Source organism: Paramormyrops kingsleyae, chromosome 7 (assembly GCF_048594095.1).
Source record: "Paramormyrops kingsleyae isolate MSU_618 chromosome 7, PKINGS_0.4, whole genome shotgun sequence".
NCBI classification, from domain to species: Eukaryota; Metazoa; Chordata; class Actinopteri; order Osteoglossiformes; family Mormyridae; genus Paramormyrops; species Paramormyrops kingsleyae.
In genome coordinates, this window is record NC_132803.1 from 8,007,838 (window position 1) to 8,152,016 (window position 144,179).

Here is a 144,179-nt window from a genome sequence, read left to right on the forward strand (position 1 = left end):
ATAGCTAGATAAAAGCGTGCATATGGCATCTGCTGTCGGGGCCTTCCAGCCCAGGGGCTCTGTTTGGATGTACTGCCCTGTCAGGAAGAAGGGGTGGTTGCCCAAGCTGGACAGCCACTAGACAGGCCCCTGGGGAGGTTCTGGAGCAAGTCTCCTAGGTGGTGTACCAGGTGTGGATGCCAGAGTGGCACAGGACTGTCATGCTTCATTGTGACCGTCTGATTCCATACTGGCCCTTGGCCCACTCAGAGCACCCATCTCCAACACCTGCAGTGAGTATTCTGGCAGATAGGACTGAGGAGAATGGTGGAGGACTTGGGGCCCAGGAGTCGCAAAACACTCACCGCTGCTCGGAATGCTATCAGGACCTTGTGGTGGTACCAGGATGGGTAACCACCTAGGAGGGGGACAGCTAGGTGGCATGCTGGACTTGCGCCAGCAGTGTAAATAGGTCTCTGTGTATTTATCATGAATTGTGTTGTTATTGTGCTGAATGTTAATGTCATGTGTAGAGGTCTTCATCTGCTCAGCACCCAGACTTAGGAACTATTTCCTCTTGACTAGATGGCAATTATCTTTCTCTCTTTCATGAATTGTTTTTTCACTTTTACTCTTGTATAATTAACATCCTGTTGGTGGATCGTTGATTTTCCCTCCTTGGACAGCACTCAGTAGATACTGACCATAAGCACTCCACAACTTGCCATTTCAGAGATGCTGTGACCACAACCCACTCTCCGGCCATAACAATCTGGCCCTTGTCAAAGCTACATTCAGGCTTTTACCCCCGACTGTGTTCAACACATTGACTGAGTTCTGAATGTGGGTTTGCCATCTAATACATCCCAAACCTTAACATTATTTACATCACTTTGGGGTGGTCATAATGTTTTGGCTCATGGGTGTTTTCTTATTTTTTAGCCAAAAAATTATGGAAAAAAGTAGAATTTTTTTTTTTTTTTAATAATACCAAGCTTTGTACATAAAGTCATACACAAAATACCCAAGTCTAAAAATAAGTATTTTTAATACAGTGATTTTATTTCTATGATAATTTATTTTCACACCAACATGTCTTCTTGTATTGTTGTATTTTGGCTGAGAACTAACTAAGGAAGACCCAGTGGTAAGAGAGAACAAAGGAAGGAAACTTTTTTTGGCGTTGTTAAAAAAAATAAACAGTAATATGTAATGTAAAACATGAAAGTTTTAGCAAACACTCTACAACATGCATTTTCTCATGTTATTTACTGTCCCACAAATACAAAATGATATTGTATACAAGAAAAATTACATTATTAAATCTCAAAGAGTTAATTTCATGCATTAATGTTGAAGATTGCCTGTCCTTTGGGACGAAGTAAAGTATGTAAATTAGTTTCAGTAACATGGAGTCCACTGAATATTGATTCCTTCCGCTTTCATGTTTTATGTCATCTTATTCTTCAACACTAAGTGAGAAACACACTATGATGAAAATGGAATATATTATAAGACATTGATAAATTTCATTGGGTAACTTAAATATACTAAAACTAAATTTACTGGCTTGCAGTTATGTTGTCATTTCTGTTGTTGGATTTTTGAAGTGAATGCATTCTTTTCTTCATTCCTAGTCTGTTTGAAGGAAACACGTACTCTTCTCACATACTCCAGCATACAAGCCATTGCCCAAAAGAACCAGTGCGTCCCTCACTACCGACCCAACCACCACCTACAGCTGTGAGATACTTACATTACTCCAGCACTAGGGAACTTCCAACGACAACTGACAGATGATGTGACTGCTGCCTGTACTACTAAACTAAGTGTGGAAATTATTACTCAGCATATGACAAGAGACATACATACTTTCTGTTTTGAAGAGCAACGAGCTGAGACACCCACAAACACACTCGTACTCAGTTAAAAGGCACACCAGCTTTACGGTTAGATAAGATAAAAGCTGTTGCTTAAACTATTACTTTATTTAGCTCTCATATTGACTGGCTGCCTTCTAAAGGTTCAAGGCAAGATAGCACATGAAAATCTAGGCTTCCACTCCACAGCATTAATAAAACCTTTCATGGCTGAACAAACCTGCTTTTACTTACTCCATGACATCGTAATTGGAATCTTAACTACTTAGTTTCCTGTCTGTATAGTATAAAATGCTGATTGCACAGTTACCCTGCTGGCTGTACTCAAATATTCAGATGTTTTTATCATAAGAGTAATGGCATTTCACGACTAATTCTGAGCAACTTGAGTAAATCTGTCACTGCATGTCACATCCCCCAGACTAACAATCCACACTATCACACTTTATGACTCTCTCTATATCACTCTATTCCTGCCATCTAGTGTAGTGTACACACACACACACACACACACACACACACACACACACACACTCAATGCATAGAATCACCAGTTAGTTATTCCTAGGTCTACTTGGCACTGAGGTCCAGCATCAAGTGTTCATAGACTAAAGTACTGCCCTTGAAGCTGGCTGCAAACAGAAAATCCTGATTTTTGATGGAGATTAGGTTGAAAGCACGAGGCGCACGCACATTGAGCTCCTGAAAGGGCCAGAGGCGTTGCTCCTCTTTGTCCCACAGATAAACCCTGGAAAAGGAGTAATCGCTGCCCAGGACCAGATATTGGCGGCCAGCAACGGTAAAGGGTAATGCAGCCTTGGAGCCACGTGACGGCAGGGTTTGAACTTCCACAAATTGCTGACCCTCCCAACGCAGCACACGAGAGTCACCAATGAAGCGCCCGAGGCATAGGTAGAGAGTACCACTGACGTTGAAATGCCTCACCATCCACACATCTGCCGCGTCAGGCAGGTGACCAGAGAAGGCGAACTGACGCCGGCTCCGGTTCCATTTGTAGATAACTGGAGGCTGGGAGATGCTGGACAAAATGAGCCATGGTGTGCCATCTACCTCAAGGAACTCCACATGTGTATCACGATGCCATGGATGCAGAGACTGGTAGGAGTAGAAGCCATTGCTGTTCCAGCGGTACAGGGTGGTCAAGCCAGCTTTGGAGCTGTCAGCCATCACAAAAAACAAATCATCTTCCAACTGGAAAGTCTCCACAAAGTTAGGCTTCAGGACACGCACTGTGTCGATGTCCTGGATCTTAACAAAGTGTTGGGAAGCTTCTTCCCACCTGATAAAACAAGAGTAACTGGATCTAATGCCTGTTATACAATCGCACAACTTTCTTCAAGCTTTATTTGCAGCATTATTCACCAAAAATACTTGTATAACTTATGATTTATCTTTTTTTGTGAATTATGATACATGCCAAAGCAGTTAACACAGTAACTGTGGTAAGACGCGCAGGATAGGACGCCAGTCCATCACAGAGTACACACTTTCACACTATTGGGAATTTAGATATACTGTACCGATTCATTTAACCATATGATGGACTGCAGAATGACAGTGGAATGCTCAGGGTGAAAACGGATGCAAACACAAGGAAAACATGCACATACAAATTGCCCAGGGGTTGGATTCCAACCAACAACTTTGTAGATAATGATGAAAACTCACTTGTAAATGTAGGATCCCCCAAACAGCTGAGCCAGCACCATGAAGACCATGTTATTGATGACCACAGGTTTGCAGTGGATAGCTGAATGAGCTAAAACACAAAATCAGCACAAAACAACTAAGTTACACTGCAACATTGCTCAATCAAAAAGAAATGCCATGTATCCGTGAGGTCACAATCTCCATCTCCTCTTAACTAAACCCTATAAGAGGTGAACAGTGAATATTGAATCAAATATTTAAACGGAAGTCTAACATTAAGACCAACTTTAATTGTGAGACAGGTTCTTTTAATGTCACCACGGTTCACTCCACTCCTAAACCATCTCAGACTCACAGGTGATGTTGTAGTGTTTCCTGAAGGCCTGCCCCATGTCGTCCCACACATACAGTGTGCAGATTCCTGTGTACGGCTGCGCAAACACGATGAACAGCTCCCCATTTAAGGTGTAGGACTCCACGGAGACTGACTGGAAAGGGAAGGTTTCATACACTGCAAAGTCTGGTGGGAAGAGGAGGTGGGACAGAGCTGTCATCTTTATATTCCTCTGCTTGATTATTAAAAACTACATTTTTAATACCTTTACAGTATTCACTGTGCATTGAACCAAAATGTTCTTTGTAGGTTTATACTACATATCATGTAAGAGACATAATAACAGATGAACATTTGCCAAGGGACCATGGTTAACATCCATTGTACTAACTGTTATAACAGATGTTAGCAATATTCCTCAATTAGCCCTACTGCTTCAACTGGCAAAGGCCATTCGCTTGCATATTCTGCACTGCAGCAACAAGAACTGAGGCACATAGGTGAGCATGGGTTCACAATGTGTTGCCCCAGGAAGGCTGTATTTATTAGAAAACATGTATACATGTGAGGTAGAAAATTGGATATTTACTGATTCAGAGGGTTTGGGGTGGTAGTTGGCTTTAACTGGGGCTCGACTTCATTCGTTTTGAGGATGGTATTACAGAGCCGTTGCCAGATGCTTGCCAAACTGTCTCTGGCAGTGAGTCTTCCTTTTTCACTGAGGGAGGCTTCCTAAATGGAAGCCAGCTGTAGCTTTAAGTGGAAGCCAGCTGATCCAAAATTGAGGTGCTGAAAGTGTGCTGTCCATGGTCCTGACCAAGGTTAGCCAACACCTGTCTTTTAGCTGGATTAGCAGAATTTTTGGGTTGTGGAAGTGAGGCTGTGCTACTCCCACCCCCATAAAGTTGCTCCGAGCCAACCAGGGCCCCAGCCCCCAGAAAATGCAAACAGGACAAGTCATCCTTGATGTGTTACCCTTCTTGGCTGGTGCGGCACCTGGAATGAGAAGTCTTGGAGAGGCAGGAACCAGCAAGTGACATTGACGTTATTGCCCTTGGTGTGGGCCATCCACGGGTTTGGTCCATTATGAAAGAGAAGTGTCACCTGGACATGCTCTGTGATGGCCCACTTGATGGCCAAGGCTTTCCTTTCCACTGTAGGATTGCAGGCTGCAAGTTTCCTGTTCTGGTACATTGCAAGGTGTTCTTCACAAACAAAATCCTGGGCCAGCACAGGACTGAGGCCAATGTTGGATACACTATTTTACATAAAGTACCAGCCCAAAGCAGGGGCACAAAGAAATTATTTTGGCAGCAAGGGTGGCATGTGGACCTGACCTTCTCTGAAGTCCCCCATTTCAGCAGGTCTAAGAGCAGCACAGTTAAGGAGTAATACTAAGAAATAAATGCCTATAATATCCTGCCAACCTCAAGAAGACATGCACCATTGTATTAATCATTAGCCATGGGCATCCTGGCTGCTGGTGACCGTCTTCTGTTGGGACATCAGGAGCCTGTTTTCAATCTGAAAGGTGAGGTTTTAGGCTCAAGTGAGCCCCACCTGACACTTTTTAGGCCTGATATTAGGGTGTGATTACATCATGTAGGTAGGCAAAGGAATAAGTCTGTTGTAGTCAGGAGGCCTTCATCCTTGAGCCACTGGAACATGGGTTGACTCTGCAGTTTGATGGTTCCACCCACTCTTTGATGACATAGGCACAAGGACAAGAATCCACCGCTGCGGGGCTTGAAAGATCTCCTTCGGATTTTCTTTAATTACAAGCATCACCTATCTGATTCTTCTTCCATATCCTGGATGTTTTCAACACCAGACCACCATGGAGGAAGAAAAATTTCCTCTGTTTCCATTTCTCAAGCACGTGGGGCACAATAAAATAATTCTTAAATAATAATTAAAATAAATCATAGGGTGTCAATCTATTTATTTATTTAGTAGCTATACTCTACCCCTTACAAATTACATTAATGGTGAAGAGGAGAACAAATAAGAATCCACCAAGACCTTGCACCAGACAGAATATCAAGCTACTGTAAAAACTGAACTGTTTGCCCTAAAGCTGGACATCTGGCCACCCAACCTGAAACCATCCATGGCTAGTTGCATTTTTGTTTCCTGTACAAGTCAAAAATTTTTGAATATTTTTCAACTTTCTCTTTGAGGGATTTTCTTCTGCTCTCTATCTTCTTCTTGGTTGTACCTTTCATCTCCTTTGATTCAGCTTCATCAATGCAGTGCAAATGAGCTATTTAGCTAAACTGTATATGGTCCGTATAGTTTGTTTCACCATCCGATTCTTTAAAGGTCTTCTCTGAATGGCTTGCCTGGCCACAGGGAAATCTTCAGGTACTCCTAATGGCCAATCTGGACCCAGAGTGGGTGAAGTCTGTAAAAAAAAAAATGTTGGGATCCCCCATATGGTGAACAGCACATACAGGATCAGGAGCTCTGAGCTATGCCCATCCTCATCCACCACTTTGTGATGCATCCACTTCACAGTCTGGCTGAACTGCTTGACTAGTCCATCAGTTTGGGGATTGTAGACAGAGCTCTGGTGGTGGGATATCCAGAGCAGATGGTAGAGGTCAGGCATGAGCCTGTAGACAAATGTCATTTCCTGGTCATTTACATTGTCTTTCAGGATAGCCATTTTGGGTGTCATAGCTAGCTTTCCAGAGTGAGATGGCTTTGAGTTATAGTGTGGCATAGTCAAACAACACAGCAATATATTCATATCCCCTGGCAGAGTTTAGCAGTGACCCTAAGATGTCCATCCCAAGTCACTCTAATGACAGCATAATGATGGGGAGCAGGATCATTTTGAACCTCGGTACAAGCAGATTGGTTGCCTTTTCCCCTCAGGTTAACATGAAATAGAGGAGGTTACTGTGTACCAAGTAATGTTGCAGGAGCATTGCCTTCCCTCTGGGTACCCCATAGATAACTAAGCCCTGTTCCCAGCAGTGCTTGAGGCAGTTGTCCTCTTTCTGAGCCTTCACAAGATTCCTGGGTTACCAGCTGGAATAGATCAGAAAGCATTTGGCTTCTCCATTTCCCCCTCTCCTTCGAGCACTGGTTGTAAATTCTGAAGAACGGGTAACCTTGTCTCCATTTTTCTTGATAGCAGACCTATTCACTGGACAACTCTCTCAATCAGTAAGGGTACAGGTCTTCAGATCCCAGGTTTTTATGGGATGTTCCAGCTGGCTGGTGGTGCAGAGTATCTGGAAGCAATACACATGAGGGGCAATTATCTATTCATAGGGTGACTCCCTGGCAAGGCATCTGAGGAAGCCTGAGTAAGTTCAGCACTGTGTGCCTACAGCTTGACATTGGAGGCTGTAGAAGGCCAGGTGGTCTACCCATGCACCATACATCCCACCTTTCAGGTTTTAGAGACAACTCCCATAAATTATGCACCTTCTCTGGAAGATTTAGGGCATCAGTCTTCTATGGTGGAAAGACACCTGTGAAAGCTGCTGCTCTAGCATAGTTCTCATCTCCTGTGAGGTGTTGGGCCAAAGAACAGGTGGCATCCACCCACTTGGTAACTTCTACAATCCAACAATCCAATGATCACCTGTAAAGCATTTTTCAGGACCTGCACATAGTCTTTATGGTCACTTCTTTCACAATCTGGGTGGCTGCGAGTTCCTTTGGCTGCAGCAATCAGCATTTCATTCAGGTAGGCCTATTCCATCTGATCAAACAGCCAAAACAGTTTTCATGCTTCTGATGTTCCTGCAGAACTGCTTCTGTTCCTCCTTTTTGGTCAACAGTTGATTGGAATCCTGGACACTTCTTTCTGCAGTGTCATTTATGATTGTCAGGGTAGCAGCAATTCTCTGGGTAGTTTTATAATGTTGATCATCTTTCCACGTAGCAGGAGATGATGTCAGAAATTTATCATTATGTCCTAGAATTTGCTAGAATTCTGTTGCTGGTAACATATGAGCACAGAAGTGGGTAATGCACTATTTGAGTTTGATGGGACACTATCAAGATATATTTCCATTCATGGAATTCCTGCACTGTCTGTGCACAGGATCTCCCACTTCAGCAGGGAGTATTGCCCAGTATCCATAATTAAGAGCTCATAATAAGCCCTCTGAGTATATCCTGTGAGAACGGAGTAAAGAATATTACTCTACTCCTCTGGGTTTTACCATCTCAGTTAGCAACTACTTCAAAAGAGTGTAGATATGCCTCCAAATCATTATCCAGCATCAACTTATTCCGTAAACCCTGTGCACTCCATCATTCCCCATGCATTGGTTCACAAAGTGTTCCCCTAGGAAAGTGTAATTTATTAGAAAATGGGTGTACAAGAGCAGTGCCCTTGCATTGGTGCTGGTTGGGGCTCAGCATCATTTGCTTTGGCGAGAGCTTTGGTCAGAGCTTTACAGAGTTACGGCCAAGCTGGAGGCTGTCAGCAGACTACAAAAGCAACAACACACACTTCATCACAGCCAACACACTCCTGCCAGATGACCTAAATGCACACACTTCTACACACGTTTTGACATGGAGAATCCACAGTAGATGAAATGTTGGCAGTGTGCACCCATGGTTTCAAGCAAGTCCTGTGAAAGATCAACGTAGGAAGAGCCCCTGGACTGGGTGGTGTGCCAGGATGGGTCCTCAAGGAGTGTGCTGACCAGCTAACAGATGGCCTCACAAGCATCTTCAACCTCTTTCTATTGCTTGCTGTAATACTCAACTGCCTAAAAGCCACAACCATCATCCCTGTGCCAAAGTTCGTAACATGTATAAGCAATGACTTCCACCCTGGGATAAGAATACCCATTATCAGGAAGTGCTTTGAGAGACTGGTGTTAGGCTACATCAAATACAAAATTGCACCGGCCCTGGACTGATATCAGTTTACGTAAAGAGGAAAGATTTACTGAAGGTGCTATTTCATCTGTTCTCCACACCATTCTTAACCACATAGAGCCCCACACCTGTTTCAGAATGCTGTTTATTAATTTCAGGTTGGTATTCAACACCATAATTCCTAAACAATTGATATCAAAACTCCACAATCTCAGCTGAAACACATAACTTTACAACTGGGCACTGGATTTTCTTGTTAAAAGACTAACTGTCAAACTGGGCAATAATTTCTCTGCCACCTTAACACTAAGTACAGGAGTTTTGCAGGGCTGCGTGCTGGGCTGTTGCTCCATGAACTCGTCACCCATGACTGCAACCCCATCTCAGCCTCAAACACCATCAAAAAATTTGCCTCAAGACCAAGAAGACCAAATAACTAATAATATACTTCAGGAAATTCAGACACGAGCCACATCTCCCAGTCCACATAAATGGAGGTGCAGCTTCAGGTTTCTCAGACTAGACTTCACAGAGGTCCTCTCCTGGTCTGTGAACTCTTCCACTCTAATCAGTAAAGCTCAACAGTACCTCCATTTCCTGACAAGGCTTTTTCCACAAGGTAAAAGATACAGGACGATACAGAACCACACATGCCTGTTCAAGCAAACTCAGAAAGAGCTTCCCTGCCATGGCTAGGACTGCTATGTATGTATATTTGTTGGGGTGGCTAACAAATTTTGTTTTTTTGAAAATGAAAAAGAGACAAGTGCATTCTTATCCCCCCTTGTAATAAAAAATGGTGGAAAAAATGAATGAAATTGACCAATATTTAGGAGTTGCACAGACCACCTTAAGTTTTGAACATTAAAAAAGATATTTGCTATGTGGAGATAATCAGGCAGTCATGCCTATTATTTAGTCGTCACAAGAACCACAAGAAATTAATAAAATATGCAAAGTAAATGAACAACAGAATGTCCCAATTTTTTTTTAAATTGCAATTCAGTTTGCCCTGACAGATGTCAGTTGACCTAGGTCATAGTCTTCATAACCCAGAAAATGAGCCAGCTGGAACCATTATTGGGAGACAGGCATGGAGAATAAAAGGTGTAGCAGTTTTTCACAGTTGGTCCATGACAGAAGTGATGACATTTTGACAGGAAGCTGCAGTTGTGGGGCTTTCAGCAGTAGAACTATTTAATTCTTTTATCTAAAGCAAGATTTCCATGAAAAAATACAGGACTATCCCAGCTACATGACACGCTCAGTAGGAACCTGGCATCTTCCAAATTGACATTTTTTTTTTTTAAAGTGACATGGACCATCTCAACTTTATTTTGTGCCTAACCAGGGGCAATAAAATTATCCCATGGGTCCGACCTGCACTCATGCAGTGGAAATCCTCAGGCACAAGGTCACGGATCCGACGGCCCCGGAATTCGAGTGGGTCAGCACAGACCATTGGTGGTACTGAGGTGTTGGTCCTGCCCATCCACTCAACCAGCCACTTCATCTTGCAATCACACAGTAGGGAATTCCCCCGAAGGTCCCTGTCCAGACAAACCAGGATCTTGTAAATCCAACAATTAGGTTCTGCCAAGTGATTTCAACTTATGAGAGCTTGTTTACACAATGGGCATTCATAGGAACAGATCAATTAGTATGTGCAAGAGGTCCCAGTAGTGTTCCTGATTATGCAAGGCATTAAAACACTCTCCAATGTGGAAGTATAAATATGGAATTTAAAACGTAATTATGACATGGGGATTTATTATTGATCATGATAAATAAAAACATTAAAACTAGTTGTGAGTACTGTCCATAATGATTTGCCTTTATTCTGTGATAAATCATTATTCAATTCATTTATTACAATGAGTCCACAATTCATTCTCTATGACCTGGGGAAATTGGGGAGTGATTTTTAGACCCAACTGACAGAAATCTGCGAAAGATCTGTTCGAAGGCTTATTGGTAATCTCTGGCTGCTCCCTTTTACTCTTTTCCCTTGTACAGTGTTTCCTATCCCAGTCTTCAGGGGCACCCAGACAGCCTGCATTTGTGCTCCCTGCCTGAATACGGACTGTCTGGCATGGAGTTGGGGGACCCTGAGGAACGGTTTGGATAATACTGCCGTAGGGTGTGGTTCTTCAGCCTTGATGTCTGGCTAAGAGTTATAGTGGAGTCTACAAGTCAGAAGAAGAGGTCTGAGAACTCACTTTATACCAGCTAACTAAGTTCCTTACATCTCCAAACATCTCATATGTGTAGGTCCAGACTCAGGTGGACATCTGTTGCCCACTTTTTTTTTCCCTTAAAGGTTAATTACCATGATAACCATCAAAAAAAATTACTTTCACTGGCACCGCTAGGGGGGTCCAAACCTCTGATCTGTGCTTCATATTTTAAAGTTTTGTGGCATTTTTTTTACCCTTGAATCAAGTTACTTAATTTAAACTGCTTCTAGAAAATATCTAATTGTTAGTACATAGAATTCAGATAAAGCCTGTTTTGTACTCACAGGTCTGTCAAGATGTCCAGGTGCCTGAAGAGATCCCGAGGAAGAACCCGAAGGTTGTTATTGGACAGAGACCTGCCAGTAAAAAGAGTCTATGGGCTTAGTTATCTGTAGCAAGCTGTTGTGTCACAGATTATGTCAAATTCTATCTAGCTACCTAATAGACAGTCGAGTATATGAACATTTTAAAACAATGTATAAATCTATGTCTGACATGATAACTATGTAACAGACAGGTGTGGCTGCAAAAAGGAGCTGCTCTGTGATTATGATGGGCAGGTACAGCAAATGTAAAGTCAAAATGACACTCACAGGTGAATGAGGGATTTGAGTCCTCTGAAGGTGTGTGTGGATAAGGTTTGGATGTCATTGTTCTCTATGAACCTGAATGGAAGAAAACAGATGGGACCAACAAGAAAGGACAGGTGCAAAGGCCTCCAGATGACGATCCACATTCACATAACCATTTAAAAACATTCGGTGCATTATAGACATGCTTTAGTAAAGGTCCCTTCTGAAAGGACAGAACAGGACACAAATAACCTTGGATTGTGGAAACTAGCTCATAACAACGCACCATGCTTATGATTGGGCTGCTGACACTGGCTTGTCTAAATTCTTTATCCTAATTGCATTTTTTTATTACTATATTTTCAGATTTTATATAAGACCTTATTGTGACTATAAAAACAAGCTTGAGTTGGTGTCAATAGGTGCTTTCACACTACTGGAACTTTTGTCTGGAACCAGGACCTTTTCCGGAACCAGGAACTTTTGTCGTGTTCACACTGCAGAAACCCGGCCTGAAGGTAGTTTCTCTGAGCCAGTTCCAGAACCCTTTATTAGTACCTACTCCAGACTTTTTGTTCAAACACAAATTACTGGGGAGGTGCTCTCAGCGATAGCTTGGTGACTGACTGACCACAAGCACCAGTGCTAATTTGGAAGTTACACAGAAGTACAGAAATAGAGATGTAGTGGAGCACAAGTTGAGCAGATGGAACTATTTTTGTGCCCCAATTACATTTAATGCATCAGTAAATACCTTTTTTGCTTTATCTAGATATTTCTGGATTCGAAAATTCGATCATTATCCAATATACTTTTCTCTAATATCGCTGCGGTGAAACTTGTCAGCACTAATTAGTTACATCGTTTTGTATTCTGTGGAAAACTAAAGATTGATCTGCTGGCCAGATTTTATGAGAATTATGAAATCATGTATCATTAAAATATAAATAAAAGTCTGTGTCCTGTTTTGATCGTGATCGACCCCCCGAATAGCTAACAAATGTCCATCTTCCATTGTTTTGGGTTGACAGTGTAGTTTTGTATGAAATTATGTGCGAAGTTTAACCTACAAACTCTTTGCATCTTCCATACTTATTTAGCATAAAGGTCCCAGTTCCTGTTGCGTGGTGTGAAAGCGACACACAGAATTGGCTGGGAGCTACAAAAATTTCAGGTCAAGACAGCTGAGGGACTTATAAACCAGAACCAAGTACTGGAACTTTGGTGTAAAAGCGCATAATGACAGTGCCTGGGCCTTTGTGTTTTTATCATCCTTAGCCCCAGCATCCAGAGTGACAGTGTCTTCAGGACCTGACTAACATGAAGCCCCCCCCCAGGAAGCCGCAAATTGGTTTTTTGAATCCCCAGCGCTTTTAGGGGCTTTTGTTACTTTCATTATTCAGCGTGGCGGCACGGTGCTGCAGTGGATTGCACTATCGCCTCACACCTCTGGAAGTTTTCATGATCTCCCCCATGTTGTCGTGGGGTTTTCTCTGGGTACTCTGTTCTCCTCCCCACAAGCCAAAAACATGCCGAGGCTGATTGGAGTTACCAAATTGCCCATAGGTGTGTGTGTGTGTGTGCCCTGCAATGGGTTGGCACCCCATCCTGGGTTGTTCCCTGCTTTGTGCCCGTAGCCTCTGGGATAGGATCTGGACCCCCTGCGATCCCGCACAGCACCAGCGGTTTCAGAAAATGGATGGATGTATGGGTATTATTCAGCGGATCTGTCTCGATCTGAGCTGCATGTTACAGGCTGGGGCATTGCTGCGTTGTTGTCAAAAGTAAGGTGAGGAAAGTAAGGTGAGGCACCAGAAACTGCGGAACTCACAGGTACTGCAGGTGTGTGAGGCCAGCAAAGGCGTCATTGGCGATCAAAGTGAACGTGTTGGAGTTCAGCAGCCTATAGAGACACAAAGACAGGGGGATACACTTGCAGCAACTCTGCAGGTTCGGCCTGTGATCGGAAGTTTGCTGATTTGAACCCGATGCCTGGCAGAGTCAGCATATCTCAGTTGGGTTCTATAGCAGGGCCCTCAACCCCAAAAACCACTCCAGGGGCTCTGGAATGATTTGCCTCACCTGTATAAGTGTAAATCCCTATATAATTGAGTAAATGGCAATGAAGTGTCAATTTTATTATTAAAGAGACTACCTGTGTTTGCTTTATTTCCCATAGTCTGCAGTTGTATGTTTCTCAATGCTTTATAACTTTTTATAAACTAATAATACTGCAATAGAAAAAATTGTTACAATATAAGTGATAGTGAGAGACAACTGACAAGCATAATGATATTTTTTCCTTAACGTAGATCTGAGCTCCTCTGACGTGAAGAAAAGTGCAGATTTCACTCACAGGAACTGGAGCAGGTGCAGGTGTGAGAAGGATCCCGCTGGGATCTCAGTAAAACCCACGTTTATCATGGTGCTGCAGGAACAAGAAAAGAACACTATGTGGGTCACTGACAAGTCCATCGGTGTCCCATGTGACACTGAGCAATGCCACTGTTGTTCTGCTGGCTTCAATGTCCCATGGCCAGCAGTACCATGATGTCTTTGTGACACAGTCATTATCAAACCCTTGTCTTCTAATGCATTTCCTTCAGTGATACGAAACAATTCCTGTGACTATAGATTAGACTTTCCCCTGTGGTGATGGCTGCGGTGCTTCCACAGGACACACTATGACACCCTGTCAAAGAGCAAAAGCTCAAAAAATCAGAAGCCTTTTTTCCATTGTATGGTCAGTCCACTTATCTACATTATGCATCACATGATACTTAATGCGAATCTGTATTGTGTGTCAATTTTCAATGCATTACAATACAATAGTTTTAGGATCTATCAAAGTTGTTATAGTTTATCCCAGTGTACTGAGACACACACACAGGTGAGATCACGTCTGGGGAACAAACACAGGTCAGCAAGCAGCCCAAGAACAATTGGGGTTAAGGTCCTTGTTAAAGGACCCATCACTGTACCATATACAGGGTTTGATCCAGTGACCTTCCAGTCATTGGCATGGATTCCTAATCTGCAGAGCCATACAGCACATACATGGAAAGCAGGAGACACTGCAATGCAACAGGAGGCTCATTGCCCCATATTTGTATATGGTTTTAAGTGACCAAAAATGCATCAACTGTACCTCACAACCTACTGAGATACACAGGCCCTGAAGAATTAACCCAGGACCTTTGTTATGCTTATGTGAAGCATTTTGGTCAAGGAAAGCTGTTTTTTTTTTTTTTTTTTTTTTAAATAAAATTTAATTATTGACCTTTTTCACAATGACAAAGAACTCCTAAAAATTCTAGAGCGACTCAGCTTTTTGTCAATAAAAATTATGCTCCAGCAGAACTGCACATCTACACTTAATAGCGTGCGCACGTACGCACACACGCACACACGCACACACACACACGCGCAATGGGCATAACCCTAATCCCAACAATGACAAACTTAACCCCTGCTCAGCCCTAACCTTAATCACAAGTAACTAAGCAAAATACATGACACTCAGATACTTTAGTTTTTTTAAAATGTTTTTGCAAATTTTTATGAAATTGAGTTTCCGCTTGTGGGGACCATTATTTTGGATAAAAGGATTTTACCACATTATGGGACATAACCTCCCCTCAACCCCCCTCCCCCCCTGCACACAGACACACACACACACACACACACGTCAATTACATAGCCATTTTCATAAAGGCAATGAGAATGTGGAATTCCAGAATTGTGAAAGTACAGTTATCACAACAGTACATGTATGGCTGTTGCTCGCTAAATACCAGATAGCAAAAATCATTTTATTTAGGTCACTGTGTAGGGGGTGTAGTCATTCATTATATAACTCAGCTTTCCAATTATTAATAATTCATTCAGTACACAAAAAGGAAGTTACTGTAAATATTATAATAACATTAGAGGAACTGAGGCCAAGCCAAATGAATAAAAGAGACAGGTAGCCCCACCTAACCTGAGGTACACAAACAAGACAGATGGTAAAGAGAGACAGAGGAGGACAGACCACTGGATAAAGAGAGACACTGAACAAACTGTCATGATATACAAAAGGGAAGGACATAAAGGCAGGAACATGAAGACATGATGAGCATCAGGAACAATATGAGAGCATAAGGACTGGAGAATTTAAGGACAGATATAAGTATGGACATGAAGACAAAGAGACGAACATGAGGACAGACAGATATAACTATGGATGTGAGCACAAGGAGAGACAAAGGTGAGGACAGACAGATATAAGGATGGATGTGTGGATAAAAAGAAACGATTGTGAGGACAGAGGGACAGATATCAGTATGGACATGAGGACAGGAAGATATAAGCATGGATGTGAGGACAGACAGACAGATATAAGTATGGACGTGAGGACAAAAAGAGACGAATGTGAGGACAGATGGACAGATATCAGTATGGACATGAGGACAGGGAGAGAGGAATGTGAGGACAGACAGACAGAAGAATGGGGAGCTTCATGGTGCCGCACTCACAGGGAGATGATGCCCTGGGGGAAGCTCTTGGGAATCGCCTTGGTGTCCACACAGAAGGCGTTGTCCTTGGTGCAGGAGCAGGTTGGGGGACAGTGGGGTATTTTAGGGACCCACCGGGCCAGCGAGGCCCCCACCAGGCACAGCAGCAGGCCGAGCGTGGTCCATGGGATCGATCGACACCACCGTCGCCTCCTCCTGAGCCCAACTCTAGACATTCTTCTTTGGGGCTGGGGGGGAGACAAGCGAGAGGAGATGTTTCCAGCGAGGGAGGCAGGGAAGGCGCTCAAATCCAGCACTTCCTGCAGAGTAGCAGGCAAGCGGGTAAACAAATAGAAAAATCCAGTGTCGCCGAGGCAACGGGGAGCACAAAAATCTGACTGTTGTCGTAGCGACCAGCTGCAGCAATGTTTGGTTCTTAATAAAACAACAAAAAAAGAGCAAAAATAAAGGGAAAGGGGTGAAAACAAACAGGGGTCCGGATGAAAGCTGTAGACTTTTACTGCTCCCTCGCTCTGCGTGTGTTTGCATATCACTGCATTGCTCAGTGCTCTCTGGTGCAGCTACCCTAGGGCCAGTATGTGGGAGAGAGGCTCAGCCCTGTTGGTGCTGAATTATTAACCACTCCTTTGCATGGACCCTGCATAGCCTGGCTGGGACCACAAGGGGGCCTTGGAGAACAGAACAGATCTCATCTTTCCAAGCCACTTTAAAAATAAAAATAAAGTAAAAATGAATGGACGCCCCCAAAAGATTCCATTACATCAAATAAACTCAATCATGAATTGATCTTGTTTCATAAACTGCAATGTAACAGCACCAGCCCCTCCCCCCAATTTAAGAGTGATATATCCACCCAAGGAATAACTAAGGATGTGGTTTCAACCAATTGCAGAGAATCCTCACAGACCATTCACACCTATGGGAAACTTCATGACTCCAATTCACCTTAGTATGTTTTCGGGGGTAATCCGGAGTATCCAGGGAAAACCGCACGAGGACACGGGGAGAACGTGACAGAGCCCAGACAGAGGTGTGAGGGAACAATGCTAACCATTGCACCACCATGCCATCCGTCATTTATTCTATTGAATGTAACGCTTATTGTGAGCTGTATTTTACAAAACCACTGTAATGAAAGAGAAAGAAAAAGCAGGCTCACTACCAGAAAACCACTAGGGGGAGCAGAAGAATGCATAATGACTGGAAAACGTGGACATCCAGGAGGTTACAGATCAGAGTTAAGTTAAGGGAAACTTTGATCTTTTATTAACTACCTTGATTTGTTACTAGCATCACCATCATGATCATTACTGGAAGCATGAAGTGCTGAAAGCTGCACACGTTGCTTTTTTGCTATTAGTTTTTCTTGGTTGCTTTGGATAATTTCTCTAAACAGTCTTGAGGTTCTCTCAGCTGCTTCTGCATATCCCTCACCAGCCTGTGCAGTGCAGCACAATAATTTGGATAACCAGCAAAATGAAGAAATCCATCCAAAACTATTCATTCATGTCAGCCATTCAGTCAATGCCACCAAAATGTGAAATCTCTGAATGACGGCCTAGAGACAGACCAGCCAATATGTTTAGTCATGATGTCAACATGAAAATGTACTATGGAGGTATTTTAAGAATTAAACGTGACTTAATTTAACGCGACTAATACTACTGAATTTTCGGCCAATTCAAAGTGAATATACCTAATACTATAAGGACCTAAATTTGTGAATAAATGAGAAATCACGCTCTGTTGTGAGAAACTGACTGAACAGCATCCAGGGTCCAGTACCATTTTCATTTGAGAATTTATCTAAAGCAACAGAGAAAAACTGTAATGCATTTACACACGCAGACCTATTGGCATCAAAAGTTGCTTACAAACATATTCAGAGAGCACTGAAGTGACCATGCCATCAGTATGATTATTTTAATGCATATATAAAGCTTTCAAAGACCATTCAATGACTGTTCATTATGTGAATAGTATTTCCCGGGAAAGCAGTTGCCTAAATAATCTGACAGAGAAGTCCAAAAACAGCTCACTGGATCCTCCGTACTGTGGCACCATGGGGGTATCAGCTGCATGTTGGGCAGCCACAGGTAACAGCATGCAAGCCTGACTCAAGCCTGACTCAAGCCTGACTCAAGCCTGAAAACAAACCTGACTCCTCATCTCAGAAGGATTACTCACCGGCTGGCAGATGTGGCACTGCCACTTCTTTGTCTTGCTGCAGTGTTAATTCCATTATAGATACTTCAATTTAGTTCGCAGATGCCTTTATCCAGAGTGACATGCAACTGAAGATGCAGTGTCTGCCAGTCCCAGGAGCAACTAGGGAAAGGGCCTTACTGAAGGGCCCAACGGTGCAATCACTCTGGCGACCTTGGGATGTGAAGCAGTGACTTTCTAATCACAGACACAGAATCCTAACCTACAGCACCACACAACATATACATGGAAAGCAGGAGAAACTAAATAGCTACTATTGTATACATTTTTAAGTAATCAGAAATCCATAATATGTGCTTCAGATTAAGAAAGCAGGAATTTGCATCAACAGCATGGACTGGTACAGCATTATTAAACTAGAGAAACCTGCAGGTGGATGAATCTTGGGAAAGGTCCCTAATACTGTTCAGCTTATTTCCAGTTATGCATGACTGGGAACTTAAGGGGTCAAAGCATAGCACCCTGACCACACTTAGAGGGTTATGGTTCTGATGTCTGACCCCAGTTACGTATGTTCTCCCTTTACTCACAAATGAAAAATAAATGATGAGATAATTCATTATGAATCATGGCTGTGTTCTTCTCTTTCAGCCAACCGTGGGTACACTGATCTTCTCAGAGTGCTGTTTACTTAATCAACATACTTCTCAAACAAACACACTGACCCAGAGTGACCAAAAACCACAAGAGCCACCAGATGTTCTTATTTTCATTTTCTTTTTTAATGTCAGAACTTGCTTTGCATGCTGTCCAAGCCGAATAAAAAGGGGGGGGGGGGGCTGTGGTGGGTGGAGACGCTGCCCCCACCCCTTCCACCCCCTGTCCGCTCAGAGTAACTAACCATTTCAGCAGCGAGACACAGAGAATCATGTATTTCCAAGTGGTTCTTTTACAAGCTTTCTATAAAACCAGCGTGGTTCAGATGGTGCAGAACCATGGAACGTAGGGACAGGGTGCAGGACAGGCTAAACCGGAGGAAGGGATGATGGACCGAACCATGGAACGTAGGGATAGGGTGCAGGACAGGCTAAACCGGAGGAAGGGATGATGGACCGAACCATGGAACGTAGGGATAGGGTGCAGGACAGGCTAAACTGGAGGAAGGGATGATGGAGCGTGGTCAAGCCTCACGGAAAAAAAAAAAAGTTTCATTCAGAGGAATAAGAAGGCAGATCCAAAGGATGGACGAGTGATGTGAACAAACGCTAATTAGCTCTGCCCCCCCCCCCCCAAGGCAGCCAGGCTCCCCCCTCAAAGCGTATCAAAGTGTACGCTCCACTTTGGCAGCAAGATTTCCTTTTGCTGGTGAAGCAAATGTCAGCTGATACTGAGAGCAAGTTAAAGGGAAAGAAAATGAGGGGAAGGTGATTAATACATCTGTTAGATCACAGAAGCTATCAAAAGGAACATCGTTATGACAGTTTGAAGAAGGTGAGCCACTTTTCATAAAGTGTCCTAGGTATAGGGTGTAAATATATATACATAAATTGCTACAATTCTAACTATATTTACAAAATAATGTATGCTGCTCGGTCATATTCTGCAAAGCCACATTAATAATTTTTATTTATCCTGAATGAAAATAGAAAAACCAATGCCAAAAGGAAGCCATCGTCGAATTTTCTTCTTCCCTGTCAAAAGTCCATTCCTTGTAGTAGAGTGTTATAGACCAATAGGGTACAACACAGTCTCTGGTAAAGTCTGTCTGTTGCCAAAGCATCACGGCTCACCATAACACCATAGGCTGCTGTTCTCCAGGCACAGAATGAGCAACGGTTGTGCCGACACAAAGAGAGGCAGGCGCACGGCACACGACAGGCCTATCAGGGCCTGTGGAAGGCCTGCCCAGCGGTCTGTGATAATAACGCGGGCAGGCGCGGCCCCACAGCGGCAGCATCACGGGAGAACGCAGAATCGGCTTCCAGGGAGCAGGTGGAACTCTGGGTGTCTGGGCAGATTGGAAAGTAGTGGTCCAGGGGTTTAGAGAGGTCCAAGTACTCCTGGAGGAAAAAGGCAGAGGTGAAAATAAAGGGAAAGATGAGTGGATGAGAATGGACTGCAGTTAACCTCCGAACAAGAGGCCTACCTTTCTAACCTAAAGGTCCACCTCTTTCTAAACATCCAGTTTATTACATCATATTTGTGATTCCTTACTTCCTGATGCTTATCCCTCTGCTCACCGAATAATTACAGGCTCCTAGACAGCTAACCCCGACAGCCGGACTGACCTGGTGGGACATCATAGTGAGCGCACGGTCCAGGTCCTCCACTAGCTGCTGGAACGTTGGCCTCTGGCTGGGCACGGCATGCCAGCAGTCTCTCATCATCATGTACCTGTGGAGGAAGAGGAGACAGCAGGGATGTAGGAAGAGAAATGTTAGTAGTTAATAATTAAAGGTTTATAAAATGAGGTTAATACTCATCAACTTCAGTACGTTTTGATTTGGGTTGCGACAACTAATCAATAACGTCAACAATAATTATTAATAAAAATAGTCAACAATAAATTTTGTCATCGACTGGTTGCATTTTTGTGGTTACATAAATTTCAAAAAATGACATCACCATCTAGCAATGCTAATGTTGGTGTGTTAAGCCTTCACTTTCCCGTGTGCCACACGTGGTTGTGCGAGCAGACTCGTGTGTACTACATTTGTCAGTGGCTGCAGACGGTCGCATACAGCACTAGTATTCCGCCAGACCAGCAGAGGGCAGATGTATTGGAACAAGCACAAATATAAGCAGTGGGTAAATGGGTAAACTTTTTATAAACAGTTTCAAAGTTGCTAATAGGTTCGGCTGGTAATACAGTATTCAACAGTATTTTGAAATTTTGCTAACAAAATTAGCTGGGAACCCCTGTATGGCAAATGTAACTGCCAAGATTTCAAAATGCTAGAATAACGTTATTTTTGAAAATATAAAAATACCATATACTGCGGTATATAATATGATTGCTAGCAAGCAATTACGCAAAACAAAATGTGCAGACAGCGAATCTTTGTTTCTATGCCATTCTGTCTCAATACTGTAGTTTTTATTTTTTAAACAAAGCATTTGCACTTCTCTTTGGCACAACTAATCAATCAGTCGATAGCATGATCATTTGATTAAATCAATTATCAAAATAATAATTCTTTTCAGCCTTAGTTTTGACATCCAACAAGACCTACTTACAGCTCTGTAGTGCAGGTGGACGGCCGGTCCATGCGGTGCCCCTCCCTCAGCAGCTTGAAGAGTTCCTCCACAGGAACTCCTGGGTAGGGTGAGCCACCCAGTGTGAAGATCTCCCACAGGAGAACCCCAAATGACCACCTGTAACACATCACACAGGTCAGGGCATCTGGTTAGTGCCTGAGACCGGAGGGAAGATGGATCATCGGGCAGGAACAAAGGGTGAAGAACTCACACATCGCTCTGGTGTGTGTAGATCCGGTCAAATAGGGCTTCTGGCGCCATCCACTTTACCGGAAGGCGGCCCTGAGGAGAGACACACGGCCCCATTCACAGATCAGAAGGCCAAAGAAACAACAGTCTCCAGTGATCGGTGGGAATGACTGACCTTAGTCATCTGCTTAATGTTAGAATCAATGGGAATATCAAAATTAAAGATTTGCAAAATGTCTGGAAATCACTACTTAAAGTGGAAAGAGGATAAACACATTTCCTGAAATGTTAGGTTTTCCCAAGGTCATTCTGCTGTTACAGAGCAATCCAAGCTTACATTAGTGGTCTTCTTGTAGTAGTCAATGTGATGAATGTCTCGGGCAAGGCCAAAGTCAGCGATCTTCATGACATTGTCCTCTGTCACCAAGACGTTGCGAGCGGCCAGGTCCCTGTGGATACACTGCCCCCCAATAGCAGTAGTTAATTCCTGACCTGTGCCTAACATAGAGCTGACTCCTAACTTAACGGCATTGCTTGACGATTGTACCTTTTTCGAGGCTAGATACTCCATGCCTCGTGCCACCTGGTAGGCACAGGAGACCAAGTCTTTGATGGACATGTCCTCCACAGGCACCTGGTCTGAATTGTAGCAGTACTCCATGCCTAGGGGGCGCCGTGCACGCAGGTACTCACGTAGGTTGCCCTTTGATGCATACTCCACGATCACATAAAAGGGCCCTGGTAAAGACGAGAGTGGACACCAGTTCTGAACTACGAACACAGCTGTGTTTCGGTTTCACATACTGCTACTTCAACAACACTTAAAGCAACAGTGCAATAATGCACTGAAACTAATGATTTGGGGTTTTTATATATAAATACACCACTTTGCTTCTCTCTCACTAACCGTCTTGGGTACAGGCCCCAAGCAAGTTGATGATATTCTTATGCTTGCCAATGATCTTCATCATCTCCATTTCTGAGATCAGGTCTGACAGGTCCTTCTCAGTAGCATCGGCTGATTGGGAGAAGCAGGCCACACACATTAATGCCTATTGCAATTTTTGATAAATCTTGTTTAGTTTTACATAGTTTGAGAAAGCTCTGTCTCGGGTGACTGTCACTTCAGATCTGGTTTTAAAAAACTGACAGACATGTTTGAGTTAACCACAGTCCCGCAAGTCTCTAGAGCACTCATCCTCCACCCAAGCCATCATCCTGTTTTCAGGCCGGGTTCTGGATGGCTTTCCCTGCCATCTGTGGCTTACACTGAATTCCTGTCCTGCTGCCACCTCATTTCACTGCCCCCTCTACTTTCCTTGACAGAAAAACCTTAGTAAAACATACCATTAACAACATGACTCCTCTTCCCATTTTGTCTTCAGCCCAAGATAAATAACTATCAGACCAAACTGTCTGAAGAGTCCAGTGTGATGGGAAGTTGAGACCAAAACAAAAAACTACATTATTCCTGACCCACACTTCTCTAGCCTCAAAAGAAATAAAATCGAAGTGATGGACAGGCAATTCCTCTTCATTAAGACCATTGGAGGACAGGTTCTCTTTGTCCAACCCACTGCTCCCCCCAAAAGTTCCAGCCACTCACGTTTCAGCATCTTGACTGCCACCTTGGTCACGCAGTTGGGCTTCTCCCGGTCCAGACCAATGGCCTTTCCCATGACTACCTGCCCGAAGCAGCCTTCTCCGAGGGGCTTCCCCAGGGCCAGCCTGCAAGACAGAGCACCGTAGCCTCACCACGCTGCCTGCAGACACCTAGGTGTCATACAAACACTCCGGGTTTCCCTGGGTCATTAAAAGGCTTTAAAAACCACTAATACAAATTTGCAAAAATCAAGGTTTTAAATAGTGTTACAAAGTCTTAAATATGATACCTGTTTAAATTCAGAAACAAAACTGTTTACATTGAGTATTGTGCAGGCGTGACACAATGGCCTCACACCTCTGGGACCAGAGTTCGCGTTTCTGCCTCAGCTCTACATGTGTGTGGTTTGCATGTTCTCACCACGTCCTTGTGAGGTTCTCTCTGGGTTCTCTGGTTTCCCTCCACAGTGCAACTACATGCTGAGGTTAATTGGAGTTGCCAAATTGTCCGTAGGTGTGAATGTGAATTTGAATGGGGTGTGTGTGTCCTGCGATGGGAAGGCACCCCACTCCTGGCTTATTCCCTGACTTGTGCCTAAACCTTCCCGGCTCTGGACCCCCGCGACCCTGCATAGGACAACTGAGTATAGAAAATGTATTAAAGGATGGATTAATGTTCATTTAGATTTTCACATTTATGTGTGTGTTAACATGCTGCTTCAACTACAGTATGCGGAACCTTGTAAGGATAGGTACGTGTGGAGACAAATTAATATAACCAAAAAATGTAGCTTAACACAGTAAAGTTAGCTTTATATTCAAAATTCAGTTTTCTGGCTGCAATATCTTGCAACAAAAGCAAGCCAGGTAATTTTTATATCAGACGTTTTATGTCCAGGACACAGGCAGAGCAGCAGTACAGCAGGCGCGTCACTTTCAGTTTTCAGTTATTGGCCCATTTATTTGTTCCATTGCACTATAAATGGACAATTATTAATACGTACTGTATGTATAGACATATAGGTCATTGATGTAAGTGTTGTGTTCACATCCATTTTAGTCAAGTCTGAGTCAACTCCATATCATTAACAAATCAGGTCTGAGTCAAGACCAAGTTCAACAGGGGATGTGAAGCTGACGTGAGTAAAACAGCAAGTCCAGATAAACATGAGTTCAATTCTAATCCATGAATCTAAATTCAAAAACTGTTAATCGAAGACTAAGCAAATACCTCAGATTTTCACATTTAAATGATTTATTTAAAATGACCAGCAAAACTAAGAAACAATTATTTTTAACAAACTGATGATTTGTTAATGCCTTAAACGTTGCTTCAATTTTGGGGTGATCTGTCTCAAAATGTAATCAGTTCCAGTTAGGTAACAATACAATTCCTTTGCAAAGTTTTAAAAAGATGCATCAAATGCTTTTTGAGTTTTATTCATACAGTGTTTTCCAAAATTTGAAAAACATCCTTCAAACGGTTTTTGAGTCATCTCCATATATAATCCATGTGAAGCAGGAAGACTATAGCATTTTTAACGCCCTTGTGTGCCAGGGGGTCCAATGTCCATTGACAGCACCAGTCTCTTCTGTGACTGTGACATGAGACGTTAGTACCATTGGCCTGTAGTCATCGAGTGTAGTGGGGTGAGTTTTCTTGGGTATGGGGAACAGACAGAAGATCCCCATATCTAATATGCACTGCAGGGTGGCAGACCTCTTAAGCATGCTTGAGATGCTGCCATCTAGGTTGCCACCTTGCCTGGTGGCAGTCGGCTCAGCTCTTCTCTAACCAGCTCTGCTGGGATGTTTCACGTCCCTGATGTTGACGCTGTACCCTATGTAGTAATCCTGAAGAGAGGCATAGGAGGAAGGGGAGGGAAGGTAGGTTGAGGGAGGCAGGGAGTGTAGGAGCCTGACTTTTGGTGGTTTTCCAATTCCTCGTCAAACCATTTGAAGAACCGGTTTAGCTTGTCTGCTCTGTCCAGATTACCTTCAGTCACCCAGCCACTGTTCTGCTTGTGTCCAGTGATTGTTTTCATGCCCCTCCACACCTCCTTGGTGTTGTACTGCTGGAGTTTCATCTCTAAGTCCACCTGTAACAGTCCTTCCCCTCCTTCATGTTCTCTCCCAGTTCCTCCTGTGTCCTCCTTATCACTTCTCTGTCTCTCTTCCTTAAAACCATCTTCTTCAGATTCAGAGTTGCCTTGATGTCCTTGGTTTATTGATGGAGAAACAATGTAACATCCTTGTGTTTTCCATATAACAATGTAGTTATGCAGTAAGTGTGCCCATCGGTCTTCTCCTCATTCCCACTGAACTCAAAGTAGTCCTACAGTGTCTCCATGGTACCCTGGGACCGGCTCCTCACAGCCCTGCAGGTTACTGGCTTCTGCTGAACGAGAGGCTTATGCACTGGCTTATGCACTGGATTGTGCAGTGCAGCCATGTCACCGTAAAAAACAATACACAGCTCTCACATAAACGTCTCCCATTTCCGCACTAGTACTATTAACTCATCCATCTTGTTCGGCCAGTGATCTTACGTTTCCCATTGTGATGGAAGGAAGATATAGTCTGTATCTCCTTTCCTCACTGATCGTCTCCTTCCTGCCCCGCAGCCCTGGTATTTCTTCCTCAGTTTCACGCCCCTCGTTGGCTGTAACATGGAGCCGGAGGCTCAGCAGTTGGTCTCTGGCGTAAACAATGGAGCTGCTGTTCTTTTGTGCGAACACTGATTTTCAGTTTGAAAAAAGCCTTCCAAATATGAGAAAAGAGCAGCCTCATGTACCCACCCGCATCATAAAAGTAAGAGAGTAGCGTTGGTAGGTCGGCTCCCATCACCGCGATTGGAAGTTTTACTGGATTTCTTGCCCAGAAACTCCTTATGGTTTGTGTGTGCAAAACAGATAACTACTGATGACATGGCAGACATGATGAGGATGTGGGCAGTGCTGAAAAACCATCCATCCATTTTTTTGCACCTGCTTATCCAATTCAGGGTCACAGGGATCCAAAACTTATCCCAGAAGGTACAGGTACAAAGCAGGGAATAAGCCCGGATGGGGCGCTGACCCATCGCAGAGCACACACACTATTACTGCTGAACAACACTGACACTAGTATAAGAACGGGGGGGGGGGGTCTGCTCTGCCTGTGCATTGGACATTTGTGATTAAAAACTACTGGACATTACAGTTAGAAAATTTAATTCAGAATATGAAGCTAACTATCCAAAATAGTTCAAAAACCAATATTTCCATGGATGTGACCAGGAAGTGGATATGACCAAGAAGCCTATTGTGCTGTCTGCAAGAAGTCATCCAAGCTAGGCAAGATCCGTGTTAAGGTTATATGTAACTCAGCATATCATTTTTTATTAGTCTGGCTACAGTCCCACAGCTGTCCCAAAGTGCCACTTCAACTGTCCTAAAGTGATCATGTACTGTTGACTGAGCTGGTATATCATCTGTTATGTACACGGTTATATTTATGATTCTGTGTGACTGTAGACATTCAAAGAGTAAACAAGAAAAGGCTTCTACAGGTTTATTCATCCTATGGTGACAATAGCAAGGACACAATTGTCAACAGATGGTAGCGCAAATGTCATAAAAGCATTAAATTCAATGGTCTGAAACCAGCATAACCTTGGCACAAGGCACTCATCCCAAAGCCTGACGAAAAGCTGCATGATATCGGTCGTGCATATATATGCTCTGCTGCTGGCAGACAGACATCACTGTCAAGGCTCAGCCAGAGCTTCTGGACACTGATCAGTGGAGGCTTCAGTCCGACCACTTAAAAGCTGAATGAAACTTTCCATGGGAATCCGCTCTGGTTTCACTACTGGAAGATCAGAGCTCCTCAGACTTGCTAAAATTTGATTTCAGAATACAAAAAAACCAGTAAAACTAATTAGCTCCTACCATTCAACATTATTAGCTACTGTAGCCGAATAAGTAGAGCATTTTGCTAACAACACAAGGGTCATAGGTTTGAATCCCAGAGAACACACAGAAATTGTAACTCTTCCCTCTAGAGTAAGTTGCTTTGGATAAAAGTATCAAATTAATGTAGTACTAATATCAAATTAATGTTGTATTAAAGGGCATAAATAAAGTACTTGTAGTTCCATAGCACAGTGAGACTTTTTTCACTCCTGCAGAGAAATTGGTATTTTTTTCATAATCTATCTTGCTCTCTATGAGACACACAGATGCATATACAAGTGAGAGCAGGTTTTGTGGTCAGAGCTCTGTGTCAGACAGCGTCTTATACACCCCTGGAGCAAGTGACAATTAAGGGCCTTGCTAAAGTGTCCCGGGGGGGCATCCTTCCACCAGCCACGAGATTTCACCCACAGAGCCAGATCCATACAGTGAAACAGTCTGATTAGCGGAACAAAAACCTGCAAAAACACGCTCATGAATCAGTACTGCTCTCTGCAGGAAACTCTGCAGGCTGGGATCAGTGGATCAGCACCCAGGACAGCAGGCTCCTCTCACAAGCCAGATTAGTGCAGGGCTTTATTATGGGCTATGGGACATACCTCTCCCTAGGGACCTCCCAGCGTGGGTCCTGGGGTAACTCGTATTCCGACACCCCCGAGAGCATTGGAGTGCCACTGGAGGAGACACGTGATGGACGCACAAGCATAGCCGCTGAATGGAGAGAGGAGCTGGAGTCCACGGATACCTGCAGGAGGTGCAGAGGAGGTCACTCTCTGGAAGGGGCAGTGCAAGCAGACGCGTGAATGAGGGAGAAGCACTAAAACGAAGTTATTAAACGCGTTACTGAGAGTGATTATGTATGGACATATCAATGTAACGAGCACAAGCAAAGCAACCGGTTGCTTGCTCTTTGCACAAAGTCAGGTCATTCCACGCACCTCACTGGCTCTCAGCTTCATAGCACTAAGTAATCAGTCAGTTTCGCACATACATGAAATAAGACAAGGGAGATACCAATCTGAAGGGTGGGGCATGATCACTGGTGACAGGCCGGACAGACAGGGGTGAGTGTATCAAATCCCCCATCCACTGCCTATTACCTGTCTGTGCAGGGGGATGCTCTTTGCCAGTTTCTGCACAGCCAGCTGGTCACCAAAGGCGCTCTTCTTGGAAGCGCTGCGCATCTTGAAAATTGCAGTGATGGCCACCATGACGGAGATAAGGAAGAAGCCCACGCAGTAGATGAGCACCTCCAGGTAGGTCTGGCTGGGCACTGGAGATGGTGGCTTGGCTGGGGCACGCGGGGGCAGAAGGGGAAATCAATGTCATCACCAGTGTGTAAAGCAAATCCTGCCAGCATACAACCATGGTACCATGACAACGCCGAGGACAACCACACACACACACGACAATGTCACAGGGCCCTGAAACAGCAGGTCGGACAGCTGTATGTGCCTGTGATGCAAGCAGCCTAATACACAGAAACCCTACAGTGATTACAGCCAGTACAATTGACCCAATTGGCACAGAGCTGTAAGCACAAGGTCCTATTGTGGGGGTTATAAAACGAGCCTTTGTGGCTTTAGGTTTCGCCCCACATTCTCCAGCGGCGTGAGCTGTAGCCGGGCCTCAGATGAGCAGGAAGGAGGCCAGTCGTGTGCAGGACACTTCAGGAGACCATCGCACTATCACAGACACAGCAACAGCTCACAGGGGGCAAGTTTTCATTTTTATTCTTTATATCCCGTCTTTTTTCAACCATGTAGGACTGTTTTTTCATTACAAGCATATCACTTTAGTAAAAACACTTAACTGCTCTGCAAACTCTACTAAAAGGAGACATGTACACATCTGCCATTCAGCCACACACACACACCTTGCAGGATAGCAGAGCTGCAACTGTTTGCACTACCGTATCACTAATGACCACCTCTCTGCCCACTTTACGTGGTGGTGGTCTAGGATTCGGTGATATTCCCAATGAAATTCAGTAAAACTCCTTCAAAACAGAATAAGAACTCTCAAGTCATACAGACATTTGGTAACACTTTACTTAAGGTCATGTTTTTTGTAATTTATAAAACACATTCACAGCAAATAATAATGCATTCATAAAGCATTATAATCATGGCTACAAATGTTTATCAAAAGGCATATCAAATTATAGCCCTGTGTATTATGCATTACGAATGCTTTATGAAGCTATTATCTATAATGCACTATAAATAACTTCATAATGCATTATAATGGTTAGTATAAGAATTCAGGATTTTACTGCATTATGAAGGTATCTATAGTGCATTACAGATGAGAACTTCATAAGGCAGTCATAATACATTATGAACATAGCTATAGTATCTTATGCCTTTTTATAAATTTGTATAGCCATGTTTATAATCTTTATGAATGCATTAGGAACGTGTTTATAAATGACTAAAAACATGGCTTTAACGTTTCTACTAGAGACTACTAGTTCCTGATGTTTCTACTAGGGTTTAGAAAATATGAGTGGAATATCACCTGAAATATATACCTAGAAATCTCTATAATAGGTCACTGTTAACATGACTTACAAATGATACAGTTCATATTACTTTATATGACAAACTGAATGACAACAAACCCAAACAAAAGAGCCTCTTCACTATATAAATGAACAAAGACTGAAAGACAGGCACCTTGATAATTTAATCAACATTAATTTCACTCTGGAAATTAGTTTGATGTTCAGCAGAAGCCACTTGATTATCAAGGTGCACCTTGAAGAGCTGAATGCCCTTTTAGGAAATCACATCAGCTAGACAGACCCTCTCACAGCAGCACAAAAGCATAAAAAGCTGGGACAATTAGGAAGAACAAGTAAAATTATAAGTTTTAATGAAGTCTTCCCCATCGTTTTGCCAGACAATTTCACACAGCTGACAGAAAACAGCTGCTCATATTAAGTGGTTAGTTAAATGTAACTTCCAAGGTAAGATATACTTTATTATAGTACTTACATACTTTAATTTAATTTGACTTCACTTTAGTTCAGTTCTTTAGGTGATCAAAGGCTATACTACTGTAGAACTGGCCACCATCAAGTAGAGTTATGACTCCCACCTGTACACAACCAGCAGCAGTAGCTATGCATGGACAGTCTCGTGAAAAATTATATGATCCTTTTGCACAAGTATGAGTGCAGGTACACTGGAATGCAGCTCTCTGCCTATCCGATTTTGCTCCCCATGAGACACACAGACACAGCTGCAGGAGAGAGCAAGCTTGGGATCACAGTGAAGGGTCAGCCAGTGTGCAGTGCCCATGGAGCTGTGGGTTAAGGGGCATGATTAAAGGCACATGGACATGTGACCACTCTGCTGAGGGTGGGGCTTGAACCACCCCTGAAAGGGGGAAGTTTTGTTCATTAAAACATTCACATAAAAAGCTGGCTAATTGGGGTGGCACTTCATCTGATGGGATTTCAGGAGGACAAACGGACAGCAAAGGAGGCCAAGAAAACCATGTTAAGAAGAGGGTGCAAAAGTAACCACTTAATACCTTTGAGAACGGTTAGCCAAGCAGAGTGGTAAGAGAACCCAATAGAATTGCCCGCCAAACAGGTATACTCCCCAGAGTCATCCACGGACACATTCCTCAGCTGTAGGAGCTCCATCTCTTTGTCCGTGGTGTTAACCCCCGCCGTCTGAAAAAAGGCGACAGAGTCCCCAGAGAAGGAAGAGAGGAAAAAAAAAAAACACAGGATATGAGAGGAAGATGCCAACCAGGTTTGCTTTGACATCTCGGGGGAGGGGGGGCCGTGAGAAGAGGTGGCTCCCCCTTTGTCCCAATCCTGGTCTCCCAGGACATCCCTCTGAAAGCTGGGGAATAGAGGAACAAGCTCGAGCAATAAGAGGAGACCACTCAGCGCTTGGCCAAGATACTGACCCATCACCGTCTGACAAAGGTGGGGAGGCTGGAGTTTGCTCTACCCACAAATACCACAGCCCAACATTTTCTACATGCATCAGAAGGCTACATGAAATGTACCCCAGCAGAACCAACACACACACACAGAATATTAGAATATGAAATCAAAACAGGTACAGCAGGATGAAGAGAGGACACATCAAATTGGAGTGATGCAAAACCATAGCACTTGCATAAATCAAGCAGGGAAAAGAGAATGAGTCGCACAGGACAACTCCTTAAATGTTGAACTCAAATTATTATGATGAATGGTGCCTGAATTATTATGTGCTTCTGAACCTATGCTGAAATGCTATGCAAATGATGTTATTTGCTGAACCGGCAAGACACGAGATGAAATGAAACAAAAGATACACTATATGGACACAAATATTGGGACACCTGGTCATTACACACACAGGAACTTTTATGACTTTGCAAACATAACAGCTTCCAGTTTTCTGGGAAGGTTTTCCGCAAGATTTTGGAGTGTGTTTGTGGGAATTTTTGCTGATTCATCCAGATGAGCATGTTTGAGGTCAGGCACTGATGTTGGACGTGAAGGCCTGGCTCGCAATATCCATCCAAGTTCATCCCAGTGGTGTTCGATAGGGTTGAGGTCAGGACTCTGTGCAAGTCAGTCAAGTTCTTCCACACCAAACACAGGCAACCATGTCTTTATCGACCTTGCTTTGTGCACTGGGGCACAGTCATGCTAGAAGAGAAAAGGGCCTTCCCCAAACTGTTCCCACAAAGATGGAAGCATAGAACTATCCAAAATGTCTTGGTGTTCTGAAGCATTAAGAGTTCCCTTCACTGGAACTAAGGGGCCGAGCCCAACACCTGAAAAACAACCCCATACCACTATCTCTCCTCCACCAAACTTTACAGCTGGCACAATGCAGTCAGGCAGGTAACGTTCTCTTGGCATCTGCCAAATCCTTACTAATCCATCAGACTGCCAGACCGAGAAGCGTGATACTTCACTCCACAAAACACATTTCCATTGCTCCAGAGTCCTGAGAGTGGTGTGCAGTGATGGTGTGCTTTACACCACTCCATCCGAGGCTTGGCATTGCACTTGGCGAAGTGAGGCTTGCACGCAGCTGCTCGGCCATGGAAACCCATTCCATGAAGCTCCTGGCATACAGCTTTGGCGCTGGGGTTAATGCCAGAGGAAGTTTGGAACAGAATGCTGGCAACTATTAGGCCCTATGAGCCTGAGTACTCAGTGACCCCGATCTAATACTTTACATGGTGAGTTTACGGTGTCATACCAATATCAAAACTAGACAGAGATAAAACACAATGTGAAAAATATAAACTTGCAAGTTTTAACATTTCGCGGGCCATGGTAAACAAAATCACACTCAGAACACGATGTGCCACGTAAATAAATAATAAATTGCAATGTGCAAAACAGCAGCATGAGCCAGTGCATGGAGGGCCTGTGGCCAAGCAGTGTTGTGAAAAGATTATTATTATGGTCTCGTATTAATTAACTAACAAAAAAGAAAAAAAAATCGTTCACGTAAAGGAGCCAACTTGTTTGCGACTATCACATGGTTTGAGGACGAAGTGGAACGTTGACAGTTAGCCAAGTTAAAAGCAAACCATTATTTATTAGTCTTATAATAATAATTAAATTAAATTTTAACTCTTTTCTTATGAGCATACATTCACTTCTGAAGAGGCTCCTGGTGAAGCTTTTCGTAGTGTGCCATCAATCACAAAACCAGGAGCCATCAGCCAATAGCATTTGCTAACGGCCATGAACCCGCCCCCAAACTGTCAAAACCACCCCCATGTCAAAACCCAAGTATTATCCATCCATCTATCCATCCATTGTCCAACTCGCTTATCTTTCTGGGTCACGGGGGGTTCCGGAACCTATCCCAGAAGCTACGGGCACGAGGTGGGGCCCAACCGTTATATACAGTAAATGCAAAATAAATTAAATAAACCGTTAAATGTTAGACAAAAATGGATATTATTGGATGTGACCTGCTATCGGTTATGAAAATACTGTTATCTGTTTTTTTTTCCAAACTATGTGGGTAACAGTAAAGCCAGTAAACGCAACTAAAAGATTGGAGAATTTATTTCTGGCCGGGTACAAAAACTGCAGAGGAGAAAGAGTGGACAAAATATTTCCATGTATTCATGGGCAAGTAAAAAAAAATAATTTCATGGTTATTATTATATATTGTTTCGATATCTTATTTTCGTCATATAATGGTAGTTTAACCAACTATGTTGTTTTGTTCTGTAGTTTGTTCTGTTGTTTTGTTTTGTTCACTGCAGTGCAGTGCCTGAAGTCACTGTTTTTACAACAAATCGAGTTTAATCGCACATTAGTGAAGGTGTCTTAAGCATAAATTGAATATAATCAAAATTGAATCCAATTGGGCACTTGTGAAAGACTTTGGCTCTTTAGCGATACCCAGCCCAATCAGAACTATTGCCAGTATGTGCGAACATACAAGAATTGTTTGTGGTCCAGTGTGAAAGACGAAGTACAAGGAAACTTGCAAAAAGATCCACTGAATGGCTGTAGTGATGAGACAGTGGCTGCAGCCTCTGTTTTCAGTCTTGTCTGCTCTTTGACATGCAAATAATACAAACTATCCACCTTCACTAAGGCTACGTTCACATTGCACGACAAATGTAGCCCAAATCCGATTTTTTGCTCATATGCGACTCAGAACGCATTTTTTCAAGACAATGTGAACAGCACAAGTCACATGGAATCCGATTTTTTCAATTCCGATTTGGGCCACTTCAGTATGTGGTCATAAATCAGATACAGGTCTGATTTTTTGCAATGTGACCTCAATCTGAACAGCGAAATTGGCATTCATGCGACTTTTACGTCACTCTCGATCGAAGTTCGTCACAATTCTGCGCAGGCGAAAGTCACCATATGTCTCCGTCAGAGTGCCAAACATGGAGAGAGAAGCTGGCCAGTGGAGGGAGAGTGAGGTGCTGGATTTAATAAGTATTTCGGGAGATAAATCTGTTCAGGCAAAACTGGAAGGTTCATATCGTAACCGGGCAGTTTTCGAATCAATAAAGTGACGTCTTTGTTTTTGCGCATGTGCATCGTGTCTTTGTTGTTTTGTGCGCATGCGGGCCAGTTCAGTATAGTGAACCGTTCACATTGAAATTTGATATTGCCCACATTAAAAAGAGTAATGTGAACAGGCAAACAAAAAATCCGATCTGAGTAGAAAATCAGAATTGAGCATTAAGGCCTGCAGTGTGAACGCAGCCTAAGTTTGCCACTTTCAATGTTATGAAATAAGGGTGGCCACCCCCACCCCCCAGGTCCATGATGATAAAACCCATCCTTCTGGTTGCTGTCACTGAGCATCACTGCTTGAATTTTATTATGATTTGTCTCAGGTCAAATTTGACAAGGTCCATATCTTCAACCATATAATGTGCCTGCAAAGTCGGAAAAGATGTATAATTTTTGAGTTATCGTGCTGAGAAGATGAAGTGTCTGAGCTGGTCCTCTCTTCGAAATCACTCTGTATTTGCTGCTACCGTTTTTGGTGTAATTTGTCTCAAAATTCTATCAGGTCCACAACTTCAACCTTAACGTGTCTGCAAATGCTGAAAAAGACCTGTCAGACACATTTTGAGATATCACGCTAATTATTATCCAGTCCACCAATTCTGGTTGCTGGGGTATGACTTGATTGAGCAGTGGAATAAAGCAGGCAGGTAGGCAGTAAGGAAGAAAGAAGGAACCATACACAAGGTCCAAAATGCTTCGACCAAGCAGATCTGCTGGGCATGTTTCATGGCAAGGAGAAAAAAAAGAAAACAAATGGGAAATACTGGATAGCTGAGAGAAAGACAGCTACAGTAGGTCTGTCACTTTTTTGACGACGAGTGGAAGTACCCTACATCTGAACTCATTTAGTCAATAGCCCCACCCCCCACTGGCAACAGCCCCGCCCACTAGGCGTGGCTCCACCTGGGTGGTTACCTTGAGCCCCCTTCTGGATGACGGTCAGCCAGCCCGACTGACTGGCCTCTCCTATATAATTGGACACTTTGCAAACATACTCCCCACTTTCCTCCTCTGTCACATTGTAGAGCGTCAGCACCTGGGTGTCCGAGCTACTGACCCCCGAATGCTGGGGACAAGAAAGATACAGAAGTAAACAGAAAGTGGATCAAAGATCAAATATCCAAAAGATAACTGTTCTAGAGGGACAGAATTGCAGGGGGATCGCCGGGTTTCTGCTGGGATGGCAAAACCATTATAAACAAAACCATGCTCAACACATAGTAGCAGGTGATATACATTTAAGCAAGGGAAAATCACTCATGTAAAACATTTTGTAAAATACAGTTTCCAATCAAACTGTCTCTAAATTAAGATTTGGAATACTAAATGTCAACTATTTAAATCCCATAAACATTAGTATCGCTACTTTTTTTTCCCCCCAACACTCCAGTAAGGCTAGAAAAATACCACAACCAGAAATTAAACGCCTGCCAAGACATATAGACGGTTGGTGATGCAGAACAAAATCATGTCTGCTCTTTGATGCAGTAACCATATAATGGATCCCTGTGAACCACAATAGGATTCGTCTCTTGTATGTCTACAAAGAAGGGAAGCAATGAAGACGTGGAGCAGGACGAGGGTTTCTGTCCTCACCTTCAGCACACGTACGTAGGGCTGGCCGTCCGGCCCCAGTCGGCTGCCATTCACCTTGATGTGCTTCAGCCATTGGATGTGTGGCTGGGCGTCGCTGAAAACCTTGCACTCAAATTCCACATCACTGCCCACCACAACAGTTCGGTTGGCTGGTAGTCCGGCCTGCAAGATGGGTCTATGTGGCGAACGTTCTACAGGAAACGGATAAAGTCATGCTCATGCCATCTAAACATTGCACCATTTGTTTGTTTGTTTGTTAGGAACCTCACACGGCTATGCACAGCAAAACATGCTGTGAAAATAGAAGTCAAGTGATATATAAAGACAAAGACGAGCAAAAACAAATATTGTTGCCGTCGGAAGCGTTGATTTTGATACGCAGTGCTAGTAAAGACAGTGTCCTTCAATATCCACTGCTCTAGTTTCTAGGTGTGTCCACGGTGATGTGACCTCGCACTGCAGGCTCTTACCAACGACATCCAGTTGGTAGGTATAGTTGATGCTGCCGTACTTGTTTTCCACCACGCAGGTGTAGTTCCCTTTGTCTGAAGGCACGACAGATTCCATAATTATGGTCCACATGTGGTCACGAACCTGGTAGGTGTGCAAACATAATGATAGAAGAATGTTTAAAGATTTGTTTTTTTCATCGAACAAGAGTATATTAATTAAAATATTTGCAAACACTTTACCTAAAGGTGCTCTTCATAAGGCTACATGACATCAATATAACCCCTTCATGACAGGCGACAAAATTAGACAAAAACATTTATAAAGGTTCATTCCAAGGTTCGCAACTCTTGTGTCAAGTTGATGTATCACCTATATCAACTGTCGTAGGTTTTGATGGTGAAACTTACAAGCAATTATTGGTGGAATAATGTTGCACCGTTTTTTTATTCTGTGGAAAATGAAAGATCATATAAATTGCAGAAAAATAAAAGGCTGTGTTCTGTTTTGATTGCAAATGATCCCCCATATAACCAACAAAACGACTTGTTCATCCTCCATTGTTTTGGGTTAGTGGTGTAGTTTTGCACACACAGAACCAGAGACAGGATACACACTACCACAGATACAGGAAAAACATCTAAGTTCTGCACGCACAGAACCAGAGACGGGATACACACTACCAAAGATACAGGAAGAACATGTAAGCTCTGCACATACAGGATACACACTACCACAGATACAGGAAGAACATGTAAGCTCTGCACGCACAGAACCAGAGACAGGATACACACTACCACAGATACAGGAAAAACATCTAAGCTCTGCACGCACAGAACCAGAGACAGGATACACACTACCACAGATACAGGAATAACATCTAAGCTCTGCACGCACAGAACCAGAGACAGGATACACACTACCACAGATACAGGAAAAACATCTAAGCTCTGCACGCACAGAACCAGAGACAGGATACACACTACCACAGATACAGGAAAAACATCTAAGCTCTGCACGCACAGAACCAGAGACGGGATACACACTACTACAGATACAGGAAGAACATGTAAGCTCTGCACATACAGAACCAGAGACAGGATACACACTACCACAGATACAGGAATAACATCTAAGCTCTGCACGCACAGAACCAGAGACGGGATACACACTACCACAGATACAGGAAGAACATGTAAGCTCTGCACATACAGGATACACACTACCACAGATACAGGAAGAACATGTAAGCTCTGCACGCACAGAACCAGAGACAGGATACACACTACCACAGATACAGGAATAACATCTAAGCTCTGCACGCACAGAACCAGAGACAGGATACACACTACCACAGATACAGGAAACACATCTAAGCTCTGCACGCACAGAACCAGAGACAGGATACACACTACCACAGATACAGGAAAAACATCTAAGCTCTGCACGCACAGAACCAGAGACGGGATACACACTACCACAGATACAGGAAGAACATGTAAGCTCTGCACATACAGGATACACACTACCACAGATACAGGAAAAACATCTAAGCTCTGCATGCACAGAACCAGAGACGGGATACACACTACCACAGATACATGAAGAACATGTAAGCTCTGCGCGCACAGAACCAGAGACAGGATACACACTACCACAGATACAGGAAAAACATCTAAGTTCTGCACGTACAGGACCAGAGACAGGATACACACTACCACAGATACAGGAATAACATCTAAGTTCTGCACGTACAGGACCAGAGACGGGATACACACTACCACAGATACAGGAAAAACATCTAAGCTCTGCACGCACAGAACCAGAGACAGGATACACACTATCACAGATACAGGAAAAACATCTAAGCTCTGCACGCACAGAACCAGAGACAGGATACACACTACCACAGATACAGGAAAAACATCTAAGGTCTGCATGCACAGAACCAGAGACAGGATACACACTACCACAGATACAGGAAAAACATCTAAACTCTGCATGCACAGAACCAGAGACAGGATACACACTACCACAGATACAGGAAAAACATCTAAGCTCTGCATGCACAGAACCAGAGACAGGATACACACTACCACAGATACAGGAAGAACATGTAAGCTCTGCACGTACAGAACCAGAGACAGGATACACACTACCACAGATACAGGAAAAACATCTAAGCTCTGCACGCACAGAACCAGAGACGGGATACACACTACCACAGATACAGGAAAAACATCTAAGCTCTGCATGCACAGAACCAGAGACGGGATACACACTACCACAGATACAGGAAAAACATGTAAGCTCTGCATGCACAGAACCAGAGACAGGATACACACTACCACAGATACAGGAAAAACATCGAAACTCTGCACGCACAGAACCAGAGACAGGATACAAAACCCCAGCCTGTGGAGGTGTGAGGCTACACTGCTGTTCATTCTGGCCATATGTAATCCTCCTTTAAAAAGTATTCACCTTCCGTTTTACAGCTGGCTTTACATGACAAATTGTCACTTTATGTCACTCTGACACACAGAAGTCTAGAGTTAGCCTTAACCTCTTCTGTCAATTGAATGGAAAAACTGTCATAACACAAGTTTATGTCAGCTCAAACCTATGACAGTCTACACAAGTGATAAGTCAACTTGACACAGGAGTTGCCAATGCCAGCATTTATGACAGGTACAAAAGTTGGAATAAACCTTTGTAAATGCTTTTGACAAGATGTCAGCTGTCATAAAGGGTTTATGTTGGTGTCATGTAGTCATGAAGTGGTCCCATAATTAGGGTTACCAAGTATTCATCCATACACATAGTACTAGAAGTATTATTTTTCATCGTTTCAATCATTCTACATTTCACATTATATCAAACCTATAATTTCAACAACAAAACAATGTTAAGAAAACTGCCAAGCTGGAATGACAGAAGCTGCTGGTGGCTGGAGGCCATTAGCAATGACCCCAATGGGAAGGTCTTTCTCTGTATTCCCAGCCTCTCCAAAGACGTCCTGCCATCACCACTGCAGGCCACCCCATAGCCAAGACCGTTACCACAGGAAATATCAAGCTTTTAAGTTAAATGGAAGACACACAATGATGCAATGCACTGCCAAGGTCAAGAATATCTTAACTAAGAATAGGTGCATCCTACAATTTTCCAAATGACAGAGTCTGATATACAGGGCGGGGGTTTTACCAGTGATGACCATAAAGGGCTGCATCACATTGTTTCATGCAGCCATTTAGACATTTTTAAATGGAGCAGACAAAACAAACGGGGAGCACTGGCAGCAATATGGCCGTGCCAGTAGTCATAAAACAGGGCGGTGACATGCTGTGTCAGAGACCCTGCGGCAGGCTGCTCCTTCAGCATCCCAAAAGCAGCAGTGGGCTGTGTGAATATTCCAAGGCTTCCCCACCATGCAGAAGCTGACCACATTACAGCAAGGACCAGAGAGACATAAAAAGCACTCCGCCTCTTAAAGGCCCAGCAAGACCCACACAGCTCAGTCTCCAAAACCCCTAAGTCAGAATAACTTTATTTTATTAAGTAAATTTGAAACTGAAAAAGTTATCCTAAAATTGTACAGTTATTGTAACTAGCAATAGTTTTGAGTTTTGTAAACTGAACATTTTTGATGGAGTGCAACTTACTACTGGATTAAGTTATCTAATAACCTAGTATTAAAAGTCAATTTCACATAAAATTCTCGAGTTTTGCCTTTAAAGCGTCTGATGTCATTATGTATGATGCAGGGAAAAATGCAGGGAAAAAAGTTGCTACACCATTGAATAAGAATTTAGGGCAATTAAACAATGATAAATCTATAAGTTATTAAATCACCACGGTCTTGTTAGCGTCATAATATATACAAGTTGAAAGCGTAAAGATGAACTAAATTTATAGGTGTTTAACCAATGACTGTGCCTAATAAAATTTTCATATCATTCCTGTGGCAGGAAAAGGACAAACTGAAGAAGTATGGATTAAACTATTATAACGCTGTCAGGTAGGTTACACTAAAATTTTATTTATGCCTATCAATAAGTTTAGAACAAGTAATCACTGAGCACCTTTTGAAAAGTATTTCTTAAAGCATTTATTAGATCCTGTTAACCATGGTACTCTATCATGACCTAGTTTTAAGATCTGATCTGGATCTGGAGTGAATGCTATATTTTGTATACAGTAAAATCCCATTATAGTGGACTCGCTTATAATGGAATATCATCTATAATGGACGAGGTCCGCTGGTCCTGGCCGTGCGCCTTTAAGAACATGCAGAAAAAGCATCGGATATAGCGGACTCGCATATAACGGAATTTCACTTATAACGGACAAACAATTTGGTCCCCATGCAGGGTCACTTTTAGCTGTAGTTTTGTTCGGCTATAACGGACATGCAGGCTCCGCCTACAAGGCGTGTGGCGAGCCGGTGATATCCAGCGCAGATACGTACGTAGTCGGGATTATTAATAGTCACGCATCTGGTCAGGTGAAGTTGGATTACTACATGTACAATATAATAATCTATAACACAAGTGTGTCTGCTGAGGTGTGGCATGAGTAAATGGTGTCCTGTAGTTGTGTTCTGGGCAAACAGCAATTCCGGATATAACGGACTGTTTTGCCAGGTCCCTTGAAGTCCGTTATAAGTGGATTTTACTGTATTCAACTTAATTTGAATACTTCATTCATATTAGTGTGGTGCAGTTGAAAATGTTGCAAAACCTGGAGGCAATCCAGCTAACCATGACCATTAGCATGTAATCTAAATCTAACAATGTTAACCGGGATTTATTGAATTTCCATTTATTTATGTGTGCCAAAGATTACATATTTGCCTTGGAGAATTTAATTTCTGAAGAATTTAATTTTCCCTTTTCATTAATTGTAAACATCTGCAATTGTCACTGGTTGCACTAAGTGTGAATTAGGCCTCAAACATCCTCGTGCATGGATTCATACAGAGTCTGTCCCCGACTTACGGCGGGGTTCTGTTCTGACAGACAGGTCATACATCAAAATGGTTGTATGGAGGAACAGGACTTTTAGGTCTGAGAATGAGGCTGGGAGATGCGTGTGAGGCTGGGATGGTCACTCTGCCATTCAGTGCAGTACGTTACCGCAGCAGCTATCATACGGCACACAGCACATACTACGTAGCTTAACACTGCTGCATATGGCCATGCAAAATTCATTTTTACGTACATTAACTAAATTTTTTAAAAACGTCAATCGTATGTGGCATGGCATAATGCCATTCTTCCTAGTAAAACGGAGGGATTAGAAGGGAATGAGTTTTCATGGACTACCTAGATTATTTTTACCATTTGTTTACTGTTTGCACTCTCTGTAATGTCTTTGCACTTTGTTTTACATTAAATATGTGTCTCATTTTGCAGCTGTTTGCACAACAATTTACTCTTGAGAACAGTGAGGTTTATCTCATTTGGCCCATGATAATAACTGGCTTATGAGCCAATTCAGAGCTCCATTCTTTTACACTTATGTGCTGATGGGGTCCAGCATTAGAGAGACCAACCATTCGCACTACACCTGTACGCATACTGGTTTGCCTTCTGGCAACAAGCACCTACCAGTGGGAACTGGCATAGAGATCTGGGATATCTTATCCGACCTTCAGCTTCTTCCTGCCTTCCGTGTTGGACGCATAACAGAACTGGCCAGGTGCTACATCGCATTTCCCTACATTGTGGGTAAACAGCCAAAAGTAGAATCTAAATTTGCAGTGATGTCTGGTTTTTTTTTTTATACTGCAATTTACTACACTTGCAATGCGGTAAGAACACCTCACATTAAACTGAAGTGTATTTATTAAACGCATACAGGCAGTGAAATGAATGCTAATGAGGCTGCATTAATCAATCAAAAGCTGTTACATTCTAGTAATGCTCAAGTCAGCGGTGATTTCAACATGACACTGACAAATAGCAGGTTGATGGTCTGAGTCAACTCGTTATCTGATGATTCTGAGTCTCTTGTACCACATCAGTATCTCCCTACTGCACTGACACAATTCCGGAAGGCAGGGCATCCTTCATTATAAATGCAGAAGTTTGAGGGCGGATGTGATTTTGCCAGACAGATACAGTCACACTGGCCCTCTGCACAAGTTGTTTCTTTCCCTTCAGATCCAACCATTTCTTTTCTGTTTCAGGTTTAGTGCGTTTTATAGAGCTGACAGAATGTACTGCAGCAGTGATTAGGGTTGCAACGGTATGAGATTTTCAAGGCATGATAATCGTCTCAGGAAATATTATGGTATCATGGTATACTTTTCTTTCTTATCCCACTGATTTGGAGTGATATAAGTGAGGCTGCAACAAATGCAAAAATATACTAAACTTCATATTTCGGTTCAGAGTGAAGTATACCCACATACTATGTTGCTGGAGAGTAGCAATTTCAACTGACGAACATATGGGATATTTAGGCAACAATGTTTTACATAAATATATGGTTTACAAAAAAATGGCAGGATGAACAGATCAGACAGTGCCAGAAAATGTAATGCAGTGCATGCATGCTCGAAAATGCATGTGCAGGCATTGCTGAGTTTGACAGGCAGTTAAGGAGTAAGGAACAGACACACGTGCAGCTGAGATTCTACATACAGGCGCATTTTTTTTTCCAAAACCAGTGAGCCAGGAAATTGCAGACATATGTGCATAAGGCAAGTTTGATAAATCAATTTTTTTTGTGCATAAACATTTTTTTTGTTCATATACATTTACACCGTTTGATGGATGAGGCCACTGGGCCTGTAGCCTTTCCCCGTCCACTGTACAGAACAGAAGAGCAGCACAGAAACCACCACATGAAGGAATGAATGTTACATTTATAAAGCGCTTTTCAAGACACCCAAAGCACTTTACAGAACCAGTAGGGAGCCAGTTCATCCACTACCACTGTCACCCCCACCTGGGTGATGCAACAGCAGCCATTCTGCACCAGTATGCTCACCACACAGTAGCTAAAGTGGTGAAGGGGCAGAAGATAATTCACCAGTTAGATATAGGGGATGATTAGGAGGCTAGATTTATAAGGGTCACATGGGCTAATTTTAGTCAGGACATCAGGGTAACACCCCAAGTCTATGTGGGTAGATATGTGGGTACCTCTACACCTCCGCATACTGCTACTCACCACAACTACTATAACAACTATTCTTCCTCTACTCTTTCTTTATTGACCTTTGCTCTGTGAAAGTCATTACCACCTAATTATCTTGTACATGCAGTCAACATTCCAGACATGATCTCCACTGGACAAAAAAATGTGGGCTACACGCCTGCAGCCATCTGCTGCAAATCCCTGATGGTGAAATTTACGTCACCTCACTGCGCAAGACCGTAAGCTCACACTGAAAAGTGAAGTATGAATCGGCCTTTACTGGGAGGAACGAAGGGGGGGTTCATCACGCAATTCGAAAACACTAGATAAATTGTGTCCCATATTGGTTAAAAAAACATTTTATTTTTTCAATACAGGGTGACTGTGCAAAATTTGGGACAAGTTCAAACTGTAATCCTCACATTTCCCAAAATAATTAAGTATAAATTTGGCGTATCCGTATGTTTAATTAATGTGTCGGACTTTAAACGTTTATTTGACCTTGTTTATCCACAATATCTCCCCTTTCAAAAGACGTTGTGGCTGCTGAGCTGTCCCTTTCTTCACCGCCACCAGCAGCGCTTATAAATCCCTTCCATGATTCAGCAAAACAGCAGTATGCGGTGTGCTCTGCTAACTGAATTTAATAAACCTAAGGATACGCTGAATATATAGATTACAAACTTTTGAGTTTGTAATCACACACACACACACACACACACACACACACACACACACACACACAGTACTGTGCAAAAGTCTTAGGCAGGCAAAGAAAATGATGTTCAGATTATCCTCGTGTTGGTATAAAACTATGAAATTATTCCTGTCAAAGTGTGTCAGCGTAGCCATTTCAGAACCTCTGCTAAAATCACCCCAGTATTTGCAGCGACCGTCCAGTGCAGCCATGTATTTTTTGACTTGGCCACTAGCTCACCTCATACAGCTAGTCAATCTGTCACTGACTTTTTAAACCAATTTATTTAATTACTTAATTGAGCTGTTGGTGAAATTTAACAAAATCATGGAACGGCCGAGGTGCCCCTGAGGAGAGGTTTGGGAACTGAAGCCGCGTTCATCTAGCCGTCCAACTAGATATCAGTAACTTTTTAGAAAACAGAACAAATTATTACAAGTTTTTATCGTGTTACTCTTAATTTGCACATGTTCTAATGTTAAATTGTGTTTTTTTGTTCTAAGCCAAAGTACACTTGCTACCCAGATAAACAGCTTCAAACATTTCTTTGGACTGCCTAAGACTTTTGCAGTACTGTACTGTATATGTGTGAGACAGAGAGACCAAAAGATGAACCTTTATGACACAAATGTCAAGGGCAATGAAGAAAGCAATAACTGATTCAGTGACGGGGTCAGACAGGGAAGCCCACCTTGAAACCACCAATGCGCTGGTCCCTCTTAAACTCCTTGCCATTCTTGAACCACTTGAGCATGGGGTTGGGGTTGCCGCTTGCCTGACATCGGAACCTGACCGTTTTGCTGGCAGGAACCACCTGCAGCTTCTTCTCCATCCTCTCTGGCTGGGCCCACTGTGGAGCCATAGCTAAAAAGACACAGCTTTAAGTTTCCAAGGCGTTCCTGCCATGTTCTAGCGAGGAAGTGGCACAAACGGCAATTCTGCACTCATCCACAACAAGACAATGAATCTACTTTTTATTTGACTTGTCATGGTTGAAAGTTATGTAGATGTCTTAATCAGTATCATACTCTGCAATTAAGTCAACGCAGTAACTCAAGGGGAAATAAGAAATGAGGTAAGAGGGAGCGCAGAGACTAAAACATGCAAAGTCAGAGGGGCAGAGCAGAAATTCTTACGTGGAAGCTTCTGAGTACTGAGAAGCTTGTTCTCTTCTGAGGAGGATTCATCATCATCCTCATCTTCAGAGGAGGCCAGGTGGTCCACTGGAAAGGAGTCAAGAAATCCACTGAACCAGATACATTTGCTTGGAAAAAATACCCAAATAAAGACACATCACAGAATATGTACTTCCTACTAATGGCAAGTCATGGTATGTAAAAGTTCAAACTTTGCAATTTATTTGCTGAGTGAGCAGATTCTAGCCACTTGAGATAAAAGCGATCGTCCATTAAGAGATAACATGAGACTACAGCACCCTCTGCTGTAAGGCACACAAGACAGGAATAAAGAACCCCAAACACGTTCTCGGCTCTGAGGATTGACCGCTTCAGGAGTCCCCACAGCTGAGAACTACCCAGCGACACATCTAACCAGAGAAGCAGATACAGAACAAGGGCTGGTCCTGTGCTCAGACACAGGGTGTGATGAGGTTCTAGCCTCCACCCAATAGGCTTTGTCCATATGGAAGCCACTGGAGCAACCATGCGAGGTAATATCGAGTTGCAGCTTGAAGGGAGTTGCTGACAAACAGGTACACGTATACCCAATAACCAGACTTTCCACTCTGAAATCAGTTGTCTAAACCTGTTAGACAACAAGGGCCCTTGTTCAGTTGTATAAGCAGATGTTTTTTCGAACCACTTCAAGGAAAATGATCTATGGAGAAAGTGGCCAGGTCAATAACCACAGTTAAGTAAAAGAGTTACAATAAACCAACCACCAGCCTCACATCCATTGACCTGGAATAAATGAAATGGACACCTACAGACGTACCTGAGACGTTGACAGCAAACAGGGCACTGCCATTTCCCCAAGGCCCTATGGCAAGGCAGCCGTACATCCCAGAGTCAGCTGGCTCCACCCCCTCGATCTCCAGCCGGCCATTCCGCAAGCGAGTGTGATCCCCATCACGAATGGCCACCTGGTCCTTTGTCCAGCCGACTGCTGACGTCATCACAGCCACTGCCCCCTCCCCCTCCTCCTCCTCCACAGCAGGGCAGCGCAGTACTAAATGATCCCCAGGGTACAAAGTGTACTGCTCCGCATCGGGGGGCAGCTCATGGGGGACTGAGGGTGCACAACAAATACAAAAAAGTACGCATCTGGGGCCAAAATGAGGACTTTCCATTTTACGTAGACAGGACCACACAAAACAGACAAAAACTCCACCGACACAGACAACAACTGCAATTATAAGGGGACATCAAAGACTACAACTAGACCAGCCGGAACACAAAGGAAAACCAAAGACCACCACTAGACCAGCCGGAACACAAAGGAACACCAAAGACCACCACTAGACCAGCAGGAACAAAAAGGAACACCAGAGACCACCACTAGACCAGCAGGAACACAAAGGAACACCAAAGACCACCACTAGACCAGCAGGAACACAAAGGAACACATAAGACCACCACTAGACCAGCCGGAACACAAAGGAAAACCAAAGACCACCACTAGACCAGCCGGAACACAAAGGAACACCCAATACCACTACTAGACAAGCAGGAACACAAAGGAACACCCAATACCACTACTAGACAAGCAGGAACAAAAAGCTAACTGCAAAGATTATAAAAAATGGTCCAAAAAACATCACATAAATTATGAAAAAAAGATTTGAAGATTTTCCTACTGATATCACCTAGGGACACGATTTTGAAGAGAAAAAAAACACTAAATCCAATCAACAGGAAATCAAAGACAGGAGCTTACATACACAGCTACCTGCAAGCGAATGTGATATTGAAACACCAACATCCGCATCCAGCTTTATACCCTTTATATTGGACCCAAGTGTAAGGGTCACTATATTAACAGAAGACACTGACTCAGATGTTGAAAGGGTTAACAGGAAAAGGTACAGTAGCAGTGACATCAATGAGGTCACCTCTCTTACTGAAACAGTTTAAATTATATCCCAGACTATTGTTCTGAGTACAAAAAAAAGCAGACTACTGTGGCCTCTGTCTCAACTGTCACCTTCTGGGTTAAATAAACCCTCCCAAATGAATGAGTAAAGGGTTCATGTATGACGCGGCAAATTAGGAAATGCTAAATTTCATTATTTTTGAAGGGAAGGAATAACAATTGCTTGGTCAAAACACCTGAGCTCATCGTCCTCCAAGCCAGTAGTCAGGAAGATAATGGAATTACTTTATATCTGCGTCCATCACATGGCTATTTTCTGTCTGGATTACAGGAGGGGGGCAAAAACCTTTTGCCCACCACTTCACAACCCATATATTTTCTGAGACAAAAGAGTGGAGCATTTATTAAAAGCAACAACTAAGCAACTATCCTGAGAGCAGTGAAAAAAGGATCTTTCCCCTTAAGTCTGCACAACCTGTTTTTTCCAGGCAGAGCAGAAAAGCAGCAAAGCGATGTAGACCACATCCCTCAATACAGCCCCAAACACAGGAAAGACTCTTAGCGGAAAAAGGCTGTCAACTACGTAAGCACTGCAGAGATCATGTAGCTAATACAGCAGCTTAGTCAGCTCACCAGAGCCAGGCAAGTAAAACTACTGCCCAAGTGTGCTGTGTGGTAATGGCAATGCACCAGTGTTGTGAAAGTGTATGTATCAGGGTGGCGGGTGTTCACCCCCGCACCACACGGACAATAAAAACTGATAGAAAGCTGATTAAGCTGAACAACAAAAACTTTTTCTAATAATAAAAATGTTTGATATACTGCTGTTTTTCATCAACTATAGCAAGATCTTGGGCTTGACACAAGGCTGTCATTTGCAAGCCTTTGGTTTTATAATCTGAGCATATTGCAGAACGCAAGTTTGGATTTAAACCTTAATTCCGACTTTAACAAGTCTCAAAGAACATAACCATAATTATTCCGGTTCCAGAGATGTAGATTACAATTTGAGTATAATCAAGTCTGACTATGTTAATGTAAACCTGGTCTTGCAGAAAAATAAGCCTAAATTACTGATTCTCCATGGAAACAGACACCAATAATTGAGTAGAGTTACATGTTTTACGCAGTTGGAAGTATTAACATCCACATATGCGGACCATGAATTTCTTTAAGAAAAGGGCAGCACTGCTTTGTAGACATCATGCTTTATAGGTGGTTGAATATACCTCAGATTTCACCCGATAGTGCTGAATACGTTACAGGCTATCGGAACAGCATTGATTCAGCTGGACAGCCTCGTCACCTACTCTACCCATGTAATCTATACTCCTCACACAATAACCAACGTGTACCATTTCTTGAATTATGACTAACACTGTCCATGTAGGAATTATAAGATACACTAATGGTATATCTCCTTACTATTTTTTTTTGTCCCATGGGCAAAATTCCAAGAATTAGACAAGGTGTGTTTTCTAGATATTCTAGGTGTGAAAAGATGTCCCCACAAGGTCAACATAACAGGTATATATCACATTGTGGAGGCACTTGGTCCCCCCACATCTCTCACAACCAGGAACATTTGTAGTTCCTGGCTTCCACGTATCACATTCCCACCACACAGCAGAAACTGTGACCTTTATGTTACATATTTGTTAGTTATTGGGGGATCAATAGTGATCAAAATGGAACACAGCCTTTTATTTACATTTTAATTATACAACCTGCGACATGTTTATACTTCATTATAATTTATAATCTGGCCAGTAGATCTATCTTTTGTTTCCCACAGAATATAAAAAAAACAACATAATATTATTCCACTAATAAGCACAAGCAAGTCTCACCTACGGCACTATAGAATAAACAGGAGGATACAGCACACGGGGCTAACATGCGATTTGTCAACATCCCCTAACCCTAACCCCCCCCCCCCCCCCAGGCTGGCATATGGTCCAGTCCCATCCTCTGGAAGTGCCCATCTATTTACTGCAGCCACATGGGCATCCCCCTGGCCTGATCCTGCTGCTTGGATCCTCAGCTACGAGGCCATAGTACCGTAACTGACACTCCGTCACGATGCAGGTAATGTGCTTCATTCAGGATTCAAAATGAAACGAGCGGTACCCAAGGATTCTCCAAAGAAAAACAGAACCAAAAGAGTCCAGTCTTCATCTCAGGTCACTGGATAACATCCATGCATGCATGCATGTCTCACAGTCAAACAGCAAGGCAGGGAGCAACAGGATTCTAAAGTCTTAGACCTTCATCCTCTTACAAAGAACCCTGATCAGAGCATTAACCTCACAACATCACAGCATTGTCCACAATTGAGATCAGTAAATCTTTCCTCACCAACAGATGCCCAACAGCCACTGGACCCTATGACCCTCCCAAACACCCAGTCCATGCAAACACTTAACAGAGTAGAACACTTAACACACTCCTGACGAACCCCAGAATCCACTGGGAGGAGTGCAGAGGTTCTGCCTCCACTCTGTACAGCACTTACAGTGTACAAGCCGGCCATGACATCCAGCAACTTCAGAGGGATTCTTCGAAGTCTCAGGATGTCCCACAAGGAAGCTCAGTCGACTGAGTCAAGCACTTTACCAAAATCGACACAGGCTGCAAAGAAACCCTGCCAATATTCACGTTTGCACTCGATGAGAACCCTCAGTGCCAAGACGCAGTCAATAGCAGACTACATTGGCATAAAACCAGACCGCTCCGGTTGCTGATAGGCAGCACAGATCCTGCTGAGGATGACCCTAGCAAGGACTTCACCTGGCACTGAGAGCAGTGTTATCTCCCTGTAGTTGCCAAAATCCAGGCAATTACCATTCTCTTTCCAGATAGGGACAAGCAGTCCCATTTTCTAGTCCGCTGGGTTGATGCCAGTCTCCCAAATGGAAGCAAAGATTGTCTGCAATGCCAGGATGGCCTTACCATCAGCCTGGAGAAGTTCACCCCAGATACCACAGATTACTGTGACATTCCCTAACCCCCAGCTGCTTCACCACCTGTGCAATATCAATGATATTGGGTGGGTTACAGCTACTCAGAGGATCAGCCTCAAGAACCATGGATCCAGAGATGTCCAACATTCTAGCCAGACGATCAGATTACTTCAAAGTAGCCAGTCCAGTGGGTCACAACTTCATATGAATCATTACATCACCTGCCCTAACTGCAACTCCCCAAAGAATGGATTCAGATGTGCATGATGCTTCGATTCTTCTCTAAATAGGATGTGTGTCACTAGACCACAGATGGTGTCAATTGCTCAGAAATTCCTCTAACAAACACCTTATCTACCCTCAGAGGCCTCGCAGACGTCCTTCACAGTTCCTCGTACAGAACGGAGTTGCCATCAAGCCATGCACTGCAATTCCTCTCAATAATATCCAGGGTGCCCTGCGAGATGAAACACCTCCAACTAGAAACACCAGCAAGACCAACACAACCCTCAGCAACCTTCAGGGTTTTATTGCAGAAGGTCTCCCCAATCACATTAGCATCAGCACAAAAACTGTGTGCAAACTCATTAGAAACAGCATGATCTTGGACTCTGGTCAGGTCCAGCCTCATTCTCCTAGTAGGTAGTAGCCCACTGGACCTAAGCCGAATCTTCAGAAGAGCAACTATAAGTCTGTGGGCAGAATTCACAAACTGGGCACTTCTGTAGACCCCGCAGTTCTGTAGAAGCCTCCAGCATCTGCCCATGAGGATGAGATCGATCTCCTTCACTGCGCCACCATTACTGGAGTGCCAAGTACAACGATGCAGCTCAGGGAGCTGGACCCAGGGTCTAGCAACTCATAGATCCTGACCTTTTGCAAAGGGAACTCTATTTCACCACAGTCGCCAGACCCTTGGGACTGACATAAACCAATAACAAAATAATACATCAAATTCACTTTCCTCATCTACATTGTGGGATAGGCTTAAGTTTATTCTCAGGAGGGTAATTATATTGTATATGGCATTTCAATAAATTTTAAAAACAAAAACAAAAATCTCTCACACCAGAGCTAGACAAAGAAAGGTTAAATCCCCAATCACAGTATAATCTGATATCAGCGAACAAAACAGAACAATATTTGCTACGAGCCAATGGATATGTTTACGAGCACAGAGACAAGTCCGGGCAACTTTTAGCACAACATCTCAAATCCAAAACTGCATCTCAGCTCATACCACATATTTGTGACCTACCAGGAGAACTTTCAACTGATCCAATTAAAATTAATAATACCTTCAGAGAATATTATTACTTAATATTCCAGAATATCTCCATTTAACGGAAGGCTGATATTTTTCATGAGCAGTCCTTCTTCACTTTTCCCCTCCTCACTCATTTTTATTAAATATCTAAAAAATGCACCACAATGTGCATGAGTGAGTCCTACAGCAAGGACGAGAACGGTTATGATTGGCTTGGAGAGTGTTATACAGAGCTGAATTTTTAACAGATAGAGGAAAATCATTTAAATTGCAAAGCTTGCTAAGCTTTGTTTCCTATGACAGAGTAAAAATGTTTTTGGAAGCTTATTGATGATCTCCTTTTGGCAAATCAAATTGGGACCCCACCCCGACTTGGCATATTTTATCAACAAAATTACAGAATAAAATTGCGTGCCACCAAGCCTAATCACAGCCCAGCTGACTATCAGTCCTTGTGATGTGACAATTGCATGGCAATCTCAATATTAATATCACACATCAGCCAGCCTTAGTGTTGATGTTTATGGAACCCCCTGGAATTCAGCAATATTCAGCAGAACCCGAATCCAAGAGGAAAAGGATATCGTTTTATTTTATTTTCACAAACAGTGGATTTTCTTTAAAAGACAAGATGGAGAATTCTAACTGAATTCAGTCGGCTGTATTCATATACAAATATTTTTTCTGGAAACAGGAATCAGGGCAGGTTGGCAAGGCAGCACACCAGAGCAGACTAACAAACCAGTCCATTTACAAACATATTCCTGCAGCTCAAAGAGTTCTAATAGACATCCATGCAAAAAAGTAAAATCTGTAAGTTTCATTCAAGCTTATCTATTCTAACTATGGTCCATCTTCCACTGAACTGTGCCGTCAACCCACCTCCCAAGCTGGCAGATTGTCAGCTGATACCCTTTCTTCATGCTGAAGTGCACTTCAGACATTTTACTTTGCAGAAATGCCTAAATTCAGAATGATGTTTAGTGCAACCTGACACATGCATTAAATAGGCCTGAGACATTGACATTTTTGCTCATAGAAATGAAAAAATACACCAACATTTTCCTTTCGTGGCTCAAACTATAGATACACAGAACCCTCCTGGCAGGGCTACACTGGGATTCAACCTTGGACGTTTGCCCAGACACGCCCACTACACATACCCGCCCACTACACATACACGCCCACTACACATACACGCCCACTACACATACCCTCCCACTACACATACACGCCCACTACACATACACGCCCACTACACATACACGCCCACTACACATACACCACATACATGCCCACAATACATGTGGAAGTTTGGCTGGCAAATGCTTGAAGAAACTCTTTAGTGCTTCATTTCTCTGCTAGAAACAATGGGTTGACTGACAAGCCACTGGGATTTCTAATCTACTCCCCCCCCCCCAAAGCCCACTAACAGAGACCACCCAAATCACCCATCAATGCTCTAACTGCTCCTCCTCTCCCTGTGGGGCATGGGGATTATACGTGGGGTCGGGGGGGGGGGGGGGCATGGGACATCCCTGGGGGGGGGGGGAACTGGGAGAACATGCACAGACCACAGAGAGGGCAGGTGGGAAAGAGAGAGTAAGAAGACAGAGTGTCATCGCCTATTACTTATAAACATTAGAACATGGTGAGAGCAAATAGGGTCACAGGAAAACTAAAACAGCCAACATCAAGTATAGGAACACAAGGTTTAACTTTTTGTTTGGTGTTTTAAAACTTTTGCATTTTTAATTCTTAGGCAATACCACGTGTATATATGTCAAGACATCTGAAATGAATTCAGAAAGGCAGAGAGCCTTATTCTCCTTTGTGGGCTGCGGATGAATGTACAGCAGGGTATTTGAAAGATTTCAAAGCCTAGATTACACAAAACCTCACATCCAGATGTTAAACACAGCTCCATCAAAAAAAAAAACATTTAAATGAAATTCTGAACTTTTCTGTTACACCAACAAGCTGCTGGTGCATTCACAACCTCGCTGACGAGGCCGGGTGGGGACCGTAGCTGCTGCTTGCGGCTGGAGTCACTTCCCATTGGTGGGGGTGACCAGTTTCTTCACAGGAATCTGATAGTAGCCCGGTAGCACCCTCAAGGGACGGCCTTCTCTTTTCTCCTCGCCTTTCAAGAGCAGATAAGTCATAGCTTCCCTGACAGTTAAATTCATCCCTTGGTGACACAATACACCTTTTTCCTGACAATGGAGGGGCAGAAGGGGCACATATAGCCCTAGGGTACGGACAGGCCTGGTCCTCTCACCGCCCCAAACCTCACCCACTGATTTTAACACCAACTACAGAGCTGTATTTTATTCATTGGGCCTATAGGAATTCTGGGTCAAGCAGGACCACAAGACCAATACCTGCAACTTTGTAGAACATAGAGCAGGGTTGTTCAACTCACGGTCCTCGAGGTCCGAGCCCTGCTGGTTTTCCAGCCTTCCTTTACCTGTCAGTCAGGTGTGAAGCCTCTGACCAATCAGAATCAGTAATTATTAAACAACTACCTGGGAGAACTGAAAACACGGCCTGGATTTGGAATCGAGGTTCAGAGTTGAAGAACCCTGAGAATTAAGTGATCAGTGGTCATTGTCAACACACCACAGCACACAGTGTGCAACAACGAAATGTGACCTCTGCATTTGACCCATATGTGACTTTCGTGACATAGCAGGGGGCAGCTAATTCAGCGCCCGGGGAGCAGTGCTTGGGGACGGTACCTTGCTCAGGGTACCTCAGTGGTGACTTGCTGGTGGGGGATTCGAACCTGCAATCTTTCAATTACAAGTGCGCTACCCTAACCATCAAGCCACCACTGGATACCTATGGTGGCTGTCATCAGACTAGGAAATACCCACCAGGTACATTTTTCAGGATTCGGTTTCACGGACATTCTCTCTGCGCTCCTTGAGAGAGTGTATTTCCATTACAACCAAGGACAAAGTATCTTTAGCAAATATGCAATGTCAAAAATGCCATTCATAGTTGTATCAGTATATACTGTATATGGTGGAACATTTTACATCACTCAACGACACCCTATTGTTTTAAAAACAGGACACTACACACCCCTCAAGTGTTAAAGGCTTTTAGTAAATAGGACAATGTTCCACAGCCCAGACTGACCAAAAGCACAGCATTGTTTAGGCTTCTTGTTGTATGAATGCTACCTCTGCTAAGATCACTAAACCCCAACTCACCAATCACCTAGTCCCGCGATCACAATTCACAGAGATGAAAGTGTCCCACGAAGAAAAGAAAATGAAAACCAGCACCAGTGTTTTTATGTCGAGTGGGGGGGGAAGAGGGGTGTCTGTCAAAATTTATAGACACTATTTCAAAAAAGGTTTCTACATACATTGCTACATACATTAGAGCCACTTGAAATTTATGTTATTATAATCACTAGTGTTTCTTATCATACTCAGTTAATGAATAGAACAAATTAAAGCAATATATCTTAATTATGTACTACTGGTATTTAATGCTGGGAATAACACAGACGTGATTCTTACGTATCTTTATTTTAGTTTTAAAAAAGAATCCACCTCCAAAATTTCCAATAATCCAAAATTTTTACCTTAAATTTAGTTAAACCTCATAAACGACCTAAAAAGAAAACAAAAAAGCAGAAATCCATCAAAAAGTAGATTTCTTTTCATCCCTGAAAACAAGAGGCAACCAAGTCATCAAGAGAATCTAAAAACAGCGTGTGGAGAGTTGATACTGGGGTAAATTTTGGTGATGAAAACTACGACAAAAATTATACAGCTTGGAAGATTTTTAATGGATGAAAAGGAGAGATGAGTTTGAAGCTGATCCATTCGTAAGTAGTATCTTCAGTTAGTATTGATTGTAATTGTACACGATTGGATAATGTTGATTTAACCGTCTTCAGGCACATAAGAAATGCATCATCATGGGGACCCCCTCCTAGCTCAGAAAAATTTATCAGCAAGACTTAAAAATACTAGAATAGTGTTGCTTTTGAAAATTCCACCAGAATATCATATAATGCTATGCAATCTCTGGACTGTACGGTGGTATGAAGAATTAAATACCACCCAAGCCCAGTCTGTGCCAGTCGGCTTTATGCAGCAAAAAAATGTACCGATATAAATTATTTCATAAATTTCTCATTTGATGTGAATGAAAACGAAACTCAGTGGAAGCCATGCAGAGCAGCGATAGTGAGGAAAAACACCACAAACTTGAACCACCATGAAATAACCAGAAACAAATAGCTGCCTTTTCTTTAAATGTGTTTGAAAAGTTCACTGTCATGAATTGAACTACATGTAGAAATAAGCACAATCCAGTTGGTTTCCACTTGTTTATGTTCTGAGAGAGGACATTACGGTTTTTTAATTCAAGTTCTATGTGCATGGAGTGTTTTCTTATGCATGAAGATTTTGTATTACATTAAGTTTTGGTTTTATTTAATGATAAATAAAATGACAATTAAAGTTCATACATTTTGAATTCGCGCAATGTTAAGACAGCAGTTAAGTCAGTGTCCTTTAACACTGCAATTTCAAACCTAATGTCATGCCATAATAACAGATTTACAGGTGTTTCATTCAGAGATCTAGACACCAACCTGTGTTTGAATCTGCACATAAAGTAAAGTGAATTTTTCAAAGAAATGTGAAAATGATGAATTAGATTATGACCAACCCTTTTACTTTCACTGACTGCATGCACAGTTGATTTAGTTTAAATGTAGATTTAGTTTAAATGTAAATTTAGTCCAGAAATATTGTAATTTTCATAAACTAAAGCTAGACAGTGAAATGGAATGGGCGGGGGGGGGGGGGGGGTTACCGTGGTCGGTGAGGCCTGGTCTGGCCTGGGACATGTGAGCCATCACAGCCCACAGGTACAGCAAACTCCACGGCACTGACATCCTGCAGGGGGCGCTACTGCTGCGGGGGGGGAGTCTGATGCCCAGACAGGCAGCACATCAGCACTGAGCCATCCAACTCCTCCACCTCACTTACTGGGGGGCGGAAGAGAAAAAGAATAGATGTATCAAGCTGTCAAATTTCAGGATACAGCGGCATTCAGGTTCATCAATAGCCATGTCTCCCCCCCCACCCACCCACCGCAGTCCACTGTCAAATACAGCACAACCAATCAACAGCCCCCATGTATACACAAAATAAGTGGTCATAAAGGCTCATCTCTTAGGCCATATGGTCATAAAGCCCACTTGGGCGTGCCCCCCACCCCCCTAAGGTGAAACAAACTAGGTGTTTTCTTTTGTTCACAAAAACCTACAGCTGTCCCCATCTGGAGCAGTGGATCAAAACACATCAATGGATTCACCAGCAAAATCAGTCCTAAATGATGAAACACACCAATTGCTCTGTCAGGAGCAATGCATGGTCACCACAGAGCCAGTCACGCCGGCAAGAGGAAACGCCGACTGCCTGCCTTATAGCAGCTGCCCTCTAGTCCACCAAGCAAGGAGAAAATGAGAGGCAGATAATTCAGGTCCAGAATGGAAAAATCCAGACCAAGATTTTGTTTCAACCAGCCAGTTGAGTATAAAGAGTCACAGAATACTCAACTGGTTGAAACAAAATCCAGGTCTGGATTTCTACTTTCTGGACCAGAATTATCCACCCTCGACAAACAAGCTGCCTTAATGATGCCCAATTAATGCAATTATGCCATAAAAGGATGGGCTGTGCCTGAGCCCTGCGCCGGGTGATTCTTGTTAGTCTGCTGCCAGCAGGTCACTTAGGAATTAAGATATTTTATCTGCTGTTTTTTCAGCAAAGGGGGGTTAATGTTGAAGCGAGCTGTCAGACAGACAGGTGAGGTGCTGTTTTTGTGCCCCAGCAGCTCAGCACAGACAGATCATCTTTTATCATACATGCAATGAGCTTTTGTCGTCGATATTCTTCATTTTGCTTTTATAAGAGGCAGTTCCATGGAACATTGCCTTCTTGAATGAAATGTCAGATCCTTTCTCACGTCCCATTTTGTCCCATCACCTACCATCACTCCCCCTGTTTGATTTAGCAGCAGATAGTAAGTCCAGCCTGTCCAAACTCCGAGAGCCAGTTCTTGTAAATTTCTATACATATTTGATTCCCGCCAACAGCAGTCTGCGCCGGGAGTCTGTGCATCAGTGATCCACATGCTCAGAATCACAAAACGAAGCAGCCTCATTATGTTATGAAGAATGGGGAGACTTCGCAAAAATGGGGGGGGGGGGGGGACTCGATCCTGACAGTCATAAAAGTGTGGATGTGGAAAATCTGGATTTTATTAGGAGAAACGGTAAATCAGAGGGACAGCGGGAGACGGGGTGGAAAATGAGAAAAGCCAAGGAGAATGGAGACTGTTGGCAGGTATACACAGGATGTAGGGGGCAGCTTAACTACAGTGTGGTGTCATTACAAAAACAATGTCAGGAACACTCTGAAATGCAAACAAGATCATTAAAACTACTTTTATTTACTTATTTACTATTTACTTATTTATTTATTTATAATTCACTTCATCATTACATTCACTTGTCCTGTTGTCTAGCCTTCTTGTTGTCTGTGTTCTCTGTCTGCAGGAGCACATGCAAGCAAGCATTTCATTGTACATGGTACTCATACTTGTATACATGACAATAAAAGAATTGAATTTAATTGCTTCAATTTTGGCACAATCCATATCAAAATTTGACCACTTACAGTTTGTCACCAATAAAATGTGTCTAGAATGTTTGAAAAATATCTGCAAAATAATTTTTGAGTTACTGTGTTCACAAGACCAAGTATCTTGTACAGCTGTTGTTTTCTTTGCTGCCACACAGAACTGCTGCTTCATTTTGGGACAATTTGTCTGAAAGTTAAACCAGCTTTAGATCTTCATCCATATAATGTTCTGGTGAAGCAGCAATAAGATCAAAAGCTTTTTGACTTATCACATTCACAAGGTGATATGTTGTCTGCTTTCTCCTTCCCATTGCTGGCACTAAGCAGAATTACTTCAATTTTGGGACCTGACAACCCTGTAAAGGGAATACAATTAACGTACATCCTTAGCTTTCTCAATAAGGCCACTAAAACTCTACACAATCAATGGCATCCTCTTACAACCAAATGAGACATTACTGTCCTAAGCACCTGAGGACACAGAGGGTCGGAACTAACCAACAGCCTTCCCACTAACAGAGACAAACACCTACAAGTCTAAATCTGTGCTTCCTCTGAAATGTAAAATGATGAAACAGACATACATATAGGAGTAGGCCTATTTTTTCCACGGTCATACAACTATACCCATTAAATAACTTAACAGCATGCAACACAACCTCACAGCAGGCGAGTCATTATGGTTCCAACATAGTTGGTTGACACAGGCACATCATGTGAAGGTATCGATTTTAAAGGCAGGCCCAGGAAATTAATATAGGAGTGTAACGGTATATTAGGAGGGTAACATAATATGCATTTGTACTGAAAAGTTTCAGTACGGGTCTTTTGGTTCAGTACGCATATGTACCGAACGAATGCAGCAAATGCGGAACCTTTGTGTGTTTGTGTGTTTCCCGGGGGACATTCAGAAAGGGATGGACGAAGCCGTGTCACTAATACTCACTATGTATACGCGTACGTCCTAATGTGAAGCTGGAAGCTGTTAATGGGAATACAAGTACAGCACAGGTATTTTTTAATATGCTGCACCATAATGAATGTTTATTTTGTTATGCTATATACACATACACATACATACACACACACACACACACACTAAAATTATGTATATCACTACTAATTACAGTAATTAGGGGAGTGGTCTGGGGTTGGGGGCTGGGGATATATATATCTCCTTCCTCCCCCAACCCCAGGGAGATAAGGCCACTCCCCTAATTACTGTACAGCACCAGTAATGCATAGCAATCCTCAACCCCATGCTTGTCCTTCAAGGCACAGAGACCAGCTTGAGCTCCATTCCCAATGTTCTCAGCCCAGAAGCAGAGACTCCACCAGAGCAGGGACACAGGCTGTTTACTACCCAGGTCGTGGCTTGAGCAAGTTCATTCATATAAAACTTCACCAGAGGCCATTTTGGATTTATGTAATTGGACAAAACATCAAATACCAGAGCCATGTTGCAGGATTTTAACTCACAATCGTATAGTTCAAAGCAAGTATATATCTGCAATGTCTCATGTGGAAAACTGACTTTGCTAAAGAGTCTTACTCAAAAAGAGAGATTATGTTAATAACACAGACTGCAAAACTCTGAGTTGTTAGGAAGGAAATTGCAGTTGTATCCTACAGTAAAGTAGTTAAAATCCACCACAAGCACAGACGTAATGACAGCTAAGTATTTTAACCTGACATTTTTTGACCATATTTTTTCTAGGAAAACGTTGGGACTGTCTGTGTCTGGTCATCATTATCAAGTATTTCAGCCATGATTAATGGATAGTACCCATGACAAATTTTGGAAATTGGTATTGGTATTTTTAAGAAAAGTCACTGGAGACGCCTATAAAGAACACCAACGAATCAGCCAGCCCTACCTGAAATGTCTTTGTTATGGCATTTTTACAGAGGTTCAAATCTCAGGAGGACCATTACTGATGTAGCTACTATGTGGGGATTAATCACTCTAAATAATGATGGGGTACATGAACTGCTGCAATGCACCAGAACTACAGTGTAGGTACAAAGCATTCTCCACACATGCCAACTAAACCAGCCAAGGGTGACTTTGGAGGACCCCCTTTCTGCTGTCCCCCCCTCCCCAAAAGGAAGACGAGAAGCCAACACAGCACCCAGCTCTGCAGGAAACCTCAGCAAAGATTTGCAAAAGAAAAGGCTGGATAAAGAGGCTGAAACCACTCACCCCTGCAAAAAGGGAAGATGACCTATTCCAAAAACTAACAGAGAAACAGACAAATTAAATGTTTCTCCAACATTCTGATTTTTATCTTTCTCTTTAGGAGACAGACATTGCAGTGAGAAGCAGGAGGTACAAATGTTGCAGTTTGTTAGGATCCATGACCTTGGTTTTTCCACCATAAAATGCTGTTACACATTTCATCCTAGCTGTGGTCTTCCTACCTCTGTCACCGCAAATTGGACAATCCTGATTTGTGAATTCATGTCTCACTCTGCGATTAAATTAGCTCAGAAGACCGGACAAACCAACAACTAAATCGAAAACATATGCCCACAGAGTTGTGGCCAATCCATTTCTTTATTACAGCTTGGCCATTCTTAAAGTAAAATTCTTCCATAACCTAGTTTATTTGTCCTTTTTAACACTACGACTTCATAACAAAACCTGGTTGTCGTGCTAAAAAAATGTAATATACTCTTTCCAGAAGTCTGATTGTGTTATAAGATATCTTGCTTTGAGACAGAGGCATTTTAACGCTGGGGTAACCGAATACCGTAAAAATCTGGGATCTTCTCTGTGTTGTACACGTAGACGCGTCGTGAGGAAAACCTAAAGAACACCCCTCCCCCCCCCAAAAAAAAACACCAATGTTTAGATTACACACATTGCAAGGCAGGTATGCACCTTGACATGACTTGGGTGTTTGTTGGACTTGTGCATGAACTTTAAGCTGCAAATTTGTCATATGAAATACTGTCCTTGTTTTATTGCTGTAAAACATCCTTCTGAGTCGCATAATGAATCCCATTTCCGGTTGCACATAGTTCACTGACAGGTCAGTAATCTGTAGTGGTGCGGCGGAAGCACATTAAAACAGGGAGTTGCAGTCATGGACATTACCCTTGCTCTTAAATTTTATATTCATTTTTTAACGGAGCCCCCAAACTAGGATACAGGTACATGCAACTTTTTTTTTTAGTTACACAAAGATATTCCCATGACTTTTACCAGTTAGGCAGGTTCGGTGAATTTTTAGTGCTCAAATGTCCATTCAGAATATGAACCAACAAAACTTGACCATGCTTAAATAAATGTAATCAAATATCTTATTCAGCCCAACAGCGTCAGTTTTCCACCTGTTGCAAATGGTGGCGGACTTTCAAGTAACATATTCCTATTACAGCCTTCAAGAGACCACCATCTCAAATCAAGCATGAAAATTACTATAGGAATATAAGCCAGGGGGTGTAATTAACCATGGTCACATGACACATCGTAATTTACATTTATTTTCAGCAAAATATCGCTTTAGTGACGTATGTGATGCCGTGGTGGAATCTTTATATTATAGATCGCAACAAAAGAGTCTCATCTGACTGTCATGCCGCACCACCCATGCTGAACTGGGGGAGCAGAATAACTACAGTGGGAGTCCAATGTTTAGTGTGTGGTCTGAGGACAGTTCAAGGAGCATTTTTTTTAAAAATAGTACCTTAAGTTGTGTTTTGTCCCCCAAACCAGTTGCCGAGAATTGAATCCAGAAGAAAACGCAGACCATGTGAGATGCACTGAGGTCTCATCTAAGAGGGAGTCGTAATTGTAGTTTATGTCTCATCCCCACGCCTTTTAAATGAACATTTCTCGTGATTTATCACTATACAAAGCAAGACATATCGTACGGTGTCAGATGCTGTCATAATCCGTCTGGAAACTCAATAATTTACATATTTAGTTTTTTTTTCGCACCGCTATCTACGAATTGATTTTTGTCTGGGTAAATTATCTTGTAGGAAAAGTGAAGTTAAAATACACATTCGTAACATAGAGATACTTTATTAGGGTAAAAAAAAAATCAAAATATGTTTCAATACTCACCTTTCAACAATGAACACTGAAGCTGTAGAACTTTAAAAAAATGGGGGGAAACTGTATTCGGGATGAGACTTGTTATTGCGGCGTAATATATCCTGATTCAGAAGCAGGCGTAAGATGATCGGGATGTTTCTAGATGATCGCAATGTGTCCTTCGACCGCTGCCGCAGATCGGCTGGTCAGACCCACTTAAAATGGGCTTGAAATCACGACTTGCAACAAGACATCCGATACTGACTTACACTGACGAAATGCAGCCATCGCCTCCCGATCACAAGCCAAGCAGTTTTTGTGGAACAGACGCAAAAGCCTATGGCAGACGGAAAAGTTTATACTTTTTAATAAAACATAGGGGAAACCCGACCCTGGTGTGCATTATGTAAGCAGAGGCTCGGTCCCTTTGAAAAGTAACTTTGCTCCCAGTCCATGCTGTGATCCTGTCTGTCTTAGCGGACGAGCATGTGGGTCCAATCCAATGTAATAAGCGGGCACCATTAAAGTTAAATAATTCGCCGTTTGCGAAATAATGCCGCCCCGGCACGTACGATGCGAGCCGCCGTCGGGTTTGCGCTCCCCTTAGTCCGCCGAGACTTCCCGACTCCCAAAGTTCCTCAAACTACAAACGGCTTAAGACAGAATCTTTCCCCCTGATGATGCGTAGCCGAATCAACCTGCCTACACGCACCCCCCAGGAACTTGGCATTGTGGGATATGTAGTTTAAAAAAAAAAAAAAAGGTCCGCGTAGAAAACAGTCAATTGTATGGTACTGAAAGGTGCCCAACAGTTCATAAAATTCAAAAGAATATAAACCTGTATTTCGTGAGGTGGCTTCAAGGAGATTTTTACAAAAAAGTGTTTTTTTTCTCTTTCCAAAAACTGTAAATAGCAATATCTGTATGAAATGTGTGTTGTTTTCTCTGCTGTGAACAAATAGGGCCTGTCTCTGTGCGAGACTTCACCCAGCTGGGGAAAATGCCCTTCATCCACTGGCAGGAAGCCACAGTGGTCCATTCATTTCAGGTAAAAAAAAAAAGGTCATTGCATGTATTTATGTGTAATAAGTGTGTTTTTTTTTGTGATGGGGGCTGTTACAAGGAATGTTCTCACACCTACTAGTGCCCAAGCAATGGGGTGCCTTTGCACAGTGGGGTGTATATAAAATCTGTATAATATCCCAAACATGTGTCGACCTGAGGTTGTCCTAGCCCCGCCCCTTCCTATCTCATACTTCTGCCTGCCAAACTCACAAACTAAATTCAGGGAGCCCACTCTAACAAGGTTAACTGTCCAAGACGGTGATATCGTTGATGCGACGTGCAAATGAGCGATAGAAAACTGATCGTGCAAATGTCACAACCAAATTTTTTTTCGTGTGGGTGCCCCAGGCAAGATACCACCCTGGATGACTGCCCTTGTCACCCATACCTAATTTTGCCAGCGGGGAAGGAGTTTTTGCCATGATGTCCCTGTGACAGTGGCACAAGTGAGAGAGGTGAAGCACTTTATAAAGGACACAAGAGCAGAGCACAGTGATGCTTACCTGGTAGACCAAGCCAAGCCAAGAACATGCAAGTCATAAAGAATACAGAGAGAAGAGCAGAAGAAAATGGAACACTGGATTGGTGTGTGATTACTGATTGTGATTCATCAGTGGTGGAAGGGGAGACGCCACATGGGAAAAGGAAAAAACTCTGTCGACAACGGTCTCCAACCCTGAATGGGACGGTCAGTAGCATGTCTGAGTACGCAATAAATTACCACAATTCTTATTATCCCAAGATCTGCCCCTCCCTCTCAACAGGTGGTGTATGGGGGCGGGGGTCCCACTGTCCAGGGGCTCAAGATTGCTCTAGGCCTCTGTGGACTGGACTGAGTTTACCTTTTAACTGGATAAGGTTCATAGGGCTTGCTCATTACTGTAGGGAGTGGGGTCACAGGTCAAATCACAAGTGCAATCCAAAAATACAGCCGCCATGATAATAGGGCATTGGTTTTCTTTACAGACTATTCAGAAGCAAGATGTGGCAGGTGGTGAAACCTGTCTGTTATCTGAGCTGCTTAGTAGAACAATAATGAAGCTGTGAGCAATCCAGACGGGTAATTCACCCGCATGGAATCAGTGCATTTCCAGAGGTCCTGGCAGGAAGCCATCTGTGGAACTTGTGTAAAAAGTCCCACAAAAACAAGCGGTCCATTACAGGACACACTCTCGCATAGAGTCACACGCTGCTCGACAGTTTACAGACACCTTCCATTGACCACAATCTCCTCATTCATGCATATCCAGCCACTTTTTTTAACACCACTTTGACATGATTGCAATATTTAAAAAAATATAAACACTGTCACTTTGTCCATGCTCACTTCAAGGGGAGTTGTTAAATTGAAGACACAAATGCTAAAATATCATGCAGGCTTTAGGTCCTGCAACCTGTCCTGTTACACTGTGGGATCAGGCAGAGCCACATGCTTAAGTTTCTCTCTTAAGGTAAGTTTAGCTTATCAAAACTGAAGAATATTCCAAAATGGCAATGGAGAAAACATCATCTGATCATGGGTGTTGTGATCCTACAGTGTATACCCACGTAAGAAACTCGACCTCAGTGGAAACCCCCCTCCCTCCCCTGAACACAGATACAAACGTGGGAGCACAAATTCAAGGAGCTCACAGGTTTGTAACAATAGCATTATGGCTCACTTGTATGGCATGCTCAATCTAATGTTACATTCCTATGCTAGAGCAACCAAAGGTTTTGGGCAAGTCGCATCACGTGCTGAAGGTGGGTTTCTGCAGGATACACATATTGGGGAGGGGGGTCCAGAAGGCATGGATGCCATTTCTTAAGTGAAACAGCTGGTGAATCTCAATATCAAGAACACAAAGACCATACTTGTGGTCTTGGCAAGACCGATCTTGCAAACTTGCCATCTATGAATGAACTTGGGGTGTAATGAATCATGCAATTGGTCTTGTTCCGGATGCAACTGATGTGCCCTTGATATTTGGGGCGGAGCAAGGCCAACATCTGGGGATTTTTACTGTCCTCTGTACTTCCGTTCTTAGTATTGGAACTGGTCTTTGGCAATGGAAGATGACGTAAAATGGGACACGAGAACACAAGTACGGTCAAGTACACATATTGAGATTCACCCAGCATCATGATCTTTGCACAGGAAAATCTTCTGATTGGATAGTTCTGAAGGCCAGGATTGCTGGATTAGCTGGTTCAAAATATCTTGACTATGTGAATGGATAGTTCAAGGGGTCTCAACTTCATACAGTAGCTTAATGTTTGTCTTTCCTTACCTCGCTTCCCCCTCTGTCCACAGGAGCTTTCACATTAATGCTTACTGAGTACCTTACCCATACATCCCAGGCTGCTTCAGTGCAGGGAGTCGCTTTGGTTGGCTTTCTGGACAGGACACACTGCCTATATTTTTGTCTCGTCACCACAATCGGAAATGTCATACCCTTGAGCCAGAGAAAGTTGAGCTCGACAGTTCAGAAATATGGTGTTGGTTTGGCTAGAACAAGCACTGCTCCTTGGAGAAGAGCACCAACTATCCCACTCAACCCATAATGCCGGAAGTAACACAATTCTGCCAGTATAAGCAGGGAAACTGGGACAGACTGAGGCAGCCTGTGGTCAGAAACTCGATGGATGTTCAAAAGGTACCTAGTAGTATTTGTTGATTAATAAAACATAGGTGTATAATTAACTAAGGCAGTAAAGCAGGAATGAGAATTTGGCTAGAAATGCACAGATGTGGACAAATTTGTTGGTACCCTTACAGCTCATTGAAACAACATTTAATTTCTCCTGAAAAATGATTCAGTTAAAAGCAATTCTCTAATGTATACCTGCATGCCTTTAGTATGTGATAGAGTAAACCAATAAAATTGTGAAAAGAAATCATTTGTTGTTTATTTTACAAAGATATGCTAAAATAGTGTGGACAGATTTGTTGGTGCCCCTAAAGAGACTATTTATCCGTGCATTATAGTCATGCTTCAAAGTAAATGTTTAACCTTAATTAGTATCACAGGTGCCTTCTGGCTTTTCGTCAGCCATTCAGCCTATTTAAAGGGGAAGAACATGCTACTGTGTTGTTTGGTATCATTGTCTGCACCACACTGAACATGGACCAGAGAAAGCTGGAGAGAGCTGTCTGAGGAGCTCAGAAAGGAGATTATAGATAACCATGTTAAAGGGAAAGGCTATAAGACCATCTCCAAGCAGCGTCATGTTCCTGTGACCACAGTTGCTAATCTTAGTAAAAAAAAAAAAAGTATAAGGTTAACTTAACTAATAGCTCAGAGTTGTTAAAATCTTATCTAGCTCTGATTTAAAGGAACCCAGGGTTCTAGCCTGCACTACTTGAAAAGGAAGACTATTCCATACTCTAACTACATGCTGTGTAAAGAAGTGCTTTCTCAAATCCAGTTTAAAATGTTCTCCCACTAATTTCCACCTATGGCTACAAGTTCTAGTATTTAAACTAATATTGAAATAGCCATTTGGCTGAACAGCATCCAGACCTGTTAGAATCTTATAGACCTGGATCATGTCCCCCCTTATTCTCCTTTGCTCGAGGCTGAACAGATTCAGCTCAGCTAACCTCTCCTCATAAGATATTCCTCTATAACCAGGAATCATTCTTGTAGTCCTATGTTACACCCTTTCAAAACCTCCCAGGATGTGGACGCAAGAGGAAATGCAGCCCCAGGGTGATCAGAAGGACAGTGCGGATGGTAGAAAAAGAACCATGGAAACCATCCAAAACCATTCAAGCTGAGCTCCAGGGTCAAGATACGTCACTTTCTGATTGCACCATCTGCATTTTGAACAATAATGGGCTCCATGGGAGAAGATCCTGGAGGGCTCCACTATTGACAGAGAAACATAAAAAAGCCAAAGTGGAATTCACCAAAATGCATGTTGACAAACCCCAAGGTTTCTGGGAGAATGTCCTTTGGACTGATGAGACAAAACTGGAGCTTTGTGGCCAGTCACATCAGCTCTATGTTTACAGAAGGAAAAGTGAAGCTTTAAAAGAAAAGAACACCATACCTACTGTGAGACATGGAGGGGCTCGGATTTGTTTTGAGGCTGCTTTGCTGCATCTAATACGGGGAACCTTGAATCTGTGCAGGACACAGTGAAGTCTCAAGACTACCAAGGCATCCTGGAGTGAAACATACTGCCCAGTGTCAGAAAGCTCAGCCTCAGTCATAGGTCATGGGACCTCCAACAGGATAATGACCCAAAACATACTCAAGCACTCAAGAATAGCTGAGAAAAAAACACATTGGACTATTCTTAAATGGCCCTCCATGAGCCCAGATCTTAATCCTATTGAATATCTATGGAAAGATCTGAAAATGCAGTGTGGAGACTCCACCCTTCAAACCTGAGACAGCTTGAGCAGTTTTTTCAGGAAGAGTGGGTCAAACCACCTGTTGGCAAATGCAGACGTCTCATTGTGAAGTACAGAGATCGCTTTTTGGCAGTGATTGCTGCAAAAGGTGGTGCCACAAAATATTAAATTAAGGGTCTTTTTTGCCATTTTTTTATAATTTGTTTAATTATATATTTTATTATAAATTATATATTCAACTGAATCAATAATCAAAAGCAAAGTCTGATTTGTGTTAAATATGGAATACACAAGTAGAATAAAAGGATAAAAATGTTTATGATTGGTTTGGAAAGCACATGCAGAATTCCTGCAAAACTAGCGGTAGTAAATTCCTTGAGTAGGTGCACAAACAACATGTGGAATCAATGCAGGAAATGTGTGGCGGCCATGATGCGTACGTGGACACGTTGCGAGCGTTGATTATAAACCGGCCCTAAGAAAAAGGCCTTCACGGTCTTTGAACTCTTCATAATAGAGCAGTTTTCGGTTCCAGTTGCATCTCTTCAAAGCTTCCAGCTAATATGCTGCTAGAAAAAAAAACCTCTGCTTCACCAGTGAACGTGTTCCTAAATGTAGAAAGGATGCAAACCCTTATAACTTGTCAAAACAGTTCAAGCTGCCACTGTAATTTTTTCGAGCCACAAACTGCTTTGAGGTTTTCCATGCCCTCTGAGAATCTGTGCCATCACCAAAGATGGTCTTGCCAGCACAATGAGCATACCCAGCTGGTGCCAATAGCCCGGGGCTGCCCCCGCAGCTCACGTGGGCTGATCTTTGACCTGGCTCTTGATCCAGCCCCCCCAGGTCAGAACTTGAAGGAGATTGTTCCAGAAATAGGTTGACAGGTATTGTTATTTAAGGTCCAGACAGGAAGAGACATGATACCACACAGATATAATCCCCCAGGTTGTTGTGGGGAGGGGTGGGGGGGGGGGAGTCAACCTCCTGAGGCATGCCGCTTCAGTGAAACATGACGTCACCTTTTGAATCCTGGCTGCATGTACTAACACATCTCAAAAAATAACACTCTGGAATAAAAATGGCAAGCAAGCAGCTGAATGCAAAACGTGCGCATGTGTGTGTGAGTCTATGTGCAGGTATGTGTTTTCTAGGTTGTGTCTGTGCCTCAGCTGGTTTAAGCAAACTGCAGGTTGAAACCACAGCTGAGGTTCCACTATTGTACATCTGGGTGAGAGATTTCAAGACTCGGATAAAGGCCTGTGTGAAAGGTCAAATAAATAACCATATATTTTGGCCGGAAAATCCCAGAATCTGGATGGTAACTGGTCACCCCACCTACACTTTAATTCTATTATTGGTTGTCTTTTGTTGATGTAATATATTTTTATTGCCATGGCAGCATTTTTCTTCTGCTACTGCTGTTCAGTGTGCGTCCACATAAAAGGCTAAATTAGCATTACCAGGGCATTACCATGCCTTCAATTTAGTCCATGTGGGGAAAATAAGATCCACGCCAGCGGATTTGGACCCATCTGAGACATTACATTAGTGGCCAGGAAAACCCTGTCACATTGCACGACTTACTTCATCACCAGTTACAGGGAGAATGTGACACGAGGCACTGAAGCCACACGTCTGGCTCCACCAGCTGCTGCCTTACTGTTAGTGGGTGACTCTTCACCTTTGTTGCCTACATCTGACCCCAAAAACCCCCAAAACACTGCATCACTCCCTGATTCTATCAGTATTCATCAGCTTCACAGACACTTTCCTCAGCTTGAAAGTGCAACTTCAAACATGTAGACTAAATACATATAGGATCCATTTCCGCTGCTTTCTGAATGAACTGGGCTACTGAATATAACATTTCTTCATGTTACTCCGCAACGATGGTGGTGGGGGTGGGCTAGGGGGGGTGGGGTGGTTCAAAACAGTGTCAGACATACACAAAAGTAGATGAACAATAATTATATTGAAGAGCCAAAGACTCTCAGTTACACGCCACCTGAGAGGCTGATTATGGATAGCTGACATAGTTCTGGCCACTAGAACAATGCGTGATCCAAGTGCGGTTCATTCATAGACTTTTTGCCCTCTTGAGATATAGGCCATATTAACCATTTACTGATTGGTGTCACAGATCTGCCCATGGTTTCCTCTCTTGCATTACTGTGGCCAAGAAGGATTGTTCCCTTCAACTCAAGAACCGCTACCCCTACCTCTGCTAGACCTGTTTGACCTGTTCCAGGGAGCCACTATCTTTACGAAACTCGACCTTTGCAATGCATACCACCTGATCAGAATAAAGGAGGGTTATGAAGACAGCTTTCAACACACTAAAGGGGCATTATGAATTCCTTGCTATGCCTTTTAGTTTAACCAACGCCCCAGCTGTTTATCAGAATTTGCACAAAGACATCTTTCAGAACATGCTTTCTGTATTTGGATGACATCCTGGTATTTTCCAGCAATGAGCATGAGCAAGTCCAGCATATCTGGAAGGATCTGCCAGAGCCTCTCCATAATAATCTATTTGTTATGGCATAGAAATGCAAGTTACACAAATGCATGGTCTGCTTCTTTGGCTTTGTTTCCGTCCAGGGAGTCGATCAAGATGGATCAGGAGAAGCTTAAGGCTGTCGCTGAATGGCCTCAACCCCACTCATGTAAAGATCTGCAGTGCTCTCATGGATTTTCTAATAAACTCTTGTGAGAATGGATGGACTCCTATCAACTCTTTATCCGGGGGTACAGAACAGGCAAGGCACCCCTCACAGCACTCATGTCGTCCAAGCTCGGAGGGCCTCTTCTGAGCTTCGAAAATGTTACATATCCACCCCAGTCAGTTCTGTAGTTGCCCGATCCCTGTAGGCAGTTCATCATGGAAGTAGAAGCCTCTGAGACCAGAGCTGCACTGTCACAGTGATCAGCATTCAATGACAAATAATACGCCTATGCCTTTCACTCATGAAAGATAAGCCCTACCACAATCAAAAGCTGCTGCATGTCAAATTAGTCTTGGAAGAGAGATGGCAGTGGCTGGAAGGTACCAAGGATTCATTCCTGATCTGGTCTAATCGTCAGAACCTCAAATACCTTCAGTCCACAAAGTGGTTTGGTGTGCGCCAGGAAAGGTGGTAATTATTTTTCACATGTTTGAACTTCCAGATCTCTGACAGGCCCAGATCCAAGAGTAGCAAACCCGATGTACTTTCCAGACAGTTTGGGGAGAGGTGAGGTAAGAAGGATCCACAACAAGCATTGCCTATTGCATATGTTGCAGGTATGTACAGTTTATGGGGCGTACAGGAAGCAGTCAAGGCAGTGCAGCGTTTCATCATGGTTCCCAGTGGATACCCAATTAACTCCTCTTTCGCAAGTTCCTGGTGCCAATGACTCTGCTGACTGAAAAAAATCTGCTTTTGCTTTGCTTGTCATTTTAAGCGTTCACTCTTTGTTTTATTTCAAAATTCACTCTGGTCGTCTATTTCCAGTTTTTGTATTAACACTAATACTTAAATATCCCATGTCTGAAATATCACTTTATATTTTCATTGGTTAAATTTGCTGCTATCCAGCAACATTGTATCTTGGTATACTCTGATTCACTCTGAATTAAAATACGAAGTTTGTTGTATTTTTGCGATTATTGAGCCATATTTATATCAATGTAAATCATTGGGGAAAAATGAGCATTTACATCCAACTTGATAATACAACTGACATGGTTAGATTAATGATGTGTATATAGTTCAATAGCAACATGATTATTGATTAATATCTAAAAAGAGATTAATTGATTTTTATCTAAAGATAGACTGTTTTTAAAGATCATGTTCCTTTGTATTCCTAATTTATTTTTGTTCAAATAGGAGACCTACAGCTTTCTAATTTTATTTTCAGAAAAGGAACACTTTTGAAACCACGACCAGCAAGGTACCACCCCCAAGCACTGCTCCCCGGGCGCTGAATTAGCTGCCCCCTGCTATGTCACGATGTCACATATGGGTTAAATGCAGAGGACACATTTAGTTGTTGTGCACTGTGTGTTGTGGTGTGTCAACAATGACCACTGATCACCAAATTCTAAATTATTTTTACTCATACTTCCATAAAAAAGTTTCAGCTATAATAAAGTGCTTGTTCAAACAAAATAACCCTTGTAATTAATTTAAGTGTCATTGTAACTAATAATAATAAAAATATGGGTCCCCAGCGGCATGGGTGGTGGTGCAGTGTGTAGAGTTTGCATGTCCTCCCCATCACGGAGAACCCCCACCCCCCCCCCCCCTCCAATCCGAAAACATGCTGAAGATACTTGGGGTTACCAAATTTCCTGTAGGTGTGAATGGTGTGTGAGTATAGGGTGTGTGAGTGTGCCCTGTGATGGGTTGGCGCCCCATCCTGGGTCGTTCCCGGTGATGTGGACCCTGGGTTCTGGACCCAGAATAAGACAAGCAGTTACAGAAAATGGATGGAATTCAACATCTAATCAGAATTTTCCTATCATGCAAAGACTTTGAATGACACACAATAAAAATTTACATTATACATATATTTACAGTACATGTGCATGGTGGCAGTGACTCATCAAGAAGGTAGAAATGTATGACTTTTCTGCTGTACTTGGCCTCAGCAGCACCAGCAGAAGTCCTCATGCATATTGGGACTTCACTTGCCTTGATATCATTTTTCCATATCAAAGACAGAGCAGGATCCTGTCTCAACATGTCCAAATGTATTACAGCCTGCAGTAAAGTCTCCAGTGCCTGTTCCACCAGCCTCTCCGCCTCAGACTCCAGTGCCTGTTCCACCAGCCTCTCCGCCTGAGTCTCCAGTGCCTGTTCCACCAGCCTCTCCACCTGAGTCTCCAGTGCCTGTTCCACCAGCCTCTCCGCCTGAGTCTCCAGTGCCTGTTCCACCAGCCTCTCCACCTCAGTCTCCAGTGCCTGTTCCACCAGCCTCTCCGTCTGAGTCTCCAGTGCCTGTTCCACCAGCCTCTCCACCTCAGTCTCCAGTGCCTGTTCCACCAGCCTCTCCGCCTGAGTCTCCAGTGCCTGTTCCACCAGCCTCTCCGCCTGAGTCTCCAGTGCCTGTTCCACCAGCCTCTCCGCCTGAGTCTCCAGTGCCTGTTCCACCAGCCTCTCCGCCTCAGTCTCCAGTGCCTGTTCCACCAGCCTCTCCGCCTCAGTCTCCAGTGCCTGTTCCACCAGCCTCTCCGCCTCAGTCTCCAATGCCTGTTCTACCCGCCACTTCATATGAGTTTTTAGGGCCTGGTCCAGAGAAGCCCACGTCTCCAACACCTGGTCCAGAGGTGCCCGCTGAGCCTCTCCTGCTGTCTAGTTGAGTTTCAGGTTGCTGCTGGCGCACCATGCTGCAAGATGGCCCACTTCTGTGCAATAGGAGATCTCCTCATTGTTAGAAATGAGTCTCACTACTGTTGTGGCTTCTGCAAATTTGAAGATTTTGATTGTGAAACTCTGCAGCCTTTTCACAAGTCTTGAAATGTTCACAAATAGATTTTTATTTCATTTAATACTTTAACATACATTCCATATAAGAAATTATATTATATTAATATAGCCTAAAATGACATCATTCAAAACTTTTGGTAACATTTCAAGTTTGGCAGAAGAAAATAGTTTGTACGTTAACCTACTCATTACAAAGTCTGTGGATTATCATGAGTAACCAGGTCATGATTTCTGATAAGAGATGTTGTTGAATTTTTCTAATGTATTTTTTGCCACTTTAATCACCACAGGAACAATTCCATGCAGTCCCATGATATTCAAGAGTTAAACGACATTTCTATGGCCAATACCACCAAAACTAGGCAACTCCCAGCAGAACAACCTACATGGATAGAGAGCACTAAACCCCCCCTAAAATATATCTGTTTTCAATTTTGGGGTGAACTGCCCCTTTAAGTACTGCACAAGAGTTAAACCTATACAGATGCTCCTCTACTTACGAATGAGAAACGTTCTGAACGGCCGTTCCAAACTTGAAATGTTCCTAAGTCGTTTTTCAACATCATTTTAAGGGTATACACAAGTACAAAGAACTAGGATGCTTAGAGTACGCACACTACGCTGCTGCGCGGTGGGAGTAGCGGCCAGAATTCTACTACCCGGAATTGGCACGTAGGAAAAAATTCGATGTTGCAGACAGGAAACGGGAGCCCAATGAACACAATTTATACTTACAGTCCTCTTCGTTCGTATGTCAGAAAGTTCATAAGTTGAAAGTTCGTAAGCAGAGGAGCGTCTATATATTCCACTACGTGCTCCTGTGCTAATAACTTAATATCTGATAAGATTAAATGAGCCACAATATAAACCCCACCATAAATGCTCATTATTGAATGTTTGCTCTCTAGGAAACAAATCGCTTCTTGTCAACGATAGGGTGTTTGACACTGGTGCACACCTGTGCCTATTAACAGAAGCATGATTCAGTCCCACAGACACTATTCCCATTTTTTTAAGCCTTTTGAAGATTTTACAACATTTGAAGAAATGCTACTTCAAATGACGTCGGGCCCTCTCATTTACAATCTTATAGTATATGGACCAGCTGGATCATACACGTCATCCCTAGCTGAATTCGAGGAACTTCTCACTGACATAGTCAGTAATTTAGAGAATATTATCATTCTTGGAGATTTTAATACACATGTGGACATAAAACCCCTGGGCAAAAAATAGGCCAAAGCTTAACGATGTGCAATTTGGGTTTGACCAATTTTTTGCCCAGGAGTTTGGAGACTGATGCCTTCAGCAAAAGTTTCTTGTCCCTGCTGGACTGTGTTGGATATTACCAGCACATAACAGGACCAACGCATGTGTACAATCTTTTGACTGGACGTGATAATCACTCACATAGTTTATGCTCATCATTTATCTGTCTAGCTGCCGAATAAGTCCTTCTCTGACCATTTCCTAATCACCTTTGTGATTCAGCCACCTCTTTGACTATGGTGGGGATGATTAGTATGATGTCACCTAAATGGGAAAGATTTGCTGTGATTTATTAATACAGTAAGTAATGTGAACTTCCCCTCTTGTAGAAACATCAACATCAGTTAAAACCACAAGACATTCCCCGTGGTTTAATGATCATACACGCTCTTACAAACAGGCGTGCTGCAGATTAGCGCGCAAATGGAAATCCACGGGGTTAGAGATGTTCAAGTTGGCACCATCTGACAGCCCACAACAATACAAGCATGTCCCTTATTGTGCTTGTTCAGTCTATTACTGTCCCCTTATCGATCACAATAGAAATAACCTCCGCTACCTTTTTTAAGACAATAGCTTACCTAACAAATAAAGATGAACCTGCGCTACCAAGTAATATTGGTAGTGAACATTTTATGGACTTCTTTAAATTAACAAGAAAATTGCCAACATTAGACTTCACACGGCTCACAAATAATACGACGCAAACACAATGTGCACACACCTTTAATGTAGTTGAATTAGTGAATGAACATAAGTTAAAACACTAACAAATTACTAATAAAATACAATAAAACAATATGTCCTGTCTTCAGGCAATGTGCCTGACCAACAAAAGCTCTACAAAGAGGGATGATGGCCTGCAAACAGTCACATAACTGCATTTTTAACCTACAGCCATTCCGTGGTTTGCGCCATCTGCATTTTACCACCAAAGCCAGCATTAGCTGTGCTGAATAAGCGTTCCAGTGCAGCTGTTCCAGTGCTGCGAGTCTGAGAGAAACCCCAGACCTCATCAGGAAAACGCCAAGAAAAACGGCAAAAATCTGAGGTTGGGAAACATTAATCTTGCCTTATGGCCCATTAAACATCACGTGTTCACATAAACTGCATGCAGATACTTGGAATCACTGAAAACAGGAGAGGCTGTTTACCTGTGTAGCTTATAAAATAACAAACAACAGTTTTGTTTAGAACAAATAAAACATCAAGAAATCTTTTCAACAGGAAGGGGGACTTCTCCCCCATAACTCATCTCCAGATAAATATCGAGGTCCAGGCATATAGTGATGTCAGATATAAAAGAAATACCCCTGTCCAGAGCATAGAGGAGTGTCTGTGTGCATAACAGGCAGATGACAGTGATAGCAAACTGTTTCCTAACTGCCTGCATGCTAGATCATACCAACCAGCACCCTACGGACCTTTAACTATCAAAGGCCGCAATGTGACATGGCAGCTGAAACGGTGATGGTTTGTGGGGGAGTGGCATCTAATCAACACTGTTTATTATTTCAGTGGCTGCGTGCTTTTTGGAAGAGGTGGAAGTAAACAAACATACCGTGAGGCCGGCCAGAAGATAAACACATTCCCCCACCATCCCGCTGACAGGGTGGGGGCGAAGGAGAATTTGGCAGAATGACCAGATGAAGTCACTTCTAGTTGTTTTCCATGGTCCGTGTCACCCTGACACAAACTGGCCAGGCTAAAAATGGGGCAGTCTAGCAGTTATAGAAATCAACACGGGTACACTGGTGCAGGTTTGATCCCCAAAAGAGGAGCACCTGTTAAACGAATCGGTGAGGTAAGTAAACCTATTCAGCAAACACCAGGTTTTATGAAGCTTATTAAAAAAAATGATGCATCATTAAAACATAGATTTGCAACAGGAAGGCTGATGGTTTGAGATCCAGAAGAAGGTCTTAATAATAATAATTGCTTTGTTAAACTATCTAGCAATATGAATACGTTTCTAATTGCTTAGCTCTTATGAAATGCAAGTTAGTGGAGCTCCCACAAGCAGCTCTGATCACAAGGTCTGGGTCGTCACTGCCTGGCCACCAACAATAAGTGAATGATGGCACTACAATGGATGCAACACATTGATGGTCTATTTCCAGATTCTCACTAGCAAATTAGCTACACATTTGGAGAGGCTTAGAAACAGTATTTTGCTGGGGGACAGGGCTAACACTAAAGAGAATCCACCCACCTACCCATCTATACATACATACATCTTCAGACTGCTTCTCTCAGTGAGAGCCACAGTGCTGAAAGACTATAGTGTTTTGTAACGGAGACACAAGCTGGAAGAAACACCACAGAGATAGTGTTTCTGGTACAAAAAGTCCTGGCTTACAGATTACAAACTTAATTATAAGCTTCAGGCATGAAAAATTAATCTACCACTGGTAAAACTTTTTTATGTCGTACTGCAGGCTTTCACAGAGCTGTTTATAACCTAAAAACAAAAAAAAAAATCCAATACAACCAAACTACAGGCAGGCAGTCTTGGTTGGTAGAAATATCTCATTGACAACGCAGAGACATCTTGCATCTCGACCAGCACTAAAACTTGCAAGGAATGCAATGACTTTTGACCCCGAAGATACCAGTAAAAGGGAAGCTACAGTATATGAAGGAGTTATTGGCTCTGATTTTCCAAAAACCTAGTTATTTGACACCAGTTAATGAAGACTACACACGCATAGCCTCCACAGATACACCATCACACAACAATTTTAGCATAAGATATTCAAACCAATACTGCCCTTATTGCAATATTTTTACACACATACAAAGTACAATGCAACAATGCAGATAAACCCCATCACTGATCAAGACTAACATTTAAATCATTTATCTGTGTCTACATGTATATGTTTAGCAAGAGCATAGAGCACATCAAGGGTAGTCATGTAATGTGAACCATTTAAATGATACCTGTGCATTTCAGTCTTGGAGAGTAAGGGTTAAACTGGAACTCCCCAGTGATACCCGTGCATTTCGGTCTTGGAGAGTAAGGGTTAAACTGGAACTCCCCAGTGATACCCGTGCATTTCGGTCTTGGAGAGTAAGGGTTAAACTGGAACTCCCCAGTGATACCCGTGTATTTCGGTCTTGGTGAGTAAGGGTTAAACTGGAACTCCCCAGTGATACCTGTGCATTTCAGTCTTGGTGAGTAAGGGTTAATCTGGAACTCCCCAGTGATACCTGTGCATTTCAGTCTTGGAGAGTAAGGGTTAATCTGGAACTCCCCAGTGATACCTGTGCATTTCAGTCTTGGTGAGTAAGGGTTAAACTGGAACTCCCCAGTGATACCTGTGCATTTCAGTCTTGGTGAGTAAGGGTTAAACTGGAACTCCCCAGTGATACCTGTGCATTTCAGTCTTGGAGAGTAAGGGTTAATCTGGAACTCCCCAGTGATACCTGTGCATTTCAGTCTTGGTGAGTAAGGGTTAAACTGGAACTCCCCAGTGATACCTGTGCATTTCAGTCTTGGAGAGTAAGGGTTAAACTGGAGCTCCCAAGCAATCTCCACCCAGCCTGGTGTCAGCACCAGCAAGCTCCATATGTTTGTTGGTCCCAGTCCAGGCTGGGATGTGGTCAGATCGCCACAGTGGAAAACAGCACCCACCTGCCTGGCCAAGTAGCAGACCCAAACCCAGCCATTGGCCTGAACCATTCTGTCTCAAGCAGGCCTTGGCTTGGAAACACACATCTGCACTGGCTGAGAACACAAAACCCAAACCCCATTAAAAAGACAAGAATGCCAACAATAATAAATTAAGACAGAGAAATGCTGTCCATATTCCTTTATGTTTCTGTTTGCCAAATCATTGCCCCAGTCTACCTGCATTTTTTTTCTGTAAGTTTGCTGCTGTTAACCTAGAGTGCAAATGACGACTTATAAAATTTACATTTCAGAATCAAGGGTGTCTTTTTGCCTTTCTTGCTTGCTTGTCTGAACAGTGACTTTGAATGCCTGGATGTGTATTTGTGTGTCATGTGGAGATGAGAGAAGTTCAGCAGAAGATATATCCAAGCCAGATCTTAGGCAACCAACACTTGAGTCAAAATGTCAAAGCACTGAAATTTTATTGTTAGAGACACAAAACCCAAACCCCCAGAACAAATAGTTCTTCCAAGTCCCCAGCAACTCTGAGCCCAACTGACTTTTTATTTTATTTCCACAGCAGAAGTGCCAGCCAGCGTCCATGCACATGGGGATCATGTGTAGAGAGGCCTTATGCCAGGAACCTGCTTATTTCACATGGGGATCATGTGTGGAGACCCGGCTTTACACCAGGGAAAGGCCTCTTTCGCATGGGGTTCATGGATAGAGAACCGGCTTTACTCCAAGCACAGGCCTCTTTCGCATGAGCTTCATGGGTAGAGAACCGGCTTTACTCCAAGCACAGGCCTCTTTCGCATGGGCTTCATGGGTAGAGAACCGGCTTTACTCCAAGCACAGGCCTCTTTCGCATGGGGTTCATGGATAGAGAACCGGCTTTACTCCAAGCACAGGCCTGTTTCGCATGGGGTTCATGGATAGAGAACCGGCTTTACTCCAAGCACAGGCCTCTTTCGCATGAGCTTCATGGGTAGAGAACCGGCTTTACTCCAAGCACAGGCCTCTTTCGCATAGGGTTCATGGGTAGAGAATCGGCTTTACTCCAAGCACAGACCTCTTTCGCATGAGCTTCATGGGTAGAGAACCGGCTTTACTCCAAGCACAGGCTTCTTTCGCATGGGGTTCATGGGTAGAGAATCGGCTTTACTCCAAGTACAGGCCTCTTTCGCATGAGCTTCATGGGTAGAGAACCGGCTTTACTCCAAGCACAGGCCTCTTTCGCATAGGGTTCATGGGTAGAGAATCGGCTTTACTCCAAGCACAGACCTCTTTCGCATGAGCTTCATGGGTAGAGAACCGGCTTTACTCCAAGCACAGGCTTCTTTCGCATGGGGTTCATGGGTAGAGAACTGGCTTTACTCCAAGCACAGACTTCTTTCGCATGGGGTTCATGGGTAGAGAATCGGCTTTACTCCAAGCACAGGCCTCTTTCGCATGGGGTTCATGGGTAGAGAACCGGCTTTACTCCAAGCACAGGCCTGTTTCGCATGGGGTTCATGGGTAGAGAACCGGCTTTACTCCAAGCACAGGTTTCTTTCGCATGGGTTTATATGGGTAGGGGAAATCGAACATATGAAAAAAGGTTAAACAAACATAACTCTTCTACATTAAACAGTACGAAGTCAGCACCATATGAGGGACTCAGAGTATATATAGAGCCTAACTAACTGCTAACTAACAACCTTGACTGCTGTTCAGTTCTGCTGGTCACCAACATGCTTGGCCTGAGCAGATTACACTAATCCTCAGATACTATTGCTATCACATACACAGGCAGTCCCCGGGTTAAGCACATCCACCTGACGGATAACTCCTACTTATGAATGGACTGCCATATTAAAAAATCAGGTTAAGCAAAATGGTTGCTACTCCATGACGCTCGTGAAAACATCAGCTTCAGCGTTGGCTTGAGGTACAGTACAGTACCATACATAACTACTTTTATTATTGTTGTATTATTATTAGTCTTATTATTTTTCCGACCTACAATTTCAACTTAAAGACAGACGTAGGGGTTGGATCTCGTTCGGAACCTGGGGACTGCACGCATTTGAAAGTCCCCCGGCTGAGAGTTACCTTGGGGTGGTTAAAATTCTCTGGTTTCCTTGGAACCCCACCCCCAGTGGCTGTCTGATGGGGAACAGATGGCTACTTGGTTGGCCATTAAAAAGGGGGGGGGGGGGGCGGTTCCTGGGGTAGTGGACAAGTCTGTGGGTGGAGGGAGGAAATGGCCAGGAAGGGAGAGGGACGCGTAGGCTGGGACGGAGGAGGAGGTCGCGGAGCTGACTGCAGGAAGCCAGCTGCAGTGTTTGACATGGACCGGATCTTCTTAGGCAGATCATTTGCATGCATTTGTAACTGCGCAGACAACAGGTTTAAGTTCCAGCAGACATTACCAGACTGAGTAGGAATGAATAGGAAAAATCAGCATATTTGTCTTCCCTATGTTGTCCTTTTTTATGACAGATGTATTGGAAAGCGCCATGTGTAGGCCTCAGTCAGCCAGGTCCAAGCACAACACCCAGGGACACCATGTAAAGTAATGGATGCCGTGTACAGGCCCCCGCACCCCGTGACATAGGGTGAGTAAAAACCCATTACCATTTTTCACCGTCTGATGTCTTTTCTGTGGTTTGCCGATGCTGATGAATGTTTGCTTTTCCTAGAAACTAGCTGAAGCCTGGGCAGAGCCCCTTTTCTGTCACAGCCACAAGCTGCAGGATCGTCCAGCACATAATTAAAGGCAAGGCCCTGCAAGGCTGCCAGTTACAGCCTTCGGAGCAGATCCATTAGTACCTAACATGATTCAGCCCAGTAAGATACCCAACTAGCCTCATCTAAACAGCTAAATGTAAGCCAGACAAGAGCCCTGGAAAAGACATTTACATCGTATTGAGGTACATGACATCCTGTCTGGGAAAAGAGAGGAAGTGCTCACACCCACAAACTCCCATTCCACAGTCTCACCTTCTCTGCTATATCAGGCAGTAACCACTAAACCCCCCAGTCCCCCTCCCCCCATAGCTCACTAAACCCCCCAGTCCCCCTCCCTCCATAGCTCACTAACCCCCCAGTCCCCTCCATAGCTCATTAACCCCCCAGTCCCCCTCCCCCCAAAGCTCACTAACCCCCCAGTCCCCCTCCCTTCCATAGTTCACTAATACCCCAGCTCCCTCCCCTCCATAGCTCATTAACCACCAGCCCCCTCCCCTCCCGTTGCACACACACAAAACATTTAATACCAGTCTAGGCACACCTGCTTTTAATTCATTTATGTCTTTAGTTGTGTTATTCACTTTATAGTAAAAGTCCTTGAGGCAAAGAAGTTGTACACCATGTACAGAAATGTTAGCAAGTGTGTATTTTGCTTGAATTTCTCCTCTGACCAATAGTTTCAGTCCAAATTAATCTGCAATTAAGAATTGGCTCAGTATATGTTCGGTATCTGGTCTGAAAATTTTTGGTTTGGTGTAAAACTCCCCTGTGTAGAATTACTAAGCAAATTATTATTCCTGTTAAAATGGGCGAAAAAAGGACTTTACAGGTAAAAAGAAGTAAAGTTAGAGTAAGAGGAATGCACAACAATCAGAACTACCAAACTTTTAAAACATAATCACCATACAATCCAGTGTTTTGTGCCAACAGCCAAAGAAGATGGAAAGAAGCATGTAGAGAAGATAAGACACAAATTGACTGCCAAAAATATGTGTCAAATTATAGGGTAGACTTCCAGAAACACTTTAGAATCAAAAGCAACAATTTTTCAAAACTGCAATCTGAACAGAATCTGTGGAAGCACTAGGTGCAGTGTGATATGTGACATTGCAAAGATCACAAAGGCGGAAACATGACCTCCACTTAACAAGACACACAAGGTAAAACATTAAGAATGGGCACAGACACATCTCGAGACTGATGTTACAAAGGCGTTGTGGAGAGATGAGATGAGAGTAACTCTACGTGGAGCAGATGGATGGCCTTCTTCAAGCACCAACAAGGTGGTGGGGGAGAGATGATGTGGGCTGCAATTATCAGTGATGAACTTGTTCAACTTGCATATGGCATAAAAATTAACAACTGCCAATTTCTAGAAGATACTTTCTTCAAGAACAAGAAGGAGTCAGAAGTCAACAGCTTTCAAAAAGGTTATGACATTGATGCAGGGCAATGCCCCTTCCCATGCATCAAAGTATTCCATATATTGGCCAAGAAAAGCTTGAAAGGTGTTTGAATTATGACCTGACTCCCTTCATCACCTGAATTAATTCCCATTGAGAACTACTGGGCCTTACTAAAGTGTGAGTTTTACCAAGGTGGCGTGCAGTACACTTCTCAGAGCAGCGTCTGGGAGGTGGTCCAAGCTGCCTCAGCTAGTATAGGACGTGATCAAATCAAAAAATTGACTGGTTCAATGGATAATAGGCTCATGGTGGTCATTAACACGAAAGGTTGCTATACAGGACATTAAACTTGGTATAGAGGACTGTGTAGAATAGACAACAGTTTGTTATTCCTTACATGGACTAAATAACTTAAACTGTTATTATTTTTTCTGTTGATGTTGAAGGGAGAAAAAACCATTTAGCTTCTGATGGTCTAATGATTGTAGACACTGATAATCAAGTGTTTTTCTTTTAGTTTTGTCTATGGCAGACTTATGTAACATTTAATCCCTAAATAAATTGAGACCACTACATCGAGATTAGCAAAAGAAAATTTCACTTTTATAAGTATGCCTAAATTTTGCTAAATAGTATTTGCCTAATAATTGTATGCAGCGCATAGTATTGCAATGACCAAGACAAGTGTTGAATATCTCAAATTTGCTTCATATTTTAAAGTCTACAAAACAGCAATCTTTTGCATCGATGACAGCAGTCTTTTGGAATTCTTTCAACTAGCTTCCACGTTCATTGGCTACCTTGCTCTTATTCTTCGATACAGTTCACCCCAACCAGCTCTATAGGGTTTAGGTTGGGAGATTTTTTTGGGGTGGGCAGGTCATCTGTCACAGCCCTCCATCTCTGTCCTTGTTCACAAGATAATACTTATTACATAACGTTGAGGTGCGCTTAGGGTCATCATCTTGTTGCAACACAAATGTTTTTCAGTTGGTTTATCCAGACTCTTGATTTGTACTAAACAAGCACTTGAGGCATCTACTTCCACTTCTTGAGATATATCATTTGTACGTCACTTTGGAGAATAGTATCCGCTAAATAAAGTAAATGTAAATATTGTAAATGAGCGACACCACATAATACCATCAAGCCATTTCTTTTACTGACCACAAGTTTGCTGACAAACTGAATTTCTTAGGAAAATGCACTGCGGTTGAGGAAGCCACGTGAAATTAATCTTAACCAAATGACTAAACTGACCTGTTGTGTGAATTTGTTTATAAACCGTCCAGGGCCAAACACGAGATATGGTTTCAACATACTATTGTTAGATCCTAGATTTCAGCCTCAGAGAAAAGGCTTTGCGTTCCATTATGATGTCAAACTAATCATACAACAAAGCAAAATATATATTTTTTTCATGTTAGTGACAGTGGTTACGTGTAATTTAAATCTAGGATAAACAGGCATTTAGCTTGGAATTCTGGGCCGCCGGACGAAATAACACTTTGTACCCCCACCCACTTTTACATGTCATTTTACGTAATCAAGGGCATCTGTTATGTGCTTGACTCCCTGAATCTGCCAGGGTATCCATGACCCTACGACACCCCTGAGTATTATTTATTTGTGGTGATAAAACTTTCCTATCACCATTTTTGGTGCTGTTCTCAAGCCAAAGGCTGTTCAGCTGCCCTCTACTGCCCTCTGCTGATGAAGTAATGCATGACAAGATACATGGGATGCAGGGCACTGAGTACACCTTGTTTTTCCATTGCTGATACTTATTTAGTTTGTTTATGAATCAAGAACTGAAAACACATTTCTTGGCAAACTTAGAGGAAAAATGTGTTGTATTGTTAGTTCTTGGGATTGTGCATTTTGCATCATATAGTCTTCATTTAAATTTCTAAAATATTTTATTATGCTATCTATAAACATTCAGAGGTGGACTTTACCATTAGGAAAGGTAGACACATGCCAGGGGCATCTGGAAACTAGGGTCCACATGAAGACAGAATTTCCAGAAGTTACATTTATGGACTAAACATAAAGTGCTCATTTAAATTATAGCAGCATGTCTGTCATTCGCATTTTTTGTGACAGTGTCCAGGACAAACAAAGTTGCCCCCTGTCTAGGCTACAATGGACTATTCTATTTTGAGACTTTGTGCTACCCAGCTTTCTTTTCAAGGTAGGGCATCCGATTTTGGAGAAATCAGCAGATTTTGAAAGTCCCCAACCAAAAATCCCACCCCTTCGCTTCAGGCGTCCGTGTGAAGCCGTTCCTCCGAGACACATGAAGGCGTGCTGCCTGATTACTGCTGTAGGACGAGTTTGTGAGAGAGAGCGCGAGTGTATGGAAGGCCAAACATGCTAGCTTCTTTCACATCAACACTCCCAAAATTAACTCGCACATTTAGTACATGATTATGCAGAAGAATGTGCTGATGAGTTGGATCAGATGGTAGGGGACAGACCTGGCTCTGGGGGTGCATGAGATTCACTCTGAGATTCACTCTGTGGCCAGGGTGCTTGGAAGGGGCATGAATACCCTGGCAGATTCAGGGGGGCAGAACTTGATAGGGACCCTTGAATACACAAATGTATATATATTGGGTGGGTGGGGAGCAATGGAACATTTTTTCAGGGGGGCCAGAATTTCTATGTACTTCTTTGCTGAACATTCTCTATGTTGTAGGACTGTCCTCTTCAACATTGCGTGAAGATCAGTGACAGTGTCTCAGGATTGGCGGACTGGGGTGGTGGTCCCCATCTTTAAGAAAGGGGGTTGGAAAGCATGTTCCAGCTTAAAGGGAATCACACTCCTCAGCCTCTGTGGGAAGGCCTACACCAGTATTACACCTGGGACTAGAGTTTGGTTTTACATAATTGGAATTATTATTGGAAAGAAGGGTCCATCTGCTAGTCGAACCTCGGATCCAGGAGGAACAGCTCCATCATGGATTTTGTCCTGGGTATGGAACACTGGACCAGCTCTTTACGCTTAAAAGGATACTGGAGGGATCATAGGAGTTTGCTCAACCGGGTCAATACATAAAAAAAAAAAAAAAACACTTTGCCATTTGCACAAATATATTGTAATTCTTTACTTCTCCATAGCTTGGGGGTCACAGCACAAGGTCAGCCAGTGTCCCAAACCCCTGCAGCCGGGGGTTAAGGGCCGTTTCAAGGACCCATGGGCAGCTGACTGTTCTGCCAAGGCCAGGACTTGACCTAGAGATCTTCTGATCGTGGGCACAATGACCTTACCTGCTGAGCCACTCGCCGCCCCCATGCGTATTGTGTACTTGGAAAAGGCTCACAGCAGGGGATCCTGTGGGGGTACTTCAGGAGTATGGGATGCCAGGCCTGCTGTTATGGGGCATTCAGTCCCTGTTTAACCAGACTGAGAGCTTGGTTCAAGTTACTGGCAGAAAGTCAATCTCATTCTTGGTGGGTGTTGGACTCTGCCAGGACTGCCGTTTTAATGGACAGTATTTAACAATCTGTGACTTCTGACGTACACTTGGGTGGTTTTTGAAGAGCCTGGGATGCAGATTAGCACGTCCAATTCTGAGGCCATGACTCACAACCGAAAAAGGCTGGATTGCCCCTTGCAGGTTAAGGATGAGTTACTTAAACTCTTCTGCTAGAGGCAGTATCTTGGGGTCTTGTTCACAAAAGGCAAGAATGGAACGGGAGTCTGACAGCGGAACTGGTGCAGAGTCAGCACCTATGTGGACATTGTAGTGGTCTGTCATGGTGAAAAGAGAGTCAAAAGGGGGAAGCTATTGATTTATCAGTCTATCTACATTCCTGTATAAAAAGAGTCAGGTGATTTGGGCATCAGTCTAGGACAGGGGTGTCAAACTGCAGTCCTGGGGGGCCGGAGCCCTGTGTAGCTTAGTTCTTTCCCTTTTCCACCACAAATGATTCAGCTCAACTGCTATGTGGTAATTAGCACAAGAAGTTGAATCAGGTGTGTTATACGAGGGGAAACCCAAAAATGTGCAGGGCTCCGGCCCCCCAGGACTGGAGTCTGACACCTGTGGCCTAGGGCATGCAGTGTCATAACCAAAACCAGAGCACAACTTAACTGATTTGAGAGCTTGAAATAGCAAATTGAAAGCATAAAAAATGATAATGCACACATTTAAGGAATTTTGTGAGGTGAACTTACTATTAAACTAAACTGTGCATGCAAATTTGTGCATCATGGGCATGAAATAACAAAATAAGCTGCCAGTCGCCCCTCCAGGGCTCGGTAAGTATAACTAACTACCGCGTAACGTCAGACATGCACATACTGACCCCACTGTGATTTTTCTGAGACCACATTGTACTGCTACCTAGATTGTTTCTGACTTACACGCAAGCTTCAGTTAGCTGGCAAAAAACTGCTTCACAGGCACAGTGGGGTGTACATAAAATCATTATAGCATACCAAATCTCCAACTTGTGAAAACTTAAGCACTAGCAAACAAAACAAAAAGTTCCTAAATTAGAAAAATCTTTATTAAAGCACACAGTGGGAGCAGGGTGGTGATGCAGTGTTTAGCACTATCGTCTCACACCACAGGGATGAGGGTTTGAGTCTCCACCCTGACCCCTGTGTGGGGAGTTTGCATGATCTCCCCCTGTCATTCCGGCGATTCCCCCAGGTTTGCTGGCTCCTCCCAGATAAGAACATCACAGACTGACATGTATCCTGAAAGTTTTTATTCTGTTATAACCATTACAGCATGCTGGACAATGGTTTCACTGATCCAATAAAAATTGTCAAAAACGCAAACATGCATTTCTTACAAAAGTAACACCATATCATGGTTGAAAGTCTAAACCTGCCTCCAGAGGAGCACGCCAGTGATGATTAGAACTGGCAGCCATGCCAGCAGTGCACAAGGCATGCATAATCAAGATGGATAATGCAGCAAAATCTTGGGCAGAGAGTCTCCACAGCTGGCACAGACAGGACATGCAAACTACAGTATGCGATAGTACTGACCATATTCTGAGTGCAGTGGTCACAGGGCTTTTGTAGCTACTCCAAAGAGAAACACTTTAGCTTGGAAACTATACATTGGTGTAAACATGACAACCACTTTCTGGTTCAATTACCAAACCTTTTGTATTTGGTGGAATGTCAAAGTACAATCCTTCAGCTGAGTACGGTGAGTGTAACAACCTAGTGTTTCCGATATGGGGAATGGGAGAATATTTCTATATCCCATCCTGAAAATTGTTATTCCAAAGTGCTCTTCCCAGGGGGGGGGGGGGGGGGGGGCAAGTCATGGCTGACAGGTATAAGAAATATTTCAGAAGAGGAGGAGGCTGTTCAGCCCATCTCACAAATAGCAACCCAGCTATGAAGGCTGTGAGACTCACAACCATACAACAGTCCATTTTGGCATACTGGTATGCTTACTGTATACTGGTCAGCATGGTTTGTTGGGGGAAGGCGCCGGAGGTTATCTGACACTCTGGGACATGTGCAGCGGAGTCAGCATCTCCTCGAAGATTGCACCTTTGACATTAGAGCCCCGCAGGTTTGCCTCTTGGAGATCACAGCCCGATAGGTCACAGTTCTACGGGAGAGGAGGAGGAGGACAGGATGAGCTGGGGGGGGGGGGGGGTACACAAGCTATAAAAGGTCCACAGACAAGCAGACCACGGTTCCAGAGCCTATATCCTAATTGAGGTTTTAAACCCTCTCCTGCACTCTGTTCTGTGATACGCAGAACCAGGGCTTCTACACTCACCTCCAAGTCTGTGCCAGCCAGGGTGGCTCCGCGCAGGTTGCAGTTCTTCAGCTTGGCGTTCTTCAGCGTGGCCACACGCAGGTTGATCCCAGTCATCTGGCTGCCCTCCATGTCCACACCCTTAAGATTGGCTCCTGGGAACACGGTATGGTCAAACTGGGGCACGGAGTCTGAACCAAATGTCCGCAGAAACAGTGTTTTGCAAATGATTTCGATTGATGGGCTGCCAAGTGCAGCGTAAAAACACTAAATGGTCATTAAATAGTAATCACAGGCATTTATTCTAGAAGAGGTGAAACGAGAGAAGCTCACCGTTTACCTTCTAGGTTGGCCTTCACGCCCGCAGGGTCCTCAAAGTTGCACCCTTTGAGTGAGGCTCCCTCTGCATTGGAACACAGCATCTTCACACCCTGCAAATTGGCATTCTAGAGGCACATCCATGCGCACGCACAGACACACACCCACACAAAGAACAATACTGTCAGGTTATTAGCAAGGGGTGTTCAGATCAATTTTGGTAACACTTTACTTGACAGGGCACAAATGCTTAGCAATATCTCAGCTACTTCTGAAGTACAAATTATGAACAAGTTATGAATATAGTCGCTACTTAAAAGATCAGTCACAATTCCTTACATCCAGGTTGGCACCGGACAGGTCCGCTCGCTCCAGGTTGGCACAGCAGAGGTTGGCATGCGTGAGATTGCAGCGGCTCAGGTTGGCCATCTTGAAGTTGATATAGCGAAGGTCGAGACGGGACAGGTCTGCACCACTGAAGTTCAGACCCTGGAAGGATTGAACATCTCCTCACAAAGGAAGGGAAACAGTATGTGCAGCTAGATCCAGAACAAACTAGGTCCTGTAACTATGGCGGACGGGGTACCATTACTACAGAAGATTAACCCTCATTACATCATTAACCTATCCTTAAGGTGGCAGAGTGCTTAAGCAAGTATCCCTTTGTTTCTTCATTGCCACTAATATCCAAAGTGGCTTACAGATTCCCCCACAAACAGCTGGATTGTACTGGAGAGATTCAAAACACGCTTCTAAAACATATGACAGCTGGGCCCCTCTTCAACAAACATCCCATTAAAGCACAGGCTAATAACAGTAAACGATGTTCCTGTTTTAATCAAGAGCTGTCCACAGCCAATGGAAGGCCTGCTGATGCTGGTACCTGACAACGCAGTTCTGCCTTGGTGGGTGTCGCTAGCAGGAATCGCACAAATTCCTTGCGAGAGATGGGGGAGTGGTCTTCTGGAGGCTGGGAATTCTGCACAAAGCGAGGTCTGAATTTAGAGTCACCCGCGTTCTTCCTCAGAGTCTCTCGCAGGCCTGTCTCTCGCAGGCCTGTCTCTCGCAGACCTGTCTCTCGCAGGCCTGTCTCACAAGTGGCAAAAGACACAAGGGTGTCTGAGATTTCAGCAGCTCACCTTTATCACCCCTTCCAGCTGTTCTGCCAGCTGCTCAATGCCAAAGAATCGGGCCTCCTCTAGAACCCCTGGAAACACCAGCAAGTCAGTCTGATTCAGCAAATGAGCAATTATTAGACATTCAACACCACAGATCAGATAAGGACAATACTAAGTCAGACACACTGGGTACACACAGCTGTTCCTGTGTGCGAGCTTGTTAGTCTTCATGCACATACATGTGTACATATCAGCCATGTTGTGTTCAAGTCCACCTTAATCGCATTGAAGGTAAGATCCTATCTTTAACAATGAAGTCAAAGTTGGGGTGGCGACCAAATCCAATACTGGAGCTGGGCATCTGAGTGCAGAAAATTCACCATGAATCTGAATTAAAAAACAATAAACTGAAAAGTGAGAAGTGGAACCACTTGGAAGACATGAGTCCCGCTGCATCTGCTGTAAAGCTAACAGAGCTTTCTACACAAGGAAGATCATGGCCACAGTCAAACATGGTGGAGGTAATGTGAAGGTATGGGGATGTTTTGGCTGTGGTGTGGGAGCGACTGAGCTCAGCTGTCTACCATAAAGTACTGATGGAAACATGTCTGGTACGTGACCTGAAGCTCAAACACAACTGGGCTATGCAGCACAACCATGATCCAGAGCACAAGAGCAAGTCCACCTCTGAATGGCTGGGGAAAGAAAAACTAAATTATGGTTTTGGAGTGGCCTAGTCAAATTCCTCACTTGAACCACAATGAGATGCTGTGGCAGGACCTTAAGCGGACAGTTCATAGTCAAACCCTCCAGCGTGGCTGAAACAAAACAATTCCGTAGAGTGGGCCAAAATGTCTCCACAGTGCTGTCAGACTAATCTCCACATTTAAAAAGCTGCAGGTTGTTTACTCAGGATGTCCTGAATTACACTATATTTGTTTGGAGATCGGTTACAAAGATCAGAAATCACCCGAGTTTGTGAAAGAACAAGTCCATTCAAATGTGAACTGGACACCGGACTCGAGTACCGGAACAGGCACCACACCGCCTGGCGCAGGCTCGGCCTTTTTAACTCTGCTGCTGAGTTAACTACTGCAACTCACTACTCCCTGGTATCACTGATAAACCTCTCCAGAATCTCCAGATAGTCAAGAACTCTGCCGTCTCACCCACACTCACTCCTACCAACACATCACTTTCATACTTCAGAGCCTGCACTGGCTCCCTATAAAAGAACTCATCCATTTTAAAACACTTCTCCTGGCATTCAAAGCTCTTAATAACCAAGCCCCATCATACCTTTCTGAACTGCTTCTCCCCTACCAGCCTCCCTGCACTCTTAGATCCTCTTCTGACTCTCTCCTCATTCCCCCTTCCAAACTCCAAGGCTATGATGACCGTGCATTTCCATGTTTAGCTCCCCAGCATTGGAACCCCCTCCCTACTTAACATATGGGTTAAATGCAGAGGACACATTTCCCTGTGGTGCGCTGTGGTGTGTGGTGTGTCTATGTTTCTCAGTCTCCTCACTGATCATTCCCAAATTCGTTAGCATCCTGCTTGGTTCATGGCCATGTGAGTCAGTGCCCTGGTTGATTCCTACCTAGCAGGTTGATGCCCTCATTGACTATCAGCTGTCCATGACGCAAGTAGTTTAGGATGGGCTCAAAGTAGTCAGGACTACGGTCGATCAAGTAGGCTCCGCGCTCATCACGTTTGTTACCCCACACGTCTAAGGGTGAGAGAGAGTGAATCAAAATCAGAGACAGACAGACAAACAAGGAAACAGTCCAGCTGAGGTGGGAGAGGTCAGCTCCATGTCTGCACTTCTCAACACAGCAGACTTCTGAATACAGCATCACACCCCACCGATAATATAAATAGTGAAATGACAACAAAATAATATATAATTCTCAAAAAAGCACCGGCTGAAAGGCTTGCAAATAGAGCAGCCCCTGGCTGACAGGATATGGACGAGGCGGGCGCTGAGGCGGGCGCTGAGGCGGGCGCTGAGGCGGGCGCTGAGGCGGGCGCTGAGGCGGGCGCTGAGGCGGGCGCTGAGGCGGGCACTAACCTTTGTCCCTGAACATGTGTGCCAGCATGCTCTCTGGCTCCTTGCTTACCAGTGTGCTCCTGAAAAAAAATCTTCTTAATGGAGGCTGTCCATGTTTAGCTCATTACAACTGATACAGAGGGAAATGATACGCAGAAAAACACAACCTAGTGTATAACTAATGTAAATAACTATACAGTACTACCCTAATACTAGTACACTAACTATACAGTATGTCACTAATGTAAATAACTATACAGTACTACCCTAATACTAGTACACTAACTATACAGTACGTCACTAATGTAAATAACTATACAGTACTACCCTAATACTAGTACACTAACTATACAGTACGTCACTAATGTAAATAACTATACAGTAACTATATAGTACTACAAAGCCAGCATCCCCTGTGTTGCATATTGGTTACCTTGTGGTGGTAAAACAGCGACCGCCCACATTCAGAGTTAACCAATCAGTGTGAGCCCGGAAGCAGTGATCATCAGGGTCTCCATTTTCACATTGTGGCTCTGGGTCACACCATGGAGGTCAGGGGAATAAATAGGGGGGGGGCAAACACATATGCCTTTAAATAATATCACATAGTACAGGTCACTAAGATTATAAAAGGTAAAACAGTAATTTGACTGTCTAATTACCCACCAACAAAGGAGTCTCCCTCAGACACATACAGCACATCATCATCCCTGCAGGGAGTGAGCACAGTAAGTATTAAACCTGAAGAGCAGTGTGGAATTAGTCCTCTGATAGTATGGCTTTATTCGACCTCCTACCTGATGAGGGTGATGTCATCAATGAGACCCCCTTTCCCATTGTATACGTTGGAGGCTCTGATTCCCAGTTTGGCACTGGCAACTGACAGCAGGTCAACTAGTGTCCCATACACTGCCACCACCTAGCAGCGCAGATACCAAATATTAAGAGTCTTAAATGTGAGCTAAAGCAGGCAGCAAGCCAACAGCCGGTCTCATTACATTATGTCACTCCGATCTGCTTGTGATAACACAGCCAGTCCCACAAAAACAAACGTTACCAGTTGAAAGTCTGGTCATACCTAGTCAAAGAAGGGATTTATTTTAACTGTTTTCTACCTTTTATGGTCTCTCCCAGTAAAAATGCTTATAATTACTATTTATTTTATTGCTGTTTCATTGGCACAACCAACTGCACTTCATCAGTACTGGGTTTGTACTTGTTGAAGTCCCGTCTTTTTTTTTTTTGCACCGTTCTATTATGTTTGGACACATTGCACACTGCACTTCATCAGTACTGGGTTTACCGCACTGCTTGTACTTGTTGATGTCCTGTCTTTTTTTTTGCACCGTTCTGTTGTTTGGACATATTGCACACTGCACTCTACGTTTTTAGGTTACATGTTCATCTTCTGTTAATTTATGTAGCACCTTAGTCAAAAAAGAAACACTTCTGTTTTTAACTGTGTACTGTAGTAACTGTGTATGATTAAAATTACATTATAGACCGACTTGACTTTAACAATTAAGGCGAAATAAGTGGAATTTTACAGTAACCAAAAAAAGTGTTGAACAAATCAAAACTATCCTAGATTTTTAAAATAGACGCCTCTAGCCTATATGACAGCTTTGCAAACTCTTGGCATTCCCTCAGCCAGATTCATGAGGGTTCATTAGGGAAATTTAGCATGGACAGTACTTCCATGCACTAAAGTGGTAGTGCAGCAGATGCAAACACTTGTAAACATTACACAAACGTGTAACGTTTGTGTAATGTGTAACACAGATGTAACAATTGAGTAAAGTTCTTTTTCTAATTCAATCTTGCTGGTTTGAAACAAAATTCACACATGGGCATTGACTTAACCATTTCCATTCATCTTAAGAAAATAAGCATTTAAACACAGGCTTTTTGCTTAAAAATACTATTATAAGATAGAAACCTTTAATCACGTGTGCCCAAACTGGTAGTACCCTTTGTGAAAACTTTTACCATGTCATCAGACACAGCTGACAAGCACTTCCTCCTGCTGTTGACAGGCTGTTGTGTAGCTACTAGCAGCACTTACGGATGGACGTTTTCATGTCGCTTCCCGCTGAACCTCAAGTGTATGTGTACGTGAAAAAACGTTGATTTAAAAAGGATCAGTTTTAATACTGAGCTCAGTTTTGGGAGGGTGTGAAACTGTAAAACTGCACACTAAGCAATGATTAGCAATCTAAACCCGTAGCTTTAAAACCATTTAATATTTTAAAAGAAATTTTCAAAGGAAACAGAGTTAACATATTTCACAACTCAAGCATGTCTGATTATCCTATACACCTGCAGAGCCATTTCGACCGGAATATTTTTGTATACTATGCCTAAGGTTAAGCACCATGTGTCCGATACAATTATTACCTTTAAAAGGCGACAGAGTTAAATATAATTTTTACATTAGGCTACACATCCACCTGGCTTTCTAATCACCTCAGAACATATTCGCTGTTAACGTACACTCAAACTTTTCCCCCTCAAGAAGACGGACAATACCGTTCACAACTTTAATAACATCACGACTAATCAATTAAAAATACTAACTATAGCAAATCGCGAGCAAGCCGCATATTGGCAGCTTACTGACCGACTAGCCGGTTCCTTTCGGTTAATTTAAACACGGAACCTGACTAGGTCACCATAGGTAAAACACCTGCCTTTTTAAAACTGAAATGCACATTTATTTTATACTATGTCCGTTTCGCTAACCGAGTTTTACGCACCTTGCCGTTTTTAGAGGTCCCGTTCACAAATAGCGTAACTCTCCTCATAGTAAAAAAAAACAATGGAATGCCTTAATTTGTAATATTCGTATATTTAAACGCCAATAGACAAGTTCAACCACGGAACCTTTTTTAAAGAGACAAACTAACTCGCTGTGTTATTGCAGCAGAAACATCCAATAGAAAGTTAAGGATCGAACAGTAGCCAATCAGAAAAGGCAGAGATGATATCAAGATAGATAGACGCGTACAACGCTACGAAATGTAGCAGAAGTATGATCAACATACACTATACTTCTCCATAGGTTAAATCAATTTTTATTTGAAGTCACCAAGCCTAAAAGTAAAATGGCTTTAATGTTGTGCATTTTTCAAGTTTACATATGCATGTTAATATCATAAGCAGGTCAAAAGAATTACACTCACAGACAGCAATCATTAATTTATTATAATGAATTGACAAAATTAAAAGTACAAGCAACACTTGAACAGTATTTTACATTTTAGTCCTCTGTTGCGCAACTTAATTTCCATGACTTCATGAGGAGTCCATTGTGCACAAGGCTGATGAATGTTTCATCCTTATAAAATAATAATAAAAATAAAACAAACCTAAGAGTATTGGTCTTCCAATGCAGTTATACAGGGTGAAGATTACTCCAATCAAGGGTGAAAAACCGAAGGGGTGGGGGATGGCTTGGACCTAAACTCGCAGCACTCGGAGAGGGCAAAAACTTTCACTTGTGTCTTTGGGTCCACCTTACTTTCAGCATACTGTCGCCTTTTATCTGGTTCTGCTTCTTATGCTGACATCAGCAATTTTACTAACCCAAAACTGTCTTGAGCAGCATCCTACAATACAGGTAAACAGATCACACCTTAAAAACACTTGAGGATCCCCAGATCCTTATTAAATTGCTCCCCTCTCTACCTAATTACAGGTGTTCAGTCAGGCAAACCACCACATATGTTATACTATGTGAAACTGCACAGGGCGATACAACCTCAGGACTAAATCTGAATAAAAAACAAAACCAGAGGCCCATTCTAGGCAGCCGTGCTTAAGACTTACCCAAAATAACCATGTTTCACCCTCAGTGGAACCTTAACAGATAGAGAGTTTACCCTCCTGTCATTTCTCCCCCAACGACATCAAAGTGGGACTGACAAATCTTAGAAAAGACTAATGACAATCTGACACTCTGTGTAGTGTCCAAGAGACACAGGTGAGATACAATGGCTTACATGCCATTTAGAAACCATATTTACATGTATAATTTCAATACAAGCTTAACTAAATTAACAGCATCTTAAACCCACAGACATTGCCTTAAAATATGCAGTCAGTATCAATTGTTTGGTTATATGGAGTTATGGAATATAACCCTCAGTAAACAGTAGGGGACAATTTTTTCACCAAACAAATATTAATGCACCTTAAACAAGCTGCCCTTCACTAAAATTGAGCAAAGTGGAGAAATAAACCGAAAAAAAACCTCACTAGAAAGGGATCATTCTAAAGGGAGCCTGATAATTCAGCAGAGTAAATCACTGACATCTGCCGTCATTTCAATACTGGATATGATTGTGTCATTGGGCCTATTAACGGACTTAATAAATACTTGCATCTAGAGTACAGCCTTACCCTAAATGTAACGATAGAAACGAAAAAGTCCACGGTTGTAAGACATGCACCTGAAAGCTGTATTTTTCTTTGTGTTTCTCTTGAGAGTGGGGATGCACACCTGTCTGACTGCTGCCCTAGACCCTTTGCCACTTCTGTGGCTGTAGCCCCCCAACAAAGGGAGTGGGGAGCAACAGAAGGCATGCCAAGCCTGCGGGAGTTCAGGGCTGGGCTCTCCTGCTTTAGAGAACCATGAGTATGCAAGAAAATAGTAGCCAAGGGTGAAGCAGAGGAAACGAGGCGAGGCAGAGGCCCCATTAAAAGGTCTTTCTGTGAATGGCCCTGGCACGGTCCTCCTCGTATTCCTTCTTGGAGACCCACATCTTCTTAAAGGTGTCCAACGAAGCCAAGATGGACCCCCTGTTTGGAGCCATAAAGACACAGACGGCGTTATGGTCACCCTAATCAGATGAACACACTCGATACACAGGCTGTGGCAGAACGGCGATCCAGATCCTCACCCAATCCACGTGGAGTACAACCGTTCCTGTGGTGCAGAGATCTGGGGTAGACACAGATACAGTGATGAGAATCCCTGACTGCTAGCAGAAGTTTCTTCTCTTTGGTCTGTTTAATACTGTTCGCCAAGCTGCAGCCGCTGCCGTACCTTTATTTTTACATCCTTCGGAGCCAGTTTCTTCACCTCACTCAGCAACCGATCCCCAAAGCCTGCAAGAAAACAGGCAAAAGGTCAGAGGCTTCAGGACTGACAGAACCTCACTTATTAATACTAAATATTCTCCCAAATAAACAACCAAGAATAACAAGTAAAGCATAATAATGTAATTTGGCACCACTACTCCATGCCAACATATGTTTACGTGGAAATCGGGAAAAAAATGTAGTGACACTCATATTACTTTAAAGCTGTGCTATTGTTTTTTTTATTTATGTGACTGTGAAACTGGTTTGTACTGGAGATTGTCTGTTACCTGTTTCTTCTTTTTCTTCAAAATATTTAGCACGACTAGGCCTGGGATATAACCTGAAGCCTTCCTTGAGTTTTACAACACGTGAAAGAGGAATTCCAGGTGCTTATATGGCAGTGCTTATGCTCATTGGCTGCTAGTGAGACCAGTTGGTCTCTGGTATTGGCAGGGTACTCCCTGGCCTAGGTGAGCGATATTGACCAATTCTCTTTTGTCAGTCTTATCAGAGGCTCACCAAAGTGCACATTTGTGTTGGATTGCCCTGTTGAATGTTAGAACCATTAGAATCATTGTATTGTCCTGCAGAAATTTAAAGAACTTATTTCCATAAATAACATAAAGGCAATAAGGAGCACAATAAGGGAAGAGAAGAAGCAGGGCAGCTTGGCAAGACAATGAGTGAGACTGGAGGAATGCTTTCCACCTTTGAGTAGTGTGGATCCACCAGAGAGGACGATATTGGAGAACAGTGTGCGCCGGAGGTCCAAGTCGGATTTCTGGATGGCGAAGGCCAGCACCTCGTGGATGCCCTCGCTCTCATCCCCAATCAGGTCTGGCCGGAACAGCAGCTCCGGGGCCCTGAACCGTGCAGGTCCAATCTGGGATCAGAAGAGGCAGCATCAGTATTCTGGGCTCCAACAGGACCTCACATTATTGGGGAAGACCTCAAAAAATCATTAATGTTCCACAAAAAAGGATCCTAAACATGCCAAGACACACTGATTGTAATGGAACTTTAGCAAATGAAACAACTGTTATGTAACTGGTGCTGCATCTGTGAGAAATGTAATGCAACATCCATCCAACTAGAATAAGGGATCAGCTGAGAATGTTAATAATTCATGTCATGTGTCACATTCATTAAATATCATTCTGGGGGGGGGTGCATTCCAAACACTGACATCTAGTGCACTGCCGTCAGGAAGGGTGTACTGGGCCTTCTCTGTCTCAAGAGTCTCGTCTTTCTGTGGATTCAGTGACAGGTAGCACGCCCTCTGCAGGAAAGACAGGCAGTGACATGTCATTGATTATCACAGCAACATCTAAAAAGTTATTCTTTATCAGAGGTTTTGATGCTGAAACCCATGGAACCTGTGGGAAAGTGAAATATTCCTTAAAAACTCGGTCTGTGCACACTAATCTTCTGTCTGTGCACACTAATCTTCTGTCTGTGCACACTAATCTTCTGTCTGTGCACACTAATCGTCAACAACATTCAGTTGCAACATTGGTTGCAAAAAGCAACATTTGGTTGCTTGCATTTAATAATCCAAAGGAACGACAAATACAATAGTAGACTACACTCAGGGGTGTCATCCCCTTCATAAAAGTGGCCATTATACATAATAAACAAACTTGTCTTTAAAATAAATGCAAACATTGAAAACTAATAATGGCTTCATATTAGCCAACATTTAAAAATAAGTCATTTCTGGTGGTCTTTAAAAAAAACACAAAGTGGAGAAACCTGCAAGTTGCACTAATGTGTCTCAAATAAAGAAAATCATCAAGAAGGGCAGTGTGCAGTGACATTATTGCATACCTCCTTAATGGTGCGCACCACCTCAAACTCTGCTGAGGTGTGGAAGTCGTAGCCCTCCTTGCGCAGCAGAAGGCGGAGGTAGCGGGAGACGTCTCGGCCAGCGATGTCCACACGCATGATGGAGTGCGGGATGGCAAAGCCCTCATAGATGGGCACAGCGTGGGTAACCCCGTCTCCTGCATCCAGCACCACGCCCGTTGTTCGGCCCGTGGCGTACCTTCAGGGAGGGGTCTAGTCATTCCCATTGCCTGACGTCTTGCCTCCTGCCTCTTGTACGATCCCCCCTCAATCTCTCCCACAAGCCTGCAGACGAGTCATTCTCAACCACAAGCCTGGGTGAGAAATTCTTACCTGCATACTGTTAGTCTTTTCTCTATATGTTCCGGGCAAGATACCAGCCGTAACAAAGCCTAATTACTAATGGGGTAATGCTACACAAAATTCACGGGTCAGTGCAATTTCAATACAGCATGTTTTGAAAATCATCACCATTATTATTATTATTATTATTATTACTATTACAATTTTCATTATTAAAACTGAAAACACAATTAGGAACATCGATAAACCCGTCTCTTGTAGTATCTGAAGAACAAATCTCTTAGGTTTTTGTTAATTGTGTTTGTTTGCAGTTTTAATAATAATATCTAAACAAATTATTTTCCCTGCTGTACTGAAATTTCACCAAATTGTGACGCTATTATCGAGATTTATACCAAAACGTGATTTTTTTTGTATGCCCTTAATCTATACAACCTGTCGTGTTTTGGATCTTCTTAGTAACTGATTCACAGCTGCTAATGTTATTGTTCTGCAATTCCCAATCCTGGGACCAAAACTTGGAATATACATGAATATACTATTCGTATGCATATAAACTAAGCACTAGATGCCCAGCACATAAGCAGACATTTACACTCACAGGCTGAGAACGGCCTGCATGGAGATAAAGAGGGCCGGCACGTTGAAGGTCTCGAAAAACACCTCAGCTGCCCGCTCCCGGTTCTTGCTGGGGTTCAAGGGAGCTTCGGTGAGAAGCACAGGATGCTGGAGAGGAAAAAAAAACGAAAAATGACTGTCAAACCACAACAAACAAACAGCTGTAAGCAAATGCTCGCTTTCAAACAACATTCATGGTAGTCATACAAAGTAAAACATTTTGCTTACTTAAACATCCTTTAGCAATCTAACAATGCATAGACTTTCTGAACATCCAGCTAAATAAAGTCAGCTATGGAAGGATTTTCTCTTTGGGGGGAAAAACACATATACCTGTATATCAGCTTTGATGATTATGTGTTAAATTTATTCACCACACTAATTGTCTCATTGTTTTTGATTGCATGTGTGCACATGTGCTGCGGATTTATGATATCACGTGTACTGGGTGTATGACATCATGTGCCCTGGGTGTTTAACATCATGTGCACTGGGTGTATGACATCATGTGCAGTGGATTGATGATATCACATGCACTGTGTGAATGACATCATGTGCAGTGGATTGATGACATCAAGTGCACTGGGTATATGACATCATGTGCAGTGGGTGTATGGCATCATGTACAGTGGATTGATGATATGTGCACTGGGTGTATGACATCATGTGCAGTGGATTGATGATATCATGTGCACTGGGTATATGACATCATGTGCAGTGGATTGATGATATCACATGCACTGTGTGAATGACATCATGTGCAGTGGATTGATGATATCTAAATCATAGATGGATTATGAAGTGCATGGAGGTTCTGGTAGCAGAGGCACACCTCCTCAGAAAAGGTCTGCAGCTGCTCCTTGGAGTAGACGTACTGCCATATACGCTCCATATCGTTCCAGTCCTTCACGATGCCATGCTCCATGGGGTACCTCACTGACAGGAGCCCCCTGTGTTCCTGGGGGGAAGATGAGGTTGACTTAGTAGAAACAAATCTTAGTCTGGATGTGTAACTTCTGGAAACGCCCAACACTGTATGTACCATCCATATTTATTTATTTCCATATTTATCTGTGTCCTTTAACACTGAGTTATTACAATGTCATTTTTCCCCTTTTCTCTCTACATTTTGCACCGTTACCATTTTGGCACTTTTTACACAAATACTGCACATACTTGTCCGGTCTCATACTACTTTGTATATTGTGTATTCATATGTGTCTATACTTATTGTCCCTGTCTGTACATAATTTATTATATGTTGTCCTGCTAGCTGGAGTGCTGCTGAAGGATATTTCACTGCTCTTTGTCCAAAGACAATAAAAAAAAATTAATTCTTTTAACCGTGCGTTGCTGACCTTTCATCTTGATTTGTATTGTTGAATAAAAGAACAGCCATAACAAAGTGGGTGACAGCATTAAAACGTGATACCTCAGCTTTGGGCCCGATAAAGAGGTCCCCCTCGAGTGCGCCTGCCATCACACGCACATGCTTCGGCCGTCCCACACTGGAAGCACCAAACAGGACATATAAGCCATTACCTCATCATTCAAGACCCAGCCAAAGACCAGGGGAAAGAAATGGATGAGACTTACTAGTTTGGGAAGCAGTATTTTGGGATCTGGTCTCCGGCAAACCCTGCTTTGATCACTCCAGAGCCCTAAAAAGCAACATATTCAGTGAGAAGAAGCGGCATCAATGCAGTTTGAAGGTTTTCTTTTGTCAAACCCTATCAACACCTCTGTTGTTTGCATCCTGGTCATGAGACAATGCCTGAGGCTGGAGGGGATGCATCAGCAGCCTTTACTGAAGTACAAAGAGAACTTACAAATAAGCTGTGGATCAAGAACACTGTGCTCAAAGAAGATATAGGAGATACTCAGAGTACTGAGGGGAATGACCCACCCCTGAAATCTTTAACATTAATAGCATGAAATTGCAATACAGCTCAAGATTTAGAATTCATTTGTTTTAAAAGGGGGGGAGGTATTTATTTCGAGTATAGACAATATTTCCGTGCAGCCGAAAATGATCATATGTGGATTTAACAAACCTTGGCTAACAATGCATTTACTGTTGCAGTTCTCGCACCCGAGATAAATAATGATAAATAAGAGGTTTATTATAGAGCAATTGATGGGGTAATAACCCGTATTTCTTCAATAGTAATGACAATAATAGCAATGATGATAACCCAATAATTTGACTTGGCTAGCGTCATACCAGCATCCCTCTGATGGAAGCCTTAAGTTAAAATCCTACGTTGTTATGACACCGGAGTGCAAGCGGGCGGCTAGGCGGGGACTCCGTGTGAAAGCTGCCTAATGTCAGTACCGCTTTAACGGCAGCTGGGAGCGCAAGCGCACCGCCAGCGGGGAAGAAACGCGTATCGCAGTTATTGCTCCATAAGCTGCTGGCCAGAAAATGCGGACTTGTTTTAAAATAATTAGGGAATGGACGGCAATCAAGCGATAGCTATGCTAAGCTAAGAGAGGCTAACATCTATACAATGAGTGTTAAGGGTGTGGATGTGGAACATCCTATACTTACATTATCGATCACGACGGGCTGATTGGCTATGATGTCGTACGACTCCATGACCAGACGTCCGTGATATAAAACTTGGTACTGTATATTTTTCCCTGCAGGTAATCTATGTCTTTTTGGACATTTAAAACAAAAAAGCAGTGTCACTTTGAGCTCCGTCGGCAAGCGTAAGCGTCCACCTAACAGGCCCTTGGTGGGTTTGACTGCTTTGACGGACATCCCCAGCGACCAATCAAAAAGAGGTGGCAGCAAAACGAAGCAAGTCGCTAAATTCTAACCAATGAGATACCAAGAGAGGCCTGCGCAAGTTTAAAAGTCATGGTTGGGTGCGCGAAAAAAAAATATCATGAGGTCATTTCGTCCATAACGTTAATTTAGTTTATAATAAATAGTAAACAGTATAATTTGCGGGTTATATGATTTTTTTTCCTGAAAAAACACTGAGTAACAGCGAGACTATGCACTACTTATTTCGTAAATCCATGTGTAGGCTTACACGTAGAAAAGTAAAAACAAAAAAGCCGGTGTTCTGTCGACCCAAGTCAGTCTGGTGTCATGGAAGAGATGCTGTCCCGCTATATAAGCCACTCATGAACGGAGTTTTCAAAGGATAATTTTTAAACGTTTTTTTATTGGAGTAAAAGGGACAGTAATTTCCAGGATTTTACAATGCAGTATTGTTTAAATATACAATCCGAAGAACTCCAAACTTTTTGACACTTATAAGGGTTGATAAAAGTACAATTATGCAAAAACGTAATACTGTATAATATAATAATATAAACAATGAATTAGTTTACTGATTTTCTTCCTAATTTACCACTCACATAGATGTGGCATATGTCCATATAGGTCTACAGTTTTAATCAAGTAAAACTTATTTACTGTGTAGCGAAAGTATAATTGTAATCACCGTAGGGCAGATTAATTTTAAACTTGTAAATTAAAGACAGATCATGTAAAGGAAAATACAAATGCCTTAAAGTGATACAGATTTGAAACGCAACCATTAAAAAAAACAGGAGTTATATCATTTTAAGCACTAAAACTTTTAACAAGTTTTAGTTAAATCTTTGCTCAGCGGGTACGCTGAAGTCTTGCTATGTTCCTACTTGCACCACAACGCACGTTGTCTAAAGAACTATTATGTCTGGGTAAACAATATAAGGTTGATTCCATTTAAATTACATTCTGGTTTACAATAAAATTTAAAACACACTTCGTCTAGCATGTGTCAGAAAGGATTAGTGCACCTGTCTGAGTCATACACTGTGCACAACCCTTCTGTACTCTTTGGACTGTATGGGCACACCTATACCTGAGACAATTATAAAATCCGGTAGCCCTAGGGAATTTTCCAGGAACATTAATGGTTAAAAACGAAGCGGTTAGTGACATCTAAAATCAGACAGGATCTCTTCCTATTTGCTGTCCAAAATCTTATGTTAAGGACATGGAACAACCCCAAGACACCACTGCGGCTTGATTAAGGACACGTTCCCCTTTAAGAAGACTGTAAACCGGAAGTGACGCCTTCCAGGCCGCCACAAGCGACATGTCAACATCTTGAGGCTGGGGGCTGAACGGCGTACTGTCCTGCCAGGAAGCTGAAGTTGGAAGCGACTTAAGTACTGCGAGTCTCCTGCTTTATTTCGCTTTCGTTACGGTAAAACTTCCCTCCAATTATTTGAGGGTTTTAAAATTTTAAAGTTGGGTTAAAGCTCAGTTTAGTTACTTTTAGCACCACCTTGGAACACTATACTGCGAAGTGTGCTCTTAGCCCATTGGCTAACTAGTTAGCTGGAGTTTCCTTAATATTAAAACGTAATTGTATCATGAATAACGGAGAGGGGAAACCACGCAGCTCCTGCAGGTTGACTACTTCTGTAAATGTTTTTCTCTTCGCCATTCTGTAGATAACCAGCAGCTACCAAGCTAAGTAATTGCTATCGGGTTTTCGTTTCATATGTATGGGACTGAGTTGTGAGGTGTCACGGCTATCTACCAATGCCGATGAATTAAGTAAACGTACATGTTAATATCTGTATTAGACGATATCAGTGTATGTACCAAATATATGTACGTATAAATATGTCGGTGGTATGAGCGATATTTTTTGTTTCACTTTTGGATTTGGTATTTTCATCATGTAAGTTTCTTTTAAAACATATCTTCGGCATAAAAGATAGTTCTTTATAAGGTCGGTGAATATGACCTTGTTGATCATGTGTGTTTACAGCTGCACTTCCAGTAGTCCCTGCTGTGCGTATGCCCCTCCCAACTTCATGGTTAAACCGCTACAGGGACTAGGGACTCGCCATGGCCTGTGCAGAGGAACAGAGCGAGAAGTAAAGAGACACGCTCTCACCTGTGTTTGTATGTGTATGGGTGTGCGTGTGTTCTGTGGATGTTTCTGTATGTCACCTTTCCAGCTTACTGTAGGTGAGCTATTGAGTCTGCTAAGTTTGTCACACATGTAGCTGTCTCTCCTATCCCCTGATGAGCATTGCCATGCAGGCACTGCTGGGTGTGCTTTGCCACTGAGCGGGAGGACCGGGGTGCAGAGTGGGTGAGCCCCTGTCGCTGCCGGGGCTGCACCAAGTGGATCCACCAGGCTTGCTTGCAGCGGTGGCTGGATGAGAAGCAAAAGGGCAATGGCACCGGGGCAGTCAGCTGCCCGCAGTGCGGCACCGAGTACCGCATCGTCTTCCCCAAAATGGGTATGGCCCGCGAGAACCACCGCGTTATTGGTTCCGTTCCTCGCTTCATCACTGTCTTTTGCTAACTCTGTACATTAGGATTGTGTATGGTTAAGTGATGAAGTGTCAGAACAGTCACTTAAGGAATGTTGGTAAAGGCTGAAGTGCAGTGTAAAATGTTGCAGTTACTGAACAAGAAGTGGAATAAACTTCTGTACCCCTGCCTTCCACCACAGGGCCCCTTGTGTGTTTCCTCCAGCAGGTGGACCGAACCCTGTCCAGGGCCAGCCCGTTCGCAGCAGCCGGAGTGGTAGTGGGCACCGTCTACTGGTCAGCAGTGACGTATGGCGCCGTCACAGTCATGCAGGTGTGTCATGGGAACAGATGAGTTACTACTGGGGTGTTTGGTCTGGTTGTTTTGGGGCTGCTGGAATCCCGTCCGATGTTAATGGGCAGGCAGTCCTGTAAGTCACATGTATTAAAAGGCTTCCTGTTCATTTTCTGTGCTCACAGGTGGTTGGACACAAGAAGGGGCTGGATGTCATGGAGCGGGCCGACCCCCTGTTCCTGCTCATGGGTCTGCCTACTATACCGGTCATATTGGTCCTGGGAAAGATGATCCGCTGGGAGGACTACGTGGTCCGGCTGTGGCAGAAGCACTCCACCAAGCTGCAGCTTCTCCTCCCTGGTGACTAGCTGGGATCCTCTTGGTGGATCGATGGGCCCTGGATTTACATATGAGGAATGTTATGACTTAACCTGAATATTCAGCTGTGCTTCTGCAGCACATGCCGGTCCATAAATGTGCTGCCTGGAATGGCATAAGTAGGATGGTTCAGCATCCAGCCTGACCACTCCTATGAAAACTAGATAGATGGATAGTTAAACTAGATCAGATGGCTAGTTATACTAGATTAGACGGGTAGTTAAATGGAGGATGCTTGAATCTGGCAGGTGACTCAGCTGACATGGTGGTGCCAAATTCCACGGGGACAGTAGTGAATGATTTGTGGCTGAGAGCTCTCTGTGTTCCTCTCCAGGGTTTGGGCGGCCATTGCCACGTGTGCCAGCCGACGCGGGCTACAGCAGCGACCACCTGTCTGTGTCACGCACGCTTTGTGGTGCCTTGGTCTTTCCCACTATCGCTAACCTGGTCGGCCGCCTTATGTTCAGAAGGATTCCATCGAGCCTGCAGCGCACCGTTCTGGTGAGGGGTGGCTCTGGGATGGAGGGATGAGCACTGGGCTCTTATCAAGCCATGTGACAAAGTGCTGGATGTTCTTCACTATATATGGAGACTTGGAAGAATACCATACACTGGGGATTTTTTTAACCTTCTTTCATTCCTACCAAATGAGAATAGACCACTGCTAGGGTCCCCTTTACCATTAATGCATGATCTTATAAAAACATGCTTTGCTTTGGGGATGATGACATTATGGTGGCAGGTAACACTACATAAAGAGTAGGACACTGCATTTTAAGTTTTACAAAACATTTCTATAGACCCGCAGTTGAAAACTCTTGCCCATTTAGTATAACTTATGGAGTGTTTCAGAGTAACTGTTGCTAAAAGTATAACCGTCCTAGGAAATAATGTGACAGACGTCTCACACTATACAGCGACTATGAATGCTGTCGTGCACATCAGTGATTCCCAATCTGGTTTTCAGGGACCCTTAGACGGTCCACGTTTTTGTTCCCTCCCAAGGAGCGGGTTGAGAAACGCCGTTTTAAATAGCGAGTGTTATAAACTAAGAAGGCAGTTGATCTAAAATGATAGCGGTAACCTGGAATGCAGCTGCCCATCTGTCCACCCTTTCAGGGAGGTATCGCCTTTGTGATCATCAAGGGTATCCTGAAGGTCTACTTCAAACAGCAGCAGTACCTCATCCAAGCCAACAGACACATCCTCAACTACCCAGAGAGGGACAGCTCGGACGGGCAGCCCCATGAGGACAATGACGACAGCAGCAATGAGTAAAAGCAAAAGCACCCCCTACTATCCCTGTAAAGAGTGATCTGGCCTTTTTGTCTTTACTACTGTGTAATTGCACACTAATTATGTACATTTAATGAATGTTTTTTTTTTTTTTAAAGTAACATCTGTCTGCAAAGCCTTTATTGTTTTAGTGAAAAGGTTTATTAAAATTGTGCTTGTTTAGCCCTTGTGTCTTGATTTTGTGAGACCTCTTCGTGGATCAACATTTACTCAGCAGTTGTTGTGTCCAGAGTGAAGTAAGAGCAGAGTAGAGTAGCGTCTGTGGAGCAGCTGGGGTTAAAGGCCTTGCCCACTCTGCCAGCCACAGGAACTCAAGCAGTAACTTTCCAATCATGTGCACAGAGTCCTGACTTACAGAGACGCTTACGGCCGAAGGCATTGGGTCAGACATGCTATGGATGTCATTCTTGTAGGTCTTGTCTGTGATTCCCTTAACTCTTCTGCGGGAATATGGAATTATGTTCTGAAATAACATTTCTAGCTGTGGTATTGGTAGTGATGCATTAATAGTTATATTGATAAGTTGATGTAGACGCCGTCATTTATATTAATCATAAAGTGGTAATGGGTATGAGTTGTTTTCGAGACACCTGGACTACTGATGAATTGCTCTTTATGAGTGGAATACTGTGGCTCAAAATATGCTGATCAAAAAGATGACTGACATAGATGAGGCTATTAAATATGTTGTACATTTGAGGCAGTATTGCCTTTTGCCAATAGATGTCATTACATCTTGGATTGCAGACAAGGTTCCAGAGGGACCCAGCCATGTAATGGATAATTCATTCTCTGACATAATTATTTGTGGCACACTCATAACTCTTGCTCAGCCTGGGTTGTGTTTGCCAAGCCTGCGGTTTAAAAATTACAGATTGAAATATGTGTGCATAAAGGTAGACTATATGATAGTTTTTTTTTCCAGAGGATTTATTTAGCAGTTGGAGAATAGAGGCAAGAAGTAGCTTTGAACAAGCAGTCATGTTGTTTTATTTGAGCAGGCATTTAACAAAACAAACACCAGCCATCCTCACATAGGTGACCGCAGCCTGATGTATAATGGACAGGAGTGAGGTCGCTGTTTGCTTTTTTTTTTGCATCCATTGATTTCAGCAAATTAATATATGAGTAATGCGGCAGCATGGGCTACGCTCCAGATCTCAGTAAAAAAAAACAAAGGAATATGTTATCTGGATGTCCCCATTGTTGCTTTAACTCTGTTTCTACGATATTATCCCCTATACGTATTTGTTAATATCCCCACTCTGTGGACCTGTATGCCTGATAATCTTGTTTTTAAGTAAGGAATACTTTAACCCTGATCTAACCTCAATGTGGTCTTTTGTGTGGCTGTTGTGGTGTAAAAAAGGGCATTGGTGGTGTAAGACAATGCATAAGATATAAAATCCATTGCCCTTTCACTAGCTTGTCAAGTAAATAGCGGGTCAGTGGTAAGACACAATCAAACGGTTTACTCTCTCTGTTTGCAATTGCGAAAAGCAGGGAAATGAATTTCTGTTCGAATGAGAGGACTTGCATTGTATTGCATTGCATTGTAAGTCTTCGTGCACAGGGGGGGCAGCCTCTTTGTGGCCTTTTCACACCTTTATGTTAAAGTGATTCATGTATTTGTTCATCTAATCAAGCATAAATCCAATTTTGGAAAGGAAGGGTAATGGACAGAGGTAACGCTGGCTAGAGCAGCAATGGAGCAGGATTCCCCAGGGTTTCAGGATACCTTCTGATGGCTATACTGCCAAGGGCCCATAACAAACAGACCAGGCAGACAATATTACATTGTACCAAAAGCAGCACCTTGACGTCTTCCAACACCACACAAGCCTATCGGCAGTGATCTTTGGGGACAGGTGGAGGAGCTGTCTCTGTGCTGCCAGGAGAACAACCAGGACAGGAAGGAGCAGCAGAGAAAGTACACAGCCCCCCCAGATTTTCAGGACTCTGGTGGAGAGAGCAGCTACAGGTACCTCAGAGTACACATCTGACATGGACAACCCACACATCCACCTTTGTGTAGAAAGCTAGACAGCGGCCATATCACCTGAGGCAGCTGAAGAAATTCAAACTCATCCCAGTGTTGCAAAAGACCTTCTGCAGCTCTACCGTGGGATCTGTGCTTTCTGAGAGCATCACTGCCTGGTACGGCAACTGCAGAGGGTGATACGGTGCACAGAGCGAATCACCAGGACAAAACTCCCACCCTGTTGGACATCTATATCCAAATTCTAGGTCGAGAGCATTAAGTATCATCAGCGATACTCTGCTCCCATACCATAAACTGTAGGCGCTTCCAGAGCCTTATGGCTGGGACTGAGAGGCTGAGAAGAAGCTTCTGCCCCCAGGACATTAGGATCATTAACACCGCCAAGTAATATAAGTTATAAATGCAGTCTGTGCTTATACACTGCTCAAAAAAATTAAAGGAACACTTTGAAAACGCATCATTTTTCAATGGGGGGGAAAATCCTGCTGGATATCTATACTGATATGAACTGGGTGATGTGTTAGGAACAAAAGGATGCCACATCGATTGATGGAAATGAAAATTATCAACCTACAGAGGCTGAATTCAAAGACAAATCAAAGTGAAAAAATTATGCAGCAGGCTAGTCCATTTTGCTGAAATTTCACTGCAGCAACTCAAAATCGTGCTCAGTAGTTTGTATGGCCCCCATGTGCTTGTATGCATGCCTGACAACGTTGGGGCTGCTCCTAATGAGATGATGGATGGTGTCCAGGGGGATCTCCTCCCAGATCTGGACCAGGGCATCACTGAGCTCCTGGACAGTCTGAGGTGCAACCTGGTGGCATCGGATGGACCGAAACATAATGTCCCAGAGGTGTTCTATTTGATTGGATTGGTCATGTGAACGTGGGGGCCCGTCAATGGTATCAATTCCTTCATGCTCCAGGAACTGCCTGCATACTCTCGCCACATGAGGCTGGGCATTGTCGTGCACCAGGAGGAACCCAGGACCCACTGCACCAGCGTAGGGTCTGACAGTGGGTCCAAGGATTTCATCCTGATACCTAATGGCTGTCAAGGTGCCGTTGTCTAGCCTGTAGAGGTAGCCATGTATATGCCTCCCCAGACCATCACTGACCCACCACCAAACCGGTCATGCTGAACAATGTTACAGGCAGCATAATATTCTCCACGGCTTCTCCAGACCCTTTCACTTCTGTCACATGTGCTCAGGGTGAACCTGCTCTCATCTGTGAAAGGCACAGGGCACCAGTGGCGGACCTGCCAATTCTGGTATTCTATGGCAAATGCCAATCGAGCTCCACGGTGCCGGGCAGTGAGCACAGGCCCCACTAGAGAATGTCGGGCCCTCAGGCCACCCTCATGAAGTCTGTTTCTGATTGTTTGGTCAGAGACATGCACACCAGTGGCCTGCTGGAGGTCATTTTGTAGGGCTCTGGCAGTGCTCTTCCTGTTCCTCCTTGCACAAAGGAGCAGATACCAATCCTGCTGATGGGTTAAGGACCTTCTATGGCCCTGTCCATCTCTCCTAGAGTAACTGCCTGTCTCATGGAATCTCCTCCATGCCCTTGAGACTGTGCTGGGAGACACAACAAACCTGGCAATTGGCACGTACTGATGGGCCATCCTGGAGGAGTTGAACTACCTGTGCAACCTCTGTAGGGTCCAGGTATCACCTCATGCTACCAGTAGTGACACTGACTGTAGCCAAATGCAAAATTAGTGAAAAAACAGACAGAAGAGATTAGGACGGAAAAATGTCAGTGGCCCCCACCTGTTAAACCATTCCTGTTTTGGGGGTCGTCTCATTGTTGCCCCTCAAGTACACCTGTTGTTAATTTCATTAACACCAAAGCAGCTGAAACTGATTAACAACCCCCTCTGCTACTTAACTGACCAGATGAATATCCAAGAAGTTTAGTTTACTTGATGCTATACTCTGATTAATAAGCGTTCCTTGAATTTTTTTGAGCAGTGTATATTTATTCTCAAATATTTCCTTATAACCTATATTCTTCTACCTTGTCAACTGGAGTCCGTAGTAGCGGCAGTTTAATTATAAAAATAATAATCGATACTCTATTGATCCTCATGGGGAAATTGTCTTTACACCTCCCTACTCGTAGAGTAAGCTGTCTGCAAAGGGCAGCCACCTGTTGGGGCACCCAAGGAGCTGGGGGTTAAGGGTCTTGCACAAAGACTTGCTCAAGGCTGAGGGTGGGTTTGAACCGATGACCCTCTAATTACAGACACACACTGCCTCTAAATTCGTTCATGTGACAAAAATCTTGAATTTTCAAGAGCTCTTCATTGTCTGGGGGTGTCTCACTTGGACGCCAGCATTCCATTTAGAATCATGAGTATAGTTTAAGGGGGGGGGGGGGTGTTCAAATCCCAGCAACAGCAGAATGATTTCACCATTGGGTTCCTGAGCAAGGCCCTTAATCTCCGATTGTGTCTGATTCAGAATATGAATAGTTTGAAACATGACTTAGAAATAAATACATTGTTGGCAGAAATAAACAAAAAATAAATCCTTGCCATAAATAAATGAAGACATGAAAAAGACGTATTTATACCAAAGATTATTTATTCATTTATTTCTTTCCAGATTTATTTATTAACAACACAGATATAGACACTTGCCAGTTTATTATGTTGTTATAATAATAGTGTTAAGTGGTGTTAAGTGGTGCACTTGTAACTGGACATTAATTGGAAGCTCAGCCTAGCTGCATTTCTGCCTAGTTGACTCCTTGACAGTACGTATGTTTGGTATGTGATATATGCCTCACTTGTAAATCGCTTTGGACAAAAATGTTGGCTAAATAATAGTAAATATAAATGTAGTGCAGTATCGTGATTCTTGTGACAACTATGAACTGCTTATTGTGGATACAACTGCAAACAGTTATGATGCATTATTGTCATATTGCCCCCCAAAAGATCCATCCCTAGTGTTTAGAATACAATGCTGTCCCTGGATCTTTGTTTCATTCAGAATATCAGAGCAATGAAAACTCACTAGATTCCAAAACTGGAGACTTGAATCTGAAAAGACCTACGGGAGCCCCCTGACTCAGAGCACTGCAGACGGACGGTGGTTTGTCAGGCAGCTCTGTGCGATCATGAAGGGGAACAGGACACTGCACGAGGTTAAGCTCGCTCTTACAGTAAGTGTGAGAGCAGCTGAAGGTATACAGAGCTGAGGGAAACAAGCTAAAGAATGCAAGAAACGTTTTCACCAGCATCTTTCTCTTTTTTGAATCCCTTAATTCTTGAGAAATATGTTAAAATCATTTACAGAATCTTTTACGCACCGTTTTTATGATTTTTCACTTGCCTTTCAAATTTTAAAATTTTGATATACACTGTAAAAACATTCACATTATTCATAATTTATACATATATTACAAAGTAAATTAAATATCTAGACGACAACCCATGAAATTTACAATAGTTCATACAACAAATTATCTTTTGGTATGATTTTTCTTATTATATTTACCAGAATATATAACTGCAAAGTGTTCTTCAATATATCCAGCTAAATGATCATATGGTCAGGCTGATAACAGCATCACTGAAAGGCTTACAGTGAGCGAACAGTCATCAGGCTCCCTGTAGAGCCCCTTAGATGCTCACGATCAAGCTTTTACTGCACGTTTAGATACGACACATGGAGAGGTGCAGAGAATATGTAAAATACTACTTAATATACAACACAAGCCTATTAAAACTCAAAGTGAGAGAGATCAAGCCAAACATACAGATAGACAGAACACCATGGGTATAACAATGCATGTAGAGAACCATAGTGAGGAGTCTAAGGCTGAAGAAAGCAGCACAAGCCAGATGATTCAGATTCAACGCCTTGCCCCCTTGCCCCCTTAGTGATCACCCACTGCAGTAAGTGCATTTCCTCTTGAGAAGCAAATGTATAATACATACTGTATATGAATATAATAATACTCTTGTGATATAACAGTCCTGCCACCCCCACACAGATCATAGGAGGCTCCGCACATGTTCTGGGTCTTGCTATAGCCTTGGCAAATGGCAGCACCGTGACACGATGACAGACACGTCTGAGTTGGTATGAACTCGCCTTGAAGTTTACACTGGTTACACAGTGCAGGTCACACCACATGACCCACTCAGTATCAAAAGCCAGTCAGCTTTCAGTCTGTGTCCAGTTGGGCTCCCAGCTCCACTCTGGAATTACACTGCAAAGAGAGAAAAGAAACACCCTTTCATCCAGCTACAGCAGCGAGGGGGGGCGGCTCAGCTGTGTTAGCTGCAGTGGGCCATTTCAGCATCCTGGGCGCGGGGGGAGCCCCGGCCTGCTGCCACCGGTTTAGCGACGTCGGTAGACAGGGTGGGAAGAGGGACGCTCTCATAGCTCTCCAGTGGCTCCCAGCGGCGGCGGCCCAGGACTTGCTGGCGGCCCCGGCGGTAACGCCGCAGGATGGCACCCAGCTCTTTCTTAAAGTTGCTGTTGAGGAAGCCATAGATGATGGGGTTGACGCAGGTGGAGGCCATGGCCAGCAGGTGACAGGCGGAGAAGACGGCATCGTGCTGGCAGGACCGCAAGGCCTGGTCATTCCAGTCAAACAGAGTGTTGAAGACGTGAAGCGGCAGCCAACAGAGGGCGAACGCCACCACGATGCAGACCAGCATGACGTTGATGTGCCGCGCCCGGTCACTGCCCCGGCCCGGCCCGCCTCCGGCTTTCCGGCGACGCAGCCGCAGGTAGATGTGCAGGTAGCAGAGCAGGATAAGCAGCAGCGGCAGGCAGTACTGCGCCAGCAGCAGAGAGGTGGTGTAGGTTAACCGTTCCTGCTCCGACGGCCAGTTTTCCATGCACACCAGATGGTCCCCAGGGCTGCCGACGGACAAGGTTACGTTGTGGAACGGGGCATCAGTGAGGATGTGGAACAACATGAAAGGCAGTGAGAGGAGACCAGCCACTGTCCAGATGATGGCTACTGCCAGGTAGGTGTGGCCAGCTACAGGCATCCAGCCAGTGGGGTGAACGATGAGCTGGTGGCGTTCCAGGGCGATGAGCACCAGAGAGAAGGCGGAGACAGTGACGGAAGTGCACTGGATGAAGGGTGTGGCCTTGCAGAGCGCCTCGCCCAGCACCCAGCGGTCCATTAGCGTGTAGACCACTGTCACAGGCAGGCACACCACACTTATGAGGATGTCAGAGCAGCACAGGTTGGCGATGAGGATGACGGTGACATTGTGGTGCTCCCACTGACGGGCAATCACCAACATCAGGCAGGCATTGCCTACCAGGCTCAAGGCAAGCAAGGTGCTGTATGCCGCCACCTGGAAGGTGGCACTACCCACTGAAGGCGGGCACTCGCCAGCTGCCCACGCTGCCTCCCCCCACGTGTGGCTGGTGTTCATGTCCAAGGGAGTCGTCGTCTCCACGGCACCCTGAGGAAGATGGCTGAGGGGGTCCTTGTACTCGTTGAGGAGGTTCACCTCAGATCAGGTTCTGAGCTGCGGATCGTGGTTTCCCAGGTCCCGTCTTTGCCCCCTTTTATTTAACGCGGTATCCCATCATACCACCATAAGCACATACTCTCCGATCGCCTGCGATCTCCTCATGGCTGCACCTGCAAGATAAAGCACAGGTACGCCTCTGTCCTGGTGTTTGTCTTTTCCATATGAATGTCTTATTAAATAAAGGATAAGGGGGTGGTTCTGCTCATCCATCCATCTTCCACCCGCTTATCCTGCTCAGGGGCTGCGGTGCTGTCCTATTCATTAAGAAGAAAACCATGTTGTAACAATCATAGGACACAAACAAGCAAATGAAACGGATGATGAATTGTATAGGTCGGATGACTCTGTCAATCAGTGTCACAGTGCTATATCTGCCCTAGAAAGATAAAGATGGAAAACGTGCCCTTATGTTAATAATAAGTCACAGGGGCAGTAGCTTATCTATTTCTCTTTTCATGAGCTGGGAGTGGTCGGCCCTGGTCCCAGAAGGCTGCTTTTCCTGTTATTTTATGGTATTGTCTGTGATCCAAGAAAGAGCATATCTAGGTAAAAAAGCTACAAAATGATACATAGCTGGTACTGGGTGTTATGGCAAAAATGCCATCATGATATTTTTGGTTAGAATCACAATCCACGGCATAGCTCGCAATGTTTTGTTTCCGAATCAAACAAATTGGAATGTTTATCGTAGTGTTAACCACTTAACCAGCAATGCACCAGTCCTCACTCTGCCTGTAGCATTATGATAATAAGTAACATAATTATTAAAATATGTTAAATACTTTACATATTAAAGAACATGACTGTTTTTTAGAAAAAGAGCTTTGAATTTTTTTTACTTTTAAAGTTAAAAATTTTTGACATACAGATGAACATCTATCATTTCGATCAATAATTGTGCTCTTCTGCACTTCTAGAGACAATAATAGATGGCCTAAATAAAAGTGTTTTTGTTGGCCCCTGTTGTATGAACAGTACCTTTGCTGTCAGGGGACAGACCGCAAATGGGAGATCCAAATGCAAAGCACATCGGTAGCCAAAACAGTACAGGAGAATCAAGGTCAGAGACAGATGCCGTGGTCGAAAAGCTGGGTAGTGTATACATGAGGATATCAGTGCAAGCAAGCACACTCAGAGGGGGTTGGAACACACACACTCACCGGGCTGGGCATCAGGAGTTACACACATGCGATACCACACATGCGAGAGCTCAGGCACTTCCAGGTAACTGGACATAGGTTACGACTCCTCACAACTAGACCAGTTTTACTGGTTATACACCGAGGTAATCACAAGGCAGGATGCAGAATAGCTGTCAATAGCTTATAAGACTGTGTGAGACTGGGCAAGGCGGCGTGGCCATAGAGACTAAACAGGATCCATCCTTACATTTTCAAAGTTTGCAAGTTACAGTAGATTGCATGATATTGCAAATCCAAACCATTTCCACACAATTGAAGTAGAACCTTTTTTAGAACCAATTCTTCCTCAGCCATCCCGCGCAATTGTTTATTTGACAGCATGTGTTGTTTATCACGTAACAAGAGTGCAATACTTTTATATTATTTTGTTTGTTTTACCAAGTTAACTTACTGATTAGAAAACATCAATTGATTTTTTAGTTCAAACATCTGTAAATATAAATGGGTAAGTGCTATGTCGCGATTCTTGCAGTAATTCTAATACGCTTATCGTGGAAAGAATTGCAACCGGTCATGTTATCATCAAATTAACCACCGCTAGCTGGTTCCCATGGTCTCTGTAGAAGAGGAACCTCATTAATAACTAATGGTACCTGTATCTTGATGGTTTTGAAAGATTAGTCCTATATCAAATAAGTTCACTGAGACAGTTGGAAAAGCCCTGTTTCTGCTTTTCTGTGGACTCAAAAGCGACACACACAGAAACAGGTTCCTCGGTGTCTCACAGGACATCACGATCAATCTTTTCAGTGCTGTGTGCTGATACAATAGTGTCATAATCCTCCTGTATCCAAGAGGAGTGATGTGACCTGCGAAATGTGTTGCTAAGAGCAACCCAGAGGCAGCACAAAAATAACACTGGTATCTGTCTGAAGATGCTGCTTCTGCTAGCTGTCAGAAGGGCCTACACCCACCATAGTGAAACAAAGACACATGGACATACATCTTTCAAGTAACAAAATACCCCAGAGCTTCAACCACCTCCCCACACACACTCCTACATCCTCATATTATAGCTACAAAACAGTTGTTGTTGGTATAATGGTGCAGATAGCGAGAGTAATCATTTAAGAGCAAAGTGAGGTTAGGACATGACCTCAATGACCTTGAGACATGATGATGCCTAACCTCAGATGGTACACCTACTGGTCCAGCGGAGTCCTTTAGCACTGTGCTTTGACGTTCTAGGGTCAGCTGAAATTTTTTATGAACATGATTTTATTCTTACCCAAAAACACCTGTTGAATTTGCTGTAAACTGTCACCTTTTACTGTTCTGAATTTTAATACATTGTGATTATTTTCTTGTAATTCTGTATCGACTGATGCCCATATGTTTGTCATTGTTTCACACTGGTGTTGCAGTTTTATCCGACCCTTATTCTTCCCTACACTGCTGAAATACTTATGATTTAAGCAAGCATTTCATTTTAAATGTTATATCTTATGATTGAATCAGACGCTAAAGTTAAATGGGTGTTGCTAGGATACCCTTCTGACCCCTCATTGTTACAAACATGCTATTCCTGTACCATCTGCCCTTTGCTGCCTGCCCACTGTGCAAGGCCCCATGGAAAGATAGGTTTGATGAACGCAGATGAGCTGCCTGGAGCTCTGGGTATCGTCTGCTCAGCGGTTCTTGCTTCCTCCTGCCCCACTCGCTTTTGCTATGGTTTTAGTCTTGTTTTAATGTGGATCTTTCTGCTGAAAGCTGTCTGCTGGTTGGTTTGCATAGAGTGTTAAGACCGTGAACAACAAAATATCATAGGTAAATTGTTGAGTTTAAAGTGAAGTTTCTTTTGTAGGTCCCACCTCACACCTAAAACTCCGGCAAACGACACACAGTGGTGTCAGAAATAACTTACACTGTTTTTGCAGTGCTCCAGAATTTGAAGCAATTACAATGGAGGCATCACCATTGCCCTTCTAATTGGATGGAACAGATTTGGGTGACTTACTAATGATGCAGAAATTATTAGCTTCTAGAATTCTTGTTCACTTGAATAAACAATTTCATATGATGGTGCAAAGTGGCACAGTGGATAGCACTGGCCTTTACACCTCTAGGACTGGGGTTTGAGTTTCTATATTGTTACTATGTGTGTGGATTGTGCATGTTCTCCCTGTGCCATGCTAAGGTGAATTGCAGTTGCCAAATTGTCCATAGGTGTGTGTGCATGCGTGCATGCATGTGCGTGTGCCCTGTAATGGGTTGGTACCCCATCCTGGGTTATTTCCTTCTTTGTGCCCATATATCTTCCTGGATAGGCTCCAGACTCCTGTGACAAGAAGGCGTGGATGATGGATGGGTTCAGGGCCTTCCAGGAAACATGTCATCTTTCAAATAACATCTTCAGTAGAGCTACCTTTCCATGTGTTTAATGTGGTACTTCCTAGTGCAGCGAAAGAAAATATCAGAGGCTACAACAAAACTGCTCCTGCATGAGGTGATCATGTCTGCATTTTTAAAGCAGGTCTGCACTCCTAACAAACAACACACCCCGAAACATTTGTCATCATCTCCACCTCTTTCTCTTCAATGTGATTTTACACCCATCTGAAAAGTCCGGGAAGTAACAGTTGTGCCATAAATGTCAAGAGTTTTAGCACCAAGAAGTTTATGGTGTCCTTCAGAAAATTATAGTCATCTACCTAAAAGATCCTGAACACCACTGTAAGCATTTAGTGGGAAAAGGCTGGATCCACTGAAAGGAACCAACAGCAGTAAAATTAACTCAAAACAAAGAAAATAATTTTGGAAGAAAATTTTAAAAGAATCTACTATATGGAAAAGTGATGTGTGCCAATGCAATGAGATACCCAGCAGGCAACGAAAGATAAGATAATGGTCAGTTAGAGCAAAAAACAACCAGTTTCACGTCAGTTGAAGTAATGAGGCACAAAAACAGAAACCCTCATGACTAGTGAAGCTCTGCTGAACAGAAACTGCAGTTTGCATTTAATTCCGGCAGACTGAGCCTGGATAAAGGGCACCTGTAATCAGCTGTTATGCCAAGGCTACCGGTAATGAGGTGCCTTAGTCTTTTATTTATGTTTCAGCAGCCCTAATTTAGGGCTTTATTCAGAACTGTTAAATTAACTCACATTAAATGTCTAACTTGAGGCCAAACAGTACCTTTCCAAGGTTAAAAGCCAGAAATCTTATTCCCTAATTTACTTTCGCTAGACTGTCAGAAAAAAAGTACCAATTCGTACCAGGGGAGTTTATAGCTACTGAAAAGATCAGGGGCTAAGTCAAGTTTACCTGGGGCTTGACTTTTTTATTTTGAAGGAAGATTGGCACCGGGGCTAAAATACTACGCTTAAAATACTGGAGGCTATAGCAGAAATATACAGAATATATATACAGAAATAGACTCTGAGAAACATTTTTGTACCATATGGGGTAGGTTAGGTAATGACAAAAGTATCATATCACGATTTCTTTTCATGCAGGATCACGATTCACCACCTTATCACGATTTTTTTTGTTCATGTTAATTTTTAATAGTATTTTGCAAGTTAGGCTACTTAACAGTACAATAACTAATTCCCTTATTTTAAAAATGTAGCCTGATAAGAACTGCAACTGATAGAATGTGCACTGTAGCACCATAAAGGCAGATCGTGTGGAGGTATTTTAATCGTTCACGACCTAATATCGCACACCCCTAATTGGGGATACATTACTGTTGTTTGTATCTTGGGGAACAAAACTGTACACGGGCTGTACACTTCTTTCTGAGAGTGTATCATACTCAGACCTGGCATAGATTGTTTGTTTATATCATCATTATACACCAGCTTCCTCACACAGTCCAAAAATATGCATTTAGGCTAATCGGTGTCTCTAATTCTTTCCGTAAGTGTATGTATGCGCCCTGATCGAGGTTGGCCAGCACCCTTTCATCCAGGAGGTCCTGCACACTTGTGTAGGCTACTCCAGTGACTACAGTAGGATGACCAGGATAAGAAGTTAGAAGATGCTAAGATGATCTTTATTAACCTGTAGCAAAGGAAATATGTCCAGCAAACGTTAAACTGATTCCTCACGTATATTTCTTTACCACGTGTTTCTTCACCGATTCAAAAATCCTTTTATTTTACTAGACCGTTTTAGGTTATGGATCTTTCAGAAATAGTTCTGCCAGGTGTTTTTAATAATTCTGTTAACCATCATCTTTGTTTATTTTCATCTGTATTTTCCACTGCAATATACTTCAGGCTTAAACCACATTCATCGCACACCTTACAATTATAATTGTACTGATGTCGATACTTTTCAAACAGTTGCAATTTATGCACATACACTCGTTTTAAATATCTCAGCGGGAAACATTTCTGTAACTAGATTTTATACGGTTTGCGTTTGCTAGGTGGCAGGAGAAATTACACTCAGCCCGGTTTAACAATGACACAGCGGCGGAGCATCAAACAGCCCAGACTTTAATAGTCTCACTTGTTTCCCCTTCTCAATGTTCCCCGCTAATCTCAATGTGTAACATTCAAGGAACACTTGAAATCCTATTTAAAAACCATGTTGTCTACTTATACAATGTTTCATTTAGAAATACTCCAAGGTAAATGTAGTCTTATCTTTCGAGAAGACAAGTGTTTACTTGCAGTGGTATTAATGAAATAAAACGTCTAAAACTATTTCACCCCTTCCAGAAAGAATGCTTTAACTAAAAAAATTACTAACGTTTTATTAAAATTAAAAACAAAAACAAAAGATTGTAACTGAAACAGTCGCAGAAACGTTAATTTGTTTAGTCTTATGTATGACTATACAAATTACGCTGATTAACAGGAAAAAAAACATGTCGATTGCTTATTAATTTGGAGAGATTACTGTGATATTAGAACTGATCCATCAATCGTTCAATACTATACAGTTATATAACCAACACTAACCAATACTGAGAAATGTGGGGTTTTTTTTAATTCATGAGTGTGAAAAATAAATACAAATAATCTGGAAAATTAGGGATTTTAGCTAATGTAAAAGCCTCGTGTGTAAAGTTAATAATGATCAACCACTTTGTTCTTAAATATCTGCAGGATTACACTTATTGCAAAGATGACACATATGCCCTGTAAACCCTAACATTCTCATCAGACAGGGTGATTAATCAAAAAAATCAGGCAGGTACAACTTACCGTTTATCGTTCGAATGGCTACGACGCTTCACGAAGCGGCATCCATGCGGGAGAAGAGCAGCTTGCAGCCACAAAACACAGGTAGGCTAGTTTTAGGTGAAGAGCGAAGGGAGGAAGGGAGGAGTTCTTCGCTTTGGTGTTCTGGTCCTTGTTAATGACTGGCGAATAGCATAATTTGAAGAGCCTTTAGCTTTAAGGGCAAATTTACGGGTAAAATTACAGTTTTTCTCGATGACTTGGGCACATTTCGTGAAACACAGGCTACTTAACGTTCTCAAGACTATAACAGCGTTTCTCAGAACAGATCATGCATACTGCAAAGCACCATGGTCAGTGCCATCAAAATATAAAGTACAATCAGCATCGTTCTACAGGTTTTCTCAATTGCTTTTGGTCCATTTTTTAAATCTACTTAACTCTCACAACTATAAAGCATATTTGAAGTAATTACAGTGAGTCATTCCCATTGCCCTTCTAACTGGGTGGAACAGGCCTGAGTGACAGGCATGAATTGCAGATTTGAGATTTATGTGGCTGATGACAAGCAATTTCTAATTTTATCATCCAATAAAACCTCTATTTTTAACTATTGTCCTTATACTTTACCACTGAAGGAACCTTTCTGTCAACTGCATTAACACTTTTGCACTTACACCATGTACACAAGTTTAAATGTTTTGCAGAGAAGTAAACAAACGAGAAGCATATAATTCATTTTGGCACCATGATTTTTGAACTTAGCGTTGCTGCTTCACAGCAGGAAGGTCCTGGGTTCGGTCGCGGGTCCTTCCTGTGTGCAGTTCGCTCGCTCTCCCCATGTTCGTGTGGGTTTCGGCTGGGGGCTCCGGTTTCTTCCCTCGGTCCAAAAGCGTGCAGGACAGGTTGATTGGCGAGTCTAAATTGGCCCTGTAATTGTGTGTGTGTGTGTGTGTGTGTGTGTGTGTGCGCGTGTGCGTGTGCGCTGCGGTGTCTTAGCGGCTGCCCAGGGTTGGTTCACCAATTAGATATAGGGGATGATTAGGAGGCCTGATAGGACCACAGTGGGCACTTTAGCCAGGAAATTGAAGTTCCCCTACTCTTTCGAAAGATGCCCACGGATCTTTTATGACCTCAGAGTGTCAAGACCTCAGTTTTATGTCTCATCCGAAGAACGGCGCCATTTATTTATTTATTTATTTTACAATCTACTATAATTTTAAAGCTCAGGGAGCTTTGCTGGAATCCTGCTATTGTCATAGATCCTTTTCCTTGGCAGAGGAGAACTCTTTTCTACTACCTGGCAAATCAGCCATTATAACAGCCATCCACCAAGGCGCGCATACACCTGGTTTTCTAAAGTAATGGGAATGACACTCTGATTGGCTTATGGCATGGTGTGCCCCAACCAAACCCATGACTTATTATGAAACTATGTACAACCCGTTGAACCATGCACCTGCCATTAAACTAGTAAAAGTGGATTTGACTACACCCTAAATGAACTTGTGTTATGCACTTCAGACCCTGAGGTTCAAATCGATAAAATAGGGCCCCAAGTGTCTTCTGCTTTTTTGCCACTGAACACAACTGCTTCAATTTTAGGGCAGTTTGTCCCTTAATGAAAACAGGTTTAGATCTTCATCATATAATGTTTTTGTGAAGCTGTATGAGATTCATCAGATAGTTTTTGAATTGCCATGTTCACAAGGTCAAGGGTCTTCTGCAGTCTCCCTTCCCACTAAGCTAACACCAAGCAGCATTGGTTCAGTTTTGGTGTGATTTGTGTCAAACTTTGATCATTTCCATTTCTTCACCCAAAGACAGATTCGTCAAATACTTTTTAAGTTATCATGCTAACAGTATCAAGTGTACATGTCTGTCTGGTTTCTGTGACCAAGAAGGCCCAGTGTTCCATCTGATTACTTACAAAGCATAAAGAGCTTTGAGAGACTGGTTCTGGAGATACTCCACCCCCTGATTTGGTCAATACTTGATCTCCTTTATTTTGCATATCTCGCCCAGGTTCATATAGACGATGCCAGTGCTGCACTGTGCCTACACCCACCTGGACAAGATCATATTTTTCGTTACAATGGCACATTCACGACCAATCTGTCCTTGACTGTGGATAAACACCATTTTGGCATGCAGACAGCATAACAAATGAAGACCCATCTGGCAGTCACACAGAAAGTACATCCTCTGGAATAAGTGTGATGAGATGCCATATTGTATACACAAGTCTCTACACCCACATAATTAAAATGCATATTTTTTTGCAGATTCTTTCATTGAAAGTGATATACAGTTTGAGCATGCAGGGTCAGGCAGTTCCTGGAGGAATTGGGGGAGCCTCCCTCGAGGGCCCAAAAGTGACATCACAGGATTTGAACTGGCAACCATCTGATCACAGGCGCTGCTATGTTTACAGTTTGTTGTCTCAGGCCACACCCTGCCAAAAACTAATTTCCAGAAAGTTGATGTGCAGCGGCAACAACCAATGAAATTCAAGATGATCCAATTCTATTAAACCCAGTGTGGGCCAGAAACAGTCATGCACAGGAGCTTCCTGTAGCATTGTGTCAGAGGTGTTCCCTTTACAGGTCAGATTAAAGGGCTGTCAGTCCATGCAGGATTTATCTATGTAATCACAGTCATTAACTGGAAATGGACTAATCTTTGGCTCTTCCAGGATATAAATAACAACACATTAGCATTTAAATGATCTCCACTTTGGCACTCAGATTCAATTTCCCGAGCTTGATTAAATACATATTCTACACTGAAAGAGAACCAAACGATTAATCGCTCTGCACCACGTTTTGTTTAGGATTAAATCACAAAGGAGAATCGTGTAGTAAGATTCTGTTCAATTACAGGTGTATAAATATATGACAAGTGCAGGTTTGTACTGAGGGAGCTACTATTAGTATATAAAGTGTAATTACTTTTGTTGCTTTTTTATTTGCCAGGGGAAAACATTAAAGATTACAGCTAACCGATACATTTTCATGTGTATTATACCATGTCTTGTGTCAATGTCATTAAAAAGCAAATTATTGGAAAGAAAAAGGAAGACATCGAGAGGGGCAGAGAGAAGGAGACAGAAGAGGAGGTAGGAGGCTTGTAAACGTGTTGTCGGCATCTTGGGTGGTCAGTCAAGCAAGCAGCAGAGAGGAAGCAGAATGAATGGGGATGAAATGCGGCTCTGTTTGAAGGACATGAAACATGAGTGTTTGCTGCCGGTGCCCCTGAAACACACTGGCGCCTGTTAATATTAAAACATTAATTAAAATGCTGGACCGGATGGCCACTGGTGGTTCATTCTTTGTGATTTAAATCCTGTGTCTGTGATGTTAATTGGTTGGCAGAAAAATATACCCATATGGATAAATTGCACATGGCCAATGTGGTGACACTGCTATGCATGAAAACGTCCTATAGTTCTGCAAGAAAGAAAAAGAAATGGAGCTTGTGTGCTAATCTGCAGAGCTACCCAAAGCAAAACCGCACCGTGTAAGTCTATAACAAAAGCTAATAGTCCTCTCTGCAGAGAGTCCTGTACAGCAGCACAATGTACCCTGTGGCTTTTGGTCCTGAAGTTTTGCTGAAGAAGCAGCACCTGCCATAGGTTCTCTTGGGGAAATGATCTGTCACCTGCAGCTGGTGATGCAGATTAAATGCAGTGACAACTGGTAAACCAGAAGTAGATATGAGCAATTTCACAGGTAGGACCCTCGTGTGCATGCCCTCTCCCCAGTCTGAAGGTGACTGAATATAATGAATGATGGAAATACAAAGGATGTCGTTCAGTTCCTGCAGCCTTGATCTTTGTATTTGATCCTTGGTTATTCAACCATTTAAACCAATCGGCCGCAGCATTGAAACCACTGACAGGTGAAATTAATAACATTATCTCAGTACAATGGCACATGTCAAGGGTGCTATATTAGGCAAGCAAACAGGCAGTTCTTGATGTTGATGTGTTGGACGCAGGAAAAATGGATGAACGTAGGGATCTCAATGACATTGACAAAGGACAAATTATGATGGCTAGACGACTGGGTCAGAACATCTACAAAACAACAGGTCTTGTGCGGTACTCCCAGTGTGCAGTAATCAGTACCTACCAAAAGTGGTCCAACCTAGGCCAACCAGTGAACCAGTGATGGGGTCATGGACACCCAAGGTGAAGATTTGTGAAGTTTCTTCCCTGCTAGATATTCCACAGTCAACTGTAAGTGGTATTATTGCAAAGCGGAAGCAGTTAGGAAAACATAAACTCAGCCATGAAGTGACAGACCACATAAAATAACAGACCAGAGTCGTGGAGAGTGGAGGCGCAAAGTGTATAAAATTCTCCAACATTCTGTTGACTCAGTAACTGCAGGGTTCCAAACTTCCTCTGGCATTAACCCCAGCATAAAAGCAGTGCATGTGGAGCTTCATGGAACAGGGTTCCATGGCTGAGCAGCTGCATGCAAGCCTCACATCACCAAGTGCAATGTCAAGCATTGGACAGAGTGATGTTACTGTAAGCATGCCGCCAATGAACTTTGGATTAGACATTCACAAAAGACAGCAACAATTACAACAATACCCATAATGTCTGCATTAAATCATAAGCAAGCATTCATGCTGTGACTAATGTGTATAAACACAATTGAAGAACCAGAAAATGCTGAAAAAAGGAAAGAATAAAGAAACATTTTTGCCACATTGGGGAGATTTCACACAAGAAATCTTACAGAAAATCTATTTTATTCCATTACAAACCTAAAATTAGCTGCATCTAAAGTTTTGGCATAGTTTGTAAACCCTACGGACTATTTAAAAGGTAATAAAACTGTTACATACATGTAAATGCATGTGCAGACTTGTCTTGAACTGAAAATCTCACTCCAGCTAGGTGACTAGAGTTGGCAGCATTGTCTGCCCGCCCTTGCTGGCTGTCCCTGCTGCTCCAATGACACACACACATACACACACACGTTATATACAACACTTTTAGGGCCTTGCTTAAATACCGAATAGTACAATCACTCTGCCAGCCATAGGATTTGAACAAGCTACCTTCCAATTGAAGGCACGGAGCCAAACACTATTATAACACAGTATTTATTACGTAATAATAATCAGGTTCTGGATTTTATATTAGGGTTGCGGCACAGCGATGTAAGACGACGTAAAACGGACGCACAGTTTACTGTAGCGGTCTTAAAGGAATAATGTTTTCCTTTTTTTCAGAGAGAGAATAGTGCCCTCGCGTGTTCATATATGAGATGTACTCATTTACAAGTACAGTAACTTGTTTCGGGGAAATTGTAAGACCCAGCTCATAGGAAAAGGACCATAATTTCATAGTAAATGAAGAACTGGGCGACCAGCAACAAGTCGCCCGCACCGATGAACATGCCAGCCTAAAGGGAGGACATTGTCAGAAATTGCATGCAGGTCGCTTGGAGTTATCATCGACGAGACGGCACCTAGAAAGAATATTTTACAAGTACATTGCATGTGTTAAGAAGGTTACTTTAAGTAAATTGTGCGCCCATATCAATGTATTTATAGCTGTTTGTCTGAAATATTATCTTCTTTATATTTTATAATATTTGATGTACTTATTATTTAGTTCAATTTATTATTATCGTGTATGAAATATTCTGGTGTTATTAATCTTTTATGTAAAAAACCATTTAAACATATAATTGTATTGATTTATTTTTGTACAAATTAATGCGGTCGAACGCAGCGTAAATACTAAATAGCATAACTTTCCAGAAGACGGACTGTCGCTACAGGATCTAAATCAACCGTGGACGTGAGAGACGCATGCGCTAAAACTAATCTAAAACTGAAAACGAACTTAAAGCAAGCCAAATACAAAAAAATATATAAGCCCAGTTCCCGTGAGGGGTTATGACAGTGATAATACAGACAATTAAATGTAATCAGTATTTTTGTGAAAATGTATGCAAAATCATAAGATGAGCCTTAGATTTTGTAAGGGTGCAGGTCTGGCAGATGATCTACAGTCGTTTATTACTTGAATTGTTTAATATTTTGATAGTTTATCACGCTTAACTCACATCGGCCGCGCATGCGCGATTCAAATCCACGGTTGACGTGAAGATCCCACGGCGACCATAGGATGGCGACAGGGAGGGCAAAAATAGGGGAAACACGTGACATTTTACACGTCAAAATCAAGCGACTGAGACATATCTGATTGTGCGACGCGGCAGTTCCTTTCACATTAGAGCGGAAGAAGACGAAGGAGGAAAAATGGCAGCAAGGTTACTCATTAGGTCTGCCGTCCGCGCAGCAGTCACTTGCCGGGCGGCCCCGGCACCGGCCCTTCACCGTTGCATGGCTGGGGGTGAGTAGGTGTCTTTAAGAATCCAGAATCGACGAAATAACTTATCAGTATCTCCCGGGATGAACGCAGTAGTCGATTTGATATATTGCCAAGGGCATGTCCATCTAATCGCCAGGCCGCGGTTATAGAAGAAATTCCATAAATTAATCCAATATTGATAGGTACGTTATTAGGAATAGCACGGTGATGCATGGTATCGTGTTTGATCATCATTTTGTTTCCCCTACTTAATTATGAGGGAATGTTGGTAATCGTGTTTATGGAGTTCTACACCTGGGACTACCAAGGACAGGAGAGTCAGTCTTCAGCATTTTTGCACAGCACAACAGATATAAATACGAGCTTGGCTGTAACTGTGTCTATTTTACTATTAGAAAGCTTTCATTGTTTTTGCGCATTTAATGTGACGTGTTTCAATGGCGAGGTACGTTGCCAAAAGTCAGGCACATAATGTTGTATTGGGAGAAAAATCTTTGCTCTGGACCCTTTGTAGGCATTCCGACTGACGAAGATCAAGCCACCGGTATGGAGAAGATCGTGATGCGGGCGATGAAGGAGGGCGTTGTGCGTATTAAGAATAGCTTTTCGACTTTAGACTTATAGCTGGCCTTAAAATGAAGAAATCCTAGTTGATATGAATGAATCGTTTGAAAATGCAGTCCCTGTGGTTTGATAGATCTCTAGATTTATTCATTAATGTTAAGTAATTCTTTTTCAGGATCCCTACAACATGCTGAAGCCCAAGTCATATGCAGGTTCCAAACAGGATCCACACCTGGTTCCCTCAATTACCAACAAGAGGATTGTCGGCTGTGTCTGTAAGCATTTCTGATCTTCTATTGTCTACATCAGTCTTCCAGCATTTTAGTTTTCTACACAGCATCGATTATTGGCATATTTATAACTTTTGCTCTCTCCAAACATTTTAGCTATTTTTACCTACTGTGGGGACCACTTGGCTAAAATGTATATTTTAAGGTTTACAAGCATTGCAGAAGGTGTCATATCTGAAAGGGTTTGTATTTAATTTGGGGTACAAGCTTTTCGAATAAGACTTTCATTCAGTTTCATTACAAAAAAGTGCCGAGTGCTTTCTGCTAGAGGTGTCCAATTTGACAATATAACATCATGAACAACTAAAATGGCTCCACAATCTGCTTTAATGGCGAGGTCGTCGGTATCGTGATACAGTGCACATTCTATCAGTGGCAGTTCTATGGGTCATACACGCATGTAAAGTTGTTTCGTCAGGCAAATCCATTTTGACACAACAATAAACTGGTAATAGCAAACAGTAGGCAGTGCCTTGGATTTATTCCCCTGTCCCTTTTGCACCCTTGTCCCAAACATGCAATGTGCATCATGCCACACATCCCCGTTTGGCAACGTAGCCGCATGGATCACATTGAGGAGTTGGTCCCTAAAAAGAATTCAACACCTGTAATATGGAACCTTTTTTGGATTTTTCAGATTCTTATAGGGCTATTTTTGTTAAAAAATAGGCCCAATTAGATTGTTTGGCAAGTTACTGAACAGTTCAACCAGTCTTAAAAACCAGCATGAAAGAGAATCATAAGATTGTGGATCACCATCTTGTCTGGTATTTTTGCCATATTGCTCACCCCTTTCTGCACACTTTGTGGAATTCAGTTTTTGGACATCCCTGGCATTTTTACATGGGTCAGGAGATATTTCTGATCCTCTGATGGTCTGGTTTCTCTCTCTAGGTGAGGAAGATAACACCACCGTCGTGTGGTTCTGGTTGCATGCAGGCGAGCCCCAGCGCTGCCCGTCCTGCGGTTCCCATTACAAGCTGGTGCACCATGATCTGCCGCACTGAGCCCAACGTGTGTGTGTGTGTGTGTGTGCGCACACTTTCAGACCAACGCATACCACCCTACTCCTCTAACCTCATACCTCTCTGCTTATGTTTGACACATTACAAGGGTCACAAGCCTCTCCGGAGGCCTTACTTGGGCGATTTCATTCCTTCCTGTTTACATCAGTTGCGTACTGTACAACAAAATTTTGGTCCAGAACCTCTTAAGAATAAAGTTGTGTTGTAAATCCTACTTTGTCACCTGCTGTTGGTCATTGTGTTTTAAAGTTACCTGTGGTCATTTCTTTATTGCTCCAGAACTGGTGACAGTAGTGCAGAGTAGAGCTGCATGATTCATAATTTTTTGAATGGCAATCTTGATTCATAGCTCTGTGATCTCATTCTTATATGACAATAATTCCGTGTGTCTGCCTTAGCGGGGAGCTCCCTATTTCCCCTCTAAGCTGTATCAAGAAATGACAGCACTGTGTTACATCACATGACAGGAAGAAGGGGCAGAACAGCAGGGGTTATAAAGAAGAGCAGACAAGGTTAAAGTTTGTTTAGCATTAGAAATGCTAAACAAATTAAGAGCTCGATCTGCGGCTCAGATTGATCCCAGTAAGTTATTATAAACATGTCGATGACCAGTACTTCGAGACCTCTTGTAAGTGGTCAATGAGCTGATGAATTCCCTCATCCTCGACTATGGAAAATGGCTGATCATCCAATGCAATCATCTCCATTATTTCAGCTTTTGCCTCCTAACTCAGCTCTGGCTCTGCTAACTGCGAATACTGACTGTTCAAATATCGGGCAAGATTGACACATCAGACTGATGCTAATGTCTTGATTTTTAATCATTACACTGGTCAACAAAGTTTAAAGCAGCTAAATTATTTCTATACAACTGATTTTGTTTGTGGCAATTTAGCCATATCAAAACCTAAAGTTACACCATTATTTTCAGTTATTCAACATTTCCATGTATTTGTTGAATGCACCCACTAATACACCTTGTTTAATAATTACCTCAACTAAATTCATTAATTAAATGAGCAGTTTAAAAAATGAAACGGGGCTCCCCCAAGGAGAATTTTGGAGACCAAAGCTATATTTTGCTGGCCAGCCAACAAGTTATCAGTAACATTTTACAGAACAAGAAATTCTTACACTAAGATTAATTTGTATATATTGCTATTTTTTTGTTCTTGAGGAAATGTACACTTGCTGTACAGAAATACCTTTAAACAATTTCCCAAGGGTGCCGAATACTTTTGCATAGTACTGTACATAAAAAAACCAGAGTCCGGCTCAAGGTTATTTTAGGTTTACTCTTTAAAATGTATATTCATTCCAGTTTCCTTATTTTCAAAATCAGATTAAATTACAATAGTACAGAAGCAATGTTACCCTGATTTAAGTGTAGTATTGAGGTTTGTGCATGCGTAACCGCTAACCTGGGCTGGATGTTTTCGCCCTCCACAAGAACTCACCCTTTCATAATTATCTTCAAAAAATTCACAGCAGACAACAATGTTATATAATTTCATTCTAGTTTGATTGAGGAGTCTGACTGAGGAGTTTCATGCTGACATCATAAAAGTGAACAGACTGCAGCCTATGGCATGCCTGTCATTACAGGTCAAGTCACTTGCTATATGAACATGGTCCAAAAAGTTAATTCAATGCAGCCACTAGGGGGAGCACTTGCTTGCAGCAGTGTAGCCAGGTCAAACCAGACCACATTAATATTAAGCTCATTTATTTTTCTACAAGCATCCCCATTTACATTACTTAATGTTAAAAGTATAAAAAAATACAAAATGTAAAAGGAAATTTCAATGTTTCAACAGCAATTACCAAACAAAAAAAATCAGATACAATGAAAGAAACCTCTGCATACCAGTGGAGACACTGCACTGTCACAGACTTACCAGAGCAGGCATGGACAACACAGCATTAACAGATTAACAAAGCCAGGAATGGCAACTTAATTTCCTACTTTTAGAATGAACACTGAGTGTGTGTTAGAGAAAACAAGCAAAGGAAAGAAATGAAGTTTTCTGATAAACCACAACTGTCAGGCATGAGCCCAGCCTTGAATTTTCCCACTTTTCAAAATCGCTCCGCGTTTGGCTTTTCAAATGGCAAAGCACCAAATGTTAAGGCCTTTGTGGTACTGTACGGGGCCTCTGGCGGTCTGAGCATGATGTCGCTCTTTCCGGCGAGTGGCAGGGCCGCTGAGAGGAGAGAAGGCCTACAAGAGCTCGACGTAATTGGCTGGAAACATGCCAAAGGTCCCGTCCGGGGCGTAGCCACGCCACCATCCCTCATCGATCATCTCTATTCCTGTGATGATGTCATCCGGGTCAAAGGAGATCTCAGTGCTGTCGGCTATAGTGGAAAAACCACAAGAAATTGTGATGCAGTGACACATATCGGTAGTGCTTCAATCTGGAAAAACCAGTATACATCACTCAGGTACAACCTTGTCCTTAAACTGAACCTCCAACTGAGCCCTAATTCATATTAAACTCCACTTGGCATTATCAGCGTCACCATGGGGGGTAGAACCTACTGCTTGCTAAGTGAATTCGTACATATACCTACTATGAGGCATCAGGTTAAATCCACGAGAGAACTTCCCTGTCACGCTAGCTACTCCGTCCCAGCATACAGCCCAACTCCTTACCACCACCCCCCCACACACACACCTCCCAGCATGCATTGCACTCACCAGCCTGGTAGTCATACAGAGCCTTGGCACAGGTGCCGTGACTTTCTGCGTTTTCTGTGGCAGACACCTCAGTCTGGGCAGAGAAGGACGGAGGCAGAATCAGATCAAGCCCTTTCTCTTTATGAACCATAACCTTAATTTGCTGCTTAAAGTCTATTTAAATACAAGACATTTATACATTTAAGGCAACTAAAGTTGATATGTACTTATGTCACAAAAACTGAATCATGTCTGGGCAGCATGGTGGTAAAATTCACCCAACATTGTCTAGATCAGGGTTTCTCAAACCGGTCCTCGGGGACCACCAGACGGTTCACGTTTTTGTTCTCTCCCAATTCCCTGCCAATTGGGAGAGAGCAAAAACGTGGACCGTCTGGTGGTCCCCGAGGACTGGGTTGAGAAACCTTGGTCTAGATCCTCCAGGAATGCCATCCTGCTGATGTACAGCGGGCTGGTCTTTAGCACTGATTCACTGCCATCCAGAAGCAGGAAGGAAGTGGCTCTCCTGAAACCTCAGCGCTGATGATGTGTTACGTTTTGGTCACACTGTCACACAGTGTCACCTGTCATAGTGGAGGCGTAATAGGTTACCTGCGGGGGCTCCTCTTGGACAGTGTTGTCCTCTGTGATGTCCTCATATAGCTCTTCCTCTTCCACTGGGGGGGCAGCCTCATAGGTGGGGGCCTTCTTCCCATTGGATGATGGCTCAGTTTCTGCGTGGAGGGGGAAGGATTTAGTTAACATCTGCTTCCAAAACAGAACATCCCGCTGCCATAATTGAGAGAAGGTGGGCAGTGGTAACTGAGGCTTTCATGGTTAGCAAGGCTGATGTTATCTTCTATCTTCTGACGGTGTCTCCTCCAGCTTGGCCCGAGCGGGTCTTCAGTACGGGGCTGTGTCAGTGTGTTACTGTGCATGCGCACATCTATACGTGTGTGTTTGGAGCTGAGCTCAGACCCATGGCTTGGGGAGAAGAGGCAGGTGTGGTGCTGGGCACAGGAGACAGACGCACTGGGTTTGAGCTCATTTGCCTGTTTGCAGAGGAAGGGGCTGAGCGGCCAACCCGAGATGCACGAGGAGGACAGGATCAGCGAACCAAACAGAGAGGGCTGGGGAGCACGCCGCGCGTGTGGCGGGCTCCCATTGGCTGGCTAGGAGAAGGCTGGGGAGCACGCTGCGCGTGTGGCGGGCTCCCATTGGCTGGCTAGGAGACCGTTAGCAGCTCTCACCTGGTTGCGAGCTGGCAGCAGTGCTTTTGGAAGCCACGTCTCTCTCCTGCTGAAAAACGTCCCTAGGACTTACGGAGCCTTTCGCGATGGGAAGGGCTGCCACCTGGGAAATGAAGAACGAGGGACTATCTGTCTAGGTGACAGAAGCATGCACACAGAAACACAGGCAGGGATGGGGAGTATGTCCGATACACGCATTTAAAATTTGTATTTCAAATACAAAATACTATTCTGTAATTTGCATGTGATCAAGTTCATAAAAACAAGAATGTAATTTGGTAAGAACGTATGAGATACAGAAAATACTTTCCCAAAAACTGAATACGTGAAAGTGCATGTATGCAAAGGGCGGCATTTGTTGTAACACTAATTTTCCCTACATGATGTATAAGAAATAATTCCATGTAAGGTGGCTGAAATGTGTTTGGTTCTATTGAAGAGAGTAAAACCCGTAATTGTTAACACGTACCTTTATGTACATTTGTTAGTTATTGGTAGAATAAAATACCTTACATGTGCTAAAATAAAATTTTACATGTGCTAATATAGCTAAAGTAAGCAGTAAGCTGCCCATAGAGTTTATATTATCTTTCATATCCGCACATCATCTGCGCATTATACTGGCAAAAACAGAAAAACAACTTCAAGCTTTAATGACACAAGACTGTGACTTACTATGCAGAGAATCTGACCTCTGACAAATTGGCTATTATGCTATTATGTTTCGCAACCTACTATCCTAATAATAGTATCCAACCATGAGGATCACGGCAACACTGCAGTACTCACACTGGCTTTAGCAGAGTCTCCATGTGTCGCACAGGACTCTTTCTGCTCCTCCTGGGAACAAGAGGCCATATTGGTGTTACACACAGTGAACAAGGCACCTGCACACACGCATGACCATGCTGCACAGGCACCTGCACACACGCATAATATGACCATGCTGCACAGGCACCTGCACACGCGCATGACCATGCTGCACAGGCACCTGCACACGCGCATGACCATGCTGACAAGGCACCTGCACACACGCATGACCATGCTGCACAGGCACCTGCACACGCGCATGACCATGCTGCACAGGCACCTGCACACACGCATGACCATGCTGCACAGGCACCTGCACACACGCATGACCATGCTGCACAGGCACCTGCACACACGCATGACCATGCTGCACAGGCACCTGCACACACGCATGACCATGCTGCACAGGCACCTGCACACACGCATGACCATGCTGCACAGGCACCTGCACACACGCATGACCATGCTGCACAGGCACCTGCACACACGCATGACCATGCTGCACAGGCACCTGCACACGCGCATGATATGACCATGCTAGTGTCAAAAGTGTGTAACAGAATCTGCATTTAAACACTGAAATTACATGAAACAGGAACAACCTGACAGACTATAGTGACTGCTTTCCTCTGAAGGTCCACCATGAAACAAAACGGTTGTCTGAGGGCTTAAAAGTGCAACGCCGGCCAGGGGGGCCCAAAGTTGAGTGACATGGGGCTGAGTTAAACTGACAAGTCGGGGGCCAAAACCACCTCAAGAAACACAGTCGATAATGATAAGCATTTACTATGAATGACTATTATCCTCATTTTTCAATATTATTTACCATTATACTGTGATGGTGATGAATAAACTGTTACTTAAATGGAGAGGGGGGGCAGTTTATATAGATATATAATAATGGCATGGCACTGTCAGCATTACAGAGGAAATTTGGGGTACTTCAGGCGTCAGTGCTGAGACCTTCATTATTCTCTCTACCTGCTGCCTTTAGGAATAATACAAAAGCATCAAATTATTTATTTTCATTTCTATGCTGATGACACACAAATACACATCTCACTGCCTCCGTTTTCTTGGCTGTCTATTGGCATCTGTAATGACCCAGCTGTCATTCTCTCCTTGATACCACTGGATGTTCTCTACACATGGCAGGTACCAAATTAGTTAATGCCATGGACTATAGCAGACAACCGGTCAGCATAGAACTGAACACTGGGCAGCGTGTGGCTCACTGGAGCCTCTGTGCCTGCGATTGGAAGGTTGCGGGTTCGAGCCCGGCCTCAGCAGAATAGCCACGTCTGTGGACCCTTCAGCAAGGCTCTTTCGCCCAACTCCATGGGAGCCCCTACAGGCCTTCACTGCCAAACTTACTCTCACCTACATGAAATGTGTCATGGAGAGCAAGATGGGGTAGGCCAAAAGAAAATTTCCCCCCGGGGATCAATAAATGTCATTATTATAATTATTACTCTTATAAATGGCTGAATAGAGAGCTGATATACAGATGGCATGATGATATGCAGATGGAGTAACAAAATATGAAACCATATGAAAACATGCTACTTTCTGGCCTGTTTCTCATTAGCATGCGATGGAGGAGTTGGTCAGCCTGCCGACTTTGGACTCCTAACTATGGAGTTTCCTCCCTTCTGCTATCGTCTAGTTCTTACTCACGGTCTATCCATTTTAGAGCTTCACAATTACTCAGATTACTTGATGTTTTTAAAGCGTCAATAAAAATTTGCTTGCTCAATTACTTTGCAAAATGGCGGAAGGAAGACAAAAATAGTGCATGAGGGTCCATTAAAGTCTCAGCTGTGTGGGAGCGTTTCACACTGAAAGTGGACGAAATGCAGTCATCGCAGAACTTAAATATCACTACAGCAGGCTGCAATGCAACATCACCTTAAAAGAAGACAACCACAGACTCCATATCGCGAGGTGAGCCATAGGTAACGATAAGCTAAGTCACATTAGCCTCTTGAAGTAGCCTAGCCTAACTTTGTCATTGCTTTGTCTTAAATTATTTAGCTTAATTTACTTTCTACAGTTACTGTATCTCAAGATAATCACTGCTAAAAAGAATAGGCTAGTCCCATCACTTATCTTCATCACTTACTATTAGGGGCGCACCGATCTATCGGCCTCGATCACGTTAATTTGAGGGAATCAGAAATCGACCATATTCCCATGAGATCTACCGATCTTAGTTATATGCTTTTAAATCAGCCTTTTCTCCCATTCCCGAGAGAGGTGCAGTGCAGGCTGCCTCCCTCCCTATTTTTTGGACAAGTGTGTCATAACAGCTATATATTTTTTTTTTTTTACAAAATTAGGGAAATTAAAGTCTGGAAGAAAAAATATGATTTTGTAGTTCAAACAGCAATGCTCATTTATATGTTCATTTATATTTGAGGACACTACCTCATTTTCTGTGAGTATTCATATCAATTTACTCAATAAAAATGGAAACATTGAAGTAATTGTCTTTTAGTTATGAAAGAAACAAGATCGGCAAAAAAAAAATCGAGATCGGCAGGTAAGGTTGTCTAAGGATCGGTGATAGTTGATCGGCCAGAAAACTGCAATCGGTGCACCCCTACTTACTATATATATATATAAATAAAATACAGTACATGATAAAAATACATTCTTCATGCATAATTGCAAATTCGGATAAGCATTAACTGTAAATTACAAGATGTCACTTTTCTAATTTTGATCGCTACTGTAAAAACTTGTCTTTAAAAGAAAAATATATATGCAAACTTGGTAACTAAAATAAGACATTACGTGCAGAGAACAGAGAACTTGCGTGTTCTCTGTTCATTCCAAAAAGGAAGGTGCAAAGTTGCAAAGCATAATTAAAAAATAAAAGCAGAACAGGGGAACGTTTCCTAAAAGCATAGCTGCTAATCATGTTAGCAACTTCATGCTTTCGGCTATCAGAACCAAGTTGTTATATATAAAAAGTAATTCCTCTTACCAGTGTCTCATGCATTTCTTTGTTCCAAGAGGACACATGTATTTGTGTCCTCTTGGAACACAAAATACAAGCATATACTACAATTTTTTCATCAAGTTTAAAATTAATCCAGTTAATCACAATAACAGGCTAATTAATCATGATTAATCAACTGAGACTACTAATTTTAAAAACACGATTATCCGTGGCTGGCAGTGGTGTAAAGATGATTTATTTCCATAAAAAATACTACTTGAATGGAAGTACAAGCTGCATTTCAATGCTTTCAAAAAGGCTTAACAAGTACCAATAGAAGAGAGGGCATTGTATTACAGGTAGGAATGTCAAACATATTTTTTTAAAGTCACACATCTTTGGATGTATTGAACAGGCAGATCGAAACAATATTTAATCCCGACTGCGTGACTGAACACCAGCCCGCCAACTCATTTATAAAAACCACCCCTCAGCATGTAAAATGATGTAAATCTAAAACCCATATTGCAAAATGAAAATGTGGATCTAATATCCGTATAAAGTCTCCAGGAAAGATTCTCCTTTAAAGATATTAGCCTTCAATAAAATGAAACTGATACTGTAACAAATGTTTCCTTACCATTTCCCTCCATCAGCTTCCCCGTGAGACTATTTTGGTTTTAGCTGTAAATTCAAGGTTTCTGTGCAACATCACAACGGAAGTTCTGCCATGCCACCACGAGGAAATATATTAAGAACTCTGGGTGCTATATCAAAATGAACTGAATTGTACTGAAACACAGGCTGAAAGCAGTGCTTTTAAATATGCCTGCTTGTGTGTTCACGACCCAAATGTCTAGGCCAGGGGTGGGCAATCTTATCCGCAAAGGGCTGGTGCGTATGCTGGTTTCTGGGATAACCTGTAGGTCAGCTGTTCAAACCCAGGTGTGAGTACCAGCCAATGAGTCCTCTAATTAGTGACCTAATTAGGGAGTTGCAGCAAAAACCTGCATACACACCGGCCCTTTGCGGATAAGATTGCCCACCCCTGGTCTAGGCCCACTTTCATCATTGGGCCACCAAGAATACAGAACATCGGGGCAGAAATGGCACTCACCTGCTCCTCTGCATCTGGCGTTCTGCTCTCAGCTTCCTGCTGCTGCTGGTATTTCCTGTATTCCCACACCCCCAGAAAGTCAGGCCTGGTTATTGGCACCAATGCGCCGATTTCTTTAACTCGATTCTGGGGGAAACAGTCTCACCTCTGCTGCTCAATCTGACTGGCCCTCTCCTTGTCCCGCTTCTCACGCTCAGTGGCTTCCTTCGCTTCCCGAGCCTTGCGCTCACTCTCCAGGCGTTGCTGGTCTTGCTCCGCCCGTCTACGTTCCTCCACCCTTCGCTTCTCCTCATCTTTCTGCAGACAGAGCAACCTCTGAACCCATCCTCTGAAACAACTAGGGGCATGTCAGTCACCATTCCTCGACCTTATTCAGTTTTTCCTTGCTTTTGTGAACACCAAATGAGGACAAACAAAACACCAAATGAGCACATACAAAACACCAAATGAGGACAAACAAAACACCAAATGAGCACATACAAAACACCAAATGAGGACAAACAAAACACCAAATGAGCACATACAAAACACCAAATGACCACAAAAAGAACTAAATCAGGCAAGACAAACACAACTACAATACACAGTATTCGTTTCATAAAAGTGCTAATTGGTTAGTTTAATTTTGAATTCTGGTGGCCAGGATGTCCTCCTACCTCAGCCTGAGCCCAGAAGTTGTCCTTGTTGGTTTTTTTAATTTCTGATACAGCATTGGTCTTCTGATAGACGGATCCCTGAGGAAACAGGTTGGTGTTTTTATGTTCAGAGAAGTTGGAGAAGCCCTGGCCTGGGAATCCGCAGCTTCGGCTCAATCGCCATTTGTAAACAGCCAACTTCTCTTCCAAGCCATCAGAGTGTTCAACTGAGATGTTAATTCATGGCCTTCAATAGCAATACTCAGTCCCAGCAGTCATTGTCTACAGGATAAACATCTGGTAGCACATACAGAGGAAGATTGCATTTAAAGAAGGGAATAGAGAAAAGGGAGATACATGCATACACTCAGACATGCACGCAAACACACACACATGCACGAACACTCACACACGCACACGCATGCAAACACACAGATCTATTCTCATATCTTTGTGGTGACCGTCCTTTCATTTCTATGGGCAAAACCTATAGTCACAGATTTTTATAAAAATAAAATTTATCCTTGTGGAGACCGAAAAAAAGGGTCCCCGCAACATCAAAATAGCAGGTTATCATCACATTGTGGGGACCAAATGTCCCCACAATGTAATGTATATCTGGACCACACACACACACACAGCAAGAGATAGTAATACAGTACTACAAAAATGAGAATATACCACAGAGTTCACACAAAGTTAGTAAGTAAAGCAGAGATTGTAGTAGGTTATCCACACCCCTCCACTCAGGAGATCTGTGTTTAAAGATGCTGGAAGCCATTACATAAAAGCCACCTTCATATGGACTTTTGTATGAGTAGATTTTTCAAAAATGGTAAAAAAGGTACATTTTAGTACATCCAGACATTCAGCCCACCAGCAGTGGCTCCACCTTTGAGTTTGCCTCCCTTCGGGTGACGATACACAGGACAACTTTTTGAGAAATGTTGCTCCAGGTAATGTTGCTGACCAATATTGCTGGGGCACTTTCCCATTGACATTGGGCAACAAATTTCTATTTGAAAAACTTTAACTGGCAGTGGGCAACTTTTGGCAATCATCCAGACCCAGATGAGTTGCCCTTCGTCTCACCCAGTCGGCAATTGCACAGCAACACTGCTGAAAAAGTTGCCCCGTGTATCATCACCTTTCGAGGACTAATTTCAGAAGCAGCACAAATTGACCATCTAGCTCTCAAATGGGTTTTCACCAGCCACTGAAAAATGTTGGAGTGCTCAAAGGAGGAGATGGCACCAGGCTTAAGCATGGAATGGGCTCAGCCACAATTACAGGATTAACACACACTGTGGTTTCAGGAACAAACATGTTTCCTTGTTTTAGGTCCTTAAGAGAGACAGGGAGGGAGATCTATACACAAGATCTGTCACCCCAGAAATACCATGTGGAGAAGGCAGCTTTTAGCCAACAAGGTGCCAAATTATTCCCCAACCTGATGGTCAATATTGTTCCTAATGAGAAGAGAGATGCACAAAAGAATGAAATTAAAAGTGAAAGTACAGAATGAACCGAATGAAAGTAAATGTTTGACCCACTAACTAAAGGTTTGTAAGAAGAGTGTGGCATCGAGTGGGGGGTGGGGGGTGGCTCCTTACCACGGGGACCCGAGGGCCAGTGTCACAGAAGCGGTTGGACTCCTTGTGAAAGCTGTAGTTGGCCCCTGAGGCCTTGGCAACTTTCTGCATGACAGACTCCGGCTCGACATCCTCCTCTGCTCGGGCATTGATGGTGACATGGGCACCCTGCTCATCACATTACTCTGTTACACAGTCGGCTTGGCAGACATGGGCGGAGCATGAGCAACGTCAATCACGCACGGGAAAAGCACATGTCGGCGAACGACGGACCTCACTACTGCTGCACAGGACACCACACACACACGGAGCAAGTTCCCCTTTAATTACACCACTGAAATTTGCCGAAGATACTATCTGGAGGATAGCATGTACGCAGATGAGCCAAAACATTATGACTGCACCTGTGTGAAGTGAATAATATTGACTATCTTGCAAAAACGGTCCATATCAAGGTCTGGGATGTATTTCAGACCATCACTATCAATGCTATTAATAATCAAGTAATCCACTGATTAATCGAGTAATTTATATATATATATATAATGTGTGTGTGTGTGTGTGTGTGTGTGTGTGTATATTGCAATTGGTGCCCATCACAGATTGCACACGCACCCATACGGTACAGTCTTGCACTATTTCCTTTGCACTGAATGGATGTTCATCTGCTGTAAAATGGATAGTTCATCCACTATAAAACCTATAAATTTGCAACATTATTACTGAATTAAGCATATGTCCCAAGACTTACTGAGAACTATGTTTGTGCGTGCGTGCGTGCGTGTGTGTAAAAATAAAATTCAGCCACTACATAAGATTAAAAAACCTAGGGGGAACAGTTTACACACTGCATGTACTAATTTGATAAAGTTTTCGTTGTATCATTATGAGGAACAGCTTGTCTAACAGTCAAAAGCACCACACAAAACAAAAATGGAAACCAAACTTCACAGGAACGCTGGTCACAGGGACATGAAATGTGACACGAGATAGTTTCACTTTGAGGGATAACTCCAGGAAAACCGCTAGCTGTTTACATCCTGTGTACGGGCTGGAAAACCCCAACCCACATCAATTCTCAAGCACGCTAATGGTGACACACAACCTGCAATGCAATCAAGTGGCTTACAGAAAGCCACTGTAAGGCCCCCATTTGCGGGGGGTCATGTATAAATGTAACAATGTACAACAGCTATACCCTAGTAGTATAGAGAGGGAACTACGAGATAAAAGATTGCGCCGTACCTTTAAGAACTTGCCGATGGAGCTGACGTGATTTGCACATTGTCCTTTCCTGGCATCTTTCACACCTTCTCCAGTCTAAAAGACACACACACACAAATTAAACGGCATAAACACTAAACTTCACATGACGAGTTAAATCTTAGACAACAGCAAACCAAACCTGATGCCAGTTTAACCGGCTGCAGTTTCTTGGTGATTCACAGAGCAGTTATAGCTGTAGCACTTACCCAGTTAATAAGGACATATTTGGGCAAGCCGGAGTTTGGGTCTTGAACCCGGCAAAAGCCGTACATGACCTTCCCGCTGCTCAGCTCCTCCACAAGCTCCTCCAGACCACCCTCTGAAAAGCAAATAACCAGAGCAAACAATCACAAACAAGCGATATTTGTGATCATACCATGCAACTGCCGATCTCTCCATCCCCTTAACTTATTCAGTGCCAATACGATAAAATGGCGTAAAATTGCCACTGAGTGGCAGCTAAAACGCCACAAAACACACAAGTCAGAGAAAGTATCGGACACTGCAATTAATATACGACTCGGTCTTTGGATGTCATCAACATACTGAAAAGTCAGTAGGTTAAGACAGTAATGCTATGACACCTGCCCAGTCAAACCAAACACACCTGAGAATTCATAAACACAAACAAGAACACAGAGCAAAAACAGTAAAATGAAGGGAAATGGCTAAGTTCCAGCCATTTAGCTAGAGCTTAATCGACTGATACAATACAACAATGTAACAATTTACCTCCTTTCTCAGCCAATCGGATGTCATTGGTATTGCCCTCATATGTGAATAAGGCCCTTCAAAAAAATAAAAACAAAATAAAATACAGGGAAAACACAGAAAACATTAACATGATGCAGGACGACCACTTTTTTTTAAATTCCCCAGACATTCAAAGCCAAAAAGGACAACACAGAACGGTGCCTCATTCAGAGCTTCGGAAAGCATTGCCCCTCACACAAAGTGCAGAGGGCTATCAGGAGAGTGTAGCTGTGTGTCAGGCCAGCACCCCTCTGACAGCACTGCAGGCACATAGGTGCAACTGCAGGGGAAATAGCTGAAACACATGCTAGGGATTGACCATAACAAGTTCCAGCATAGAGCTCAGCACAGAGCTTAGCCAGGTTCTCCAGCATAGAGCTCAGCACAGAGCTTAGCCAGGTTCTCCAGCATAGAGCTCAGCCAGGTTCTCCAGCATAGAGCTCAGCACAGAGCTTAGCCAGGTTCTCCAGCATAGAGCTCAGCACAGAGCTTAGCCAGGCTCCCACTGATGAAGACCATACCTCATCCGTTTTAGCGGAACCTCCTTATAGCATCCCATTTTTCTGATAAGAGTGAACTGAAACATCTAAACTATGACGCAGACACATGACTGAACACAGGACTTTAAGAGAAAACAGAACTGGACCGGAACTGTGCACAAGGAGTTCACAGCCACCTGTAATAGGCCAGCAAGTTAAGTCAAGCACCTAGACTTCAGTGCTCAGAGTGAAAATAAACTGGGACTTTGCCAGTCTATGTTTCAGGCGGCATGTAAGCAGTTGAGAGAGGACAGCATGCATCTGTATAGAGGAGCGGTTATTCTGCTACTGGGCTGGCCGGCACGGCGGTTCACGGTGGTTGACGCACACCTTCCGCTGCCTCTGCACTGCGGTGTGTGGGGTCCCCACATAGTTCCTTCTCTGTGAACATTTTGTTTCCACATTTAAACTTTGCGTACTAAAATATACACTACAGCAAATATACTGACGCCATTACACAGAGATACAAAAATAAATACACGTAGACAAAGCCACAAGGGGAAAAGCGAGTGAAAGTGATTTGGTAGGTTTAATGCGACTATGGTAACAATGCACATTATTACAAAAAAAGTACAAGATAAAAAACTGTAAGGTAAGTCACCATGTTCCTCATAGTTCTTCACAATCCTATAAAACCGGTGGATGATGTGAGAAACTTTCAGATTTCTTCTGAGGCTCAAATGCTCCAACACTGGACATTATTCAAAACCTTTGATACAATTAAAACCTGAGATAAAATCCACGCCTGCTTTCTAAAAACAACGCATTTTACTTTCCAACTGTACATCACTCAGACCTCCAATGCATGTGTCCCCTGGGGAGGGGAGGGGAGGGGAGGGGGGGACAGGGGACCGCATCCAGAACACGCTCTTATTTCGTTTTTTGTCGTGTCCGTAGAAAGGAACAGTAATAAAACTTTTCCTCTGAGGTAGAAGAGCACAAGTCATGTATTGGTCAGTGACAAAGCAGGACACGCTGATAATTTTATGTCTCAAAATACAAGCACATAAAGTAAAGCAAACTATGTACTTGAACAGCGAGAAACTCTGCTTCGTCACCTGTCGCAATAAAGGGAGGGGCGCAAGAGAAATGCGCTCTTCCTTGAAGCATAGCAATCTTACTACACACACACAGACAAACACAAACACACACAAAGCCCTTTAAATGTTATCTGGCCAGTGCTTCTAAATGTATTTGGACTGCTTTCATTTGATTTATGCAGACCATTCGATTTAAATCATACAACCACCGAAAGATTTGTTGCTCAAAAACAGGAAGTCACTCGGAAAAAGGAAATGCCAAGTCTACACACACACATACACATACACACACATACATACATACATACATACATACATGTATGCACAATTATTTACAGACTCAAAATACGTATACCATGGCATATATGCATTTTATGTTATATGTGTCATGCAGAACGAAGGACCTGACACAAAGACTCGCACGACGAAGCAGGAAACCCAGAGGTCTGATGTAGGATCAAGACACACCAGCATCTCAAACCCGCGCACCGATTCTCACCAGTTGGTCTGCGACTTCTCGTCCACTACGTCTTTGTAGGCAGCCGTAAGCGCAGCACCGTTTTTGCTCAGATTCACAGCCATCCCGGTAGCACCACTGACCCTGCCGCGGCGTGCAATTCGGAGATGCAAGCGACGGAACCGAAAAGGGAGGGCTGAGCCTTAGAGGAACTTCTCGCTGGCTCCAAACCCTCCTCCTGTACCTTAGCGAATATGCGGTGCGGTACTGCCCTCTGTCGGCCGGCGGTGGAACTCGTGGCTTTTCGAAATTTCGAAGGCAGCTCCAGATAGTGACAGATAGTGACAAAACGTAAAAAACAGTTGGGTATGGAAGGCCAGTTTTGGCGAATTACCCCCGCGACACCGTATACGACTAGCAGGTATAAAAAAATGCATGGAATTAATATGGGTGTCCACATACTTTTGGCCAAAAAAACTTTTTATTCTGGTGAAAACTCCTGATAATCATGATTTTGACTACTTCATCCATACTTCTCTAAATTGAGAGAAAATGACCCGGCCATTGTTCTGAAATGTGTGGTGGGGGTTCATGTTTAGGCATGATATGGTCTAGT

At 43.1% G+C, this 144,179-nt stretch overlaps 8 protein-coding genes across 13 annotated transcripts; 2 read left to right on the forward strand and 6 right to left on the reverse strand.

The window, feature by feature from the left end:
• Positions 1-1,020: 1,020 nt before the first annotated feature.
• LOC111843817 (leucine-rich repeat LGI family member 3-like) lies at positions 1,021-16,627 on the reverse strand. Its single transcript, XM_023811733.2, has 9 exons — positions 16,045-16,627; positions 13,884-13,955; positions 13,359-13,430; positions 11,549-11,620; positions 11,240-11,311; positions 10,099-10,268; positions 3,886-4,050; positions 3,549-3,639; positions 1,021-3,159 (listed from the first exon to the last, which is right to left on the reverse strand). The coding sequence occupies exons 1-9, from the start codon at positions 16,257-16,259 to the stop codon at positions 2,430-2,432; spliced, it is 1,659 nt and encodes a 552-aa protein (XP_023667501.1). The 5' UTR covers positions 16,260-16,627; the 3' UTR covers positions 1,021-2,429.
• A 2,343-nt stretch (positions 16,628-18,970) lies between these two features.
• Positions 18,971-62,840, reverse strand: fgfr1b (fibroblast growth factor receptor 1b). 3 transcript variants are annotated; one of them, XM_023811730.2, is made up of 18 exons: positions 62,174-62,840; positions 56,264-56,438; positions 46,091-46,384; positions 45,274-45,360; positions 44,829-45,001; positions 36,312-36,435; positions 35,842-36,032; positions 35,161-35,311; positions 28,316-28,506; positions 27,815-27,960; positions 23,264-23,385; positions 22,565-22,675; positions 22,205-22,395; positions 21,995-22,117; positions 21,680-21,750; positions 21,448-21,585; positions 20,499-20,604; positions 18,971-20,270 (listed from the first exon to the last, which is right to left on the reverse strand). In XM_023811730.2, the coding sequence occupies exons 2-18, from the start codon at positions 56,343-56,345 to the stop codon at positions 20,094-20,096; spliced, it is 2,478 nt and encodes an 825-aa protein (XP_023667498.1). In that variant the 5' UTR covers positions 56,346-56,438; positions 62,174-62,840; the 3' UTR covers positions 18,971-20,093. The 3 variants fall into 3 exon arrangements, with proteins under 3 accessions (XP_023667498.1, XP_023667499.1, XP_023667500.1); XM_023811731.2 differs by lacking the exon at positions 35,161-35,311 and adding an exon at positions 30,756-30,900 and having other exon boundaries at positions 62,174-62,839; XM_023811732.2 differs by lacking the exon at positions 46,091-46,384 and having other exon boundaries at positions 62,174-62,839.
• Positions 62,841-86,756: 23,916 nt separating this feature from the next.
• On the reverse strand, positions 86,757-94,198 carry kctd9b (potassium channel tetramerization domain containing 9b). Of its 2 annotated transcripts, none has more exons than XR_011992330.1 (12): positions 94,038-94,198; positions 92,079-92,200; positions 91,948-91,991; positions 91,715-91,814; positions 91,303-91,361; positions 90,832-90,960; positions 89,250-89,317; positions 88,994-89,089; positions 88,450-88,599; positions 88,126-88,238; positions 87,814-87,947; positions 86,757-87,639 (listed from the first exon to the last, which is right to left on the reverse strand). XR_011992330.1 is itself a non-coding variant. In XM_072714182.1 (12 exons), the coding sequence occupies exons 1-12, from the start codon at positions 94,083-94,085 to the stop codon at positions 87,523-87,525; spliced, it is 1,173 nt and encodes a 390-aa protein (XP_072570283.1). In that variant the 5' UTR covers positions 94,086-94,198; the 3' UTR covers positions 86,757-87,522. The 2 variants fall into 2 exon arrangements, 1 of the variants encoding a protein (XP_072570283.1); XM_072714182.1 differs by having other exon boundaries at positions 88,133-88,238.
• Positions 94,199-94,464: 266 nt separating this feature from the next.
• On the reverse strand, positions 94,465-101,897 carry actr1b (actin related protein 1B). Its single transcript, XM_023811612.2, has 11 exons — positions 101,684-101,897; positions 100,729-100,793; positions 100,565-100,640; positions 99,965-100,090; positions 99,116-99,240; positions 98,194-98,410; positions 97,553-97,645; positions 97,075-97,249; positions 96,329-96,390; positions 96,183-96,223; positions 94,465-96,081 (listed from the first exon to the last, which is right to left on the reverse strand). The coding sequence occupies exons 1-11, from the start codon at positions 101,729-101,731 to the stop codon at positions 95,979-95,981; spliced, it is 1,131 nt and encodes a 376-aa protein (XP_023667380.2). The 5' UTR covers positions 101,732-101,897; the 3' UTR covers positions 94,465-95,978.
• Positions 101,898-103,189: 1,292 nt separating this feature from the next.
• marchf5l (membrane-associated ring finger (C3HC4) 5, like) lies at positions 103,190-106,543 on the forward strand. Of its 2 annotated transcripts, none has more exons than XM_023811613.2 (7): positions 103,190-103,346; positions 103,920-104,028; positions 104,198-104,400; positions 104,616-104,746; positions 104,893-105,067; positions 105,420-105,586; positions 106,205-106,543. In XM_023811613.2, the coding sequence occupies exons 2-7, from the start codon at positions 104,000-104,002 to the stop codon at positions 106,361-106,363; spliced, it is 864 nt and encodes a 287-aa protein (XP_023667381.1). In that variant the 5' UTR covers positions 103,190-103,346; positions 103,920-103,999; the 3' UTR covers positions 106,364-106,543. The 2 variants fall into 2 exon arrangements, with proteins under 2 accessions (XP_023667381.1, XP_023667382.1); XM_023811614.2 differs by having other exon boundaries at positions 103,195-103,308.
• Positions 106,544-111,035: 4,492 nt separating this feature from the next.
• On the reverse strand, positions 111,036-120,689 carry npy8ar (neuropeptide Y receptor Y8a). Of its 2 annotated transcripts, none has more exons than XM_023811702.2 (2): positions 120,265-120,689; positions 111,036-114,013 (listed from the first exon to the last, which is right to left on the reverse strand). In XM_023811702.2, the coding sequence occupies exon 2, from the start codon at positions 113,799-113,801 to the stop codon at positions 112,680-112,682; it is 1,122 nt and encodes a 373-aa protein (XP_023667470.2). In that variant the 5' UTR covers positions 113,802-114,013; positions 120,265-120,689; the 3' UTR covers positions 111,036-112,679. The 2 variants fall into 2 exon arrangements, with proteins under 2 accessions (XP_023667470.2, XP_072570284.1); XM_072714183.1 differs by having other exon boundaries at positions 111,036-114,157.
• A 5,770-nt stretch (positions 120,690-126,459) lies between these two features.
• On the forward strand, positions 126,460-128,694 carry cox5ba (cytochrome c oxidase subunit 5Ba). Its single transcript, XM_023811607.1, has 4 exons — positions 126,460-126,622; positions 127,116-127,186; positions 127,341-127,440; positions 128,350-128,694. The coding sequence occupies exons 1-4, from the start codon at positions 126,529-126,531 to the stop codon at positions 128,460-128,462; spliced, it is 378 nt and encodes a 125-aa protein (XP_023667375.1). The 5' UTR covers positions 126,460-126,528; the 3' UTR covers positions 128,463-128,694.
• A 1,061-nt stretch (positions 128,695-129,755) lies between these two features.
• Positions 129,756-143,881, reverse strand: dbnla (drebrin-like a). The gene is made up of 13 exons (XM_072714184.1): positions 143,606-143,881; positions 141,507-141,562; positions 140,981-141,093; positions 140,754-140,828; positions 139,530-139,676; positions 137,938-138,015; positions 137,427-137,578; positions 137,282-137,336; positions 133,200-133,250; positions 132,411-132,513; positions 131,773-131,894; positions 131,182-131,254; positions 129,756-130,838 (listed from the first exon to the last, which is right to left on the reverse strand). The coding sequence occupies exons 1-13, from the start codon at positions 143,686-143,688 to the stop codon at positions 130,702-130,704; spliced, it is 1,245 nt and encodes a 414-aa protein (XP_072570285.1). The 5' UTR covers positions 143,689-143,881; the 3' UTR covers positions 129,756-130,701.
• Between the last annotated feature and the right edge of the window lie 298 nt (positions 143,882-144,179).

Bases quoted from the DNA above. Each gene is read 5' to 3' on its own strand.
- LOC111843817 (XM_023811733.2), bottom strand. From the start codon at position 16,259: ATGTCTAGAGTTGGGCTCAGGAGGAGGCGACGGTGGTGTCGATCGATC. The intron at 13,431-13,883 runs GTGAGTGAAATC...GTGTCTCTATAG, and splicing joins CTGCACCTGCTCCAGTTCCT to GCTGCTGAACTCCAACACGT. The intron at 11,312-11,548 runs GTGAGTGTCATT...TTTTACTGGCAG, and splicing joins CTCAAATCCCTCATTCACCT to GTCTCTGTCCAATAACAACC.
- fgfr1b (XM_023811730.2), bottom strand. From the start codon at position 56,345: ATGTCAGTGCCGTGGAGTTTGCTGTACCTGTGGGCTGTGATGGCTCAC. The intron at 45,361-46,090 runs GTACGTCTGTAG...ACTCCTTTCCAG, and splicing joins GTTTGCTGTCAACGTCTCAG to TGGACCACCTGGCCTCCTCT. The intron at 20,605-21,447 runs GTAAGTAGGTCT...CTTCCTCCACAG, and splicing joins TCCACCTGCACTACAGAGCT to GTACATGATGATGAGAGACT.
- kctd9b (XM_072714182.1), bottom strand. From the start codon at position 94,085: ATGAGGAGAGTTACGCTATTTGTGAACGGGACCTCTAAAAACGGCAAG. The intron at 91,362-91,714 runs GTAACCAATATG...ATTTTTTTTCAG, and splicing joins CGCTGTTTTACCACCACAAG to GAGCACACTGGTAAGCAAGG. The intron at 88,600-88,993 runs GTACCAGCATCA...CAATCCTTCCAG, and splicing joins AGGCAGAACTGCGTTGTCAG to GGTCTGAACTTCAGTGGTGC.
- actr1b (XM_023811612.2), bottom strand. From the start codon at position 101,731: ATGGAGTCGTACGACATCATAGCCAATCAGCCCGTCGTGATCGATAAT. The intron at 97,250-97,552 runs GTCAGTGTTTGG...TTCTGATCCCAG, and splicing joins CTGACGGCAGTGCACTAGAT to ATTGGACCTGCACGGTTCAG. The intron at 96,224-96,328 runs GTACGGCAGCGG...TGTCTACCCCAG, and splicing joins CGAAGGATGTAAAAATAAAG to ATCTCTGCACCACAGGAACG.
- marchf5l (XM_023811613.2), top strand. From the start codon at position 104,000: ATGGCCTGTGCAGAGGAACAGAGCGAGAA. The intron at 104,029-104,197 runs GTAAAGAGACAC...ATTGCCATGCAG, and splicing joins GCAGAGGAACAGAGCGAGAA to GCACTGCTGGGTGTGCTTTG. The intron at 105,068-105,419 runs GTGACTAGCTGG...GTTCCTCTCCAG, and splicing joins GCTGCAGCTTCTCCTCCCTG to GGTTTGGGCGGCCATTGCCA.
- npy8ar (XM_023811702.2), bottom strand. From the start codon at position 113,801: ATGAACACCAGCCACACGTGGGGGGAGGCAGCGTGGGCAGCTGGCGAG.
- cox5ba (XM_023811607.1), top strand. From the start codon at position 126,529: ATGGCAGCAAGGTTACTCATTAGGTCTGCCGTCCGCGCAGCAGTCACT. The intron at 126,623-127,115 runs GTGAGTAGGTGT...GACCCTTTGTAG, and splicing joins TCACCGTTGCATGGCTGGGG to GCATTCCGACTGACGAAGAT. The intron at 127,441-128,349 runs GTAAGCATTTCT...TTCTCTCTCTAG, and splicing joins GAGGATTGTCGGCTGTGTCT to GTGAGGAAGATAACACCACC.
- dbnla (XM_072714184.1), bottom strand. From the start codon at position 143,688: ATGGCTGTGAATCTGAGCAAAAACGGTGCTGCGCTTACGGCTGCCTAC. The intron at 140,829-140,980 runs GTAAGTGCTACA...TGTGTCTTTTAG, and splicing joins AATATGTCCTTATTAACTGG to ACTGGAGAAGGTGTGAAAGA. The intron at 132,514-133,199 runs GTGAGTACTGCA...TTCATTTCCCAG, and splicing joins GAGACTCTGCTAAAGCCAGT to GTGGCAGCCCTTCCCATCGC.